Source organism: Orcinus orca, chromosome 3 (assembly GCF_937001465.1).
Source record: "Orcinus orca chromosome 3, mOrcOrc1.1, whole genome shotgun sequence".
NCBI lineage: Eukaryota > Metazoa > Chordata > Mammalia > Artiodactyla > Delphinidae > Orcinus > Orcinus orca.
This window is the reverse complement of record NC_064561.1, coordinates 8,537,154-8,672,675: the sequence shown is the minus strand read 5'-3', so window position 1 is coordinate 8,672,675 and position 135,522 is coordinate 8,537,154. Positions and strand designations below refer to the sequence as shown.

Genomic DNA, 135,522 nt, shown 5'->3' with positions numbered 1-135,522 from the left:
ATCCTCCAGGGTGAACCGCAATTTTTTGGAATGAATGACAAAGGTCCGGATGCCACTCTGCTCCCCCCCGGGACAGGGACCGGGCGATGAGAGGAGTTGGGGAATGGGCGGCAGCGAGGTGGGAGCCAGGGTCCGGGGTTGGGGGGTGGTAGGGGAAAGGGCTCTTCGGGTGGTAACAGGATGTAGCTGGTAGAGGGAGGGGAGGAGTTATGCCCGAAGCCTGGGGAGCGGTGCCCAACGCCCCCTTCCTGCTGATCATTTCCGTAAGGGGTGGGGGGAGTTCAAGTTCTGGGGTGTGAGGGCGGCTGGGGGAATTGACCCCCTTCCCTCGGACCCTCCCTCCTCCCTCTCCAGGCAGCCCTGGGCCATTGCAGTGCTATGGATTTGGACCCTTGGGCGACTTGAACTGCTCATGGGAGCCTCTTGGGGACCTGGGAGCCCCTTCCACGCTGTACCTCCAGAGCCAGAAGTAGTGAGTACAATGGAGTGATTTGGGGAAACAGAGGCTTTGGAAGAGTGACCACTCAGGTTCTAGACTTCTCAGGTTGAGAGGACCCATTAGTCCTGCCCACCCGCACCACTCTCAAGCCCTTCACTTCCAGGTTCCCTCATTTCCTTGCTGTGTTACCCTGGACCAGTCACTTTCCCTCTCTGAGCCTCTGTTTCTTCCTCTATCAAGTAGTGATAATAATGGAACCTGCCTCTCAAGGCTGGTTCTGAGAATTCAATGAGTTAGGCACTTGGGAAAGAAAATGCTTAATGATTAGAAGCTGTTTTTATTGCTGTGTGACCTTAGGCAAATAGCTTAACCTCTCTGAGCATATGAAAAGATCATTTGGTCTGGTGCCAGGGATGCAGCAGTGAAAGAGACACAGAAAGCCTTGTGGAGCCCACATTCTGAGGGGGTGACTGATGTTGCTTCACAATGAATCACACCTGGAAACACAAATTCATTTCAAATTTGGCTAAGTGAGAGGAGAGGGAAAGGAACATTTGAAGATGGGAACAGGGATGGGAGGCTGTTTTTTTTTTTTAACGATGGTAAAATACACATAAAATTTACCACTTTTTTTCTCAGCCTTTTTTAAGTGTACAGTTCAGTGGAATTAAGTACAGTCACGTTGTGCAACCATCACCACCACCCATGTCCAGAAGAGGGGCGGGGGCTAGGGTTTTAAATTGGTAGAGGATGAGGGAGTAAGAGAAGGTCTTCCCCTTTTTTTTTTAACGAGGTGAAATTCACATAACATGAAATTAACCATTTGCCAGTGAACGGTTCAGTGGCATTGAGTGCATTCACAATGTTGTGCAACCAGTGCCTCTATCTAGTTCCAAAACATGTCCATCACCCCAAAACGAAGTTCCATCCCCAACAGCAGTCACTTCCTATTCCCTGGCAACTACTAATCTACTTTCTGTCTCTGAATTTGCCTGTTCTGGACATTTCACATAAATGGGATCATATGTGGTCTTTTGTATCTGGCATGTGGTCTTTCTTTTGTATCTGGCATGTGGTCTTTTGTATCTGGCATGTGGTCTTTTGTATCTGGCATGTGGTCTTTCTTTTGTATCTGGCATGTGGTCTTTTGTATCTGGCTTCTTTCACTTAGCATGTTTTTAGGTTCATTTATGTCGTAGCGAATCAGAACTTCGTTCCTTTTTGTGGCTGAACAATATTCCACTGTATGGATATACTACGTTCATCCACTCATCTGTTGATGGACATTTGGGTTGTTTCCACCGTTGGGCAGTTGCAATTGGGCGATCGTGACTAGCACTGCTCTGAACATAATGTGTACACGTTTTTGAGTCCTGTTTTCAGTTCTTTGGGGTATATGCCTAGGAGTAAGATGGCTGGGGCATATGGCAGTTCTGTGTTTAACTTTTTGAGGAACCACCTAACTGTTTTCTGCAACAGCTACGCCGTTTTATGTTCCTACCAGCAACATAACATAACACATGTGTTTTTGTTGTTTTTTTCTGAAGGCCTTGATTTGAACCTTCGAAATCCAACCCTTCGGGATGTCCTCAACTCCTCTCTCTCTCTCTGTCACCCACAGCAGGCCTTGCCAGCTCTACCTTCTACATTATGCAGAATCTGGCACTCCTCACTTCCTCAGCACCCACCATAGTCCAGTTCCCATCATCGCTGGCCTGGACCGTGCGGTCACCTCCTCCCTGGACTCGGTTTCCACCCTTAGCCCCACAGTCTGTTCTCCACCACAGCATCCAGAGGACACCTGTGAACTTCTGTTTTATTTATTCTTTAATATTTCTTTATTTATTTGGCTGTTCTGGGTTTTAGTTGCAGCATGTGGGATCTTCGTTGCGGCATGCGGGATCTAGTTCCCTGACCAGGGATCGAACATGGGCCCCCTGAATTGGGAGCACGGAGTCTTTTTTTTAAATTTATTTATTTATTTTATTTTTGGCTGCGTTGGGTCTTCATTGCTGTGCGCGGGCTTTCTCTAGTTGTGGCGATTGGGGGCTACTCTTCTTTGCGGTGCGTGGGCTTCTCATCGCCGTGGCTTCTCTTGTTGCGGAGCACAGGCTCTAGGCGCGCAGTATTCAGTAGTTGTGGCACACAGGCTCAGTATTTGTGGCTCGCGGGCTTAGTTGCTCTGCGGGGCATGTGGGATCTTAACGGACCAGGCCTGGAACCCCTGTCCCCTGCATCGGCAGGCGGATTCTTAACCACTGGACCACCAGGGAAGTCCCGCACCTGTGAACTTCTGAATCAGGGCATGTCCCTCCCCAGCTCACAGCCCTCCAGGGCTCCCACCTCACTCAGGGTAAAAGCCGAAATCCTTCCTGCAGCCCATCAGGCCCTGTATAATTTGCCTGTCACCTCCCTGCCCTCACCTCCTCCCACTTTCTCGCTCACTCACTCTACTCCAGAGGACAAGCCTGCTCCTCACTGTTCTTCGTAAAACACCAGGCACAGTTTGGCCACAGGACCTTTGCACCAGCTGCTCCCTCTTCCTAAAATGCTCTTCCCGAGGTATTGCGTTGTTCCGCACCACATCCTTCAGGCCTTTATTCAAATGTCTCATCAGAGAGCTTTCCTGACCACCTTTCCTAAAATAGCACTGTCACTCTTCATCCTATCATCACACTGAATCCCTCTCACCCAGCTTTATTGTTCTCTGTATCGCTTATACCACCATCAGTTATATATTTACGAGTTTCTCATTTGCCTCCCCCACTGGAACACCAGCTCCGGATAGTGGATCCTTGCCTGCTTTGGTCAGAGTCCTATTCCCAGCTTCTACAACAGAAGTGTATATTTGCTGAGTGAACAGTTGCGTAGAAGTCAATGTGCGTATACGTAATAGGTGCTCAGTAAACAAAATAACCAATGCTCATGTAACATGTATTGTGCCCCTGACACTTGCTGTTCTAAATGCGGTCCATTTCTCATCTCATTGTTCCCCTCCCCATTCAGCCCTTTCAGCAAGCACTTTTTAAAAAAGACATTTATTTATTTATTTATTTGGCTGTGCCAGGTCTTAGTTGCGGCACACTCGTTGGGACACGCGGGATCTAGTTCCCTAACCAGGGATCCAACCGTGGTCATTGGGAGCACCGAGTCTGAACCACTGGACCACCAGGGAAGTCCCTCAGGAGGCAATTTTATCACCCTCGTTTTGTAGATGAGGAAACTGAGGCACAGAGAAGTTAAGTTGCTTGCTCAAGGTCACACAGCTCTGAAGCAGGAGAACTGGGATTTGAACCCAGGCAGAAAATATGTTATCATTACGGCTCTGGGCCCAGCCCACCGTATGCTGCCCCGATTCTCGCATCTCTCCTCACAGCCATTCCAACAAAACCTGGACTGTGGCAGTGCCCACTGGGCAGAGCCGGGTGACCATTCCACGGGAACAGCTCACCACGTCTGACGAACTCCTCGTCTGGGTGGCCAGGGCAGGCCAACCTCTCTGGCCCCCAGTCTTCGTGAACCTCGAAACCCGAAGTAACAGGCGGGAGTGGGGGTTTGCTATGTGTGGGGTGGGTGGTCTTGGAGGCCCTGGCTCAATGCACCTCCCCTTCCTCAGTGAAGCCGGATGCCCCCCAACTGCACCCTGATGTGGACTTCTCAGAGGATGACCCCCTAGAGGCCACTGTCCAATGGGCCCCTCCTATGTGGCCACCCCATAAGGTCTTGGTCTGCCAGTTCTACTACCGAAGATGCCAGGAGATGGCCTGGATGCTGGTGAGTGTCAGGGACCCTTTTCCCCCACCCTACTCTGGGCGGGGCCCGGGACATCATTCCCAAATCAGACACCTAGCTCAGAGCTCATTCCTCAGCTGGCCCTGGAGTCTGTCCACATTCCTCACAGAAGGCCTGTACATGCATCTTGTTCAGCTAAAAAATGTTCCCCCAAGATAATCTATAAATTCCATGCAGTCCCAATCCAAATTCCACTTGGAATTTTTTTTTTTTTTGGCCACGCCGCGAGGTTGTGCTTGCGGGATCTTAGTTCCTCGACCAGGGATTGAACCCGGGCCCTCGGTAGTGAAAGCAAGGAGTCCTAACCACTGGACCTCCAGGGAATTCCTTCCACTTGGAATTTTTGAGAAACTCAGTAAACTTCCTCTAACATTTTTGTGAATGAATAAAAATCCTCAAATAGCTTACCTTAACCTTAAAATAAGAGGTTAACAGCAGACACTTAGCATCTACTGTGTGCTGTCTATTGAATCCTTACAAGAACTCTTTGAGGTAGATGTGTTTTATGCCTACCCATTTTACAGATGATGAACAGAGCCTGGTTTTCAGTAAACGCTCAAAAGTAATAAAAGCAGCTCACATTTCTGAGCACCTGCCACGCGTCAGGGCCCAAGCTAAGCAATCTGCATGGATTATCTTGATGAGTACCAACCTCCCTATATAGTAGATGCTTTTAAGATCTCTATTTTATAGTTGGGGAAGCTGAACCTCAGAGAGGTTAAACAACTTTCCCAAGTTCACACAGCAAAAAAAATGGAAGACAACTCCAGTGCAATGGGACCCCAGGAGTTGGGGAGCCTGCCCATGCACTTTAAGAGCACAGCACCAAAGTTGCAAGTATTTTTCATCTCATATCTCATTGGCCAGAACTTAGTCACATGGTCTCACCTGATTGCAAGGGAGACTGGGAAATGTAGTCTTTATTCTTGACACACATGTTCCTGACAGATACTCAAGGGTTCTATTTCCAAAGGAAGAAGGGGAGAATGGATATTGGGGATAACCCACTGTCTCAGTTACAGCTTTTCATGCAAAACACTACGATATAGAGTAGAGTTGTTGTCACTATGAATATTCATGCAATTCAGAGCAATGCTCAGATGCAGACTTTGCAATCTAACTGCCTGGGTATGAATCTCAGCTCCAGAACTCACCAGCTATGTGACCCTGGGTATGTCACTTCCCCGCTCTTGGCCTCAGTTTTCCTCATCTGTAAAATGAGAATAATATTAATAATAGAATTTACCACCTACTGCTATACCTGGCACAGAGGATAATCAACTTGTCTCTTTTTTTCCAGGGATTGTCCCAATTTTAAAACCAAAAGCCCTGTGTCCTAGGAACCCACTTGATCCCAGGCAAAGCAGGACAGTAGTGGTCATCCTATTGACATATAAGGCCAGGTACTTTCAATTCAATCTTCAGCCTCATCACTCTCCCCTGTCTCTCCTCCAGCTGGAACCTGAAGTGAAATCCATACCCCTGACCCCTGTTGATATCCAGGACCTGGAGCTAGCCACTGGCTATGAGGTATCTGGCCGCTGTCACGTGGAGGAAGAAGAGGATCTATGGAGCGAGTGGAGCCCCATTCTGTCCTTCCAGACACCACCCTCTGGTGAGGATCTCTGGGCTTACCCCTACACCCTCAGCCCCTCTCCTGGAAGTCTGGCCAATCATGCCATTCTCATTTGTCATATTTTATAGTTGGGAAAGCTGAACCTCAGAGAGGTTAAGCAACTTTCCTAAGCTCACACAGCAAAAAAAAAAATTGAAGACAACTCCAGCGCAGTGGGACCCCAGGAGTTGGGGAGCCTGCCCTTGCACTTTAAGAGCACAACCCCAGAGTTGCACGTATCTTTCATCTCATATCTCATTGGCTAGAACTTAGTCACATGGTCTCTCCTTTTTTCATCCTTGCCAGCTCCAAAAGATGTGTGGATATCAGGGAACATCTGTGGGGCACCAGGCGGACAGGAACCCCTGCTTCTGTGGAAGGTGAGTTGTGAGGACCATGTCTCTGCACATGTCAGGAAACCCCAAATAACAGTGATGTAGAGGACTTCCCTGGTGGTCCAGTGGCTAAGGCTCCGTACTCCCAATGCAGGGGGCCCGGGTTTGATCCCTGGTCGGGGAACTAGATCCCACATGCTGCAGCTAAAGATCCCATATGCTGCAACTAAAAGATTCCTCATGCCACAACGAAGATCCTGCATGCCGCAACTGAGACCCAACACAGCCAAATAAATAAAATAAATAAATATTAAAAAACCAAAAAACAATGTTGTAGGGGGTTCCCTGTGGTTAGGACTCTGGGCTTTCTCTGCCAAGAGCCTGGGTTCAGTGCCTGGTTGTAAATGAAAGTCCTGCTGAGCAGTGGGGCAAAAAAAAAACAAACCAAGAAAACAAAAAAAAAACCAAGCCAAACCAAAAAACCCCCCCAAAACAATGATATAAACAGACAAAGGTTACTATGCTGCCCTCTTGAGGTTGCTTCAGAGCTTCAAGGAGGGGATGCTCAGAGAGGTCCTGGCATAGTGCTGGGTACAGAGAAAGACTCCACCAATGTTGGCTGAATCTAGGAGATCTGAGCTGAGACATGAAGATGGGTACAAGTGTTCCAGTCGGGGGGACACCAGGTGCAAAGATTTAGAAGCAAGACTAGGCTCAGCTCCACAAAATACAGCAGAATATGCTAAGGACTTTGATGCTAGTATTAAAGGGCATTGTGAGATGACAGACAAGAGTGAAACAGTCCTCACTGATGCAAATCTGCTGAGCACCTGCCGTGTTCCAGACATTGCAAGGCCCTGGCTCACAGTAAATATGGCAAGAGACAAAACAACAGGGCTCATACTTTCTTGGGCCACACAATCTAATATCACTAACTTTAACCATGCATAATACTTACAGAGCTCTTATTATGTGCCAGGTCCTCGCCTCCAACACTTATTTACATTCACTAACTTTACAGATGAGAAAATGAGACATAGAGAGGCTACCCCAAACCAAACAACAGCTACGTGGCAGAGCTGAGGTTCTCTGGCTTTCAAACCTTAATTCACAGTTTCAGTGCCTCTGTTGTTTTTTTTTTTGAATTCATTTTTTTTTCTTACTTTTTTGGCCATGCTGCATGACATGTGGGATCTTAGTTCCCCAACCGGGGATCAAACCTGTGCCCCCTGCATTGGAAGTGCAGAGTCTTAACCACTGGACTGCCAGGGACGTCCCTCGTGCCTCTATTTTATAACACATACTTTGTAATGCCCCTTTACTATACTGAAATGAAATACATAGCTAATATAACCCATATATACATATATTTTAAAATGTGTATAATACAGTGTATTGTATTATAGCATACCGTGTAGAGTGTATTGTAATATTCAGTAGAAAATAAAGGGGAAATAAGGCTACTACATAATGGCAAAATATTCAGTTCACCAGTATGATATGAATACTAAATCTGTATGTACCTCATAACGTGGCTTTAAAATACATAAAGTAAAAATCGATAGAACTACAAGGAGAACTCCATAGAGTCCACAACCGTCGTGGGAGATTTTAACATACCCCTCTAAGTAATTTCATAACAAGCAGATGGAAAAACAAGTCAAGATCCAGAGAATCTGAACATATGCATAACAAACAACCTAATGGGCTCACATAGGAAACATCAGAACATGCATTCTTTCCATATGCAAACAGGACATTTACCAAAATCATCCACATGCTAGGCTATTGAGCTGGTTTCCAAGGACTTCAAAGGGATGAGGTGATGCTGGGCACATTGAAAAATTCTCTGATCAGAACACAGATTGTGCTGGAAATAGATAATAAAAAGTGCTTAGAAAGTCCCCGTATGTTCAGGATATTTCAAAATTCAGTGAATGTTAAAACCAGGTCCCAAAAGGTTTTGTATTTATACATCAAAATGTGTTTGGTTCTAGGATCAGTTAAAATTATTAGACAGGGTTTTTCATCTACAGAAGTTTCCAGTTGGGATGACCTTCAAAAGGCACAAGGGACGTGGGACAATTTTTTTATTTCTAGGAGAGGGTAGTGTCCCTGGCTCTTGCCCATCAAATACCAATCATTGAGGCAACCAAATATTCTTACAAGTTTCCCCAAAGCGCTCTGGAGGGTACTATCCTCTTTGCTACGCGTAATTACTCCTCTATACAACAGTGGGAATTTTGCAGTCCCTAAGAACTGCACAAGACAGACTAAGGTAAGGTGAGGGAAGACAGGGTCATATAAGTGCATGGTCAGATCCTGCCTGTCTTTAGTTAAAATCTGTTTTTTTTATTTATTTATTATTTATTTATTTAATTTATATTTTTGGCTGCATTGGGTCTTCGTTGCTGCACGCGGGCTTTCTCTAGTTGCGGCGAGCAGGGACTACTCTTCGTTGCGGTGCGCGGACTTCTCATTGCAGTGGCTCCTCTTGTTGCAGAGCATGGGCTCTAGGCGCGTGGGCTTCAGTAGTTGTGGCACACAGGCTCAGTAGTTCTGGCTCGCAGGCTCTAGAGCGCAGGCTCAGTAGTTGTGGCGCACGGGCTTAGTTGCTCCGTGGCATGTGGGGTCTTCCCGGACCAGGGCTTGAACCCGTGTCCCCCGCATTGGCAGGCGGATTCTTAACCACTGTGCCACCAGGGAAGTCCTAGTTAAAATCTTGATAATTTGTTTGTCATGGTTTTTCTTTTTTGCATTAATTTTTTTTAATTAAAAAAAAATTTTTTTGACCGCGCCGAGCCTCATGTGGGATCTTAGTTCCCCGACCAGGGATCAAACCCACGCCCCCTGCATTGGAAGCGCAGAGACTTAACCACTGGACCGCCAGGGAAATCCCTGCATTAATTTTGATTGATTAAAATACTGTGTACAACAGGGTCCTACTGTATAGCACAGGGAACTATATTCAATACCCCGGATAAACCATAATGGAAAAGAATATGAAAAAGAATGTACACATATGTATAACTGAGTCACTTTGCTGTACAGCAGTAATTAACACAACATTGTAATTCAACTATACTTCAACTACAACTATACTGAAAAATAAAAAAAAATTTTTTTAAATATTGCATTAAAATATAATTCATCTTGGTTGGATTTTTGGTATCCTCTTGTTTTGCCGCCAAGGTGAGTGCCTCACTCACCTCACCCTAGTTCTGGCCCAGGAGCTGTATTCTAATTCCACCTCTGCCACTGAGCCACTCTTGAGACTCGGTTTCTTCATCTTAGAGTGAAACAAAAATATTTCACAGACTGGTTTGTCAGGTGACCTCACTGAGAAGCACAGTGATAAATGGGAGATATTAACCACTTCTTCCCCTCATCCCTCAGGCCTCGGGGCATTGCGTGCAGGTGAGCTACAGAGTCTGGTTCCAGATTAAAGATCAGGAGGTGATCCAGGAGGAGACCTCATGTTGCAACATCTCCATCCCCACTCAAGCGGAGTGGGCTGGGGTGTCCGCCATCAACGCCACAAGCTGGGAGCCTCCTACCAACCTCTCTTTGGCCTGCTTGGGTAAGAGGCCGTGAGCTTCCTCTGAGCAATGCCCTGGAGGTGCAAGAGGGGACTTCCCGAGTGGACAGCTGAGATTTCTCCTCCTTATCCTCTAGGTCCAGGCTTTGCCCCTCGCGGTGTGGTGGTCAGCATCATCCCTGTAAGCTCGGATCTGCTGGTGACTTGGCAACAGGGGTCCGGGGGGCTGCAGGAGCATGTGGTGGACTGGGCTCGAGATGGTGACCCCCTGGAGGATCTCAACTGGGTCTGGCTTCCTCCTGGAAACCTCAGTGCTGTGTTGCCAGGTGAGGCCCCAGGACACCTGGGTTCCCATTTCAGCTGTTGGAGAGTGGACTCATGGCTGGATTTGCAGAAGAGAGTGTTCAAGTATCATTAATTCATGCAAGAAATATTCATTGACTACCTACCGTGTGCCAGGCCATGTTCTAGACACTGGTACACAGTGATGGTCGCTGATGCGTATTGGCATTTACCATAAGCATTAAATCATTCAAACTTCCTTATAAAGTAGGTTTCTGCTATTATCATACAGATAAAGAAAAAGGCCCAGAGAGGTTAAGCAACTCACCTGAGGCCATACAGCAAGTATGTGGTAGAACCAGGATTTGAACCACATAGTCGGGCTCCTGAAGCTAAACCCTGAACCATCACCCTACTCTCCTCTCAGCAGCATCCCCATTCTCATCCCCACCAACATCTCCATCCTCATCTTGTAGGGCAGGCACCCAATGAAACAAAAAACAAGTACATCTGTAATGTAATTGGGGCAAAGTAAATCAGGGTAAGGGAGAGGAGGGAGGATAGCTATGTCAGAAAAAAAAGGTAGGAAAGGTCTCTCTGGGAAGGTGCTATTTGAACTAAGACCTGAAGGAGGCGAGACAGAGAGCCATGAGGATGTCTAAGGGAAAAGCAAGAGGGAACAAACAGTGCAAAGGCCCTGGGGCAGGATTGTGCCTGATGTGTTAGAGCAGCAGTGAGGAGGCCAGCGTGGCTGGAGTGGAATGAGCAAGGGGGAAAGTGGGAGGAGGTGAGGGTAGGGAGGTGATGGGGCAGAGTGTGCAAAGCCTTGTGGGTGTGGGGAGAACTTTGGCTTTTGTTCTGAGTCAGGTGGGAGCCACAGAGGGTTCTGTGCAGAGGAGGGATGTGTCCTGACTCAGGTGCTTACAGGCGCCCCCTGGCTGCTGTGGGAGGAACAGACTGGGAGGGCAAGGGTTGGAGGTAAGAGACCCAGGAGAAGGGACTGTGTATGTCCAGGTGGGACATGGTGGGAACTGGACCAGGTGGGGACCAAGGAAGGGAGAGAAGCAGGCAGATTCTTGTTGTGGAGTCTTAGAGCAGAATTTTGGGGACCCGTTTGGATATGTTGCACCTCATGTGCTCATCCAAGTGGAATTGTCCATGGGACTATCAGATACTCAAGTCTCAGGTCTAGCAATAAGTTCTAGGCGGAGATTTAACACTGGGGAGTCTGTCCTTGGTGTAAAGAACTTGGGAGAGCATGAGAAGGTGTTGAGCGAGAGATTTAACACAGAGTCCCAAGACCCATAAGTATATATGGACAAAAGAAGAGGAGCCCCAATTCTGGAAAATTCCCAGTTGGGGAAGCCCATATGGCAGCATTAGGTTTTGAGAAGGGATTTCAGGAGCCTTACTTACTGTGATGGGTGGTTTCAGGGCCCCACTCATAGTCCAGCATTTGACTATCTCCCAGCCTCTGGCACCTGCATTCCTGGCCTGAGGGCTTTTTCTGATCTGAAGCATTTTGCCTGCCTGGACAGCTGGAAGTGCCGGGGAATCAAAGCCCCTCAGATGCAGCCCTCTACCAATGACTGATGATGGTTGATGGATAAATACCCCAGCTCCCACCCTCCTCTGGTGGGACAGTGCTCAGGATCGTGCTCTCTGCTGCCACACAGAGTTCGCCAGCGGGACTGAGCCTTGGTTGGCCATGTTGGGAACTTGTTCTCTAACACATATTTACTGGGTGACTCTCCTTCCCTGCTTCACTTCCCCACTGCCCTATTGGTGTTTTCTGGGGTTGCCTCCCAGATCAGTTACATTTATTCAAATTCTTATATCAAGGTGTCCTTCTGGGGACACAAATGAAGATTCCTACAAAATAAGAAATGAGTCGGGGAGGGGAGCCAACTCTAACTGGTCTTTGCTCCTCCCCCACTCAGGGGATTTCGAAGGAGGGGTGCCCTACCAAATCACGGTGACAGCAGTCTCTCCTTGGGGCTTGGCCCCTGCCCCCTCCGTCTGGAAGTTCAGAGAGGAACTAGGTAAGTGGTGGGGCTGGAGGATGGAGGGTCCTGGAACCCTGGCAGAACTTGACCCGCTGACTTTCTCTCACCAGTACCCCTGGCAGGGCCAGTGCTTTGGCGACTCCAGGATAGCCCCCCAGGGACCCCTGCTGTAGCGTGGGGAGAGGTCCCAAGGCACCAACTTCGGGGCCATCTCACCCACTACACCCTGTGTGCACAGAGTGGGACCAGGCCTTCTGTCTGCATGAATGGTGAGCTCCACTGCCGCCTGCCCCTGTTCCCAGCCCCCACAAGACCCACCCATCAGCCTACCCCTCCCCTTACCCCCAGATGGGCCCCTTTGGCTCCCTCTCAGCCCCTGGGAGAACACACACTATCATGGGTTCCCTAGTGGATAATAACCCCGGTGGCTATCAACGTAATAGACTGTCATTTGGCTATTAAAAAAGGAGACTCCGATCTATATTTATTGACATTGAAAGATGCCTGTCATATCTTATTAAGTGAAAAAGATAAAAGGATTGTAAAACTTTGTGGGGTTCCGTTTTTGTAAAATAAACCCAGCACTGAGTGAAGCAGAGGCACAAATATGAAAAGAAATTCCCCCACAATGTCAATAGGGACTGTACGATTACATATGATTTTTTTTTTTTTTTTTTTTTTTTGCGGTACGCGGGCCTCTCACTGTTGTGGCCTCTCCCGTTGCGGAGCACAGACTCCGGACGCGCAGGCTCGGCGGCCATGGCTCACGGGCCCAGCCGCTCCGCGGCATGTGGGATCCTCCCGGACCAGGGCACGAACCCGTGTCCCCTGCATCGGCAGGCGGACTCTCAACCACTGCGCCACCAGGGAAGCCGACAAATTCCTTTTTAAAATACCTTTTTTACCCTTTCCACTCCAGTTTTATTGAGATGTAATTGACAGCATCACCGTGTAAGTTTAAGGTATACAGTGTAACGGTTTGGCTTACGAATATTGTGAAATGATTCCCATAAGTTTAGTTAACATCCATCATCTCATATAGATACAATAAAAAGAAAGAGCAGAACAATAATAAAAATTAAAAATATCCTTTTTTTCTAATTACCAAAGTTATCTGTTCTTTTTTTAAAAACTGACACATTGAAGTATACTCAAGTATATCGTCATTCTCATCATTTCACTGATACGGACAATGCAGCTTCCATATTTTGCCATGTGTACGTTAACATAGAGATAGGAGTTGTGCTTTTTGAAAATTTTAAACTTCTTTATTATAGAAAATTTCAAGCACAAACAGAAGTTGGAAAAAGGGCTTCCCTGGTGGCGCAGTGGTTGAGAGTCCGCCTGTCGATGCAGGGGACACGGGTTCGTGCCCCGGTCCGGGAGGATCCCACATGCCGCGGAGCGGCTGGGCCCGTGAGCCATGGCCGCTGAGCCTGCGCGTCCAGAGCCTGTGCTCCGCAACGGGAGAGGCCACAACAGTGTGAGGCCCGCATATCACAAAAAAAAAAAAAAAAAGTTGGAAAAATAGTATAACAAATCCTTGTGTACCCACCATCCAGTTTCAATGGTTTTCTGCATTGTATCAATCTTGTTTCAATTTATCCCCCCCCCTTTTTTTTCTAGAGCCTTTGGCATCATTTCACCCTTAAATAATTGGGTACTTCAGCATTTGTCTCTAACCGATAAAGCCTTTTTTTTTTAACATAGATACTTTGCCATGATTGCACCTTGCACAAGTACATAGATATCCTTAGGTTAAAAATCATATATATTTATGTGTACATGTACCTATAATTAAAAGAGGACTATGTTATAGGCCCCTGAAGCTTATGAACGTGATGGTTTGCAACTTTCTTTTTCTCACCCGATTTCACTTGGACACCTTTCTGTGGCAGTATATCTTGATCCGTATTCATGTCTCCTGTAATCCTATAACAAACCAAAAAGCTGCTTCCTCTCTTGGCTTAAAAACCAAAAAGGGCAATTCAGTTAAAAAGTAAACAAAAACAGTTCCGGGAGATGCAAATGTATTCCCCTCGTCTGGGGTGAATTTCCCTTCACTGGATTCTGTGCAGGTGAGGGATATGATACTCATGCATCCTTTTATTTACGCAAATATACAGTTGACCCTTGAACAACACATTCGAACTGCGCAGGTCCAGTTATACATGACTTTTTTCAATAGTAAATAGTACAGTACTATCTGCGTTTGGTTGAATCTGCAAATGTGGAACTGGGCATCCGGAGGAACCACAGATAAGGAGGGTGGACTATAAATTATACTGTACTTAGATTTTTTAAAGAGTGGAGGGTCGGCACCCCTAACCTCTGCATTGTTCAAAGGTCAACTATATGTTTTTTTTTTTTGGTTTTGTTGGGTCTTTGTTGCTGCACGCGGGCTTTCTCTAGTTGCGGCGAGCGGGAGCTACTCTTTGTTGCGGTGCACAGGCTTCTCGTTGTGGTGGCTTCTCTTGTTGCGGAGCGTGGGCTCTAGGCGTGCAGGCTCAGTAGTTGTGGCGCACGGGCTTAGTTGCTCCACGGCATGTGGGATCTTCCCGGACCAGGGCTTGAACCCGTGTCCCCTGCGTTGGCAGGCGGATTCTAAACCACTGTGCCACCAGGTTAAGTCCCCTGTATATCATTTTTGAGTGCTTTTTATGTGCAGGCGCTGATCCAGGTGCTGGGAATATGGCCCTTGTGGAGCTAACTTTCTAATGGGGGACATGAAGGTATAGACAAAGTAAATAAGGTCTAAGCAGTGTGTCAGATGGTGATAAGTGGTGGATAGAGAATAAAGCAAGGAAGATGAGTGGTGAAGCAGGCGCTATTTTACTCGCGGGGCGGGGGCAGTCAGGGAAGGCCTCACTGAGAAGGTGACCTTGCAGCAAAGAGCTGAAGGAGATGAGGAAGGAGCCATGTGGATATCTGGGGGAGAGTGTTGCAGACAGCATGGCACGTGCAAAGGTCCTGAGATGGGACTTGACTGCCTCCCCAACCGCTCTGGGTGTGTCCTTCAGTGAGTGGCAGCACCCGGACCATCACCCTGCCCGACCTTCACTGGGGTACCTGTGAGCTGTGGGTGACCGCGTCCACCATCGCAGGACAGGGCCCACCGGGTCCAAGCCTCCGCTTTCACCTACCAGGTATGGGCCTGGGGCAGGACTGCCATGGGAGGGGTCCCGGAGAGAGGGGCATTGGAGGGGGTTATGTAATCATTACTGAACTTCAGGGGGTGGACATGTAGACTTCGGGATGTTGATGCTGCTAAATACTGCTGTGGATTATCAAGCAATGTGTGTCTCTGACCCTTTCGCCCCATCCCTGACCTTGACCTTTTCACAAGCCCCACTCCCACCCCAAGATTTCCCCCACCCTTAGCCCCTACCCATTCATAGGCCCTGCCCTTTTATCCACCTCCCTGACCTATTCCCAGCTCCACCCATGAGCCTTACCTGACCCCTCCCCACCTCCCTGGTGTCCAGATGTTCTTCTGCCCCTCCCCCCTCCCTCCAGATAACACCCTGAAATGGAAAGTTCTGCCAGTTGTCCTTCTCGTATGGGGTTTGCTCCTGACGGGCTGTGGCATGAGCCTAGCTACCTCCGGAAGGTGAGGCTGTCAGACACATGGGTCTCTGCCCAGGTTGGGAGGGCAGCTGGACGTTAGCTGAGCTTGGGGAGAGATGTGGTAAGGGGATGATGCTTCGGGGCTCTGTGACGTTCCTGGACCCTACAATCTGGGCATGGATGTCTAGCCGCCTGGATTCCCTGCCCTGACTCTTACCTGCTTGCCAGGTGTGTCCACCTGCGGCACAAGGTACTACCCCACTGGGTCTGGGAGAAGGTTCCTGATCCTGCCAACAGTAGTTTCAGCCTGCCCCACATGAAGGTGAGCAGAAAGCTGGGCTCATCAGGGCCCTCTGGGGGATTGGGGAAACCTCGGACAGTGGGGGGTAGGTGAGAATTGGCGGGTATGAGGGGAGGAATCTCAGCCTCTTCTCTTCCCAGGAGGTGCCCCAGGCCCAGCCCCCTGGGGACTTGCCCATCCTGGAAGTGGAGGAGATAGAGCAGGTACCGATTATGGAGGCCCCCCAGGCCTCAGCCCCACTGGACTCTGGATATGAGAAACACTTCCTGCCCACACCCGAGGAGCTGGGCTTTCTGGGCCACACCCCAGGTTCCAGGTTATGGACTGAACCAACCCCAGGAGGGGAGAGGGGTGCTCATTTGACAGATGAAGACACTGAGGCTCAAGGAAGCTGAGTCACTTGCTTGAGGACACCCAGCCAAGGAAGAGCTGAGATTGAAGGACCCCTACAGAAAAGGGCCTGGCCCTACAGGGAATATACGGATGGATGAGGGAGCAAAGAAAAATGTATGAAATCCAGAGTGGCAGGTGCCTTCCCAAATCTGTCCTGCTGCTATAACAGAACTGTAGTTGGGTACACTCCCAGCCTCCCTTGCAGCTAGGTGCAGCCATGGACTGAGTTCTTATGAGTGGAACATAAGCAGAAGTGACATGTGCCTCCAGTGGGTCTGCGTGGGGGCTCTTCCACATTCCCTTCCCTTTCCCATGAGCTGGAGCATTGATGTGCCCTGTGATCCAGCTTTGGCCATACCCAAGGTGAAGGTGGAGCAAGAAATGGAAAGGAACCAGAGTTCCTGAGTGATTGCCTGGATCAGAAGTGCCCAGAGAAATAAATTCTTTCTGTTTTGATAGCTACTGTAGCTTGAGGTATTTTGTTACGGCAGCCATATCTACACTCTCACTGATTCATAGTCTTTGATTCTAGCAGAGTGAAGCCCTCCACTTCCCACCAGGAGACGGTGAGGTGGCTCTGTGCCAACAACACACACACTCACACTGTCCAAATGCTCAACATTTTATTTTCAAGTATAAAGGCTTTGTCACAGAAAGGGGCCAGGGTCACAGGCAGTGTGCAAGGGGTCCAGGAGCCCAGGTGGAGATGGACATGTGGACCAGCTGGCTCCCAGGTGCCATCACCAGTCCCGTGGTGCCCTGTCTGCGCCTGGGACCATCTGCTGATGCCAAGAGGCCGAGGTAGCTGTGAGAGGAGCTGGGAGTGGGGTAGAGGGCGTGGGCTCACATAACCGCACAACACTGGCACGTCTTCTGCTTAGGGCCACTCGCCTCTTCGCCCTCGGGAGGGGCAGATGGCTCCGGCTGCTGGGCAGGCGCGTAGGTGGGCACCGCCTGGGCACTGGGGTTGGCCCTGGGCTCCTCCACCTGAAGCAGTGGCTGGCACTCAGCAGGCTGCTCCTGAGCTGGGGTCTCTGCCAGGAGGGGGGTGGCATCCCCAGAGGGGTCCTGGCCCTCATCAGAGGTTTGGGGCTTCACTGCTTCTGCTTCTGGGGAGCCTTCCTGCTTCTCCTGGGGCTGCTGTCCTTCTTCCTCTGGCCTTGGCTCCTCCTTGGCCCCCAGGGGAGCCACTTCCTCACTCACTTCCTCTGCCTGACACTCCTTTCCTCCTCCTGACTCTCTCTGCTCTTCCGGACTCAGATCTCCCTCGGCCCCTTGAGTCTTCTCTGTCTGCAATGGCTCTTCACCTGCCATTCTCTCTGCCTTCTGTGATTCCTCATCTCCTTTTGTCTCTGCCTCCGACGGCTGCTCACCGCCCGTTCTCTGTACCTTCAGTGGTTCCTCATCTCCTTTTGTCTCTGCCTCCGACGGCTGCTCTCCGCCCGTTCTCTGTACCTTCAGTGATTCATCTCCTTTTTTCTCTGCCTCTGACAGCTGCTCACCGCCCGTTCTCTGTACTTTCAGTGACTCCTCGTCTCTTTTTTCCTTTCCCTCCAATGCTTCCTCACCTCCTATTCTCTCTACCATCAGTGATTCCTCACCTTCTTTCCTTTCTGTCACCAATGGTTCTTCAATTGCCTCTAACTTTTCCTCACCTCCTTTCTGCTGTACTCCCAACGGCTCCTCCCCTCTTTCCCTCTCTGCCCTCAGAGGTCCTTCAACTTCTTTTCTTTCTGCCGACACTGGTTCGTCACCTCCTCCCATCTCTGTCTCCACCTTTTCCTCAACTCCTCTCCTCTCCGGCTCCAAGGATTTCTCGCTTCCTTTCCTCTTCACTGCCAGTGACATCTCTGCTCCTTCTGGCTCTGCGCCTGCCATTCCCTCACTTCCTCTCTTCCCCGCTAATTCCTCTGCCCACCTCCTCTCCGCCTCCCACGTTTCCTCCCCGCCTCTGCCGCCTGCCCCCAGTGGACTCTCATCCTTTCCCTCCCTTCCCAGTGCCTTTGGCCCTTCCAACCCCTCCAGCCCCAGCTCTTCCCACTGCTCACTGAGGGTCACCCTCTCCACCCAAATGAAGGACCCCTCCTCTCCTCCAAAGCCCCCCTGCCCATCACCATCAGCGCTGCCCCTGGGGGCACCTTCCCCTTCTCCAGAAGCTGCTCCCCCCGGTCCCTCCTGCAGCCTCAGTGAGCTGGTCTGTGCAGCCTCCAGGCCTCTGCCCGCCTCCCCCATGGCCTCTGAGTCGCTGCCCTCTGTGCCTCCCACCCCTTCCCAGACTACCTCCACGATATCCCTGTCCTCCGTGACCCATGAAGGGAGCTCTAGGCGTCCGGCTTCCTGTCTGTCCCCGATGGCCTCCATGACCATCTCCTCCACCTTAGCCTCCAGCTCTGGGCCTGTGGGCCCCGTGGTACAGTCCTCCGTGGCCCTCAGCCCCTCCCAGACCACCTTCACCGTGCCTTCCCCTTTGGCCTCATTCACTCCCCCGTCAGACGCCGCCACTCCCTGACTCGGCGCCTGCTCCGGAGGGGGGCTGGATCCAGGGCAGGGGCCATTGGCTTCTGAGGAGGCCACTGCTGCCCCAGGGATCCTCCTTGGGGCTGGCGGAACCCCGACAGACTCGTCTCTGGACTTAGAGGGGTCCACTGGTCCGGCTGGTATGGAGGCGCTCTTGTTTAGATCAGTCTGGTCTGGGGGCGTGAGGGGAGAAGGGGAAAGGAGAGATGGGGCAACAGAGTGAGATTCAGGTCCTTCCTCTTGCGACCCCCAGACCTCAATACACCCACCTGCAGGACCTGCCTCCACGGTGGGCTGGGATAGAGGACGGTGACCCTGCAGGGATGGAAGAAACAAGGTCAGGCCGGCCCACATCTCCACTTCCAGCCTCCTGCATGCCAGTACCCCTCCCCTGCTCAAACACCATCGATGGCTCCCCGTTACCTTCAGGACCAAACCCTCTGTTGTACCTCAGCCTTCCTCACCTGTCTCATCTCCCTCTGCTCCATTGCGTTGCACACAGTAGGTGCCCAATCAATATTGTGGCCGTGCAGCCAATCCCTCTGTATTGGGGACCTACTCTGCCAGCTACTGAGGTTACTTAAGGGACACTTAAGCCTTTTGCTATTGGAACTTACATTCCAGTGGGAGGAAGCAGGTAATAAACATAAAACAAATCTGTAATTCAGGGAGTGAGAAGGGCTATGATAGGAAAAAAAGAAAAGAAAAGCAGGATAAGGGGCTGGGGAATGCCTGGGAGGTGATGGGGTGCCTCCTTTAGGTATAAGATGCAGAAGGGCCTCTTGGAGGAGGTGACATTGAACAAAGGCCTGAAAGGTGAGAAGAGCCAGCCTTGAGTCAAAAGGTAGGAAAGGGCATTCCAGGCGGAGGGCACAGCAAATGCAAAGGCCCTGGGGCTATAGTGATTTAGGCAAGTTCAAGGAATAGAACAGAGGGTCAGGGTGGCTAGAGTGGAGTGAAGGAAGGGATCAAGGGAAAGATGAGCCCAAGGGAGGGGAGCTGAGGACACCCCTGCAGGCCACCTATGCCAAACCCCACAGATCTCCTAACCTACCCTCCTCTTTCCAGCCTCTAGGCCTTTGTCCAGGCTGTTTCCTCTGCCTGTATTCCTGATTCCCTTCCAGATTCAGCATAGATGTCACTGCCTCCAGGAAGCCGTCCCTGAGCCCCCAACCTCACTCAGGTACTTCTTATGAGCTTCCCCTATATCCTGGGCTCCCCCCTCACAGACTCTTTGCACCCCATCTCCTCATCTGGACCGTGAGCTCTCTTGGGCCAAGAATCATGCCTTGCGCATCTCTAGCAGGGAATTCCCGGCTTAGACTAAAAACCCAACAAGTGCTTCCTATCCCAATTAAAGGTCTCCTCTCCTCTTTCGTCCTGAAACAGGCACCTGGGAGCCAAGGTAAAGCATCAGGGAGAGGTGGGGACTGTGGAAAACCCACACATCACCGTGGCCAGGTGCAAATATTACTGGATCTTTGGACTTCAAGGAAAACACGGAGAGTCAGATTTTAATGTGAAGTTGTCTTGGTTTTCAAAAACCTGTATGTTGTATGGCCTGCATTGTATCTTAATAGAGACATTACCAAAACAAACCCCAAAACTCCAAAAGCCACGTAGATGCCCCAAATCATGCGAGCATCTCACGATGACCCTTTCCCACCTTTGAGACTGAATTCCATGAACACTTCCCCACATTTGCTGACTGCTTTCCTCATTCAGGTCATATTGGCAACCATATATCAAAACGGTCCCTTGTGCCCGTTCCGGGTACTAAGCTATGATCTCACCAACCCTCTCTCACACCTCTTCCAGGTGTGTGCTGTTGTTATGCTCATTTTAGAGCTGGGGAAACTGAGGCTTGGGCAAGGAAAGCAGAGGACCCAGAATCTATACTGTGCTTGGAGAGGTCCTGCTTTGGGTTCTGCTTGCCACACCCCCTCCTCCCACCGCCTGCTCCCCTAGCTCCTCACCTGTCGGCGCCAGGTGGGCTTGCCTGTGGGCTTGTGCTGGGCACCTGTGGATGCACTTTGTAACAGCTGCAGCTGGGACTGGAGTCTGGGGAAGAGAAGGGGCTGCTGGGAGCCTGGACCTCGGGCTTATGGACCAACCCCACCCGAAGTGTCAATTGGAGTGGGCTGAGGGGCCTGGCCTAGTCAGGCTGGGGCAAAGCTGTCAGGCAGGGGCCCTACTCACGTGAACAAGCTGCCTTCCAGGTTCCGGATGCGGGCCTGAGCCTGGTCCTCAGGTGACTGGGGGTCCTGTGAGGCGGGGTCCTGGGGCTGCTCCGGCTCTTCAGCTGCCCCGTCCATTAGCCAGCGTTCCCGGAGAGACTTCCTCTGGGCATGGGAAGGGGCACATGGACTACCCCATCTCATGTAGCGCCCCCCTCTGGATGTCCCACCCTGGGCAGATTTCTTATTGCCCTACGACCACCCAGATGGGACAGACATTTCTCCCTCAGGCTGGGATACGTGCCCCAACGATGCCAGGTGGGGCAGACACCCCGTTACCAACCCATAGCTTTCCCACGCTGGAAAAAAAACACCCATCGATCTCCCCAACCTTTCCAGAATGGGACAAACACCCCCAAAGGTGAACTCAATGTCCCTATGAGCCCCTCCCTACCCCAAAGAGGAACAAACACCTCCATTGTCCCCACACTCTTCCCAAAGGTGGAACAAATGTCCCCATCACAACCACCCACTCTCCCAAGCTGGGGAGGACGCCCACCCCCAAAGCTGGAACCAATGCCCCCCCATGTTTAGACAGAGCCTCCTTTGGTTCCCAGAACTGACTCTCACAGACACTCCCACTTCATTGCCCGGGCTAAGCAGGCGCCCCTGCCCTCCCCCAACCTTGAGCCGCTCCACACGGAGTTTCTCCTCCTCCAGCTCCCGGCGCGCGGCGCTGATCTCCTCCTGCAGCCGCCGCTTCTCCTGCGCACAGAGGACCAGGAGCTGCCCGCGGGCCGGATGAGGCCGGGTGGGGCCGCCTTCCCCCCTTCCTCCCTCCCTCCTCCGCCGGGCTCCCGGGGGCTCCCGGGACTCCCGGGACTCCCGGGACTGCAAGCCGCGCCGGGGGCGGAACACAAGTCTGGGCCCCGGGCCGGGAGGGGGCTGCGGAGGCCCTGACTCAGCAGCGGGTGGGGGCGGGGCCGGCGGGGGCGGGGCCGGCCGCGCCCGGGATGCTGCAGAGGCCTCGCCCGCGCGGAACTGGGGTCTGTGGGTGGGAGGGCCTTGGAATGGGAATCCGGGGGTAGGGGGTGTCTGAGATGGAGTTAAGAGGGACAGGATTCAGAGAGATGGGGGTCCAGATATGAAGATCAAAGGGAGGCGGCTAGTGAGATGGGGGGGTCGGAAATGGAGGTGCAGTCATGGGGATCCAGCGAGACTAGGATGTAGAGAAGGGGTCCAGAGAAATGGGGGTTAGTGAGATGGGGGTTCAGAGAGATGTGGTCCACAGAGATGGAGATTTAAATATGGGAGTTTAGAGAGATGAGGTTCAGATATGGGGGTCTGAGAGATGGGGTTCAGACATGGGGTATCTTGGAGACTGGGGTTCAAGAATGGAGCATCGGTTGCTATAGATTTCAAGAGTGCGGAGTTCGCAGCTCTCCATTCTAGGGGTGTCAGTGATCAGAGGAACTGGGGAGCGGAGGGGCCTGAGGATTTAGGTGGGGCGCCCCGAGAAAGGCTGGAGCTGAGGGTGCTTCCCGCACCTTCAGAGCCCTAGGCCTGCTCCCTGTGATAGGAGGGAGGAGAGGAAAGGGCTTGGGGCAAGGCTAGGGTTGCCCAGGGCTCCAGGCTGACCGCACTGGTAGGGCTTCACTTACCGCGATGACCTCTAGCCGCTGCCGGTAGAGGGAGCTCTCTGCCATGGGCCTGCAGGGAGAGGGAGGCGGCTGCCAAAGGGGTCTCCCAGGGGCCCACACCTCAGCAGGCTCACCTCTCGAATACCCCTCTCTGAGCCAAGATCCCTGAGCTGCTTGGAAGCCAACCAAAACCCAGCACTTTCCTCTATTTCCCCTTTGCACCTGGGAGGGGTCGGGGCAGAGGGCAGGGGTTCTGTGAGGGAGAGAGAGCAGAGACCATGACAGACTGAGCTAAATCCCTTCCTAGGCTTGACAACACCTCTCTGAGCCTCAGTTTCCCCATCTGTAAAATGGACCAGGATAGCTTGACCTTCACCTTGCAGAGAGAGATGGACTTGCAAGGAAGTATCCATGCAGGAAAAAACTTAGGACATAGTGCTCCAAAAACAGTAGCATAGTTTATTATTAATAATAATTTTAGGGAATTCCCTGGCGGTCCGGTGGTTAGGATTCCGTGCTCTCACTGCCGAGGGCCCAGGTTCAATCCCTGGACGGGGAACTAAGATCCCACAAGCCGTGTAGCTCAGCCAAAAAGAAAAAAATAAAAAAATTTAAATAATTCCCACGACTAATAATGTTTTTGATTAATTATAATAACCATTCCCAGGAACTCTCGAATCCCACCAAACCCGAACAAGGTCCTTTCTGGACCTTGGCTCCTACACAGCATCCCTTAAGTGCTGGGGGGTGAGGGAGTCTGAGGAGAAAAGGGTCCATCCCACCATGGACACATGCCATTGCCATGGTAACTCCGGAGTTGCCTCCTCCACCTGCAAGCCACCATCCCTGGGGGCAAGGGTCACCAGGTCACACTGCCTAGTGCCGGACTCTGAACTGGGAGGAGGGGGAGGGGGACTCGCCGTTTAAGGTTTAACCTGAGATTACCCCCATTGTTGTCCTCCTCAGAGCACCCCAGGATCCCCAATTTCCAGCCTCCAGGGCCACCCCTAGTCCATTTGGGCTCCCCCTGGAAGCTGGAGGCTGACTGGTACTGCAGGGCACTTCAGGGACAGTCATCATTACATCAGCCGCTCATCAGAGACATGCATTGAGCACTGACTACGTGCAGGTGCTTCACAGGCCAATAACTAGAAGGATATATGTCTGCGTGTTGGCCCTGACGCTTAGCCCAGGGTGGGCACAGAGCAAGCCCTCCAACATTTATTAAGTTGAGCACTAACTAACCTCATTGCCCAAACTCTGGTGGGGCCTCCCAGATCTTCTCTGGCCTCACCATGAAGGTATAATAGTGAGTTCACATTTAGCACTTACTATCTATAGCACTCTAAGTGCTCTATGGGGCTTTCGCTAGGCTCCCACAGCCACCTCCCCCTCCCCCTCCCTGCCCTGATCTTGAGACACTGTAGTGAACTTTTTGCTGAGTTGACATTCCAACTGAGAAGAAAATCAGCCAACCATTAGCCAGTGCACACCAGGTGCCAGGCACTGTTAAATGCTTTACTCACGGTAACTTATTTAACCCTCTCTACCATCTTAGAAGGTAAGTATCAATAGCAGTACTGTCCCCATTTGACGGATGAGAATACTGAGGCTCCAAGAAGTGGCAAAAAGACTTGTCTAACGTCCCTGAGTCAGGATTGGAACTCAAGGCTCTCAGATCCCAAATACTGGGAACACTGTGGGGAAGAGGGAAGTCTAGGCATCCTCCTCTTGACGGCCAGGAGACAAGAGATCTGTCTGGGGTGTCCCCAATTCCAGTTGGGGCAGGATGCTGAAGTCATGCTTTCCAAGGTCTCCCAAAGGAAGCTCAGACCCCCTGTTAATAAGTTTGCCCCTGGGGGGAAGGCTAAAGTCCCCCCTCTGCTCTCCCACCCCCAAGATGTAATCTCCCTGCCTCTTCCTTGCTGGGGGGAGGATCAGATTCCCATTGCTAGGCAACCAGGTTTGTAGTTTGTGAATAATGCAACGGGGAACCCAAAAGAGTGAAGAACCAAATTGGGGTCCCTGGGGGGAGCCCCTTTTCCAGAACTCTTTACAAACCTCTGGAGCCCCTCCACCCTCTTACTTTAAAAAGCCCTCACACCTCGAATATTAAAATAATCTGCACATTTCGTTAGATGTTGCTTATCTCTAACTCTGCAAGAAGAACATTCACGGTGGTGGCATTTTGCCCCACCAAGAACAGTCGGTGGTCATTTCATTAAGCAGGTGATCATTTCCATTTTCCCATTCTCTTTCCCAGTTTGGGAGCTGTTAACTTTTTCCTGTTGGATCTCAAGCATTTCCTCCCACCCTGGACACTGAGGGATGATTCTAGAGGCAAAACATAGGAGTCAGAGACCTTGACATTCCCGGCCCCTCACCCAAGTAATAGCCCCACCCCCCAGGCTGGACTTTGGGCTTGGGCCTGCCAGCGGAAAGTCCCCAAAAAAGAAGGGGGTGAGGGTTCACACCTCCCACCCTACTTTCTGGGGAGGGGGGGGCATTGAAGAGCCTGGGGGGCTGGCTGCCGGCCGCCCTTCACTCTCCCTGGCCCCCTTAGGAGAGGCTAGCTGGAGGTCTCACCTCCCCTGCTCCGTGGAAAGGCCAGTGTCTTCCATGAGCCCCTCCCAGGCCCTGCCCACTGGCCCCCCTGACCCCAGACACTTACATGGGTGTGGCCGGAGACCACACCTGGCTTTGCAGGGCCATCTCTGCCCAGAAGCCCACGTTCTGGTCCCTGAGTCCAGGACCCACCACCCGCTTGCCGAAAGGTGCCCTGGAGGCTGTGACTTGGCTGTCGGGAGTGGGGGGGGGCTGCAGGCGGGCACTGGGAGAGCTGGTCCAGCTGGTTTGGGCCAGGAGACGGGAGACGCATGGGCCGGGGCGAGGGGGGCCGGGGGCTGGCGGGGCAGTTCTGGGGAGGTACTATCAGCTGTCCTGATCAATTATTTACCAGCCAGTGGCCTCGTTGCTGCACTCAGCTGCCTCCTGGCAAACACACTCTCACATGTGTGGTCTAGCGGGTGGACGGGCGTTTGGAGTCCCTGACCCCCTCAGACAATGGTACCTCCACTTGCCACCCTAGACATTTCTAGTCCAGTCGCCCACCAAGGGTCACCCACCTTTGAGTACTGTTGAACACCACACAAGGGATACTTTTACAGGCTAGCTGCCCTCCCTTCTTGGACCCTGGTTCTGGGGCGAGGAGGAAGGGCTGATCCAGCTAGAGGATTCTGGAGACCAGAGCCTGTGCCCCATGGGAACCAGAACGTCTGGGCTCTGGACAACTCTGGGCAACTTCCCCTAGGTTTCTAGGCTTCGGTTTCCCCTTTGGGAGAATAAGAGAATTAGATCAAACAGCCTCCAGGACCCTGGACACCCCTTAGATGTGATAACTATTGGGGCAGTGTGGTGATGGGAAAGGTCTAGAGAGCTTCCTACCTAAATCTTGAGGGTCCCTGTTCTACCCCACATCCCATTCTTAAAGGGCCAGCACCCCTTTTCTCAGCTGATTATATGTTTCATCCAACCACTCTCTTGGGGAAATCATTTTTACTCTCCAGGCTGGTATCCTGCAGCCCCCAGTGCTTCCCTTATCACAGCCCTGGTCACACTGTGCAATTCTGACATAAACCTCAATGAGAAGAGCCCTTGTCCTGGGCTCTTTGCTTTACTTATTTATTTATTTATTTATTTATTTATTTATTTATTTATTTATTTTATTTTTTTTTGGCGGTATGCGGGCCTCTCACTGTTGTGGCCTCTCCCGTTGCGGAGCACAGGCTCCGGACGTGCAGCCTCAGCAGCCATGGCTCACGGGCCCAGCCGCTCCGCAGCATGTGGGATCCTCCCGGACCAGGGCTCAAACCCGTGTCCCCTGCACTGGCAGGCAGACTCTCAACCACTGTGCCACAAGGGAAGCCCTACTTATTTATTTTTAAAAATTTTAAATTCATTTATTTTTATTTTTTGTGGCCACACGGCACTGCATGTCTTAGTTCCCCGACCAGGGATCAAACCCCCTGCATGGAAGCGCGGAGTCGTAACCACTTGGCCGCCAGGGAAGTCCCCTGGGCCCCTTGCTTTAGAGAGCCTGCTCCCCATGGGGTAAAGGGAATGTACCCAGCTGAATCGTCCCCCCCTGCTCTAGATCCTACGCAGGGTGTCCAAGAAGTGGCCAAGGGCAGCTGTGGGCAGAGGGGTGAGGAAAGAGCATGGGCGTGTGGGATGGGCTCCCTAGGTGCGTGCACAAGGCTCCTCGCTGTGTAGGACAGTTTGGGGTGGGAAGCAAAAGGGGCCAGACTGAGGGCTGGGGTTTTCCTGTGTCCCACATTCAAGTACACAACTCCTAGGGATTCAAAATATTTTCAATTGAACGTGGTCATCTAGGTCATTCTACAAGTATATTTGTCATGATAGGAAGAAGGAATACTATCTATCTATCTATCTATCTATCTATCTATCTATCTATCTATCTATCTATATGCAGCGCCACACGGCTTGCAGGATCTATTTCTCGACCAGGAGTTGAACCCAAGCCTCGGCAGTGAAAGGGCCGAGTCCTAACTACTGGACCATCAGGAAATTCCCCTGAGAGAACATATTTTTTTTTTTTTTTTTTTTTTTGCGATACGCGGACCTCTCACTGTTGCGGCCTCTCCCGTTGCGGAGCAACAGGCTCCGGACGCGCAGGCTCAGCGGCCATGGCTCACGGGCGCAGCCGCTCCGCGGCATGTGGGATCAGGGCACGAACCCGTGTCCCCTGCATCGGCAGGCGGACTCTCAACCACTGCGCCACCAGGGAAGCCCCGAGAGAACATATTTTTAAAAATTAGTTTTTAATTGCGGTAAAATACACACGACAAAATTTACAATTGGTGGCATTCAGTACCTTCGCAGTGTTGTGCAACTTTTGCTACTGTCTTGTTCCAGAACCTTTTCATCACCCTGGAAGGAAATCCGGTACCCATTAAGCAGTCACTCCCCATTCCCCCCTACCCCCAGCTCCTGGCAACCACCGATCTGCATCTGTCTCTATAGATTTACCTATTTTGGACATTTTCTATCAATGGGATCATATACTGTGTGGCCTTGTGTGTCTGACTTCTTCCACTGAGCATAAGGTTTTCAAGGTTCATCCACAATGTAACCTGTGTCAGAACTTCATTCCTTTTTATAGCTAAATAATATTCCATTGTATGGGTGGATCACATTTTGTTTAGCCATTCATCTGTTGATGGACATTTAGGTTGTTTCCACCTTTTGGAGGAGAGACTATCTTTTACTTCATGGCTTGTAGTTTGATTTAATAACTGTTAACTCTTTGGATGTATAATATATAGGCTTCCCTTTGTACCCTTGTCGTGTGTTCCACCTTGAGGCAAGATTGTTCTGTTTATAATTGTGTCTGTCTCCCAAGCTCAACTGCAACTTCCAAGTCTGGTTTATCTCTTTGTCCCAGCATTGGGAACATTCTTAAACAAGTGTTAGGTGTCAGGCACTGTTTTAGGCGTGGGGCAGTTGGGTGAGCATGACAAACAGAAAATGCTGTAATGCAGCTCACTTTGCAGCCTGGGGTTGGGGGAGACAGATAATATACAAATAAAGGAAGAAATAAAGGTAATTGATGATAACTGCAGTATTGGGTGAGTTACAGAAAATAACAGGGATAGGGTTAAAGAAGAGCTGTGTTTGATGTAGGCTGGGTGATCAGAGACCGCTTCTCTGAAGAACCAAGACCTGAATAGCAGAAGCCAACCATGTGATGAGTCATTCCAAGCAGAGGGAAAGGCAAGTGCAAAGGCCCTGGGGGTGGGAATGCAGCTGGGGGGTTTGAGCAAAGCACGAAGGCTGGGATGGAGGCGTGATCAAGGGGGATGTCAGGAGATGAGATCTGAGAAGTGGGAAGGGCCTTCTGAGCCAGGGTAGGGAATTCGGATTTTTCTTCTAAGTCTGGTGGGGAGTCACTGGAGGACAGTGAACGTCTGGGACAAGCGTGGCGAGAAGTGGACGAATTCAGAATATATTTTGGAGGCAGAGCAAACAGCAATCCAATATATGAATGGATTGGGGCAGGGGCTGAGGGAAAAAGAGAAATTGAGGCTGACTTCTACATTTTGGGCATGAAAAACAGAATGAGTGAGTTGCTATACATAGTAGAGAGGAATAGAGTTGGGGGAAACCAAGAGTTCAGTTTCTGAAGTGTTCATTTTGGCATATCTATTAGACTAGGGACTGTTGGATATGAGTCCAAAACCCAGGGAAGAAGTCAGAGCTAGAGACATAAATTTGGGAGACATCAGCATAGGGATGGTATTTAAAGCATGAGATTGGAGTTTGTCAAGGTCTGAGTGTTGGCAGGAAAGAGACTGTATACTTAAACCAAGTAATTGATGAGAACTCAGTAGAAGGAAATAATCAAGGCATAGTGCATACCCTGGATTCGCCACAGCCAGGAGCTGTTACCACCCCATGGACCTGGAGGGAGAGAGCTATGTGGAGCTGCTGCCTGCTGTGGAGGGACACAACCAACAAAGCTTGGAGGAAGGGGGCATGGGATAAACATCCTGACCTCACTCACCTCTCTCCCATCAGCCAAACCCAATGGAAGCCAGAGGGGAAGGAAGCCCATTGATGCAGGTGAACCAGAAGTCTGAGAAGGGGTGCCTGGGAGGTAGGAGGGAAATCAGGAGAGGATGGTGTCCTCCAAGACCAAGGAGCTAATGGAGAGGGAATCAGGGAGGAGCCAGTGATCAGGTCTGGCAAATGGAGGTCACGGAGGTCCTTGGACAGAGAAGGTTCAGTGGCGTGGTGGAACCAAGAGCCCAGTAAGCATGGCTAGAAGAGGGACAGGAGGTGATAAAGAGTCCACTGTAGAGACAATGCATTCCAGAAGTACAGTTTTCATCCTCATCACCTCCCGAGGGAGTAAGCACTATTATCCCCATTTTACAGACAAGGAAACTGAGCCTTGGAGAAGGCTGACACTTAGGTTCTGAGTGGGCGGGAATCAGGTGGGCCTGATTCCAATTGGGTCAATAGAGTCAGAGGAAGGAAGGAGGTCAGATGGTCAGAGGGAGGAGGGTAGCAGCTTGAGATTGGGATCAAGGAGAGAGTAGAGTGGGAGGGTGGACAGAAAGGGGCGTCACCAGGGTAGGCAGAGAGTTGGGGGATTATTGGGGATCCTGAGGCTGTGTAGCCCTCCCCACTTTCTTTAGGTAACTATATCTTTCTTACTGGTCACCCCAAAATGGTGGGGGGTGGAGGCAGGTTTTGGAGAGAGCCCAGGGGAAGAGAGTGGAAAATGTCCCTGGGGGTAGGTCGCCGGCTCCCGGCATCGATCCTGGCCTTGAACGTCACAATCTGGCCCCAGCTGCAGGGAGCTACTTCCTCCCGCAAGCCTGGATACCTCTCTGAGCCTTCCCAGTCGCCTGGGTCCAAGGTGACCGCCTTTCAAACCTCAGCCGCTCTGCTGAGCCCTGGGCGTTCTGTGTGTGCGTCCCTCCCTCGTCCCTCAATCTGGGAGTGCACTTGGCGGTGGACGCCTCGCGTACTTTTCCTGGAGAGGGTGAGGGGAAGGGCCCTCTGGGCTTGGCGCGGGCGCTGGCTCACCGCTCGGAACCTTGCTGAACCCAGGCACTGGGAGGGAGACTGGGGCGGGCGGTGAGGCGGTTCCTGGCGCCCCCTCCAGCCCGAGCTGTGCGCTGCAGGGGTGGAAGGTGGAAGGACAGCCCAGAAGCCGTGGGCGTTGCTGCTGCGCGGGACAGGCAAGGCCCCGGAAAGATGGCTTCGGGGGACACCCCACCAGAGGACAGCGTTCAGAGGCCCAGCCAGGCGTGCAGCTAGGGCCAAGCCTCCGGGCAATGCCGGGGACGTGAGGCCGAAAACGTTCTAGGGTGGCACCCCCTGAGTGAACACTGCACCCAGACTGGCGTCCCAGGTAGCGGGCTAGGTCTAGGGAAGTCCTCTTTTAAACGGGCCAATGCCCTGAGCTGACTTGAGGCGTGCTAGTGGAAGCAATCCAGCGCCCAGCTGAGGCGCCCCCGTCTCGAGGGCGGGGCCAGGGCGGAGCCCGGAGTCCTGCCTGCAGGTGCAGGGGGCGTTGCCCGGCCCTGCCCCCGGGGACAGTTCTTGGAGGCCAGGGGCGGGTCAGAGAAGCGGCCGGTGCAGGCTACGCCTTGGAACCCGCGGACGGCGACTGCAGCCACAGGTGCCGCGCAGGGCGGTGTGTCCCAGCTCTGGGCATCAAAACTCCAGCGCTGGGAGCTACGGCTTCCCAGCTGCTCCCAACCCTGGACACCGAGGCCCCCGGGCCGAAGAGCGAAGCCCTGGGGTCGTCCGAAGAGCGGGGCCCTGAGCCCCCCGGGTTAGACAGAGAAATTCCCGGGCCTGCCGCAGAGCAGGATACCGAGGTCCCCAGGCCAGGAGGCGAGGTCCCCGTGCCCTCCCCAGACCAGGGCGCGGAGACCCCCGAGCAAGAGAGCGAAGTCCTCGGGCCATCAGCGGGGCAGGAGGCAGAGCGCCCTGGACCGACCGCAGCTGAGGGCTTTGAGAGTCCTGGGCGAGGCAGCGACGACGCTGAACCGTGTGAAGCGCGAGGCGCGGGGCTTCTGGAGCAGTGTCCCTCTCAAGGTCCGGAAACCTCCTCTGAGTCAAACTCGGAATCCCCCCAGCTGCGTTTCCTACTGCGCTCCGAGACCCCACAACAGCCCCCAGAGCAGCCGCTCATGGAGACGCCCATCGAGCGCGAAATCCGCCGCAGCTGCGAACGCGAGGAGAGCCTGCGCCGGAGCCGGGGCCTGAGCCCAGGTCGCGCGGGCCGCGAACTCGTCGAACTGCGTGTGCGGCCGGTGCTCAGCCTGCCGGGCCCCGGCTCCGCGCTCCCGCGCGCCTTGGAGCGCGCTCGGGCGGGCGCGCAGATGCAGCGAGACATCGAGCGGGAGGCCCATCGGCAGGCGGCGCTAGCGCGCCCCGAGATCCCAAAGCAGCGCGCCCGGCAGCCGCCTCAGCCGCTGGGCGAGCTCAAGCGCTTCTTCGAGGCTGCCGGCGGGTGCGGCTCCTCGCTGGCGGCGGAGGGCAGCGCGGACCCGCAGCGGCTGCCTGAGCCCGGAGGCCGGCCACGTTCAGTCGTGCAGAGCCGGTGCCCGGTGCTGGCCCGCGCCCCGCCGCCCATCGCACCATCGCTGCTGGAGCAGGAGGTGCGCGAGGTGAATGAGCGCGAGCGGGAACTGCAGCGCCAGCGCCTCAGCGTCTACGGCACCGCCGAGTTCAAGGAGCCCGCGCCCAGCCTAACTGGTAAGCCACTGGCGCCCCTACGCTGGGAATTCCCAGGGCTCCAGCCGCTCTCACCGACTGCCCAGCTCCAGTGGCCCTCTGATCCTCAGGGTCCCCCTTCCTGGCTCCCAGACTCCTCGGGCCCCTCTCAACTCACCTCTTCTGGGCTGCCCATCCCTAAGCTCCACACCCCCGGACCCCGTCGGACTCCCAGATCCAGCCCCCCTAGGCTCGTGGTGGGGGAAGGGAGGAGGATCCCACATGTCTTTGTCGGGTTCCAGGGAACCTTCCCTGGGTTCTGGCACACCTGGATCCTCCCTCTGAATTTTCGGGTTCCTACCTCCCCACCCTGGGTTTGTTTGCCTCTCTCCCCCCTCGGGTTCCTCCCTCCTCCCTCATGATGGAGGCCTCCATGGGGAGGAGGGGGGTGAACGCCTGTGTGTGTTTAAGGGGCGCGGCCGCTCTCCTTCGTCCTGGCCGCCTCCAGCTGGTGAGAGGAGGGGCAATCTCGGCTGAGCGCCCCTTCCCCCGCAGCGAGCAGGGGCGACGGAAAGCTGGCGGTGATCTGGCCTCCCCGCAGAAAGGCCTCGGAGAACGGTCTGGAGCAGGTGGGAACCCCTTTCCCCTCCTGCCTCAGGCGTTTGTCGCTGCCCCCCACCCCAACCCTCTGCGTGCGAGAACGCTGGGCTGGGGAAAGGACCCCCTGGGAAGTCACTCTGCGCTAGGACCCAAAGTCCCGGACGTGGCCCAGGGGTGTCGAGAAGGCGGTGGTCCTGGGGCCCAAACTGCCCCACCCGGGGCCTGGGTGTCCCCACTCGCGGTGCGCGGGCCCCCGAGGCATGCCTTCGGTCTGGCCCCTCTCTCCAGGAGGAGACGAAGCCTTGAGGTTCGAGCCGGCTGGGGTCCCAGGACGAAGGTAACATGCCCGTCAGAGGACCCAGGCAGGGGCGCCCAGGAGTGCCCTCCGGATCGGCGGAAGACCTAGAGAGGGGCTACAGGTCTGAGCCAGGAAAGACGCAATCGATCAGCCCCTCCTCGAACCTGACTTTGTGAAATTGACCAGAATCTTCTATAAAACTGTTAGTCCCAATGGGGAAACACCACTATCACAACCCCGCCAGTAAAACTGCCCCGCCCTCCTCCACCTAACTGCAAACGGAGCTAGCCTCTCCTTCCGGCCTTGACTGTTAGATAGGGGTCACCTCCTCGGCTGTCCCCACTCCCCAATAAAGCCCCTTCTTTCTGGGCAGTGCAGGCTGCTTTTTTCTGGGTCCTCTTCGTCTGCGGTGGGGTGGGGCGGGAGCGCGGCGAGAGGAGCAAGGCTTGAGAAAGTCGCCGGAGGCGCCGGCCGGAACGCAGAATGTCCGCTATCTCCCTGTTCCAGGGCCGCATATCTCCCCCTGCCCGGCCGGGGCCCTAGTGCCCCCTGGCGACGCGGGCGCGAACTGCGGCGTTGGGACAAACGAACTCATGCCCACCCTTTCCAGATTTCGTCAACATTTATTGGTGCCAAACCACATGCCCCGCGCTGGGTGCTGGCTAGACAGAGGTGATAAGAGGTTGTTCCCGCCCTTGGGGACATAAACAATGGCTACAAAAAAAAGGGAGTGGTATTGGTTCAAGCTCCTTAGTAGGGCATGCAAGGCCATTTATAATCTGCCTAGCAATTGCAAACCTCACATGCCTACAGACCTTAGGCAGATATTAAGAGAGAGACAGGGTGTGCTGTAAAACAAATGCCTCATTTCAACAGGCAGGTAGGTGTTCTTCCATATCACCAGTGCTATGAGTGAGTGAGCTTAGTGGTGTCAAGCTTCTGCTTTCCAAAAGCAACTGGAGGGAATTCCCTGGTGGTCCAGTGGTTAAGATCCTGTGCTTTCACTGCCCAAGGCCTGCGTTCAATCCCTGGTCTGGGAACCAAGATCCCACAGGCCCCATGGTGCAGCCAAAAAAATAAAAAACAAACAAAAAAACCCCAAAGCAACTGGAAGTCCAGGCTTTAAAAGAGAAATCTACCAAAATTTAATTGTGACTATTTAGAAAACTTTAATTGGTGGGGGGCAGGAGGGGACAGCAAGCAACACCTGTTTGCAGTAGGGCTTATGGCTGTCAATTGGCAAGCCCTCCTTAATTTCCCTCTGTCCCAAGACAAGGGGTCCAAGGCTCCCCTGGATGGGATTCAAGATAAGCTGTAAGACTGCATCTGTGCAGTATATTCTGCAGTGTTAGTGTATCAGCTTCTTAGAGGTGCGCTGAGACCCAGAAAAGACTTTTAGAATCATTGTTTAAACTCCTGGATTTGTCCAATTCTGTATGCCCTGGGTCTAGCTCACACAGCACGGCACCCCAACAGTAGCTCAGCCCAAGGACCCACCCCTGACCCCATCATCAGCACACTGACCACATGGTTGACCATGACTCTGGGAGGTACAGAGAGAAAAGTAGGAAAGAGCCAGCACTGCCAAAGTGGAAAATGGAAACGCCAAGAACCTGTTCTTAATCCCCAGCAGGGGAGCTAAGAATTAAGTATGTAGAGTTGACAGAACTGCTTAAGTGTAGGCCTGGGTTCTCTAACTTTCTTGCATATTAAAATTACCTGAGGCACCCTTATGCCAAATAAATCAGAATCTGATAGAGGCCTTGGCATCAGTAAAGCTCCCCAGGTGCTTCTAACATGGAGCCAAGTTTGAGAGCCATGAGGTCGATGTAGGCTAGCATTTCTCAAAGTGTGGTATCTGGACGAGCAACGTCAGCATCACTTGGGAACTTGTAAGAAACACACATTCTTGGGCTCCATCCCAGACTTAATGACCTAACCCTCCACATGATTCTAAAGTTAGAGAATCATGGGTGTAGACAGGACCCAAGAAATTAAGCCTGTTTCCTTCCTCTCTCAGTGTTGTCACCACCCACCAGAAATCTAGTTTTAAGTGGCTTGTGGATTTGTCTGAAGGGAGATAGATTAAATCTGCATGTCGCTAGTCCAAATTGAGATGTGCTGTTAAGTGTAAAATACACAAAAGATTTTTAAAACCTAGTACAAAAAAAGAGGGCTATCTCATTAATAATTTCTTACATTGATTATATGTTGGAATAATATCTTGGATATATGAAGTTAAATAAAAATATCACTAAACTTATGACCTCTTTATTTTTCTAATGTGGCTACTAGAAAATTTGAAATTACATATGTGACTCGCATTTGTGGCTCATTTAAAATTTCTATTGGACTGGGCTAGTCTAAACAGTGGAGGGGGGCCTCAAATCCGTGTCAGGGAACTTTAGAACCCCTTTGGACCCGTTCAGACCTGGGTTGTGGACTAAAAAATCCTTGATGCAGTCAGAAACTGTCACCAGAAGCCTCCAATCCCACCCCGAATGAACAAGGGTTTTGGTCCAGTCCTGATTTACTTCACCTCTCACGTTCTTTTTTGTCACTTGTAAACTGGGATAATCATAATACTTATGATAATACTATGTACCAGGGACTATTAGGTAAGCGAGTGTTTTGCTCCATGAAGCAGGGCTCCAAGTCTCTCCTCCCACTCTGAAAATGCTAGGGGGAAGCAAAAGGTGTCCCTTAGTTTAAAGCGGGGGGTTGCTCGCAGCTGAGTGACAGCAAGGACACCCCTGCCCTCGCAAGTGACCAGTTGCTATCAGAAGAACCCAGCTCAGGTCCAGGCTCCGCCACTTGGTCGCCGTAGCTCTCGGCAGGCGAGTTCACCTCTCAACCCGTGTCTTCTCTCCGGTCCAAGGTTGGGGTGAGGTTTAGCGACCCTAAGTTGGATTGCCTCCAGGCTCTCCCACCCAGCCCGCGCCCCGGACACCCCAGGGGGTACGGCGACCTGCACAAGACAAGACCGAAAAGCTGGAAGAAAAGATCTAACCTCGGCTCTTAGGAAACTGATGGCTGGCCTTTTCCCGGGGCACGTTGGGAAATATAGTCTTTTTCGGTACAGGGCAATAATTTCCGGGTCAAAACATAAGAGTGGGCGTGGCCCTGCGTCCCTTCCCACAGTGGGCGTTGAATTTCCCGGCTACCCAAAACTTGAGGTTTTCTGGGTTCCGGTTGTTGACAGGAGCAGCTACTTCCCTTTTTGCTTCATGCGCGCCTCTGCGCACGCTCTGAGCTTCCGTCCTCCCGTCGTGGACTATGGTTTTGTTTCCAGAGACTACATTTCCCAGAAGGCCGCGCGAGTGGGCGGGGCCCCCTCGCCCCAAGGGGAGGGGAGCGGCTATCCGAGCGGACGCTGAGCCTGTGACCTCTTTCTTTCTTTTATTTAACATAAAACCGGTGTGTCCACCCGCAGGGCCCCGCGGCCGGGCCGGACCCAGTGCGGACGGGCTAGCTCGGCCTGGCCCCTTGGAAGGCGAGGCGGAGCTGCACTAGGAGAACGAGTGAGCCCCTCCACTACTCCCTCTCCTGGAGTTTGGAACTGTCAAGCTCCAGCTCCCACCCTCTCTCCAGGTTCAAGACTCCTGCGCGGCCCACGCCGCGGGCCCGGCGGCGCTCGGGGGCCGGGCCGTGCCTGCCTGGCCCGTGAGGATCTGCACCAGCAGGTCGGTGGCCAGCATGTGCGACGGCTCCTCGAAGCCGATGGTCAGCAGCTGCTCGTAGTCCCCGGAAGGCTGCGGGGACAAAATCCTGGGGGCCGGGGAGAGACAGGCCTGGATGTGAGCGCCCCCTGCTACTCGGGAGCCCCTCCCCTTGAGTGAGAGGCTGTGGCTGAGAGAGGCTTTGTTTCAGCTAGGGGTGGGAAAAACCCTGGGGGAAAGTGATTTTCTTGTTGATGAGAAACATAGAGGGTAACGGCTCTGGGAGGCTGAACAACTCTGGCCCTGACCTGGCCAATTACTCAGCTAGCTGTGTGTCCTTGGGCAGGTAATTTATCCTCTCTGAGCACCTATTTCCTTCTTTGTAAAGTGGGGCTAGTAGTATAGACCTCAGTGGGTTGTTACATGAGTCTGCATAAAGCGCTTTTCAGGGCACAATAAAATGCTATCATTATTACCAATGGAAACAGTGTTGGGGGAGGTAGATGGTGTTTGTTTGGGTTCTGCCCCTCCCTCCAGACCCCACGCCCACCTTGCCATAGCCCTAGCTCCTACCATGAAGAAAGGTCATCCTCAGCTGGTCCTAGGGGCACCCATCGGCCGATGGACCACAGCTTCTGAATCTGGGGGCATGAGTTGGTTGGACTCTTGCCTCTGTCTTCCCATGTATCTCTATAGCACAGGAAGTAGCTGGGAGGGGAAGGGGCAGCAATTAAATGTGAGCAGTTTCCTAACTTCTGTTGGAGGGTTTTAATTTTGGAGGTAAGGTAGAAACTCATCAGAAGTTGCCTTCAAGTTCTCAGGTAGGGATATGATTCAATACTGAGGCTTTTTCTCACTGTCAGCCTACTTTTAAGATGAGGGCTTTTATTTTGATGGGGGCATATATATATTTTTAAAGGTGGGGATGACCTTTCAAAGGTCCTTGATTTCCTGCTTGGCTTTCCATGCTTTGATGGTGGTGGTTCAGTGGCCCAAACTGGCATTCTCCATAGAGAGGGGAGGACTTTGATTCTGATAAGGGGACTCACTAATCCACACGGGAATCTTGCCCCTGGCTGCTGGACTCTGGGGTGGTTTCCAGGTTCCAGCGCATCTTCTTATAGAGGTATCGGGGCAAGCGGCTGGCGGTGTAGGCGGCAGGGGCACAGTATCTAAAGATGGACACCTCGTGGGAAGGACTGATGGAGAACCTCCCGCAGAAGAAACAGGAGATGCTGGCAGGAGATGGGAGAGTGGGGAATGAGGGTATGCCCTGGACTCCTCCACCCCTGACCCCAATCCCAGTCTCCTAACCTTTTACCTTAGGGGGTCAGTCTCCTCCAGGTTCACAAACCCAAATGATGCATACATAAGGACCAGCTGTTCCAGGCGCAGAGTCAGCTGTTGGGAGATCTCCAACAGCTGCATGGAAGAGGGGGCATAATGTGATTAGCTGGCCTGCCATGAGCGTCCTCCCCATCCCCCAGGCCTGAGGGATGAAGAAAGGGGCATAGGGTCTGGGAAACCTGCTCCACACACCCCCTTTCGGATCAGCTCCTGCAGGGCTCCAAAGATGGGGGGCACACTCCGTGCAGCTGCCTCCAGGTACAGGAAGTAGGGCTCACACATCTGCAAGAAGGTGGGCATGGCCTTCGCCAGCTGTTCCTTCTGCACTCGGTCCCTGCTGAAGGGAGAAGGGGGCCTTTGCCTGAGGTCCCTGGCTCCCCCACCAATTTCTCCCATTCCACTCACTGCCCACCTGTATCCCTGACCTGGACCCCCACTACAAACCAAATCCCCCAGTGTCAGGCCTTTCTCAGAGCATCTTCCAGGACCACCAGCCTCAAAAACATTTGAAACACTTGTTAAATGCAGACACCCGAGTCCCAAGACTGACTTTGACTTACTATTCCCTGGGTGAAGCCCAGAAATCTAGGGTTTAAACAACCTCCCAGGGGATTCCCATGGACATTGATATATGAGAATCACAGTCCCCTTTCCCTTGGTCTGGGAATCGTATTATCCTTTGAGGCCTCAAACTGGTAGCCAGTAGGCCAAATCTTGCTCAGATAGGTTTTGTTTAGCCTGCCCAGGGTTCAAAACCTAAGCCAACGGTTACAAAGTGGGAGAAGAGTTCTAGCGATTTGGCAACCCCAAGGGCCCACATAATAGCTCGCACTCCCTAACCCCCAATTTCTACACAGTCCTCATAACTCTTCGAAATTGGATTGCTGATCAGCTAGCTTCATTTACCTCCTCTGGCTCCTAATGCTTTTGAGTTTGCAAATCTAGTGTCTGTCACCTATTTTGTTATTCCCTTCTCCGTCTCCTTATCCATGGGTAGAACCTAGGACCCCGTCCAACATCACCTGTAGAACAAGTAGCTCTGGAAATCATCTGCCTTCTTGAGCAGGTAACGGAGCTGTTCGCTGATGGGGCTGAACATGGTGTCCAAGGGTAGGCGAGGAGGGGCGGGCCCGGGGCCTGGGGCCAGAGGCTCAGGGAAAGGCGTAGAGGTGGAGGCCTCGGGCAGCTGCCCCTGAATACCCTCGGGCTCCGCCTGGGGTGAGTCCCCAGGTCGGCCAGTGGGAGGCGACCATGAGGGGTCTTCGCAGGGCTGTACCCCAGGTTCCAAGTCGTCCGGGAGCGGCGTTTCCCCAGGGCCCGCGGGGAGCGGCCCCAAGAACCACTGCCCGGTTGCCATCGTGCGGCGGGAGGCGGGGACCAGTGCTCTTTAAGCCTCCGCTGCTCACATTGGCCGCAGGTTCGACCCCGCCCAGGGTACCTCGGACTTGGCTGGGAGCGCGTCCCCCTCCATCTCACCCGGGCCTCGACCTCTCTGCCGGCGCTGCGTGGAGGGAGTTCAGTTCATTTGAATTTCAACACGCAGGAGGGGCGAGCCGTTCCGGCTCGCGCTGCGCGGCCCGGCCGCGGCGCCTCGCGCACACGCGCGCTCCCGGAACCTGGCCGTGGGGTACGCGCCGGGGGAGGCGACCTGGGCCGCTGCTGGCGCGGCAGTGTCCTGGGGGTGCGACCTGGGGCCAGCGCATTTGACTCTCTGAGGCGGTTTCCTAGGGAGGAGGGGTCTCTACCGAGCGTCCAAACCCCGGGGTTGCAGGTATAGAAAACGAGGACGGCCCCGCCCCACTCGCTGAGTCTCTGACTCCCAGGACACGGAATCTGTATATTTTTTTAAAAAACTAATGGAGTTGAGAAACTGCATTAGAACTTAGCAGCACTTGTGATGTAGTGGTTGTTACTAACAATAATAAAAATTTTCACTTGGAAAAATTTTCCCATCCCATGACCTCATCTGATGGCCCAGTCCTTTCCGCCCCTTTTATGGAGAGGGCCAGGAGGCCTGGAGACCCTACCATGGGCCCAAAACAGACCCCTGCCCGCAACAGTTGTAGGCTGGATTCTTTGTAACATGCAAAGGTTGTCAGATAATAGAGCTATGAAGCCAAACATATTAATTATACTTAAAGACTCTGGGTATAGAACTCAGACAGGTGTCAGGCTGCACCCTGCGTGACCCCGAGCAAACATCTTTGCCGTGATGAGCCAGTTGCCACATCTGTAAAGTGGATTTTTCACGAGCCCTGCCTCATGGGGCTGTGGTGAGACCCAGAGAATGCCCGTAAAGCCTAGAGTTAACTGCTAGTCACTTAACAAATATTTGAGCACCTACTGTGTGCCCAAGCGCTGTTCTGGGAATGGGGAGATGGCAGAAGCAGCAAATATTCCTGTCCTCCTGGAGCAGTTAGCTGGCTGTGGGGCAGCCCCATTCACTACCTGTCTCCCTCCTCAAACAGTTCGGTCCTAACCCAAGACTCCCAGGAGGCTGGTGTGGATCTCCACGTCCCCGACTACATTCATAAAATGGACGCTGTGCCATGTTTTTGTTCTCTCTTTTTTTAAAATTTTATTTAAAAAACCTTCGGTGCAATATTAAAAAGCAATACAGCCAGCTGGAGCGACAATGAACAGAAAGAAATGGGAGGGGTAAGGAAGCTCCAGGGACCCCCTCCCAGCTGCTCCCAGGGGCTGGAGGCCAGGGACAGACTGGGGAGGGGCCTGGGTGGTGGGGGAGGGGGGAACGGCCACCCACCAAAATGAACAGACAGAATAAAACATTTATATAGGAAACATCTGGCTGAACTGAAGAGGATCTAGGGAAGATGGGAAGCCCCCATTTTACTTTTCCAAAAATGTCCTAGACTGGGTGAGGGGGAGGGTTGGACTCCTGGGGTGAAATAAGTAGGCCCTGTCCCACCCGACACTCCTCTATCAGGGAGTCCAGGCTGTGCTGGGCGCCAGAGGTGTGTGTGTTGGGGAGACACAGGGAAAAGAGGAGTAGGCATGCCCCCTCACTGGAATCTGTGATGAGGGCTGAGGGTGTCCCCGACCAGCTCCCGGACTCTGGGGGTCTTGTGTAAGGTGGGGACTGGGCTGGGGCAGGGGCGAGGCTTGGCGCTCAGCCTAGGAAGCCATCGGGGTCGTCATCCTCAAAGTGGCCTTGCTGCAGCACCTTGATGTGGTGCTCGTAGATTTTCAGGGCTGGGCCGAGGCGGATGGACAGGCCGGTCAGCACATCTGTGCGCTGCATGAGCAGCAAAGACTTGCCATCGATTTCCTGGGTGGGAGAGAGAGAGAGAGAGAGAGAGAGAGAGAGAGAGAGAGAGAGAGCGCGAGCGAGCGAGCAGGGTCAGAGCACACACCCCCACTAAGGCCCTGGAACGCTGGGGCTAAGTTGAGGGTCAGGAACTCACCTGCTCTTGGAAAGCTGTTGCCTGCTCGGGGAAGCCGGCCTCGGTGAAGTACTCTACCACATCTGTCACTGTCCACTCCACAGGATCAGCCGGCTTCTCCTTGCGCCCAGAACTGTGTTGGAACAAAGGGAACCAGTGAGCAGTGATGCTCCTCTGGTTCTGTGATACACACCTGGGCGGCACCCCTGTGTCTCAAACACCCCAACTTACGGACAGCCAAAGGGGGTCCCATCAGCCCCAGGTAGGGCTGGTTTTCCTGGGGGCAAAGGCACGGGGGATGGGGAGTCTGGCCCAGTGGCAGCAGAGGCTGGGAAATAAAAAGCATATGCCTGTGGTTTTGTCTTGGGGCTCGGTTCCTTCCCACCAGGCACCCTCCCCCACCCGGCGGGGTCCTTACCTGATCCCCCTTCCTTATTCATGGCGGCCATGGAGAACACCTGTCGGGTACCACTGCCTGGTGCTGGCCCCCGCCCTTCATCCTGGCCCTGGTGGGGTCCACAGGGTGTCCACTCCTTGATCCTCTCCTTGGCACTCTGAGGGCCCCGCTCGCCATTAAGCTGCTGGTGCTGGGCACCTGCAGGACGGTCACCCTCGGGCACCTCGGAGCCCTCAGACACTTCGTCTTCATCATCTTCATCTTCATCATCTTCATCCTCCTCTTCCTTCTCAAGCACTCGCTCTTCTCCACCTCTCTGGTGCAAGGGAGACAGGCACGCAAGGTTAGTAGCTGTTCTGGCCCTGGGCCCAATCCCTGGGATCCAGGACCAAGTGGTGTGCCTCACTACCACCTTTAATATCAACACGGACTAACTTTTACACATTCACTCCATGCCAGGCTCTGTGTTAATAAAGCCCTCAGTAGCCAAATCTCATTAAACTCGCTCAACAACCCCAAGGAGTCGCTACTGTTATTAAGTCGCGTTTTACAGCAGAGGAAACTGAGGCTGGGGAAGATCAAGTGACTTGCCAAGGTCACCACCCGCCGAGCCCGCCGGGAAGAAGCGCAAAGCCCCGGCCGCCTGCGGCCCGGTTACTACCGGGATTCGCGCCCCGCTACCAACTTCGCCCGCACCTGCCCACCGCGCGGCGCCCCCCTCCGCGGCGCGCTCACCTTGCTCCGCGACGCGCGGGCGCTGGCAGCCGATGGTGCCCGCCCGGGCCTGTCCCCGCGGGGCAGCGCGAGCGCTCCGAGGCGGGTGCGCTCCAGGCGGCCCCGCGCCGCCGCCTCCTCCTCTAGCAGCCCCTGCACGCGGCCGCGGGTTAGGCGGCCGCCGGCGCCGCCGCTGCCCCCGAGGTAGCGCACGACTTCCCGCAGGCTCACGGGCCGCGCCGGGCCGCCGGCCCGCGCCGCGCCCCCCTCCGGCGGCTGCTGTGGCTGCGGCGGCGGCTGCTGCTGCTGCTGTGGCGGCGCCGGCGGCTGTGGCGGCGGCGGCAGCGGCGGCTCCCGGGCGGCGACGGCGGGCGGGGGGGCGCGGCGCGGGCCGGCCGGGGGCGCCACTGCCGGAGGAGCAGCGGGAGCGGGCGGCGGCGCGGCCAGGGGCGCGGCCCGCTGCGCGCGGGGGCCCGGCTGCGCGGGGCCGGGCGAGGGGGGCGCTGTGGCGGCGGCAGCGGCGGCCGCGCGGGGCGCCCGGGCCGGGGCGGCGGCGGCGACGGGCGCGGGCGGTGGCGGCGGGGCGGGCGTGGGCGGCGGCGCGGCGGCGGCGGCGGCGGCGGCGGCGGCGGCGGCGGGGCCCCCGCGGGGGGCGCGCGGCGGGGCCGGCGGGGTGGCTCCGCGCCGGGGCGGCTGGACGCGCGCCGCGTTGCGGTACGAGATGCTCCCCTTGTAGCTGACCCGGAGCACGGCGCGCTGCTGGATCAGTTTCTCGAGCTCGGCGCGCGTGCGCTCCGGCTCCGGGCCGTGCCGCCGCCGCACCATCCGGCAGATGCGCTCCAGGTCCGGCCGCGCCTTGCGCGAGCGCAGCGAGTCGATGGTGTCCAGGATCCACTCTTGGTAGTGCGGGGAAGCGGCGGACGACGAGGCAGCGGCCGCCGTGGTGGCGGCCGCCGCCGTCTCCGGCGGGGGTAGGGCCGGGGGCCCCGCCATGCCTCCCGCCCGGCCCGGCTGCACCGTGCGCGCTGCCTCCCTCCCAGCGCGGCGCCCCCCTCCCCGGCTCCCCTCCCTCCGCCGCTGCCCGCCTCCTCCGCCTCCCCCCCCCGGGGGGCGCAGCGCCTCGGCGGAGCGGCGGCGGCGCTGCTGTTTCTTTGCAAAAAAAAAAAAAAAAAGAACGAGAGAGAGGGAGCGAGAGAGAGAGAAAAAACAGTGAGAGAGAAAGAAAAGAGAGAAAAATATATGCACACACTCACTCACTCGCACGCACGCACACACAGACCCGCTTCTGCTGGGCGCGCGCGGGGCCGGGGATGCGAGGAGGGAGGAGGGGAGCGCGGCGCGGCCGGCCCCTCCCCGCCGCCGCCGCCGCCGCCGCCGCCGCACGCGCGCCCTGCGCCCGGGACACTCCGGCCCCCCTTACTTCCCTCCCTCCCTCCTCCCCGCCGCCCGCCTTCCTCCCTCCCACCCCCACGCGCCCGCTTTTAAGGTGGAGCCCGGGCCCCCCGCCCGCCCCCTTTACCCTGCGCTTTCGCTCACTCAGGCTCGCTCCGGCCCCCCCTTACAACTCCCGCGCGCTTTTTAAGGAGGCGCCGCGGAGTTGGCGCCGGGGCGGGGGCGGGGGAAAGCGGCGGGCGGGGGAGGGGGAGGGGAGCGCCTGGGGGAGGGGAGAGGGGGCGGGCGGGGCGGGCGGGCGGTGCTCGGCCGCCCTCCAGCCATTGGGCGCGGGACCCAGACGTCCCCGGCGCCCAGCCCCCCTCTCCACGCCTCCCCGGCGCGCTCCGCTCCCGGGACCGCACTTACCGGGAACTCGCCGCCCGTGGGTCGGGCCACCGCGCTCTGCCGGGGCTGCGGGGATCCTCGGACCACCGACGCCTCCGCGCCCCTTGGGCGCGCTTGGCTCCGCGGGGAGGATGCGGGAAGGGGGGCGCGCACCGTCACCCCCACCCCATACCCCCCTACCAGGGCCGCCCCCGCCGCCGCTCGGCCTCCCGGCGCGCCGGCCCCAGCTTCTCCCTAGAGCGCCCGCCCTTTCGGCCTCTGGCTGGACGCAGAGGGGGCGCGCCTCAGAATGTGGGGACCCCTAATCTGGGGTCAGAGGGCAGTTTGGCGCCCCCTTCTCCTGCGGGGCGGGGAGAGTGGCAGAATTCCAGCTAAACCCGGTTTTACAAGGACTGCAGACCAGGTGCTGATCAGCCTGGACGCTGTGGTCCGAAATTCCCTTTCCAACCCCCTGGGGGTGTGTGGGTGGGTGACCGAAGTCAGGAACACCAGCGACACTTTTTTTTTAAACAAAACTTTATTGATAATAGTTTTCAAATATGTTTACAACAGCACACTGTTCAAGAGGAAGTTGCGTCCTTCGCAGCACACAGGTTGAATCGCCCCCGCGCCCACCCGGGGCCCCACCCCAGGCCTGAGAGCTCCTCCTGGGATGGGGAGAAATTATGAGAGGGACAAATATGGGGATGAGTGGGGTGACTCCCGACTTTTCTATTGAGAGAAAAAAACCACAATGGGGGGGCGGGGAGAACGGGTGATTGACAGCGGACAGCTAAGCAGAGGAGGAGCGCCCAGGATGGGAGGGGTGGGGGCGGAGGCTCCTGGGTGAATAAAACAAGCAGCCCCTCCCCAGCAACCTTGGTCTTGAACTCTGGGCCGTCTGCGGGGTGGGGGGGGGCTTGGCCTCCTTTTGCGGGGGTGGCCTTCCCAACTGAAAGGAGGCTGGACATTAAAATCTAGTTGAGAATAAAATTAAGAAGTTTGGGGAGAGTGTTACTGGGAGGAAAGACCCTGGGCTCGGGGCTCCCCCTCTATCTTTTCAGGGGACAACTCCTCTTTGGCAGGGAGAGGGGCAGCTGCTTTGTCTAGGTCCCGAAGCCCACGGGTGAAGACAGGTCTATTGGGGCAGAAGGGAGTGGGGACTTCCTAAAGGGGCTGAGACCCTTCCAGGCTTGGCAGGGGACCCCGAGGGGGCAGGAGGTCGGGGGAGATTAGCAGCTTGGGGGAGAGGTTGGAACCCCAGCTCCTTCCTTTACAGTCTGCTTCCCAGCCTTGTTAAAATGGATTTGGGGAGGAGGGGCATGGGAAGGGGTGGGAGAGGAAGGAGCGTGGGAGGCATTGGTGGAACTTAAATAAGATTGTAAATTGTTTTTTTAAAATATTGTATTAAGTAGCCCGCTGAACATGTCACTAAAATCTTTCCTTCCCTGGCAAGATTGCTCTGAAGGGAAGGTTACCCTTTCATTCATTTGCCCTTAGAAAGTGGTGCCTGTGGTTTTTTTTTTTTTTTGGGTGGGGGGCAGGTGGCTGGAGTTAAGTTTGGGCCCCTCTTTCCACACCCTGTCCCTGACACACCAGCAAGACCTGGTCTGACCTGAAGAAGGGAAGAACTGAGAAACTCGTTTAAAACAGGCAGAAATGGGCTAGGGTGGGGGTCTGTGGGGGAGGAGGGAGGCAAAAGCAGTAGGGGGGACGGGGGGGGCCAGGAGGGAGAAGGGGGTGAGGGGGAGCAGCTGGTGTTTCCCTCCAAATATCTGGGCTTCCTGCTCCCCCTACCCTGGAGGGTGGGGCGGGGGCGGGTGAAACTAGATGCAAGGGACTCTGGGGCCCTCTGGCTGTTCAATCCAACCCTCCCACCCACCAAAAAAAAAAAAAAAAAAAAGAAACAAAGAAAGAAAACCCATGGGGGCACAGGCACACCCCTAAAACTCAGAAAACTCCTTGCCACACTTCTCACTGATGGAGACTCGGATCTCTTCCTCCTCATAGTCGTCAAAGTTACTCGTGTCCCCAGGGCCTTTAAACTTTGGTATGAAGGGAGCTTCCACCTGGAGAGGGGTCAAGAGCCATTCAGACCTCAGCAGTCAACATAATCATCGTTACAACAATAAATGCGAATGGGCTAACATTCATGAGATCACTTACTCTGACCCAGGCCTGATCTTAGCATTAGGGTATGGACTCATCTTATCAACCCAAGAATCTTATTATAGCCAATTCACCCACGGGGAAACTAAATTCCAGAGAGGGAAGTCTGTTCAAGGTCACAGAGTGGCCAAATGACCCCACAATTCTGTTTCTATACCCCCAATGCTCTAAGTTGCCTTATCTAAACTGACCCAGAGCCCGCAGCCTATTTTCAAATTCCCCTTCCCTTTTCATCTCTCCATTGGCAATACTCCCTGGCTCTTGCCCACCCCCCTCCAAAAGCCTCAGAGCACAAGGGGAAGGGGGGGCCTACCTTCCTTTGGTAGATGGCGATCCAGTCGGTCGTGGCAAACCACTTGTGGTTCTTGATGTCATTGACCCCGTTCTTGAGGTTCCCAAAGCGTTTGGTGAGGTCCACCTGCAGAAGGTTCCGCAGCAGATCCTTCAGGTCGGAGCTGAAGTGGGACGGGAACCGCACCTGGAGAGGGGGTAACACAGACAGATTGGGAAACTGATCTGGAGCTTGGGGAGCCCAGAACACTGCCTTCACCATCCAATTGTCTTATTGGGTGGAGGACCCCAAACCAGAGTGTGCATCGGAATCCCGTTAGAACAGCTTGCTGGGCCCACTGGAGTTTCTGATTCGGGATATCTGATTCAGGTGGGGCCTGAAAGTCTGTATTTCCAGCCACTTCCTGAGCCATGCTGATGCTGCTGGAGAGGTAAGAGCTAGGAGGTTCCCATTTTATTCTTCTGTCTGCACCATGCGGCTTGTGGGATCCTAGTTCCCCAACCAGGGATTGAACCCAGGCCCTCGGCAGTGGAAGTCCACGGAGTCCTAACCACTGGATTGCCGGGGAAATCCAGAGGTTCCCATTTCTATTTCCTGAGAGGAGGAAACTGAGGCTCGGAAGGATTAAACAGCTTGCCCAAGATCACTCAGAGGAGCAGGGCAAGTTGGTTCCGTCTGGGGTCTGCTGGACTCCAGAACTTGCATTCTTAGCCACTGCTTCCTAAGGCAGCTCTGCTAGGGTCTGGGGACTTCAGAAATATTCATGCTTCTGAGAGAAATAATTGTTTGTCTATTTCTCTCTCTGCATAGCTAAGGCTCTTCCATTCTCTGAGGCTCAGTTCAACTCTTCCAGAAACTTTCCCCAAATGCTTTGAGTCCACAGCTTTGTATGCAAGCAGTCACTGGATTTAGAGCTGCAAGAACCGACTTCCAGCACTGCTCTGCCTCTTCCATGCTGTGTGACCTTGGCCACGGCCCTTAACCTCTCTGGGCCTGTGCCTGCCTCTCTGGCACGGGGCAGATATCCCAGGGCTGCATGAGGGAGATAATCCCGCTGAGGGTGCGTGGGAACTGTGAAATGCTACAAAGAAGGGAGTCACGCTCATTTCTCTCCCGCCTCGAAAACTTCTATGGCTTTTTCTTCTTTTTTTTTCCCCACTCTGGGCCATTTTCTTGGCAATTTCTGTTCTGCCTGGTGGTAGACACCTCATCTTTCCCTTTTTTAGTGACCCCACTTTGCAGGTGGTGATTCTCTCAACCTCTCTGAGAGGCAAGTGGCTAGTTCCCCAGTTCTGAGATGGATAAGACTCAGAGAAGCGAAGACATTGGCCTGAGGTTTCAAAGCCGATGGGTGGCAGAGCTGGGACTTAGAGCCAGTTCAGCCCACCTAGGCTGAGCTGGGAGCCACTCACACCATTTCCTGGGCCAGATGGAGGGATGGTTGGTCCTCCTGGTGAGGTGGGTGAGCTGCAGTGAGAGGTGGGGTCCCCAACCTCTTTTGAGACGATGCTGCCGTGTGATCTTGAACCAGACATGTCCAATCTCTGCACCTCGGCTTCCTCACTCCCTCAGAGTGGTGGGGTACGACCGAGGGGGTGCATGGGGCAGCGGGTACTTAATGCACTCCGGGGCTCTAACGGTTCCGCCACCCCTTACCCACACCCTGCAAGTTAGAAAGTCTGCATTTGGGAAAGGAGGCAGGGCCTTATGTCCAAAGTGACTCCCCGGAGGGGTCTGGGGTAGCGCCTGGGAACTGAACATGCTTGCTTTTTTGCTGTGAAACTTGTGAAAATTCATGCTAACGGGGCCGACTAGAGACGAGACCAGCCTCCTGGCAGGCACGGCAGGAGTTTGGGTGAGACCTGGGGTTTTGAAAACCCTTAGGATTTGGGCACTGTGTCCAGAATGAGACAGCGAGGCTGTGTGAAGCGGTGGCCTCAGCTAGCGTAGTGCGTGTGCCTGGCTTCGCCACCTGGCCTGACTTGGCCAACTTCTTGATTGTTCTTTTCCTGTTTTTCTTTGGCCGCCCCACACAGCACTCGGGATCTTAGTTCCCCAGCTGGGGGTCGAACCTGTGCCCCCTGCAGTGGAAGCAAGCTCAGAGTCCGAACCACTGGACCGCCAGGGAATTCCCTAGGCTGTTCTGACAATGACGATCAGGGCTCCACAGTGAGCAGGACAGGCAGGGAAGGGTCAGGCTTAGGCCTGAGCCCCCATATCCGGGCCTCACCTTCCCAGAGACAATCTTCTCATAGATCTGGATGGGCTGGTCAGCGAAGAAGGGCGGGTAGCCAGCGGCCATCTCATAGATGAGAACCCCCAGGGCCCACCAGTCCACAGCTTTGTTGTAGCCCTGGAGCGAGAGGAGGGGAGCAGGTGAGGGGAGAAGGGTGAGGAGGGGGCCGCCGGCAGTGGAGCAGGCCTCAGAGCGGTGGGAGGGGTAGGGAAGCGCCTACTTTACTCAGGATGATCTCGGGGGCCAGGTACTCGGGGGTGCCGCACAAGGTCCAGGTGCGGCCTTTCACACGCTTGGCGAAACCGAAGTCTGTCACCTGTGGGCACAAGAATGGGCGGTTGGCCGGGAGGGTGGGAGGGTTCAGGCTGTGGCCACCTGGGGCTGCCCCTCGCCCAGCCCAGTGGGCACCTGAATGTAGCCCTGCTGGTCGATAAGGAGGTTCTCCGGCTTCAGGTCCCGGTAGATGAGATCGAGCGAGTGCAGGTACTCAAAGGTCAGGACGATCTGGGCTGCGTAGAAGCGGGCATGGGGCTCACTGATGGGGACAAGCAGGGAGAGGATGGGTGAGAGTGGGTGGCCACACCAGCAGGACCTGCCCACCCCCTAATGGTCCAGCAGGTGGGCCTATCGAGCTGCCTCCAGCCCAGCGATTAAAATGCATCAGCAGAGAAGCCTTATTCATATACAGCCCCAAACTGGAAAGAGCCCAAATGTCCATCCACAGAGGAATGGAATCACAGATTGTGATAGATTCCTATAATGGGATCCTACCCAACACCACCACCAGGACAAACGATGAATATACCCAACAATGTGGCTGGATCACAAAACGATTATGTGAAGCAAGAGAAGAAAGGGACAGAAGAATATGAACTGTGTGATTCCATTTATATCAAGTCCAGACCCAGACCAAACACATTTGTGGTGTTTGAAGCCAGAAAGGACGTTTGCCTTTGTTGGGGTGGTGATTTGCCAAGAAAGGCATTTGAGGGAATTTTCTGGGGTGGTGGTTACACATGTGAATGCAGCTGTCAAAACTCATGGAACAGGGTATTGAAAACCTGTGCACTTTATTGTATGTAAAGTGCACATCTATATAAATAAGATAGCACAAATTTTAAAACGACACGAAATTGCCCACTTACATGGTGACGCCTAAGTCACCGTGTTTGTTTTGTTTCGTGGTGGCTGAGACATCGTAGATTCCTCAGCTCGGGGGAACAAGAACCCACAGGGACCTGAAGAGGCCACTTCCACGGACGACACCCATGCACACCCCAGGCCCAGGGTGGCAGAGGGCGTCGGGCTCACCTGAACCTCCCGATCCGCCGCAGGTGTGAGAACATCTCCCCACCAGGCACGTACTCCATGATCATGTATAAATTTGAGTTGTCCTGCGGGAAGCAGCAGCTGATCAGGGCCCCACTCCCCAAGCCCCAGGCCCCACCTGAAGGCAGGTGTCAGACACAAAGCGACAACAACAATTTTGGTTCCCATGTGAAGCGCGTTCCAAGCGCCAGGCACTGTGCTCACTGATTACCTGTCTCATTTCATTCTGCCCGTGAGAAAGAAGGGGCAGCCATGATCCTGCTTACGGGGGCCAAAAGTGAGGGCTGGCTAGAGGTACATCAGGGACCTGGCTGGCATGCCTGCGCTGCAGAGAGAACTCTGTGGTGGCTCCTGTCTGTGACTGTCTTGAGCAAGGCTCTTGGGGCCACAGTTTTGTCATCTGTCAAATGGGACCAGGATGGGCTACAGATTTTGTGAGTCCCCCCCTCAAAATAAAAGTGAGGCCCCTTGTTAAAAAAATGATTATGAATTTCAAGATGGTGGCAGCAGAGCCTTAAACAAAGCCTGGGGTCCTTGTGACTGCTGGGGTCACAGGCCCCGAGGGGCCTTTCCCAACTCTCACAGTCATGGCTTAGGACGGCACTCAAATCAGCTCACGCAGGGTGCTCATGATGAGGTTGGAACTGTCATGGCAGCCCCACCACGTGGGGCCTGCCATGATCCCCATTTTACAGATGAAGAAACTAAGGCTCATGGGGGTGAAGTTTCTTGCCAGGGTCACACCGCCAGGAAGTGCAAGGCTGGGATTTGAACCCAGGCTGAGCGGCAGTTTGTGGCTGTGTGTCAGGTTCCTGCTGTAAATGGATCAATGATTTTGAGGGATGTTATCCAGGTTGGGGGACTTGCCCAAGGTTATCAAGCTATAAGTTGGCAGGCCCAGCTGAACTTGGGGTCTATGAGAGCCCCAGGCTGACTTGCCCTCCACCCCCGGGGGCCTTCTTCACCGCTCCCCGATCAGTGGGTCTGCCTTTTCGGGCAACCACTGGTTGTGGTTGGCTGAGCCCCAGCTCTGGGAACCCAGAGGCTGCGCCACCCGGCAGTGGCCCTGGTCTGCGGCCGCTGGGACCCCACCTTGAACGAGAACTCGAGTTTGACAAGGAACGGAAAGTTGACCGCTTGCAGGATGCGCTTTTCGTTCAGGGTGTGCTCGATCTGCTTCAGCTTTACCACCTGCAGGGGTGGGAGAGGAGCGAGGAGCGGGTGTGAGAGAGCTCTTTTCTTCCCTGCCACCCAAAAGTAGATGTGCCAGGGCCGGGCTGGGTCCTCCATCCAGAATCGTTTGAGTGCCTGGGGCCTGTCAAGCCCTGGGCTGGGTGCCTGTCCCCACATGGCATGCAGTTCAGGGCAGGAACACATGAGTCACCAGGCCACAGGGGTCAGAGCTGTGGTGGGGGAAGCTTGGGGCCTGTGGATGCCCAGATAAGGCATCCGGTGAAGCCTGGGGAGTCAGAGAAGGCTTCCTGGAGGAAGGGGCAGCTGAGTTGAAACCAAACAGACAGGTGGGAGTAGCACCCAAGGGGTGGGGGATTTAGAAATACCTTCCCTGCATCTAGAGGACACCCCGCCCCCCACAACCACTTGAACCCAGGGCTAATTCCTCCTCAGCCCTCAGCTGTCCCCAGCAGCCGTCTCACACTCTCTGACAGGAGCCCTGAGGGGTATGCAATGGGAGCATGCAAGTTTGGAAGCCCAGATGCAGAGAGGGAGGGTGCCGTGCCCAAGTTCACATGCAGCTAGTCAACATCAGTCCAGCCTGTCACACGCAGGCAGCCTGGCCCCTTGGTCAGCTCTAAGCCCCACTGCACTGGGGCTTTTTCTGCTTTGCTCACAGCTACATCCTTTGGGTCTATACCTGCACTGTCCAGTAGATTCCTCACTAGCCACATATGGTTGCTGAGTACTTGAAATGTGGTTCGTTGGCTGGGGAACCAAGTTTAAAATTCGAAGAATCTAACATGAAAATTTAAGGCTTCCCTGGTGGCGTAGTGGTTAAGAATCCACCTGCCAACGCAGGGGACACGGGTTTGAGCCCTGGTCTGGGAAGATCCCACATGCCGCGGAGCAACTAAGCCCGTGCGCCACAACTACTGAGCCCGCACACCACAACTACTGAAGCCCTTGAGCCTAGAGCCCGTGCTCCGCAACAAAGAGAAGCCACCGCACTGAGAAGCCCGCGCACCGCAACGAAGAGTAGCCCCTGCTCTCTGCAACTAGAGAAAGCCTGCACTCAGCAACGAAGACCCAAGGCAGACAAAAAGAAAAAAAGAAAAAAATATATATATATAGTGAAAATTTAGGGACTTCCCTGGCAGCACAGTGGTTAAGAATCCACTTGCCAATGCAGGGGACACGGGTTTGAGCCCTGGTCTGGGAAGATCCCACATGCTGTGGAGCAACTAAGCCCGTGTGCCACAACTACTGAGTCTGCACTCTAGAGCCTGTGAGCCACAACTACTGAGCCCATGTGCCACAACTACTGAAGCCCTCGTGCCTAGAGCCTGTGCACCGCAAAGAAGAGTACCCCCCACTCACTGCAACTAGAGAAAGTCCATGCACAGCAACGGAGACCCAACTCAGCCAAAAATAAAGAAAGAAATAAAGAAATTAAAAAAAAAGAAAATTTAAAAACTGATACTTGGCACAGTTACCAGACAACTTTCAAGCCTGTTTGGAACAACCTGGGCTATGTGAATCTGCTTTTTCAATTTCTCTACTTTTTCTTGTCTTTCCAGTGAAAATTAACATCTGAATGGAGTTGTGTTATATGTGTAAAATGCACGCTGGATTTCTAAGACTTAGTACGGAAAAAAAGAATGTAAAATGTCTCATTAAGGATATTTCTACACTGGATACATACATTTAAATGATAATATTGTAGATATACTGGCTTAGTTACAACATATTGTTAAAATGAATTCTGCCTTTTTTAAACTTTTAAATCTAGGATTCTAGGGAATTCCCTGGTGGTTCAGTGGTTAGGACTCCATGCTCTCACTGCCGAGGGCCCAGGGCTCGATCCGTGGCTCGGGAACTAAGATCCTGCAAGCCACGCAGTGCTACCAAATAAATAAAAATAAATAAAATGAGGATTCTAGAAAATTTAAAACCGTATGTGGCTTGTGTGATATGTCTCCTGGATGGTGCTGCTCTAGAGCATCGCCTGGCAAAAAGTAGGGTTTCAAAAATATTTACAGGGGCTTCCCTGGTGGCGCAGTGGTTGGGAGTCCGCCTGCTGATGCGGGGGATACGGGTTCGTGCCCCGGTCCGGGAGAATCCCACATGCCGCGGAGCGGCTGGCCCCGTGGGCCATGGCCGCTGGGCCTGCGCGTCCGGGGCCTGTGATCCGCAACGGGAGAGGCCCCAGCGGTGAGAGGCCCGTGTACCGCAAAAAAAAAAAAAAAAAAAAAAAAAAAAAAATTTACAAAGGGCAGGGGGTGGTGTGATGAATTGGGAGATTGGGATTGACACATATACACTAATATGTATAAAATGGATAACTAATGAGAACCTGCTGTATAATAAAATAAAATAAAATTCAGAAACAAAATATTTACAGAAAGAAGGTCTGTGTAAACATCGCTTCCCCCAGGAAGACTTCTGGCTTCCTCGATACAGGCTAGGTGTCTGAGCCCGTGTGGGCTTTACGTCTTAGGGTACTTTTCCTCCTGGGAAAGCTTCCTGAAGGCAGCATGGTACCCTTCCCGCCCTTGGGTCTGGTACATTACGGAGGCTCAGGAAATAGCTGGTGAGTGGATAGGTGGGAGGACCACTCCAGGTGGTGGGAAGAGCCCAGGCAAAGCCCTGGTGGCTGGGACCAGGGCCTTGTGGCAGGGCTGGGCTCACCTTCTGTTTGTCGAGGATCTTCATGGCGAAGTGGTTCCCGGTCTCCTTGTGCTTCACCAGCATCACCCGCCCGAAGGAGCCCGTGCCGAGGGTCTTGATTCGTTCAAACTGATCCAGATGGGCTGTATTCTGTGGGCACAAGGGTCTGGAGGGTCAGGGACCACCCCCCGACACCCCGTCTAGCCTGCTAGGCCAAAGTTCGGGGTGTTCCCTCTGCAACCAGCAGAGGGGGCCCTGGGGACCAGGTGGAGCTAGGGGGGTGAGGACAGGGGGTGGAAAAACAAGATGGCGGAGGGTACATTCCTCAAGGCTGGTGGCAGGGGCCAGATCCGGCCCTGGCCTGGGGCCCAGGAGCTGCTGGCAGCTGCCTGGGGGGCAGGGGCTGCCAGTTGGATGGGATTGGTGGGGTGGGGGAACCTGGCAGTGAGTGATCAGGTGCCCCCATGGGCATCTAGGGAGAGAATGAGGGCAGGTCTGGAGCCCTCCACAGGGCCGTAAAATCCTAGCCATGGCACAGGGATGCAGTTGAGGGGCAGGGGGCCGTCAGCTATCCCTCCCAGGGCTCTGTACCCAGGGGGCTTACCTGAGCAGGATTTTCCCATTTTTTAAGAAAATCTTCTTTGGCTTTGGCTAAGAATTCTTTCACTGAAAGGAAAAGAGGAGAGAGTGAGATGGAGACCCCATCTCGTTGGCGCGGGCCTGGGCTACTCCTGGGGAGAGGCCGGTTTGTGGAAAGTGGGGTGCAGTCGTCTCAATCCAGAGCCTGACCTTCTCCCAGTGCCTTCGGGTGTCCTGGCTGAGTCTGACGGTAGCCTGGTGGGGGGGCCCTGATCTGGGCTGGGGTCTGGGGTCTCCTTTACTACAGAGAGGTGGGGTCCAGCCTCAATTCTGTCCCAAATGGGGGACAGGGCAATTCGGGGGTCACTCTCAGGGGGACAGAGAGCGGCGCCCAGGCCAGCCCACCCCCACTCGCCCCAGTTCTGACTGACATTCCAGGGCCAGGGGACGACGCCAGCCGAGGTATTTATAGCCTCGGGATTTGGCTGTTCCTCTGGCCCCTTCTCTGGGGAGGCCGGCCCAGGGTGGAGGCCTCTGGGGCTCGGGTAGCAGGCGCCCTTGGGGGGTTCAGCTGTTGCCTTGGCCCCCGGCTGGCTCCATTCCCACCTTTGCCAATGGAGGGGCCCTCGTTCCAGAGCTCGCTCAAGGGAAGCCTCGCCTGATGCCTGCCCCCTACAGGCCCTTCAGCACCCCAAGGCGAACATCACCGTCTGGCTAACATTGAAGACTTCCTGGCGGAACCTGGGCTTGCTGCTTCGCGTCCACTATCTCATTTGGTTCACTTGTCAACTTTCATTTTAACCATTCTGTTTACCACCCTAGGAAATTGCGGCCTGAAAACAGGCATTCCCGCCCATGTGGAGAGGCAGCCCGGCAAAACAGTTAAGGGCCAGGATTCTGGGATAAGATCAAGTTCAGATCCCAGCCTGGTCCCTGATGAGCTATGTGACCTTAGGCAACTGATCGCACCTCTGGGCCTTGGTTTTCCTCATCTGTAAAATGGGGATAATAATAGTAATGACCTGGTGGGGTGGTTGTGAAGACCGAATGAGTTAATCTTGGCAAAGGGGGTTTGGATGGTGGCCGGCACAGGGGTTAGTGCCATATAAATGTCAGCTATTAATTTTGCTTTTAAGTAGTTTTTAAAATGGAGATGTAAAATACAGGAGGAGCACTGAGTGCTCAAATCTTAAATGCTCAACCTGATGGATTCTTACGGTATGGACGTGTCCTTGTAACCGTCCCCTGGGGTCAGGCGCGCTGTTGTTCAGGGACCCTCCCTGAGTGCCAGCTCTGTGCTGAGTGCTTTCCATGCTTAATTCCTACACTGATGGCTCAGAGCTGCTATTACTCTCATTGTACCCATGAGAAGACTGGTCTCAGATCACTTCCCGGACCCCACTGCCCACGAGGTTAACTGCTTTGCTTCTGACTGGTTGCAGGGCACCAGGATGGCCCATGGACAGAGCTGTCCTCAACCCTGATGTTCCTGGGACGGATGCCACCCTGAGGGGTCCTGCACACTGGTACTTTGGCCTTGCCTGTCAGATATCTGCCTATCTCACCCATATGCAGTGCCAGGAACCCCCACAGCCTTTTGAGTAGCCACCCCCCCGCCCCCCATCACCCGCAAGGCTCTCCCTCAGCATCTGCAGAGAAGAGCCTTCCATGGAGCTGCAAGCGTGGCAGATGGAGGAGAGACTGTGGGCTAGGAAAGCCCTACAAAGAATGACCAGGCGGAGAGGGGGTGGTCAAGGAATGGCCGAGAGTCCTAGGCTGGTGCCTGGCTGAGCCACCAACTGTCTGAGGCCTCCCTGAACCTGGGGGCTGCACCACATCCAATGCTTTCTCTGGCAGAATCTTTCTTGACACACAACACATTCCTTGGAAACCTCCAAACGTACACACTGAATTCTGGATGAAGGTGGGGGTGAAGGCACCCTCTTGGGATTCTACCGTCACTCACCCAGAAAGGCAGAGAGGAGCGAGTTTAAGAGGAACCCAGGAGAAAGCCTGGTCCTGCTTCCTCTTTTGCTCTCAGCAAAATCCCTGAGAACTGCCATGTCCTGTTTTTCCCGCCTTGGTGGGTCTGTCTGTCTGCTGGTACCCCACTAGGAGGCTCCACGCGGTGCCTTGATTCTGACACAGCCCTGTTCTGGCCTTTCGAAATGCTGAAGGGCCCAGGCTGTGTGCTCTCTGGTGCTATCAGCTTGCCAGATTTGGGGATGGGGCACAGGGTGTGGCAGTACCAGAAAGAGTGGGCAGATAAAGAGGGATAATGATGGGGGGAACCCCAGCCAGGAGCCCCCATACTCACCTCTGCTTCCTGCCTCTTCCAGCAGAGGGCAAAATGGGGGGTAGAGTGGGATGGGGTGATCTGGGGCCCATCTACCCCTGGCCAGCGAGGCTCAGGGTGCTGGCTCTGCTTAGGTGCCCAGAGGCTGCAGCGCAGGTAGCCCAGGAAACGGACAATCACATGGCCCCAGAGAAGCAGCTGCAACCACAGCTGGAAGGTGGTCTCTGAGTCCCCATCCCAGCCTCTACCTGACCCCAGATCCATCCCAGGCCTCCCTAAGCTCTCCTGGAACCTTCCCTTTGCAGGGAAACCAGGAATACGCAGAGCCTCGGAGCTGGCTTCCTCGGGAAGGCCTCGGGGGACAGGGGAGGAGGAGCTGGTTGCCAGGGAAGCATTTAAAGGTACCTGCTCCCGCTGGCCAAGGTTTGTAAAGGCCCCTCCTTGGCAGGAGGTGGTGGGAAGATTGTCCTGAGGGTGTCCCTCCTCAGGCTGGCCTGCCTGCCCTGGGGGTGGGGTGCTAAAGCTAACTTCCCGTTCCAGGGACTACACTGCTCCCGGGCTGCCAGGCCCTGCCTTTCTCAGTGGGTGCTGGACTACCCTGAGGATGACACCCAATGTGCCCAGGGCAGTGCCCACTGGGCAGAGGGGAAGGAGTTAAGGCTCAGGCCCAGGCAGCAGCTGGGGCCTCCCTGGGGGCCAAAGAGGCCCCAGAGCTCCGTTAATTAGCCGAAAGAGCAGCTGGAGAGAAAGGCGGGAGTGGGGGGGGGGGCAGTGAGAGCTACCCTATCTCCTCCCCCAAGTGCTCTTTGAACCTGGAGCCCCCAAATTCTGCTACTTTGAGAAAGAAATGGGTACATCTGACTTTGTCTTGCTTCTATGCAGGGGCGGAGGGGGGAATGGCATCCTGGGATGTCCTTGGCCTCTATCAAACCTTGCCCTGTGCTTGGCTCTGCTCTCAGCCATGCAAGTCCAAACCGGAAACGAAACGCTAAACCCCGGGGTGGGGGAGGGGGAGGCAGCCTTGACCATCTTCCTCCTTCTTTCCAGATCCCAAAAGAAGTGGAGGGTCAGTGGCAGCTTCTCCCGAGAGTGCCTGGCACCCATGGCCCCTGCTGACAACAGGAAGTGGCAGAGAAGGGAAACCCAGCTGGCTGCTGTCTTTAGAGCTTGTCAGCCGGCCCATGTCTCCACAGGAGGGGTGCCAGCCTCCACCGTGGTCCGGATTCAATTGGAGCGCAGAGAGAGAGCATCCCTCAAAAAGCCAGGGCCCCATCAGGAGGCAGGAGCCCAGCCTCAGACCCCCCCAGACAACAATCTCAGGACCTGCTACTCCCCGAAACCTGGTTGTCCTGGAAATTCTGGGGCCGGAAAACCAAGCCCTGGACTGGACCATCCCCCAGCCTGAGCTGGACCCCAACACTGGACTGGACCGACCCGCAGTCTGATGGACCCTCATTCTATACTGGGCCACTGTCCATTATGACGTGGACTCCATCACTGAGCTGGACCAACCCCCAATCTGAGCTGAACCTCAACACTGAGCTGGACTACCCCATTGCCCGGCTCTGAGCTGGACCCCCGCTCTGGGTGACCATCCCCTCCGTGTCTGAACTGAACCACCCATCTCGCCTGCTCTTCCCCAGGCCCCCCAGCTCAGGGTTGTTAGTAAGGGAGGGTTTCTAGGGCCAGCCAGGGGTCCACAGACTTTTCCTCTTCACCTGTTCCCTAAACTCTACTGCAGTCCTTCCCTGACTTGAGTGTCAGAGAGTGCCTGGTAAGTTGCTATAGCAACAGGGCTCAGCCTCACCATTGCTGGGGTTGGAAGCCATCACTCAAGTCTTCCTCTCAGGTCACCAGGACTATGGTGGCTGGGAAGGCTCATGAGACCTGCTGCACCAGCTTGGCTGCCCATCCCCAAAGCCCTGCCTATAGGGGGAGCCAGGGAGTTGCGGGGTGGTGTCAGGAAAAGAAAGTCAACCTGGGGCCAGTGGGGGTGCAGGGAAGGGGCAGAGAGGACCCTCAAGCTTCTGTAAGCCTGGTTGGGCTAAAGGAAAAGCTGCCTTGGCAGGACCCTCTTGGGCACCCATACAACTGCCAACGCACAGACAGTGTTTGGCCCTCTGGGACTTCTGTAGTACGTTAGAGGGCCACAATTCTTCCCATTTAGGGACCTCTTGGGGGGCAGTTCTCACTCTCGGAGACTGGATCTGCTTGTCCCTGGGACCTGGGGGGGGGGGGATGGTATCTGGAGGGCTCCTTCTCACCAGACCTGTCCCTTCTCCCATGGACCAGCTCTCAGGGGTGCCTTTGGTCAGGGCAGCCAAGGCCTGAGCCCCACTTGGCCGCCTGTCCCAGGGCCTCTTGAGACCACTGCCCACTCTCAATTCCTCCAGCTTGCTCGGGGCCCAGGGCTTGGTTTGTTTTTCTCTGCCCTCTTAGCATCTTACCCAGGCCCCTGCCAATGGCTCTGGCAACTTTGGGTACAGATTTCCCTCACCCCACCCCAGGGCTCATTCTGGATCCCTATCCTCTTGGGAGGAAGCCAATGCTGTCCTGCCCCGGCATGGAGCCGGTAGTATAGGGGGCTGCGGGATGCTGAACTGGTGCCTACTAAGGCTCGGTCATCTTCCTTACTCCAGTAGGGCTGACATCTGGCAGATGAAATTCAGGTGCCCCCTGCAGGCTGGCCTGGCTACTACTACCCCACCCCCAGCCGACCCTGGTTACGAGAAGGCAAATTTTGTCTTAACTCCATCCTCTCAGAATTGGAGATTTGAAGCGAAGAGGGGCTCCCTTCCTCATCCTATTTCCTTCTCTGAGAGCCCCTGCAAGCCTCTGGAAGGAAGTACAGCTTAGGGCCTTTCCCAAAGTGTGACATAGGTCCCCCTGGCGGGGCATGAAATGATTTTGGGGATGTTTCACTTTTCTAGTTACATTGTATTTTAATGCATATCAGAGAGAATATCACTGGCACAGCAATCCTGTGATTTCATTTATAATATTGCTTAGGACAGATCAAAATTTACATCTGAACAAAAGCGAGTCAAAATTTTTATTTAAGTTAACAAAATAGAAGTGAATATAGTAAAAATCAGGGAGGCGGCTTGAGAATGTTTGAGTTGGGAAACCCTGGGGTCCAGGAGGTTGTCTGGTAGGTGGATCTGGATGTGAATCCTGCCTCTGTGGCATCATCTATGTCAAACTCAGAGAGCTTGTTTGGAAAATTCAGATAACAGCCCGCTATGAAAAATCACTCGAGCAGATAGATCTGTGGAGACCATTTAGCCTGGCACATCCTAGATGCCCAATCAACAGTGGCTCTATTTCACCTTGATAGTCCATTCCTGGGTGTCCGGCCTGTGCTCTGAATTAGTGGTTCCTTCCGAAGCCTCTGATCTTTTCCTTAGGGCTCCTTTTCCTTGTGTGGCTTTCCACCCCCACTCCCCACTGCATGTGTTTGATACGCCTTGAAAGTTTTCCAGGACTATGTCATCTCCCCAACTTTCAACTGAGCCACTGCAATGTACAGCTGCCTGCCTCCACCTTCCACCTCTCAGCCGGCCTCACCTGCTGGGGGCCCGGCCCCTCCCCCTCTGCCTTGTCCCCTCCAAGCTCATGCCCAGACCTTTTTTGGTCACTACCCACCTGCTCCTCTGTCATCAAGCGCTCAGCTACAGGCACTTGCCTTCCCGTCCCCCACCCATCGGTGACATGTCAGGCCTCTCCATGGTTGCTCAGTGACTCTGAGTTCTGCCATTTGAGTCTGGGTGGGAATAAAGTTCCCTGGCTTTCATGCCTGGGTCTTTCTGGGAGGGAGCATTCAGGGAACTCAGACACTGGGGTTTGAGACCAGTAACTGGGAAGAGCGTATTTTGATGTGGCCATTCCTTTTCAACTCTATTTCTGGGTAACTGGAAGGGGATCCTAGCTGAGGTCCAGCTTTAGGCCTGGAGTGATGACAATTTAAGAGCTGGAGGACTTGAGGAAGGGGCTGGAGACCATTTCTGAAGGCATTTCCAGATAAAGAATCTCTTTCCCCGGCTGGCTGGAAAAGGCCAATATATTTGGGAGCTGAGTGGGAAATAGTCCCCTCTCTGGCTAACGCTGGGAATGATCAGAATCTGTTTGTCTCTTGGCAAAGCAAGTCATTAGACGTCAACCACTTCTCTTCCCAACTGCCATCGCTTGATACCTCCTTCTCACCATCCCAGCTCAAGCTGAATGAGCCTTGCTAAACCCAGACCCTCTTCATCCTCTACTTTTCATCCCAAGCCAGGAGCGGGTGAAGAAGCCTGGGGGACTGGGTGAATGACAGAGCCTCAGTTGTGAAACAACCATTTATTGAAGGGCCCTCCAAGGAGCCTAGAGCTCACGGAACAGCAGGAGATGGGAAGGGGCTCTCTGCTGACACCCCACCCCCCGCCCCAACCCCGGAAAGAGGATGCAATGAATTCCAGCAAGATCGGCTCACTTGGCTTTTGAAGCACAGAAGTAGTTCTCTAGGTTCATAAACAGTCTGCTACCCCAGCCAGGGACAGACGCTTGCTTGGAGGAGGAGGCACAGCAGAGAAGCAGAGTGACAGAGTGAGAGAGGGGCAGAGGGACCCAGAAAGATCCTGTCCCCCATGCCAAGTGACACAGAAGAGAAAAACAATGCTGGAGGTGGCTCTGGGAAGTGCTCAAAGGGGACACAGTGGGTTTGGAGGGGGGCTGTGATAAGGTGAAGAGGGGAAGGGCAGGAGAAAGATGGCGGGGGCTGGAGGGGGGGAGGGGTGTGGTCACCAAGTGGCCAAGGTCCCTGCGGGGTGGAGGCATACCCCATAGCACTCCCAGACTGGCAGAGGCCTGGGTCGGGGTTTGGCAGTGGGTCACATCTGTGTAAGAGGTGAGTGAGGAAGTGGAGGGATTAGAATCTGGGGAGAGGGACCAGGAGAGGAGACAGTGGGGTGGTGACAGGGCCCCATGTGGGGCCCCAGCGGTCATACGTACCATGGTTGGCAGTGACAGCTGGGGGGGAGCACAGTCTTTGCAGTGGGGGGCGGTCTTTGGCAAGGGGGCTCCTATGGGGCCATCTGCGGGCCTTGGGCCCCAACCTTGGACAGGCAGGGGAAGGGGCGCTGAGGGGTAAGCAGAGAGAAATGGGGGGGCGCGTAGGGGGAGGGGCCAGGCAGTGATGGATAGGGAGGGGGCTGGCAGCGCGGGGCCGGGATCGGGGTCACGGCCCGGGCACTCACCGCTCTCTTGCTCGCTGCCCTTCTTGGCCGCGGCGGCGTTGCCCATCGCGGCGGCGGCGGCCGGGGCCGGTCCCGGAGCTGCGGCGCGGCGGGTGCTGGAGGCGGCCCGCGGCCCCGGAGCGCGCTGGGCGGCGGCGGCGGCGGCCCCTCGGGTTGGCTGCGCTGGCTGCGGCGCCGCGACCCCCGCCCAGCCCCTGCTTCCCGCGTCTCTCCGCGCCCGCCCGCCCGGGAACCTCAGCCCAAGTCCGCTGCTGCTGTCCGTGACGCCCCCGCAGCCCGCAGCTCATTGGCCTAGGCCGCCCTGACTGACGGTGCTGCGCCGCCGCCCATTGGTTCTCCGTGACCCTCCCGTGCTGCCATAGGCTCTCGGCCCCATGACTCGCCCCTAGGACGCCTGGCCACTCGCGCGCTTGCGAGGCCCCAGCTGGGCGGGCCTACGCGTCTGATTGGCCGAGGCTCGCGACAGGGCCTGGGGTCCGCCCAGCGAGGCCGCCAATTGGCGGAGGCGCGCTGTCCGGCAAGCCCCCGGCAGAACGTTCAGTGTCAATCCGGGGGTGAGAGGGCGGGGCGGAGGTGCCGTCTGCTGCCCGGGCCCGCCCGGCGGGGCGGCGGAGGCTGGCGGGCGGCGGCGGAGCCGCGCTCCGAGGCCCAGAAGGCGGTCCAGGCGGGCGCTCGCCCGGGTCCGTGCGCGCCGCAGTCTCCCGCCCCCGCTCAGTGCTGCAGCGGCTGCCGGCCAGCCAAGGTTGGCGCCGCGGCCCCCCCACCCCAACCCCGGCGCAGCCGCTGTCCACCTGCCAGCGGGGGAGGGGCGCGGCAAGCGCCGCGGGTCATAGGTCTCCGGCCGCCAGCCGTCGTCATTCATAAGGCCTGGCGCAGGACAGCAGCAGCAGGCCCAGGGTCCATGCCGGGGTCCTCCTGGGTCTCCCTCAGCTACAGCCCGAGCTTCAGGAGGATGCTGAGCTCCGGGAGGGGGGCGCTCAGGAGCCATCCCTTTGCTGGGTGCCCACGCTGGGCTCATGCCAGTAGTAAGAGCTGGCACTTGTTAAATACATTACTTCGTACCACACTCCTGTCACGTAGGTACTAGTCTCATCACTCCCATTTTACAGATGAGGAATCTGGGGCACAGACAGACTGAGGATTCCCTCTGTCTGGGCAATGCAAAAGGAACCTCTTCTCCTGGAGCAGAGGAGTGCAAGATAACCCCTTTTTTCAGGGTGCCCTTTAAATACAGCCTGAGGACGGTCTGTTTCCCATTGCCACATGTCTGACATTCAGGGCCAGATCATCCTACGCTGGGGTGGAGGTGGGGGGCTGTCTTGTGCACTATAGGGTGTTCAGCAGTATCTCCAGTCCCTCTACCAACGGCACGCCAGTAGAACTTCCCTCTCTTCCGGCAGTTGTGACAACTAAAACCATCTCTAGACATTGTTGAATGTGCCCTGCGGGGCAAAACTGCCCCCAGCTGAGAACCACCGAAGTAGAGGAAGGCCCAAACAGGAAGTGACACGATGGGCAGGAGACTGGATGAGCCAGCTCTCCTTGGCTTGGGGAGGCTAGCTCGTCTCAGGTCTACAAGCCAACTCACTGCTCTGCCTCTGGACTTGTATACAACCTGCACCCCACCCAGCAGCTGTCTGGACCTATGTTCCTAAGTCCACCACAGTCTCAGGGAGGGAAGAGTCTATGTTTTTCTGTGAATTGTGGGGAAATGGCTCATCAGCCAAACCACTCCACCTGGGGCTGTGGAGTTACAAAGTAAGGCTAAGTAAAATTTACTAAAAGTGTTGCTGTGTGTATCCTTGGAGCACAATGTTAACTAATTTCTGTGGGTCAAGGTCAAAGTCTGAAAAATCACTGGTTATGCTCTATCTACAGAACAGCTGGGTTGCTTAAGTTTTGACAAAGAAAAACCCCTCCCTGGACCTCAGTCTGGAATACAACTATAACAAGCAAGACTAGAGTAAGAAGCTGAGCAAGCGGACAAGGAGCAGTCAACCTACTGGCTGGGGAAGGAGGCTGCCCGGTCATGAGGAGAGATGGACAAAACTGCCTCAGTCTACCCAAGACAAAAGCAGAAACAGTCTAGATGAAGTGCTTTTTATTTGTAGACCAACCAAACATATTTAATATAAAAACCTTTCAACAGACAAACTACCATCACAACAGCATCCATGTAGCAGCGAGGGGATGTGGGCAAGGGTGGGGAGCGTGGTGGAGGGGGGAAGGTTTTCAGGGTCCCTCCTGCTTCTCTTGTCTGCACTGTGGCCTCTGAGAGCATGAGGTCTTAGCAGAGGGCAGATCAAGGCAGCCAGAAGCAGAGGGGCCCTGATACCGATATTGAGACAGAGCACAAAAGGCCCCTCCAACATACCATCTTCCCACAAGGGCAGCCTCCAGGGAGAGCCAGATCCAGCTGGGAGGCAGCAGGAAGGTGGCTGCGACTGAGGGGAGCATCAACCATCTTTTCTCAGCATCCTGCTGATCACCCTTCTGGGAACAGAGTTTTCCAGAGGGCTACTGGATTGAAAAGACCTAAAAATCATCCTAGGAGAAGGACAGAAATTGTGTCCGAGTCCACCTTCTACCAAGGCTCCTGGCCTGTGACTCCAGAAAGCTGGGTGGGTCTGCTCAGATGTTTGGGAAGGAAAATGAATGACAGAGCCTTTGGCCCAACAGGGCTGAAGCCTTGCCAGGCATAGACCAAGAAATCCTCAAGGCAGGCCAGGGAGGTCTGTGGGAAGAGCTTTGGGTCAACAGTACTATTGGAGTGCAGTGACACAGTGGCCCGCAGGTGGAGTTTATAATGTGTGTGGAAGCGAGAAAGGACACGAGAGAGAAAGAATTAAGAACTGAAGTACCTGCTTCTTTCAGGCCTGGGCAGTAGAGGTGAGATGATCCTCTGGGCCGGGGCTGGGAGAGAGAGACCTGAACCCCTTCCTTCCTTGGTGCCAAGTTTGACTGGCCTGGATATAGTTGATGGCCCCAAAGTCCTCCACGTGGCCTCCCTGAGACTCTCTGGTAGGCCCGGCTGCCCCCTCCAGATGTGCCAGGAGACTGGCCCGCAGTCCCAACTGGGCCCAGGTAGGGCCTACAGTCCCACAGTTAGATGCAGTCCATGGAGTTCTCAGGGAGGAGCCCAGGGATACAGCCAGGGAGACCTAAGCCCTTGATGGGAGTGCAGCTGAGGGGGAAGCCACAGCCCAGGGCTGGGTCGTGGTTCTCTATGGCCTCCAGCCTGTCTGTGTTGTTGTCCCAGTTGATGTGGAAGCGGGTCACCCGGGGGTTTGAGGTCAAGATGTTCCGCTGGAGCTGGGGCAGGAAAAGGAACGTAAACCCTCGTTAGCATGCCCTCGCGTTACTCCCACACAGCAGGGCGCTCTGAGATCCCGCCCCACGCCCAGGAAGACCAGACCTTGTTTATTCCATCCCCACCAACAATATGTGGAGAACTCCAGGGAATGCCTGTGCACCATGATTTAGGGCCGGGGCCTATCTAATCTTGATTCTGTGAGGCAAAATTCTGAGAAACAAAGACCTTTCTCTTTCCTGTTCTAGCCCGGCGCTCCAAGAGCTGAGCACTACTTGAAAACCTTAAGAAGTGACCTTGGCTCCCAATTCCAACGACTCAACTACCCCCAGGTGCCAAGGAGCCAGCCTGTCTGAAGCAGGAAGCGTGGAGAAAGGACCCACCTGAGAGAAGTCTGGCTTTTGGGGTGGGTTCTCCCGCAGCTCAGGGTTAGGGTACTCATTGTTGACGTAGTAGCCCACTCGGATGAACTCCTGTCCGTGGTAGGTGCAGGTGATGAGGACCACAGTCACACCCACGGCGTCCGTCTCAGGGATGAGGGATGGGTTGGGGGCATCGGCCTAGGGGAAACACAGGCCGGGCCTTAGAGCGCTGATTGCCAGTCACACCTTGACCGGTAATACGATTCTCAAGCAACGTATATTTACTGAGCCAAAAGTATGGGTCTCTGCCCTCAGGGGTTTTCAATCCAGCGGTGAAGACAGAATCAACCACACGAATGCCTGTAAAGTGCCGAGTGTGACAGGTACCATCAAGGAGAAGTATACGGTGCTCAGGAGTGTAGTAAGCAAGGGGGAGAGCGGTATAAAATGAGGCTGAAGAGGTGAGCAGGTGGGTACCAGTCAGTTAAGGGCTTGGGAAAGATCGAGAATGTTTAGCAGGAGACAAGTGTGGCATCACTCCTGCCGTCTGAAAAGATGACCCTGGAGGCCAGTGGAGCTGTGATAGGAAGAGGGCTAAGTGGGAGCAGGGAGACTAGGCAGGAGGCTACAGAGGTCATCCTGGAGAGAGGACAGTGGCTTAGATCAGGCCGTAGAGAAGAAGAGAGAGTGGACAGATGTGGGGTGTGTTTTTAAGGACGGGATCGGCTATATGACTGGTGCAAAATGAGACCAACACAAATGAAAACACAAGGGACTTCCCTGGTGGTTAAGAATCCGCCTGCCAGTGCCGGGGACACGGGTTTGAGCCCTGGTCCGGGAAGACCCCACGTGCTGTGGAGCAACTAAGCCCATGCACCACAACTACTGAGCCCATGCTCCGCAACAAGAGAAGCCACCGCAATGAGAAGCCCGTGCGCTGCAACGAAGAGTAGCCCCCGCTCGCCACAACTAGAGAAAGCCTGCACGCAGTAACGAAGACCCAACATAGGCAAAAAAAAAAAGCAACAAACAAACAAATGCAAACACGAGGCCTCGTGTTCAAAAATTAGTAAGTTTCAGCCAGTGACAGCAGAACATCATACCAAGAGTGGGGCCCAGTGTGACTGCATGGGTCGCATGCCTAGGAAGCCGGTCCTGGCTGTGGGGTAGGTTAGGTGGATTGGATATGGGTGGGTGAGGGCTTAGGTGATGGGATGAGGCTGCTTAGATTGGGGCGAGAATAGCCAAGATCAGGTAAGTGAATGGATTTGAGCAGAGGCTCTCAAACTTTAGTGTGCCTAAGAATCACATGAAACCTGCACTTCTGACAGCCCCTGTGATGCTGGATTAGAGAGCTACTGAGCAGCTACAGTGGATCCTCATTATTCAGGCATTCCGTACTTGCCAATTCTACTACTTGCTACAATGTATTTGTAACCCCCAAATCAATATTCAGGGGCTTTCACGGTCATTTAAGGACATGCACAGAGCAGGGGTGGGTAGAACCAGGCAGTCTCAGACTGTAAACACGTGTCTTTTCTGCGGTCTCAGGGCCACAGTTTCTGCATTTTTGTTGGTGATTTTGCTGTTTAAAAGGGCCCCAAAGCATAGTGCTGAGTGCTGCCCTGTTTCTAAAAGCAAGAAGGGATGTGCTTCATAGAGAAAACGTGTTAGACAAGCTTTGTTCAGGCATGAGTTATAGTGATGTGGGCCATGCGGTCAATGTGAATATCAACAATACAAAATAAGTCGTCTTTAAACAGAAAAACATGAAACAAGATTATGTATTGACTGGTTGATAAAAATGTGACTCGCAGGAAAATAACGCTGTATTTCCTCTAGGGGCAATGATTTAGTATTCACTAATTCACTAATTCAGTGTCTGCAGTAACTTTACAGAACATAACTCCCGTGAGTAATAAGAATCAACTGTAAATCAGTGGCTCATGGTAACAGTTATGACACAGCGGTGGAGGAGAGGGAGGTGTCCGAAATACCTTTGAGAGAGGTCAGACAGTGCTTGAGAGCAGAGCTAGGATTTGAACCTGAACTTTGACCAATGAACCATTCTGTGTGCTTTTGGGTAGAAGAGGATATTTCTAGGTGTCAAGGCCGAAGGCCTCATCTTTCTTACCTGAAAGACGAACATGTGTCTCCCTGCTGGGACAGGGCCGACCAGCACTGAGTCTAAGATTTGATCAAACTCCTCACTCTCGGCTGAGCCAACGTAAATGATCTTCCATTCCAGGTCTGCAAGGATACAGGGTGTTAAGAACTGAAACGGCTTGACAGCAAGAAGGCTGGGAAAGGGCCTTCTCATGTTAGTTTTGGATAGGTCCTTAATATATTGATAGGTTTTTATTCTCAAGGACACCTGACACCCACTGGGCACTAAGTGCCAGGCACTGTGGTCCCGATCACTGGGGCAGGCGCGAAGCTCTATTTCCGGTGGGGAAATTTCTCCTGTGGGCCTAGCTTTGCCAGGCGACCTTGACTCGGCACCTCCGGGGAAACTTGGGCCTCTCAGAGCCTGAGGGTGAACCGTATGGCAGAGGTTGAATTAAGAGCCACGTGACAGAGGCGTGGAGGCGTGCTGAGGAGGGAACAGCAGGGAGTTGGGCCATTTGAGGGCCCTGCCCACTGGGTGCCAGGATAGGAAGCAGCATCCTCTTTCACACACAGGGACCAGCGCCACTGAACTGAGTAGATCCCTCGACAACTGGGGCAGGGCAGCAGACTGCAATCCAGTAGGACAGCCAGCCGGCAGGAGGGGAAGATAAGGTCGCTGGGGGAGCCAGCCAGTCCCCAGGTCCTCCAGATCCAGCACCAAGTCATGCCTGCTCTCAGACATTAGGGCAACAGCGACTCAGTCAACAAATATGGCATCATACGGCCACCCTCTGAACCCCAATTTTCTTGCATCCCATCCAGTCGGGGACTCACATTCCTGGGTATGTTCCGGCAAGATAAAAGGGAAAGTGCTCAATGAGACCCTGCCCGTCCATCGCAGGAAATTCCCAGTGACTGCGGCCTCTTGCAGGAGGTCCAAGTGTATCAGGGGCAAGGTCATGCTACTACATGGAAATTTGGCAGGAGACCTGAAACTTATTTTAGGTTCTTTGAAATTACACAACCTATGGCTCCAGCAGCCGGGGAAAGTTTCACAAGCTGTGATTTTCGCAGGAAGCAAACTGTCTTAGAAGCTGCCCTGTTCCTTGGTCTAGTGTCCCACAAGAGCACCCAACTTTGGAAGCACGGCAATGCCCGGCCATGACTAGGGAGGTTTGTCACCAGGGCTCCGTGCCCTTTCTCGATACACTGGCCTCCTGTCCTTCTGCAACTGACACCCAGGCCTTCTACTCAGGGACCCTAACAGATCTGTAGGAGGTGGTGGCCATTGGGCTCACTGGGGTTCAGTCAAACTCCAGTCTCTTAGTATTTGCAGGGAGGAGTTAAGTTTACTAATTTATTTTTATTACAAGTAGTGGCACAACCAGAAATAACGTTTTTGGATGAAAAGAAAACAAGCTAGCTCTGTTCTCACCTTCCTAACATGGCTTTATCATTTGATATCTTTCCTTCTGGCCTTTTTTCCCATCACCAGGGGAGTCACACATGTGTGCATTAACTAATGTGCTGCAGGGGGAGACAAAAAAGAGATTTTAATAGAGCAGGCCGGGGTGTATGCCGTGGGCTCTCAGCGTTCAATACTGTCGGCAAGGGAGTTCCCTGGTGTCCTAGTGGTTAGGATTCTGGGCTTTCACTGCTGTGGCCCGGGTTCAAACCCTGGTTGGGGAACTGAGATGCCACAAGCTGTGTGGTGCAGCCAAAAAAAAAAAAAAAAATACCGTCAGCAAAACCTAAACTAAAATTTTGTTTACCGAGAAAGCACGTTGGCTGACCAGAAGAGAGAAATGCAGGTGGACAAGCAAATGGATCACGATGGCTCCCTCCACACAGGCCAGAAAGAAACCAGAGAATTAACCAAGGACTGCAGAGAAATACTCAAGGGTTAGAGGAGCTGATAAGATCACCTATGGAAGACAGAAGATGACTGAAGTGAGGATCTACAAATCGGAATTGCCTGAAACCTGCTCAAGTGTCTTAAGCAGAAGCATACTGAGGTGACTTCATTTTTGAATGAGATACGGGGCATCAATCACCAACACAACACAAACTGACTTCTCCTGAATATGGGACACGGTCACACACATGTAGTATTGTGTGCCTAACCTTCTGAGTAATTTCACGGGTAAAATGACTACATTACTTTTGTTTTTTCTTCTTGGCCATGCCACATGGCTTGTGGGATTAGTTCCCTGACCAGAGATTGAACCCGGGCCCCCTGCAGTGGAAGTGCAGAGTCCTAACCAGTGGACTACCGGGGAATTCCTTACGTTACATTTTGTCTTTATGCCTTAACTTTATAATCTAACCACTGCACAGGATGGTGCTCTACTATGTATGAAAACAAAACCCAAACCAATGATATGATGAAAGACATGTTAAAAAAAAATATATCATAGTTGAACTAGCTGGGGAATCTGTTTCCTGCCTTAAAAACAACAACAGGACTTCCCTGGTGGCGCAGTGGTTAAGAATCCGTCTGCCTATGCAGGGGACGCAGGTTCAAGACCTGGTCCGGGAAGACCCCACATGCCGTGGAGCAACTAAGCCTGTGCGCCACGACTACTGAGCCTGCGCTCTAGAGCCTGCGAGCCACAACTACTGAAGCCCACGCGCCTAGAGCCTGTGCTCCGCAACAAGAGAAGCCACCTCAGTGAGAAGCCCATGCACCACAACAAAGAGTAGCCCCTGTTCGCAGCAACTAGCGAAAGCCCGGGCACAGCAATGAAGACTCAAGGCAGCCGAAAATAAATAAATAAATTTATAAAAACAACAACTTATCTAGCAGGACTTTTTCTGTTTATCACTTTTCCTTTGTTCGTAATCATACAGATGAACCTTGGCCTGACCTCAGGGTGTTAGATGTGGGTCAGAACACCTGGCTCCAAGACTTATTCAAGAAGTACCTGTTGAATTTCTCAACTAAACAAGGGAAAAACACACCCAATGTACTGAATGTAGACCCATGCCTTGGAAGCATCTGGAAAGATGCTGAGGAGAAAAGAGAGCAAAAAGGGTTCAGAACCCTTGAGAAATGGGTCAGACTGGGGATTGGGCGTTCAGCTCTTCAGTTGCCAGTGTCTGAAGTCACCAGGTAACAAGACTGAGATTCCTCCAGAATCTGAGACTTCTAGAGCCAGGCCCATTCCATCTGTCTGGGAGGCAGGAAACAAATTCTGTCTGCTCTGTGGGAAGAGGCAGAAAGGGAGTTGGCAGGTTAGAGTGAAGGACAGCTCAACAGGTACAACCAAAGAGTCTAGATTTCTAGGCCAGAGTTGGCTTTCCAACTGGAATTTCTCTGAGCAAAAGCTTTATTGTCCAGGCATAAATAATAACAGCACCCCCCTTTCCCTCCTCTGAGTCCTGTTTATGCTCCACTTCTAAAATAGGATGCCTTCTTTCCCAGGTTATAGCAAAGATAAAGAACCCTGGACACAGAACTCAGAGACAAAACCTAGGGTTAATAATTCTACAAACCGGCTGTGTGACCTTGGAGAAGTCATTCCATTTCTTTCTATTAAAAAATAATAACCAGCAGATTGATTTTAGCCTTTCCTGCTCTGATTCTATAAACAGATTAGTAAAGTAACAGAGCAGGAGCTTTGTAGGAATGAAAGTACTAGATAATGACCATGCAACCATTTTTAAATGCAAGAAGCACAAACAGGCTGATTGAAACCCGATCTCCTGCCATCTGGGAACTGTGAATCCCTTAACCTATTAGCTCCTTACATCTCCTCCTGGCTTTAAAATTAAATCTTATTCCACAGGGTCATTCTACACCTTATTTATTTATTTACACCCTGCCTTGTTCCAGAAAGGATTTAACTGGGCTTATTCTACAGTTAGTCACAAGCAGACCCCTTAATTTAAAAAGGAGAGAAACTGGGGAGAGACTGGTCCAATGGCCCAGCCCAAGCACACACACATTGTATCAACCCCAGGCTACTCCACAGGGCTGACATGCAGGCAAACCACCCACCTACCACTGAGAGGTGCTGCTTAGCACACCCTGGCCTCAAAGATCTCCACCTCCTCAGCCGCTGCCTCTTCTCTTAACCACCAAGTGGAGAAGAGATCTAATGGAGTACTTCCCCCTGAAAGTCGTGCCAAGACTCGCTGAAGGACCTCAGATTTTTCGATTTTTATAGACCTTGACTTGAAAGGCCTTTTACTCTTTGTGGCTCCCGTCTTCTCATCTGTGAGATGAGAGCCATGTCCACCTTTGTTACACAGATGAGTAAGTACATCTGTGAAAGCACCTTGGAAAAGATGCACAAAATGTTGTGACCTCCCAGATGATTGTTTGAAGCCAGATACCTTCACGGCTCAGCCTGGAACACCCACCCCGCAAGACTAGGTCAGACCATCAAAAATGTTGGGGGCATTGCTGCAGGAGGTCAGCAGGAGTCTGGCAGGCAAACAGTAGGAACCAGCTAATGCTTGCCTGGCCATGCCACCCCTCAGATTTGAGTATGCTCACTGAAGCCCACAGTCAGAGAGGCAGAAAGAACAGGAGCTGGGGAGATCAGGTTATCCTCAAAGACTGGAGCCAGAAGCCAGGCCATGCCTCCCCGGGTGGAGTAGAGGGTTGGGGCCAGACTAAGGAGGGAAGCCAGGTTCTAGGGTATGTGGTTTGGGGTAGAAAACAAGCAGAAGTAGCTGGGGTTGGGGTTAAGTATCAGCAGGTAGGGGAGGAGATTATGGGGAGACAAATGGGGAGATGGGGACGAGTGAGGTCTTGCCACAGGGCGAAAGGATCTTCACAGGGAAAATGGGGGAGGGGGCTGAGGTTTCCATATGGGAAATTGGGAGGGGGCTGGGGTTTCCGTTGCGGAAATTCGAGGGGCCTGGAGGTTAGGATCGCCACAGGAAAAGAGTGAGGTGGGAGTGTCTCACCACAGGGGAGAGGGGATTGGTGGGGAGGACTGGGTGGCTGCAGTGGCAGTCTACCCGTACAGAAACAGAAGGTGGGGCGTTTCTTGCTATAGGGAAGACGCGGTGGCTCAGTGTCTCTGCAGGTTAAAGAACGGAGGCTGAGAAGGTCTCTACATAGAACACAGGTGCCCAGGAGGAGCGCCACAGTAGAAAGAGGGGAATGATGAGGTCTCCACGGGGGAGAACGGGAGTAACCGTGGGGGTGGGGGTAGGGTAGTCTCCAAGGGCAGGTTGGCACTGGGAGGGGGTTTGGTTCACCGGAGATCTCGGTTGGGGGAGGGGGGGTGTGTTTCACAGGGTTGGCCTCGGGGTTGTCTCCAAGGGGAGGTCGGGGTTGGCCCAGGGGAGAGGGGGTCTCCACACGGGCCCAGCCTCACCGTCTGCTAGGGCCTCATTGCACTCGAAGCTGATCTCGAACCGGAAGGGGCTGTGGAAAGGGCACGGATTCTCCAGCACCGCCACGTTCAACACCGACACCTTAGCCATCGCCTCGTCGGGTCGCAGCCGGGGCCAGAGCTGGGGCCGAGCCCGCGTCTGGGTCCTATCGGGTCAGCGGAGCAGCGTTGCCCGAAGCCGCTCCCGCTCCCTCCCACCGCGATCTAAAGTGCGTATCTCCTCCGCGCGCCTCCTTCAAATAGCAGGTCCCACCCTCCGGCTAATCACAGTCCACGCTCCACGACTGCGCGAGCTCCCTCCCCCTCAGCCAATCCTGGAGCGTCGGTCTGCGCGCCGAGACTCCCGGGACCAATCCGTGGAGCTCCCTCTCCGGGATGAGGGAGGGAGGCGGGACCGTCTCTTAGCTTCTTTGGGTGTCCGCGGAGAACCAATCCCCAGAGTCTCCGACTCGGAAGTCTAGGGAGGGGTGGGCGGGGTCACGGCGCAGGGCCCCTCTTGGCCAATCCTGAGGGTCCCCGCACCAGTGAGGTCAGCGCTTAGCCCCGCCCTTCCGGGAGACGCATCCAGCTGGGGACAGCGCAGCCAGCCTCCGAGCGGTGGCGCGCGGCGCTCGCTTAAGAGGGAAAGAAGGGCGGTGCTCGACCTGCGGTGATTGGCAGGCAGGAGTGGGGCGGGAATAAAGCAGATTCTGTGAGAGGTTATTGGCTGAGATGGCTGCGGGAAGCGGGAGGGGAGAAGAATCGGCCGGGGATTCGTGGGAGTGGAGCGGAAGTCGGCTGCTGGCGCGGTTGAGCCGCGTGTGAAGAGGAAGGAGGAGCGTTTGTACCTTTGGCGTCTGTCAGCTGGTGAGCGTTGCCGGAAGTTTCTCGAAGGGGGCTCCTGGCCCCTCGGGCCCAGCGGCCTGGGAGAACGTTGTGAACGTTTAACTCACCCTTGAGGGGAGACGGTGGGGCCGATACGCGGCGCGCTGAGTCCTGGGGCCGGGAGTCGGGCCTGGTTCGAATCCAGTTCTTACACCCTCGGGAGCCTCTGGGGAGGTTTCATGTGGACAGCGCTGTAAGTGGGAGTTCGAGTCCGGCCTTTGCCAGTCGCTATCCGAGGCCACGTTTCCCTGCCCATTGAACGGGGTCGTGAAAATTGACTTTCCTAACTTATGATTACATAATACGTCTAGAAACTTCTCTCCACACTCCCAGGCGTAGGCCGGACCACCGTGGCCCCCAGCCTGGAAGACTCTAGGGACCTCCGCACTCACTGTGCTTCCACCAGCGGCAACATACCTAATTTTACACTTTTCTCTAGTAACCACGTTAAAAAAAAGTTTTAAAAAGTTAAATTAATTTTAATATACTAAAATTAATATAGCCACAATATCATTTCAACATGTGATCGGTATAAAAAAATACAACAGAGGTATCTTACTTTTTGTTACTTAGTACTAAGGCTTTGAAATCCTGTGTGTTTTACACTTTATACCACATCTGTGATCCGGACCCTGCATTTTCACCGGAAATAGTTTAGGTTTCATAAAATTTACAGTTGAAATGTAGATTCACATACCCAAGCTGTACCCAGCATGCTTAAAAGTTTCCCATGAGCTCAGTCTTCTGTCGGTGTTAAATTGAAATGTTGATTGATGAAAGTTAAGCGACGGGAATGTTCTGTTTCACAGCGGCACTAAGCCACATGCAGGAGCTCGTGATCCCCTGTGGCTTCTGTATTGGACAGTGCAGATCTGAAACAAATTGGATCAGTCACCCCCGCCCCACTTAAAATGTGAGTGGTTTTCTGTTGTTCTCAGTATGAGAATATTGTCTTCAAGACTCTACATGCTTTGTTTACTAACACCCAGCCCCCAACTTCAGTCCAGCCAAACTGACCCTCTTTTAGTTTCGTAAAAATCTGACATGGCAGCCCCACCTCTTCTTCCAGCTCTTGCCATGACTGGTGCCTTCTTGTTATTCAGGTCTTTGCTCAGATGTCCTCTCCTGGGAGAAACCTTTCCAAGGGTCCCCTGGACAGTGTTCAGACTCAGAGTGTAAGCCTGAACAGTACTGTTTCAAGCCACTAGCATTTTTTTTTTTTTTTTTTACTTACTAGATTGCAGGTTTATTATAGAAGGATCTAACTCAGGAAGAACCAGATGAAAGAGATGTAGAGGGCAAGGTATGGGGAAGGGGGGGTTGTGTGTGGAACTTCCACGCTCTCTGAACTTCCATGCTCTTTGAGCGCGCTCTCTCTCCCCATTGTCCACGTGTTCACCAACCCAGAAGCTCTCTGAACCCTGTCCTTTTGGGTTGTTACGGAGGCTCCATTAGGCATGATTGATTAAATCACTGACCACTGGTGATTGAGCTCAATCTCCAGCCCTTCACCCGTCCCAGAGGTGGGGGTGGGTTGAGCAAGCCACTAGCATTTCTTATCCAGCCTCCTCTGTGGCCTCATGATGCTAGGCATTATTATTATTTTTTGTATCTCTATCTCACATTAAGTAAAAAAAAAAAATTTTTTTTTATTATAAATTTGTTTATTTATTTTTGGCTGCATTGGGTCTTCGTTGCTGCATGTGGGCTTTCTCTAGTTGCGGTGAGTGGGAGCTACTCTTCGTTGAGGTGCACGGGCTTCTCATTGCGGTGGTTTCTCTTGTTGCGGAGCACAGGCTCTAGCTACGCAGGCTTCAGTAGTTGTGGCACACAGGCTCAGTAGTTGCGGCTCGCGGGCTCTAGAGTGCAGGCTCAGTAGTTGTGGCACACGGGCTTAGTTGCTTTGCAGCACGTGGGATTTTCTGGGACCAGGGCTCGAGCCCGTGTCCCCTGCATTGGCAGGTGGATTCTCAACCACTGCACCACCAGGGAAGCCCAGATTTTTTTCCCCCATTGAAACGATTTGGCTGCAAGAAAATTCACATTACAATCAGTTATGATTTCTTGGCAGTCACTGGGCATCCTTGGGAATTTTTGTGACTTGAGAAAATCTAATTTTCAAATTATTTCCAAATGTAATTCGATTGTTTATGAATACAAAATTTGATGAATGAAGTTGTTATGATATGTTTTCTAGACATTTAATTAAACATTTATTCATTACAACTTCGTAGTTTTCTTTTTGCATCGTGGAACTTTTTTTCCTTTATTCCCAGCCCCAACCTTTTCATAGCCTCTGAAAAGCTCATCAGCCGTAAGCATTACGTCTGTGGTGCTAATGAAGAAAATGGCCCTGTCTATAATGCCTTCTCCCTACAGCTGGCTGAATAATCTTCAGTTGTAAACCAGATCATGTCATTACCCTGCTTAAAACCTTCAAAGGCTTATCATACTTAGAATGAAACTTACGATCTTTACTTTGGCTTAGGAGGCCCTGCACACTGGCTTAAGCTGACCTCTCAAGCCTCAGCTACCAGTCTCCCTCTTGTGACCACTCTCAAGCCCTGCTGGCTTCATTTCCCGTCTTTCAATACACCAAACTTATTCCTGCTGCAGGGTTTTGCACTTGCTGTTCCTTCTGCCTGGAATGTGCTTCCTTCAGATAATTGGGTGGCTGTCTCATTCTCATCATTTATGGTTCACCTCAAATGTCTCTCCCAAAGAAGCCTTCTTGGACCACCCTAGTTAAAGTAGACCTCCATTAATTACAAAAACCTGCTTTATTTTTTATCTTAGGAGCACTTACCAGAATCTGTAGATTTGTTGATTTTAATTGTGCTTCTTTTTTTTGGCCGCACGGCTTACGGGATCTCAGTTCCGCTATCAGGGATTGGACCTGGGCCAGTGGAAGCGCCGAATGCTAACCACTAGACCACCAGGGAACTCCCTAATTGTGCTTTTTATCTCTCATCATCCCTCAGTAGACTGAAAGCTGGTTGAGGACAGAGATCTCACCTGTCTCACACTGAAGTCTCAGTGTATTGCCAGAGCTTAGCATAGGAAGTCTTAAATAAATTTTTTTTTAAAGTGTAAATCCATATAAAGACTTAGCATAGTACCTGGAATGTGAAGAGTACTCCATAAACACCATAAACATGGACTGTTAGTAGCGCATAGTAATTAGGAGATAAGTCATCATTTTTCTTATGTAGTATTTCAGGTGCGCTCACACTCAAAAACAAGCATAAGAAATGCCATGACAAATATGTTTTTACCCATTACCCAGCTTAAGAAGTAAAACATTAGCGATGCAATTGAAAGGTCTTATATACCCCTGCCTGAAACCTGTTCCTCTCCCCTTTTTTTCAGATGTAACTGCAATCCTGGTTTTGGTGTTTATTTTTCAGTGCATGTTTGTATATCTTTAATACGTGCCTTTAAACTATGTATAGTATCGTATGTCATGTTCTACAACTTTATACAAAAGAGTCAACTATAGCAGGCCTGAGACTGCTCTCCTTAGAAAGGCCTGTTTGCAAGGTTGGCCCTTGGTTGGTGTCTAGGAACTTGGATTTCAGGAGGGTTCACACCATTCCCTAAATAATACAAGGGGCTCATGGTGCCTAAACTGTACAAACAATGTGATTTGGTCGAACACCTGCTTTCCTTCTGGAGTCTGGAAGTTTGGTACTTGACCAGCTGCCCCACCCGCCCCCCACCCTAATACCCTGGGCACTGTATCTCTAAGGAGCTTTCCTGGTGGACAACATTTCACACGTGTTGTCACAGCTCTGCTATAGGAACTAAGCATGTCCTTTGTAACTCCACTGGGAGAGGACTCTTGGAAGCTTGTGCCTGGTTTCCTCCAGACTTCGCCCCATGCACCTTTTCCCTTGGCTGATTTTGCTTTTATCCTTTCACTGTAAGAAATCATACCCTGGGGAATTCCCTGGTGGTCCAGTGGTTAGGTCTCTGAGCTTCCACTTCAGGGGGCACAGGTTCAATCCCTGGTTGGGGAACTAAGATCCCACATGCTGCATGGTGTGGCCAAAAAAAAAAAAAAAAACAAAAGCAAAAAACTAAAACAACAACAACAAAAAAGAAATCATACCCTGAGTAGGCTATATGCTAAATCCTGTGACTCCTCCTAGTGAGTCAGGGATGATCTTGGGGACCCCCAACACAGTATCATACCACATATATCCTGACAGGGCTGGAACTAGGATGAGGAAAGCAAGGGCACAACATTTAAGGAGACACACCCTCCAAGTCACACAAGTGCCATCCTGTACCTGCATGACTCTGAGGGTAAGTGCCTCCTAAAACTTTCATTCTAGACACCTAACTTGCTTCACTCTGGTCCCAGCCCTACCTTCATTTTTTTTTAAAATTAATTAATTAATTAATTGTGGCTGCCTTGGGTCTTCGTTGCTGCGCGCAGGCTTTTTCTCTAGTTGCAGCAGGTGGGGGCTACTCTTCGTTGCAGTGTACGGGCTTCTCATTGCGGTGGCTTACTCTTGTTGCGGAGCATGGGCTCTAGGCATGCAGGCCTTAGTAGTTGCCGCACATGGGCTCTAGAGCACAGGCTCAGTAGTTGTGGTGCACAGGCTTAGTTGCTCTGCGGCATGTGGGATCTTCCCGGACTAGGGATCGAACTCATGTCCCCTGCATTGGCAGGCGGATTCTTAACCACTGCGCCACCAGGGAAGTCCCCCAGCCCTACCTTCTGAAGCTGCTTTTTTGGGGTCAAACATAATGCTTTTTTTAAAAAATAAATTTATTTATTTTTGTCTGTGTTGGGTCTTCGTTGCTGTGCGCAGGCTTTCTCTAGTTGCGGCGAGCGGGGGCTACTATTCGTTGCGGTGCGTGGGCTTCTCACTGCGGTGGCTGCTTTTGTGGAGCACGGGCTCTAGGGTGCGCGGGCTTCAGTAGTTGTGGTACGCGGGCTTCAGTAGTCACTTCAGTAGTGACTTGCGGGCTCTAGAGCGCAGGCTCGGTAGTTGTGGCGCACGGGCTTAGTTGCTCTGCAGCATGTGGGATCTTCCCGAACTAGGGCTCGAACCTGTGGCCCCTGCATTGGCAGGCGGATTCTTAACCACTGTGCCATCAGGGAAGCCCCGAACATAATGCTTTTCAGAGGTATATATATGAGGTATATATATGACACGTGTATAGCTCTAGTCGTTTATTTTCACTGGTGTATGGCTGTGCTGTCTGATGTAGTAACCATTAGCCACATGTGGCTATTTATATTTCAGTTAATCAAAATTAAATGAAAAATTCAATTCCCCAGTCACTTAGCCACATTTCATGTGTTTAATAGACACCTGTGGCCTAGTGGCTACCACATTAGACAGCTTAGATAAAGAATACTTATGTGATCACAGAAAGTTTTGTTGGACAGTGTTTACTTATCCATCTACCTCTTGCTTGGTATTTAGCTTGTTTCTGGTTTTCTACTCTTACAAACAGTGCTGTAATGTTTATTGTTGTGCATGGCTCTTTGTGTACACATGCAGGAGTTTCTCTAGGCTACATACCTAGGAGTTGAATTGCTGGGTTTTGGGAATATTCACCTTTACTAGATATTGCCAGTTTGTTCTTCAAAGTGATTGTTCCAGTTCTCACTCCCACCAGCATTGTTGCTATTGCTCAGTGTCCTTATCCATACTTGCTATTGTCAGACTCTTACATGTCTGTCTTTATGATGGGTGTGAATTATTGGTTTCAGTTTGCATTACCATGATTAATAGTGAGATTGAGCTTTTTTCATGTTTATTTACCATTTGCCTTTCGTGAATTGCCTGTTCATATCTTTGCCCATTTTCCTGCTGGATTGTCTTCATCTTACTGAGTGCAGGAGTTCTTACATCTGAGGCATGCCTTTTCATTTGTATGGTGTCTTCTGATGTTCAGAATTTATTATTATTATCATCATCATCATTATTTTAATGTCATCAGAATTATGAATCTACTTATAGTTTGTGTTTTTTTTGTGTCTTGCTTAAGAAATCTTACGCTGCGATCAGTAAGATATCCTATTGTATTTTCTTCTGGAAGGTCTACTTTTCATATTTAGCTTAAAAAACAAACAATCTGGAATTTATTTTTGTTTATGATGTGAGGTAGTTTTAATTTTTTTCATTTGGATAACCACGTGTCCCAGCTCCATTTATTGAGTAGTCCAGTGGTTCTCAAAATGTGATCCCCTGGGGATCCCCAAGAACCTTTTAGGGAATCCATGAGATAAACTATTTTCATAACAATTCTAAGGCATTATTTGCCTTTCTCATTTGTGCTGTGTTGTTTGTGCACTGTTGGTACAAAAACAATGGGTAAAACTTCTGGCCCCTTAGCAGGAAACAGTGCAGTGTCACCATATTGTGGTAGTGGTTGTCATTGTATTCCTCACCACCACACACACACACACACACATGCTCAATGTTAAAACAGTTTCACTTAAGAATGTCCTTGAAGAAGCAGTGAAAGTAGTAATTGTGTTAAAGCTTAGCCCTACAGCAGGTCTTTCTAATATTCTGGGTGGTGAAATGCGACGCTTGCATAGAGCACTTCTATCGCATGCTGGAGAATGATGGTAGTTGAGGTAATGTACAGTTGTTTGAGTGGAGGTGGAACTGCTGACTTTTTTCATGAACACAGTTTTTACTTGAATAATTGCTAATTATTAATTATTCAGACTAGGATATATGCTATGTATTTTCTCAAACAAATGCAGTGAGTGGTCACTTGGAGGAAAATTAACAGTGTGTTGCCAATGATAATATTTGAGCTTTTAAGCAAAACTTAGACATTTAGGAAACTTTTATTCACCACCATCAGCCTGACAACTTTTCAATATTTAAAGGTTTTCCTGATGAGATCAGTGGTGATATTATTAACAGATATATTTAAAAAATACTGTAGAGTGAAATGTAATAACTCAGCATATCAATATTTTCCTAAAGACCAATGCATGATGTTACAAAATCAGTCATAAAAGATCAATTAAAATTTGTAAGATAGACCAATGGGTTTCAGTGTAACAGAGTATGAAAAGTTTATTGATACAGTTTCATATTCAACATTGTAACTAACTTTAATACACCACCACTTGTTGAGTTTTGGTATAGTAGCAAAGTAAAATATCCCCAATTAGCTGAAAAGGCTATGACACTCCTCCCTTTTCCAACTATGTATCTTTGTGAGGCTGGCTTTTCTTCACATACTTCAGCCAAAACAGGATATTGCAACAGATTGATTGCAGAAGCCTGATGTGAGAATACAGCTGCCTTTCATTACACCAGACAGTAGGAGTTTTACAAAAATGTAAAACAATGCCATTCTTTGCACTACTTTGTTTTTAAAATATGCATATAGTTACTTTTTAATAAAATAGGTTATTTATTTTAACATTTAATAGATTTATTAACCAATTTAATTTAGTTAAATATTTAAAAATTTTGCTCAGTTTTAATTTCCAATTCAGTAAATATAAATAATCTCTATCCCCATAAACAACAGCTCATTAGGGTCCCCATTAATTTTTATTTTGCGGTACATGGGCCTCTCACTGTTGTGGCCTCTCCCGTTGTGGACGGAGCACAGGCTCCGGACGCGCAAGGCTCAGCGGCCATGGCTCACGGGCCCAGCCGCTCCGCGGCACGTGGGATCTTCCCGGACTGGGGCACTAACCCATGTCCCCTGCATCGGCAGGCGGACTCTCAACCACTGCGCCACCAGGGAAGCCCCACATTCATTTTTTAAAAAAAGATTTAATTTTTTTTTTTAGAGCAGTTTTAGGTTCATGACAGATTTCTCATATACCTCTCCCCCTCCCACATGCATAGTATCCCCCATCATTAACATCCACCACCAAAGTGGTGAATTTGTGTACAATTGATGAACCTATATTGACACATCATTATCACCTAAAATCCGCAGCTTACGTTAAGGTTCACTCTTGGTGCACATTCTATGGGTTTGGATAAATGTATGACATGTATTCATCATTACAGTATGATACAGAGTATTTTCACGGCCCTAAAAATCCTCTGTGCTCCTCCCAGTCATCCCCCTCCTTATCCTCATGAATTTTTAAAAGGGTAAAGGGATCCCAAGACCAAAAAAATATAAGATCCTCTGGATTAATCCATCCTTTTCCTAGTGATTTGTAATCTCTGCCTAGAGCAAGTTTCCATCTAGTCACAGGTCTCTTCCATTGGACTTTTTGTCTCTTCCTGTGCCAGATACCACATTGACTTAAATATTACCACACTATAACCCGTCTTGGTAAGGCTAGTTCCCCACCTTGTTCTTTCTTCTTCCATTTGTGCTGGTTATTCTTGGTCTTTGTTCTTCCATAGAAAGTGGGGCACACAAATACTTTTTCCTATTACAAAAGTAATACATATTAATGCAAACAATTTTTAAAATACAGAGTTGCGAGAAAGTTAAAATTACCCTGTTAATATTCTGGTGTATAGCTTTATATTCTGCATATATTTTATTATTATTTTTTAAAGTCAATTAAAAATTATTTTTTCTTTTTTTAAAACGTTTATTTTTTGGCTGCATTGGGTCTTCGTTGCTGCACGCTGGCTTTCTCTAGTTGCAGAGAGGTGGTGCGCGAGCTTTTCACTGCGGCGGGTTCTCTTGTTGCCGAGCAGGGGCTCTAGGCACGCGGGCTTCAGTAGTTGTGGCGTGTGGGCTCAGTAGTTGTGGCACTCGGGCTCTAGAGCGCAGGCTCAGTAGTTGTGGCGCACAGGTTTAGTCGCTCCGCGGCACGTGGGATCTTCCTGCACCAGGGCTCGAACCTGTGTCCCTGCATTGGCAGGCGGATTCTTAACCACTGTGCCACCAGGGAAGTCCCTGCATATATTTATATTTATATTTATACACACATACACACATACACTTGTATATATACACAGTTTCATATTTGTATACACACACTTTTTGTATATACATGCCATCAAAACAAAAGTAAGGTCATACTTTACCCTGTTTTTTATATCTAGGTTTTTACCCTTAGTATTATTATGAATATATTTCCACGTCCTTTAGTGTTCTTCTGCATTATCATTTTGAATGGCTGCATGGTATTCTGTTTATGGATGTGCATTATTTATGTAACAGTTTTCTTTGCTAAAATTTTAGATTCTCTCTTGTGTTTCACTCTTAGAAGCCTTACTACAGGGAACTTTTCTTGTCGCTGTCTTCATGCACATGCATGGTTCCTTAGGATCAATTCCCAGGAGAGGACTGGTTGGCTTAAAGTGAGGGCTTCAGTTGTGAGAAGCTGGGATCACTTGGACAGAGGCAAAGGTTGATGGAAGACAGTGGGGCAGGACAGACAGAAAAGAGTAGTGGTTGCAAGGGTTTTGGTCAAGGTGAGTCCCAGTGAAGTAAGAAGGGATATAAATGGGGGAGGGTCCTGTCATCACAGCTCATTGCCATGACTGAGATGTTTGAAAGGGTAAGAGAGAAGCAGAATAAGCCTGAGGATATTGTAGGGATAAAGGAGTAGCCTCAGCCTGGCACCCCTAGGCCTTCCCAAGAGTTCACGGGAGAGAGGAGGTTTTCTCAACGGCAGAGGCTCCAATGCTTTGAAGCCTTTGGGGATCTGAAGCGAATCCTCTGTTGCTCTGCATTAAGACCTTCCCTCTGGCTTAACTCACGTGAGTCCACTCTGGACAATCCTAACATACTAGCTACATAGGGACCATCAGGGTGTGGCATGATTAGTGGGCATCTCTGATGTGGGGAGCCAGATAGTCAGCTTCCCTTAGTGAATGCCGAGTGGGGTTGGTGGGCAGCGATGGGGCCTGGGCAACTGCAGCTGGGTGCAGACAGCCCTCAATGCAGCCCCTGGGACAGGAAGACCAAGATGGAAGCCTGGTCCATCTTTCTCTTACTAGCTGAGTGAACACGGGTATGTTCCTGAACCTTTCTGGGCTTCAGCTTCTGCAGTTGTATATTGGAGCTAACTAAAACCTGCCTCACTGGGTGGTTGAAAGGATTAAATTGGACAGCATATGTAAAGCATCTACAGGGTGTGGGCACTTTGAACTGCATAGTAATCTTATTTTTTTGAGTAAGTCATTTACTCACCCTAACTTCAGTTTCCTCATCTGATATATGGGGATAATATATATCTTGTGATAATTAAATAAGATGAAATGTAGGAAAGAGCTTTGAAATGAATATCAACATAAATGTTACTGTTCCTGGGCACATGCTAATGGTTGCCCCAAGTGTGTACAGGTGCCGCTAACAACCACTGAGGGTCACAGGTTGTCAGGCACAGCAGGTTTCACTGTGTGGGTAGAGGAGTCGGATGTGTACAGTGCCGGGAAAGTAAAGGACAAAAAGGTGGAAGAACTGGCTGTGTTCTCATCTTATGCTAGGATAAAATTTCAAAGTCAGAGCATGAGGTCAAAATCATAAATAATTAAGTTTACGCTTAAAGCTCCTGAATTTGCTCACAGAGCATCTCTCTGTAAGTCTAGTAGAACCAGTTCCTCTTCAGCATAGGATAGGGTTGGGCACCAGCTAAACTGCTGAACTTAGATTTCAGGGCCATGCTGAAGTAACAACAGCATCGCACAGTGAGGGGTGCATGGGAACTGAGAGCAGCTGAGGGAATGGTCTCAACTCTCATCTCAGGCCTACTCTGGGTCCTGTGCTCCATTCAGCTGTGTGTCCTTTCACAGATATTTATTGAGCACCTAGTGTGTGCCAGACACTGTGCTAAACAGTAGGGAACAGCAGTGAAAAAACAGACCATTGTACATTATTTTCTGGTGGGGGAGGCAGACAATAAACAAGCAAAAAAGGCAGTTTGTGAGACGGGAGCACTATGGGAGACAAAGCAAGACAGGGGTTAGGACGTTCTGGAGTGGCCAATTGCAATTTAAATGGAGTAGCCTGGGAAGGCCTGCTGGGAAGCTCTTGTTTTCATAAGCCCTAAAGGGAGAATAGGTGAACCCTAGGAACAACCAGTGTAAAGGCCCTGAGGCAGGCAGGAGTTGCCTGCATGTTTGTGGACAGTGAGCACCCCAGTGTGGCTGGAGTGGAGGGAAGGAGGAGAGCCATAGGGATGAGATCTGATGCTGTAGGGCCTTGTGGGCCATTGTGCTGACCTTAGCGTTTCGTCTGGGTGAGAGAGGAGGCCTTGGAGAGTTTTGAGCAGAGGAGGGACAAAAAATATGCTTACTGAGATCATTCTGTTTTGTGTGTCCCCTGAAGAGGGACAAGGGAGCTAGTTAGGGGACTGTTACAGTGGTCCTGGTGAAAGACGGTGGTGGCTTGAACCAAAGTAGTGAGAACTAGTTAATTCTGGGTATTTCAAAGTTAGAGGCACTACTGCATCTACTGTCAGATTAGATATGGGGTATGAAACAATGAGTGAGTTCAAGGGAGGCTCCAGGGGTCTTATCTTGAGTCTCAGGATGGACTTGCCGTTAATCAAGGTGGGGAAGCCTGTGGGAGGAACTGGAACAGTGGTGTGTGTATACATGTACGTGGAACTGGGTTTAACTTTGAGATCCTACCAGACACCCAGGGGGAGATGTGGAGTGGGTAGTTGGATGTAAATGAATCTGGATCTCAAGATGGAAGTTCAGGCTGGAGCTCTACGTTTGGAAGTCATCAGCATGATAGATAGTACAGCTGACACTTGAAAAATGCAGGGGTTAGGGGTGCTGACCCCTGTGCAATCAAAAATCTATGTATAACTTTTTTTTTTTGGCTACACTGTGGCATGCGGGGAATCTTAGTTCCCAGACCCTGTGCCCCCTGCAGTGAAAGCATGGATTCTTAACCACTTGGACCACCAGCGAAGTACCTCCATGTATAATTTTTTTTTGGCGGTACGCGGGCCTCTCACTGTTGTGGCCTCTCGCGTTGCAGAAGACAGGCTCCAGACGCGCAGGCTCAGCGGCCATGGCTGAGCCGCTCCACGGCATGTGGGATCCTCCCGGACTGGAGCACGAACCCATGTCCCCTGCATCGGCAGGCGGACTCTCAACCACTGCGCCACCAGGGAAGCCCCATGTATAACTTTTGACTCCCCCAAAACTTAACTACTAATAGCCTACTGTTGACTGGAAGCCTTAACCATAACATAAACAGTCAATTAACACATATTTTGTATATGTATTATATGCTGTCTTCTTACATGAAAGTAAGCAATAGAAAAGAAACTTATTAAGAAAATCGTAAGGAAAATACATTTACAATACGGTACTGTATTTATCAATACCGAAAGCGTACATCATTTATTTACAAGATGAATCGTCTGTCAGTACCTACATCAATATTGTCTTATAAAAAACACTGTAGATATTACACATATTACTAAGACTAGACATCAAAAATGAAAAGAAAATGTGAAAAAAATTCATTTTTATTTACAGGTATAATGATTCATGCACTGAAAATGAAGAAGCAGCAATATGATTGCTTTATGGTAGCCTAGTGCAGTCGATGGGGCTGTGTACGGTTTGTCAGTGTGTGCATAAGTTTTGATACATTTTAACTTTTTATAATAGATATGTGTGTATTTTATGGTAGTAAATGATAAAATAGACTAGTATCTACATATATTCTGTGCATTCATGACATGCCTCAGTTTTTTTGAAGGTTTCGAGGTTACATGGTTCATTTGCGAGTTTTTTCCAATTGTCGCAAATCTCCAAGAATTTTTCCAATATACTTATTGAAAAGAATCCTCATCTAAGTGGACCTGTGTGGTTCAAACCTGTGTTGCTCAAGGGTCAGCTGTATTTAAAAACCATTTAATGAGATGAGATCTCCCAGGGGGTGAGTGTAGGTAAAGGTCCAAGGCTGAGCCCTTGGGCACGCCAACATTAAGAGGTCAGGAGATGAGAAGGAACCAGTGTGGAGACTGGGAAGGAGTAGCTGGGGAGTGGGGAGGAGGAATGGCTGAGTGCGGCATCCTAGACGCCAGTGTTGAGGGCAGAGGGGCATGGAGAGAAGTGCTTGCACTACTTGGTCATTCCTCTCTCTCTGAGCACTGTGAGAATGTGAAATACACATGATGCAATTCCACTGTGCTGTCTTGACCGAAAATGCACCATTCCAGTAACGTGTGGGAGTCTAGAAATAGCAGCTGGAATCAGACAGGCACAGCATACAGTTCCTATGCTATGCTCTAATATAGCCTGTGGACCGAAATCCAGGCTGAGAAGGGCTTGAGGCGCAACATGGCACAGTGGCCTGGCCCACAGAGACTTGGATGTGCATCCAGGTGCTATAAGCCTCAGTTTGTCCATCTGTAAAATGGAGCTCGAATAACCTCCGCCCAGAGCATTTATGAGGATTCAGAGAGAAACTGCACCTGCATTGCCTAGCAGGCCCTTGAACCTACCAAGTTCTATAAACATGAATGATTCTGTGACTCACCAGTCCTCTGCTGTGGGTTCTAAATGCGGCAGTGCAGGTTCCTCACTCGGTCACAGCCTCACGGGGATGCTCTGTGCAGATCCACTCACCTGTTTCTTGCCTCCCCCCGCAAATGAGTCACGCTACTCTTGTCATTCCAAGAAATCTTAATTTCTTTATTGTTTGATTTTTTTTTGACTCAACAATTTTTTTAAACTTTTTTTTCTGAAACGTTCTTGTTGTTATGAGCCTTTTGTTTTGTTCTCGTTAAATGCACTCGACCCAAAATTGGTTTGGCATATCGAAAAGGAGACCAAGGAGGGACTGGGGGCATGGGAGAAGAGGGAGGAGGCCCAAATGGACAGAGAGAAATTGAGGGTAAGAGAAGGGGAACACAGAGACAGTGAGAAAGACACAGGGAAAGAGGTGGAGACACAGAAAAAGGCAAGGAAAACCAAAACCAAAGCCAAAAAACCCCCACCAAACCCAGAGAAAAATAAGATTTGAAAGCAAATGAATTCAGGAGCCCAAGAAAGGGAGTAGGAGAGGAAACCAAGACCCTTCCTTCTTTATACCGTCCCAGCTGGAGTGGGGGCATCAAGGCACCAGGTCTGGTTGGGGTGGGGGGACACCTGGGCTCTCGGGGTAGCTTTGTGCTGGACTGCAGTGGTTTCCAGCCCTACCAGGGGGCCCTGCCACACAACTCTGAGGCCTGGGAATCCACCTTGGTGATTCTGGCTGGAATGGGAACCAAGGGACCCGCTGTACCCTCTCTCTCCCTTTGACTGTCAGAGTCTGGAGAGATAAAAGGAGGACTGGGCAGGGGAGAGGACGCAGGAGTTCCCCTGGGAACTCCCCCAGCCCACCCTCTCTTCCAGACCTCTTTGCTGGTCAGAGGCATTCTCTGACTCTAGCTGGGCTGATGCCTGGGCTGGGCCCACTCTTCCATCTACCCTTGTCTCCCACCATCTCTTCACAGGTCTCTAGCCACCCCTCCCCAAAGAGGAGTTCCTGGCCTAGTGAAGCCAAGGAAAGCCACGGAGCTGTCTCCTGCCCTCCTCACAGAGCCATCTGCGCAAGACCGTTCCTATCCTTACTTCACCTGCCCATCCAGACTCACCCATGGTCTGGTGAAACGGGTTAAAACTCCCTACCAGAAAACAGATGGAACCCACCTTTACCTTCTCCCCACGCCTGTCCCCCCATGTGGGACAAACCACCATCTTTGGGTCTGGCCCCTTCTCCCCTATAACTGATGGGGACAAGCCAGCCCTAGCTCCTCAGGAGAAGGGAGGGGCTTTTTAGCAGCAAAAAGGGTCCCTCCAGCCACCTATCTGTCCCTTTCCCTCAGTTCCTCCCCGGAGTTCCTCCCCATTAACCCAAAGTTCATGGCAGCAGCAGGCTGAGACCCGAAGATGTTTGAAAACTCATGGCACTTGTGAGAAAAGAGGGAGGGACAAAAGAGATGAGGGGTCAGAGCAGAGGTGGAGGGCCACCCCTGGGGAAATGGCAAATGACAGGGCTGGGCTAGTATGGCAGTGGGACTATGCTACCCCCAAAGAGTTGGGGGGGGGGATGTTGCTGGGAAGGCCAGGGTGACAGACTGGAGAGGGGACTGGGAGAGGTATTCGGGAGACATCCCAAGCCTGGAGCTTCCAGCATCTGCAGGTTTGGGGTTGAACCCTCTGAACATGGGTGTCCTGACCCCAGCCAGGCCCTGGTACCTGGCTTTGTCTCCCCTGCGGGGGCGTGTTGGGTAAGGAAGGCAGTCTCTCACCTCTCACCTCCCCACCCCGTGAAGGAGAACCACCTCACCTCCCCCAGCCCTCCCTCCTCAGTCATCTGTAAACCCTGCTGCCCTCATTTTCCTTCCCCTCTCAACCTCTCTAGGCGGGAAATCGGCCCCTTCCTCCCAGGCCGAGTCCCAGAAGCAATGTACAAGAAGCAGGAACTCCAAGGGACAGCGCAGCCACCTTGGCAAAAGCATCTTTGGGTGTGAGGGTGCCTCCCCCGGGCCAGTGGGGAGGGGAAGGGGAGACAGGCCCCAAGTCCTGGGGCAGGCAGTGAGGTACACGCCCCAGGAGGGCTGACTGATGCCAGGGAGAGGCAGATGAGGGAAGGAGGCAACAGAGACGGGTGCCGGGTGCCGGAAAGGAAACGGGTTCTTTGTTTCGATGTTGCTTCTAGATTTTGTTTTCTGTCTCTGGATTGTAAAAAGCTGCTCTGGCGGCCCGCCCACCCGGCTGGGGATGCACACGTACACAGAGAAGTCCTGGCTGCCAGGGCCCGGCGGCGCAGCTCTGCTCCGGAGAAATCCCGGGCTGGCCGGGCCGCAGGCTCCTGGTGGCTTCAAGTGATGAGATTTTCTTTCTTTCTTTTTTTGTCTTTTTTTTTTTTTTTTTCCTTTTCCATTTCATTGAAATATTTACAGCAATGGGGACGGAGGAAGAGGAGAGAGGGAAGGGGTAAGAGGGCCCCTAGGGAAAGATCCAAGCCCAGGACCCACTCCCCAGGGAGATCCAGACCCAAAATCTGCTCCCCATAGCCAAGCCCACAGGACTGGGAACTGCTCGAGTATGGCCACCCCTGTGGGCTGGGGGCCCTGCGGGGAGTTGTGCTTCATCAGGAGTCGCCCCAAGGGAGGGGGTCATTGGGTGCACTCAAGGAGGGCTGAGGGGGCAGGCTTGCTGGGAAGGCTGGGACGAAGAGCAGAGAGAAGGAGCTTCGGAGAAAGTTCCACCTTTAAACCACCAGCCACAACCGCCCATTCCTCTTGCCCTGGGGCTTTCTCCCCGCTAGGGCTCTCTCCCTGGTCAGAGGCCCCAGTCTCCGTGGAGCAGGGAACTGTAGTGCAGAGGAACCTGTCCATCTGTCCTGTCCCCACTGCTCCATCCCGGTGCAACTGGCAGCACTCTGGCTGCAAAGAGAGGAGCAGCTGACGGGTTCCATCCAGCAGGGCCTTTGACCCAGGGAAACCAGAGCCCTCACTTCCCTCCAGGGAGTAGGATGAGTAGGGGGTGGGAGGGGGAAGTCAAGAGTGAGCTGCACCCTTCCAATTTCTCCTTCCTCACTCCCCTGGGGACCTCCTGGTTCCTCACTGCACTTGCCCCAAATTGAGCTGGTGCACACGGCTGGTGGGAAACCCTGTCTGTGAACCCTGCACCTCGGGCCCCCAGAGCAGAGCCCCCAAGGGGCCTGGAGGGCCCATGGCAAAGGGGCACCTGGAGAGAGTGGCCCAGCAGCCAGTCTCCATCAGCCTCCCTCTGCCACCAGAGCCCTACCCAGGGTTCAGTCCCCGGCCTGGGACACCAGCCCCTGGTCCGTGAGGTCCCTCAGAGACTGGTAACCAGTTGCATCTGCCCATCCCCATCGGGCCCTGGCCCCTCGAGGCCTGGGGCCGCCAGGTAGCCCTCGTGGCTGGGCCGCCGCACCTGGTAGTAGCCCTGCAGGGGGTTCCGGGCCACCAGGGCCGGCGGGCGCGAGGTGTAGTAGATTTCGGGGGGGCCAGGGGGTGCAGGTGGGGGTGGGGGCAGAGCCTCACTGGGCCCCTCGGGGCTGCTGTCCGGGTAGGAGGGCGAGTCCCGCAGGTTGGCCCCGCTGGCGTAGAGGGAGTCCCGGCCCGGAGGGGAGGAGAGGGGCCGGCTGGTGGCCCCGTCCTCCACTGTGCAGCTCTCCGACTCGTCCAGATCGCTCTGGTACAGCACCGACTGGGCCCGGGGCAGCAGCAGTGGCTCCTCCAGGGCCTTGTAGAGAAGTTCGATCTCTGCCCGGTCAGCACCCCCGGGCCCGCCTGCCTCTTCCTCGCCGCTGCCCCCTGGCACTGGCGGCACGGGGGGCTCAGGCGGTGGAGGGCCCCTGGCTCCGCTGCTGCCACCCCGAAGGTTGTTGTGCACCAGCTCCGAGATGATCATCTTCTCGAAGGCGGCAGCGTCGGCCAGGTTCCGGCCTCGAGGTGGCTCGGGGGCCCCATCCCCTGGAGGGAAGTCCCCGCTTCGCAAGGAGTAACTGTTGTTGAAGTTGCCATTGAGGGGCAGCGTGTCCATGCCGCAGGCTTCTCGGCCTCCCAAGGGGTGCTCTGCAGGCAGAAGGGAGCTGCTCAGAAGGAGAGCCGGGCAGTGAGAGGGGCGCAGGCCACAGGGACGGGGGTGCCTGCTTTCACCTGGCTTTCCCTGGGTTCACCCCTGCCCCAGGGGACTGGGGTCTTGTATTCCCTCTCTTCCTCACTGGCAGTTGAGGACACCAGCTCAGCAGAAGACTAGTGGAGGTACGTGTGGGGACCAGTTCCCCCAGGGTCCCCTCGCAGCTGGGGGCTTAGAGTCTCAGCAGTATGAGGAGATCTGGGTGACCAGATCCCTTTCCAACGCTCTGTCCCCCCCATCACCTTCATTCCCCACCTAACGCGACACCCTCTTGCCAGCTGCCAAGCCAGAGACTGTCTGTGTGTGTGTGTGGGGGGGGGGGGGCACTCGAGTTCTTCTCTCTAAGTTAGGCCATTTGAGGAGGCCACTGTCACGTTCCCCTCCCGGCCTTGGAAATATTACTAGGAAACAGTCACACTTACTGGGTTCCCGGTAGCTCCCTGCAGGTGCCGGCCAGGAGGGAAAAGAGAGAAGGAGAGAGCGGGCTCAGGATGCCAAGTCTCGGCTCCAGTTCAGGAGGCACAAGGATGCCACCTGACCTGGGCTGTCACCCTCTCCTGGCACCACAGTGCTCTCTCACCTGGGGAGTTGAAGACGGCGGGTGAGGAAGGATTGAAGCCCACCGACTCGGCAATGAGAGTGTTGTAGGGGCTGGTGCCCCCACGGGGCTGCAGCACAGGGTTGGTCAGCAGATGGTTCCCCATGGTACCTGCCCAGGAGGTCAGAGGTCACAAGGCGGCCAGGAGACCTGGGCTCGGGAATCTTGAGGGACTGAAGCCGGGGGTGAGGGATCCAGTCTCACCTCGGTTCAGGGTGGGTGTGCTGTTGATGTCACCCGCCATGAAAGAGGATTCCGTCTGTTTCCTCACGGTGTCGTTCCACATCCTCCGGATTCGGCTCTGGGGACACAGCTCAGACGTGAGGGGGCCCTTGGGCCGCCCACCCTCCACGATCTTTCTGAGACCACCTGCCTGATGAGCACCACCAGGGACCTGGGCAGAGAACTGCCCTGCCTCTTGGGCTCTCGGTTCCAACACTCGGCCCCAGGGAGCCCTGCCTGGCGCCCCAGCCCCCGGCCTGGATACCTGGGTCCCCGTGTAGTAGCGGGTGTTGCTCCGTATAGCTGAGGTCTTGAGTGAGCCGTGAGCGCCCCCGGGCGGGGAGCGAATGCAGCAGTAGGAGTGACGCAGGCACTTGCTGTACTCCTTGTGCACCTGGGGGGGCGAGGAGGACAGGCAGTAGGCGCCCCCGCCTTGGGGGTCCAGTGACCAAGCTGCTGGTGGGGATCAGAAGCCCCACTGTCTCCTGTCTCCCAACAGCCAGCCAAGAAGGCTCTCTTCTCACTCAGGCCCATCCTCCTTTCTCCACCTCCACCAATAATTTCTCATCCATTCATTCACTCAACAGATCTTTAATGAGCATCCTCTATACGCCAGGCGTGCTTTAGGCCCCGAGGACAGACACAAATCAGACCCAAAGCCCTACTTCTCAGAGCTGGTATTTTCTAGCAGACAGAGACTGAACACGGGTGAAACATCAGTGCGTTATGTAGGGCATCTGATGGTGTGAGGTGCTGCCGAGAACCATGGCCGGGAGGTAGGCAGTGCTGTTGGTGGGGGTCGGGGGCACGATTTCAAAAAGATCAGGGGAGGCCTCACTAAGGAGACATTTCGGCAAAGACCTAAAAGAAATAAGGTAGTGGGCCCTGTGGATATGTGGGGAGGGGCAGGGGACAAGCCCTGGGGAGGGTCCATGTCTAGGTGTCTGAGGGAGCAGAAGACAGAGAATGGCTGGAGGGAAGGGAAGAGAAGGGGAAGCCCAGGTTGGACCGTATGGGCCTGGGGGCCTCTGTAAGGATGTCCCTGTGTGTCTGATGAGGACCATGGGACAGTTTTGAGCAGAACAGTCAACCTTGCACCCAAGACTTGTGATCACTGCCTCCTTCATCCCTTCCTTAGCCTTACCCCCCTCACTGTCCCCTAAGACCAACAACAGTCTGACCAGGCCTCCCCACTGCCTTCAGGATATGAATCTACAAACGCCTTGGCTCAGTTTCCCTGGCTTTAGTCTTGAGTCTACTGCCCGTACACTCTTCTCCACATTCTTCTGCTTCTGTTATCTCCTTAATTTATTTTTTTTTAAGATTCAGACTGTAACACACTTTATTTTAAAAAGAAACTTCCTATCACCACAAAATTCACATTTTATCCCACAACTATTAAAGTCGGAAATGTTCTGTCTGGGTGGCACCCAGAGTCATCTCCCTCCACATGCTTGACTTGTGCCCTACACCCTGGGGAGGGTCCATCAACCATGTCCCTGCCCTGTGCTCTCCCAACTCCCCAAATCTGCCTTGCTTTCTCGTTCCTCTAGGCCCCTGTATCTTGCTCTTTTCCACAACCCTCTGCACCCCTGCCTAAATCCTCCCTGTGAGCCTGTGCTTCCCTCCAGGCAGACACAGGTCCCGCTACAGAAGGCAGGCACCTGGTCCCTTCCCTGGACCTCACCTTCTTCTGTAAGGCGCAGTGAAAGACGAAGATGAAGACCCCCTGGAAGGCGTTGAAGGTGGTGAAGAGATAGGCCATGACCACCGACTCCTTATTGATGAAGAGGAGGCCGAAAGCCCAGGTGAGGCCCAGTAGGAAGAGCAGCGCAATGGCCCCCAGGGCCCAGGATCTGGGGAGAGGTGGAGAGGGAACAGGGACATCAAAGTCCCTGCCAGCAGAGATGCCTCCCCCAGAGCCCTGCTGCGTGTCCCTCTTTGAGCAGGCCTGGATGCTGCCCTGGGATGAGCAGGCCTGCCCAGTGACACTTTCACCCAAGCTGACCCTGAGGGGCAGGCAGAGGTCAGGGGTCAGGGCTCTGTGAATGGCCAGTCATTCTCCTGCATCCTTCATCCTTTTGGCCATATTTCCAGACCTTTAAACTATCTTTTGCTGCCTATCTGTCTTTAAGTTGCCCTGAAATGGACTTTTTTTTTTTTTTTTTTTATGCCGAGTCGCATGGCTGGTGGGATCTTTAGTTCCCCGACCAGGGACCGAACCTGTGCCCTTGGCAGTGAAAGTGCAGAGTCCTAACCACTGGACCGCCAGGGAATTCCCTGGACTCACTTTTTGAACTCAGTCTCACCCTTAGCAATTATGTGCCTAAAACCACAGCTGGATGTGCTAATACCATGTTTTCTAATACTCGTTAAATAGATACATAACAAACACAGTAAAACACCATCTTTGTCCTTAAAATCACAGTATGTGACACCAGAGGCGAGAACACCACCTTTCAGGAAACGCCGGGAGAGGCCTGGAAAGTCCCGGGGCACGGGTGGGGCGAGGGGGTGCTCACTTAATGTTGTCGAGGCGACTGGAATCGGGCTTGAGCACGGAGGAGCTCCGGATCATCTTGTGCAGAGTCACCATGAGGAACACCAGGTTCACCTGGGGGCGGGACAAGGGGAGGGGCTGGGCCAGGGTCCCTCTGCCTCCTAGCGCCAGCTCCTGGCCAAGTCTCAGGCACGACCCCCCTTCTTCAGGGTCCCCTCTGCTGCTGTACCTGCCCCCAGGTGCCTGCCTACTGGTGTAACTGTTAATGTGGCTTCGGGGCCGGGGGGCAGGGCCCATGGCCTGACACAGAGCCGAGGCTCAAATCACAGCTCCTGGAAGGACGGACCTCAGTGCTGGAGCTCTACAGGCCCACTCTGCTCTCGTTTTCTTAGTTGGCTGCTCAGTTCTGATGCTTTTCAAGGGCTTGGGGAGAAGGAGGGCCTTGGGGTCAGAGCTAGGCTGGATGAAGGACAGAGACTCAGTACTGGGGGTACCGCCTTCCAACTTACCACGATAACAAAGGAGACAGGCCCAATGAAGCTCCAAATGAAATAATTGTCCACTCGGAGCCAGCAGCTGTGAAGGAAGCAGGGCCGGGGTATTGAGAGGTGGGGGGGGCGGGGGCGGGCTCTTCCCTCCCTCTGACTCCAGGAGCCCAGGGACTCTGCTGGCTGCGGCCTCGGGGATCAGGAGAGGGGAGGCCAGTGCCCTGAGGGTCCTGGCCCGAGGGATGCTGCTGAGCAGGGAGCCAGCAAGGGGGAGAGACTCGGGGGGCGAAGGGAGCACTCACGCCTTCTCGGTGCCGTAGCTGCGGTAGTCGATGGCGGCTGCGATGCCCACCACCAGGGCTGGGAAGCAGTACCCGCCCAGGTAGTAGTATTTGGTGCGGGAGTACTCGCTCTCAAACACCTCCACCAGCAGCAGATAGAGGTGCACGCCCTCCAGGCAGAGCCAGGAGAAGGCAGCCAGGAAGAAGTAGTGCAGCAAGCCAGCGAAGATGGGGCAGGCAATCTAGAGAGTGGGGAGCACCACGGGTGAGGGGCTGCCCCGGCCGGCCGGTGTTGTCTCTCCCCCCATCCTCTCCTGCCCTGGAGTCCTGCTCACCTCATACTGAGTCTTGTCTATCCCAACCAGGAAGAGCAGCTCGGCCAGGAAGAGGTTGATGCACAGGTTCTTGTGGATGGTGTTTCGGTCAGTCTGCAGTCCCCGCAGGAAGCAGAAAGTGGAGATGCAGATGGCCAGGCAGACCAGCGAGATGACGATGCCCACCCAGGTGATGACTGACAGCAGTAGCTCGTTGATGCGGCCCTGGTACTGCGGGAAGGAGCAGGGCGTGTACTTAGCGCCTCTGGTCTTGCACGTGGCCAGGGCTCAGCTTAGGTGCCAGCTACGGGCAAGGCCGTGGGCCACGAGCACCACTGGTGCAGCCCACCCGGCCTTCTGCCCCCCTGGCCAACTTGCCGGCCCCCACCCCTCTGCAGGCGGCACGCTCACTTCCTCATGCTCTGGAAGGCTCGTGGAGAGATGACAAAGGTGACACCAACGTGCTTCTCCAGAGTGCCTTGGGAGAAGGTGGGACCGTGACCAAAGAGAACCAGACGTGTGGCCTCATGCCCCGGGCAAGACTCAGGCCCCCCATGCCCACGAAGCTGGCCTTCCCCGGCACCGCCCATGCAGCACTTTCTATGATGCCATGCAAAGCCGGGCCAGAAAGTGGGCCCGCCCGGAGGAGCGGAGCACTGGCCAGCTTACGATCTCGCGGTGAGCCATGAGCACGGCAAAGTTGGTGAGGTGGCTGCAGGCACACGTGGTGTGGGTCTTGTTGGACTCCACCAGGCGGCAGCCCTGCGTCGACCAGTAGCCCAGCATGGAACGCTCCGAGTAGTTCCAGAAGGAGCAGTTGGCATTGAAGTGGTTCTTGGCCTGTTGTGTGGTGGTGACCGGGGGGTCAGATCCGGGGAGTCCCACTCCAGCCCGCACACCCGGCTATGGGGATAGTGACAAGCAGGAGACGAGTGCCTGGGGCTCTGGGCTCCAGGTGACAGTCTGAGACCTCTGGGGACAGAATGGCCCAAGCTGCTGAGGTGGGGGCTGGGGCCCCAGGGTGGGGTTGTAACTTGCTCTCGGGGTGGGTGAACACACAGTAGGGGGGGATGCACAGCCAGGGACAATGGAGGATGCTGGCACCCTCACGGAGAGAGGGGGCGCCTCCGCTCACCTCCAGGTGGGCCACAGTGAAGATGACAGGGTCCATGAGGAAAACTCGGCTGGACTCCTTGTTGATGGACGCTGCGATGACCTGGGAGTTCACCACCAGGGAGGCGCCCCCCAGGCCCCCCGCGCCCGCTTCACCTGCCAGCTTCACCGTGGCATTCTCGGTGGACAGGAAGAGGCCCAGGTTGTTGTAGAGGATGAAGACAACTTTGACCACTCCTGGGGAGAACAGGCACGGCAGGGTGTGTTGTCAGCCCCTGGCTGGTGTGCAGCTCCACCACGCTGGCCGCCAGGACCTCTGAAGCCAGGCAGGCTGCAGCCCAGGCAAGTGGGGCTCTGGGAGCCCTTCTGTGGGACCCCTGCTCAGTTATAGGCAGTTCTCAACGGCAGGGCAGTGGGCCGGGACACACAGGCTGGGTCCCCGGCCCACCTCTCACTGTGTAACGTTGAGCAAATCCCTGACCTCTCTGGACCTTCATCTCAAATGGCGCAAGCCTCCCTGAACTGCCACTGCACAGGAGTGAGCCCTACTAACTGCAAAGTGTGCTCGGCTCTGTGGGGCTTCGGGGGGGGGGTCTCCACGAATCCCCTGAAATGTTAACACTAGCTTGAATGAAGGACACCTCTGTGTGGCCACGGGTCCCAACCTCCTTCCGGATTCTTCAGTCCAATAAAAGCTGAGAACCGCCGTCCTCTGCGAGAGGAGCAGGGGTGCCCGCACGGGGCTCAGGCACTGACCGTTGCGGCTGTTCTGCTTGATGGTGTTGGCGGACAGCTGGATGGAGTTCTCGCTCGGGTACTCCTGGGGGAACACCAGCTCTTGCACTTGACCCTCTGTGTTCAGGACTGTGACCTCGAGGACTGTGGGGACAGGGGACGGCAGGGCACACAAGGTTGGGGGTCTGTGCACAGTCCAGAGGCCCGGGCTGTGGCAAGAGGCCCGAGGTCGAGGGCCAGGGTATCCCCCACGGTCTCCGGGCCGAGGGGGCCCCCACCGTTCAAGATTTGCGCCCAAACTTGCCCTAGCGCGATTGCAGCACTCACCCACGTTCTGCTTGGCGGCCAGGAAGCGGGCAGGCTCCCTGACATTGTCGGCCAGCAGGAAGGCACCCTCCTCTAGGACGTCCAGGAGCATGGTGGCCGTGTGCACCTGCTCGGTGGCATTCATGTCCTTCCAGGACTCAAGAGCCTCTGGCCGCAGCAGGTTGTCCACCGTCTCCACCACGGCCTGCAACGGTGCGGGGGCAGCTCCGTGATTCCCCCTACATCCTCCAGTTCCCTGGGCTGGGCTCTGTGCCCTTTTCTCCGAAACTCCATCCCCAGCGCCACCTGGGGCCTGCCCAGGAGCGACAAGGGCTGCCCCACCCCCTCGGCCAGCAGGAGCCCTTGAGCCTCACCTTGATATAGTCCTTACAGGTTCTCTCTCGCTTGTGCATCTGGGGAAAGAGATGGAGGTGCTCTCAGGGCTGGTCTCCCAGCCCCACTCCTCTAACCCCGACACTCATGTCTGGGCCCCAGGGAGCTTGCTCTTCTGCCTCTGCTACTGACCTGGGGCTAAGCGAGAACCATTCCTAAGGGAGCCCACACCCCCAGGACCATCCAGGGCAGTTCAGGAGGGAGCCCCAGTAGACCTGGGGTCTGTCCTTCCTTCTCCCGTCACCATGGGTGGCAGCCCAGCTCCACGGTAACAGGCCAGCTATCTCCTAAGTTCCCAGGGCAGTGCCCCCTGCCCTGCTGGCCCTGCTGCCAGGCTCTACCTTGTTGTAGTTCTTGCCAGCTGACTCGCGCTCGATGGGCCGCAGGGCCTGCAGCTGGGCATCCAGGATGTCCAGCAGCTGCTCCATCAACTTCACAGAGGAGGACACATCACCCGCATAGATGGAGCCCCGGGTGTGGCGGGCCAGCTCGCTGGCAATGTTGGCTGCGTTCTCCCCGCTCTTGATCTGTGTGAGGCGGGAGTGGGATGCCCCGGCTCTGTCAGGGACCGTTTTGCTTCCCTCTTCACGCGCCCAGCCTGCTCAGCCCCTCTCATCCCTCTCTCTGCTGCCCCTTCTCCCTGTCTGCCTTCTCCCTCCCCATCTATCTCTGCTCCCTCTGCAGGCCAGGGAGTGGACCCCTGCTTGTCTCCCCAGTTGTTCCATTGCCCCCACTGTGCCCTGTGCCCGGGCACCCAGGGCCTGCTGTGTGAGCACGTGCGCCTGACTGGGAGGGGCAGCTTCTGCTGGTACCTTCTGGGCCACCTGGTTGACCCAGGGGGAGGTGCAGTTGCTGAGGTCAGGGCCCCGGGGGTTCCAGAGCCCCAGGGCTGGTAGACACTGGAAGGAGGCAATTCCTGTAGGGACAGACACACAGGAACAGAGAAGGGAGCCACAGGGAAGGAGAGAAGGATGGGCCAAAGCAGGGAGAAAGGAGATGACAGAGAGAGGGGGACGAGTGGGTGAGGAGAGAGGTGAGGGGAACACGGAAGACCAGACATGAAGCAGGCCGGACAGTCAAGAGAGGTGTCACTCTGAGGTGACATAAGCCACTCCTTCTTCCCCTAAACCCTCCCTCTGGGCTCCTCTTCCGTCTTTGCCTACCACAGTTGGAACCTTCTAGCAAAGCTCGCCTTGGAAGCCCCCCCCCCCACGAAGCCTCTTCTGACCCTCCCCTTGGGATCCCTAGAGCATGCGGTCTGGCTCCACCCTCTCTGGGCACTTCAGCTGCTGTGTCCTGTCACCAGCTGCTCCCGGGCCTCTTCCATTTCAGTCTGAAGCCAGGACTCAAGTTACCTCCCGTGGGCTCCCCGCAGGGTCCACCCAGCGCTTTGCACGTGGCGGGTGCTTAGTATCGCAGGAGGGGACGGGGGACGAGGCATGGGGCACTAACTGAGCTGCTGCTGTGTCCTGGGAGCTCTGCTGGGCTCTGGGGACACAGCTGCAGACATCAGGCGTGACCCCTGCATGAAACCCACACTCTGCCAGGGGAGATGGACAGGTAAGTGCATCTACGTTGAGCTGAGTTAAGGGCATGTCCCCCGTCCCTTCCCTGGCCAGACCCAGCAGTGGCCACTGCCCAAGCCAGCTGCAGCGGAGGTAACCTCGGCTCTGCACTCACCTCGAGTCCCCTTGGGGCAGGGCCTCTCCACCAGCATGCCCTGCTGGGTGGCCGGCCACTGGACCCGCCGCACCTCTCGAGGTTCGCAGAAGAGTTCCGGGGACACGTGCAGATTGGGGGCGGGGGGCCGCCGGGTGCTGGGGGCGGGGGCAGTGGCTGGAGGTAGGTCAGGTCCCAGCTGGTTGACGGCACCCACGGGGTGCGTGGTGAGGGGTGCCCGGCGGAGTGGGGTGGTGGCCGCAGGCGAGGCTGTGCTGGTCAGGGGTGTGGGCCGGGCCGTGGTGGTCGTGCTGAGGGGTGGCGAAGTGGCTGGGCCTGGAAGGGAGAGGGGATATGAGATGGGGTTACCCCCACGCTTCAGGCCTACTGAAAGATATCCTGGTCCCCACTAGGTCTGGGAGAGCTCCCCTGGCCCCTGTCTGCCCACAGAGGTCCCTCGTATCCCTGGGACCATCTGAAGCATTGGAAGGTGGCAAAAATTCACTCATTTGTACTTTGAAGTCTGAGAGAGCAACCACAGAAGACGGGCCAGGAAGGAGGTGTCTGGAGGCTGTTGTACACAGCCACCTCCCATCCTCATTCTACTCTTACTCTGGGCTCTCTGACCTGGCCACGTCCCTTCCCTCTGGGGGCCTCAGCTCCTCCTTTTGGATTAGATGGGACTCCCTGGAGCCGTGGGGCTGCTCAGAGCTGGTTTGGGGCAGCTGAGGGGGCGGAATGAGACTGTGGAGGGGCCCCGAATCCCGGCCAACATCGGCGGCTCGGCTTTGCTGTTTTACTGATACTGGGCTTCCACCCAAGATTTTGGTTGAAGAGGTTCCAGGGCTCGAAATGCACAGGCCTCTAGGAGACATAGCACAGCTTGGTTAGGAGCCCAGAGTCCTTGGTCCAGATCCTCAAAGGAGCAAGCTAATCCCATACTCACCCAGTGCTTGGGTTTCCTCATCTGTAAAACGGGGCAATGATAAGCCCCGTCTCCTAGGCTGCGAGGGTCAGAGGAGTTAATTGCGTGCTTAGAACAGCCTCTGTCACCTTGCCATGTCACACTGTCATTGCCTCCAGGGCTCCCCCGAACCCACCTCCAGGCCCCCTAAGATGTCCCAGAGTGCACCCCCCGACCCTGGGACCTAGGAGGCGTTTGGGAGCGAACTTGAGCTGTCCTCACCAGCACTGGGGTCGGGTGGCCCGAACTCCAGGCTATAGCGCACCACGAAATAGTTGTTCCAGACATACAGCTGGTTGTCACGAGGGTTATAGTCAACGGAAGAGACGAACTGGTAGGGGTTGGGGAAGGCCAGGCTGACGGGCTCCTCGCGGTTGGCGTTGGTGTTGAAGGCGTAGTCCACGCGGTTGCCGGCCGCCTCGCTGTCATCATCCACGTACACGGAACGCAGCACGTAGAGGACGCCGCACACCATGAAGGCGTTGGACGCCGAGCGCTTGTCGTAGCCGGTCTCCCACGTGCCCTCGAAGCGCAGCGTGTAGGGGTTGAGCTGGCTCACCACCAGCCGCCCGTTGTTGCCCTCGGTGGCGTAGATGACCCACAGCCCGTTCTCGTCCACGGCCAGGTCGATGTCGGTCTTGCCCCCCCAGCGGTAGGGCGAGGTATCGTGGTAATTGGCCGTGTTGATGACCGTCTCCCCGCTCTTGATGCGCGTGCGCAGGTCGTACTTGACGATGTTGCGCGTGCGCTCCTTGTTGTAGAAGACGGCGCCGTCATAGACCACGAAGCCAGTGCCATCCACACGGTTGGGCAGGCGGTAGGTGGTGGTGTGGCGCGCCGCCACGTAGTCCTCCCACGAGGCGTACTCGGTCAGCGTGTCCGTGCGGTAGGGGATCCAGGGCATGACGTAGATGCGGTCACCCGCCTGCAGTGGGTCCTTGCACCATGCGCCAGACTGGTGCTCCGACTCGTGGGTCGAGGTGGGGTCCAGCACCTTCTGCAGAGTCCCTGGGCACACGAAGACTGGGCCAGGTGGGTGGGCGGGGAGGACACGGGGAGAGGAGCAGGGGCAAAGGAGGGGGAGAGAGAGAGGCAAGTTGGTCACGCGGCCAGGGGGGTGCCAGGCTGTCCCCTCCTGCTGCTGCAGTCACGGTTGCTTGGTAGGGCTGGTGATGGGAAGGGGGTTTCCGGGCTGGGACCCCTGCCCCGCCCAGCTGCCCCTCTCCCTGGAGATGTCAACCCTGGAGGCCATTAAGAGCAGGGTTAGTGGTGGGAGGTAGTGCCCCTCTTTCCTTCCCTGGCTGCTAGAGACCCCACAGGCTGGGGATAAGGGGTTTGGCAAGAGGCATCCCAGAGACGATCTCGTGTGCCTTAAGCAGGAGTGGAAAGATTTCCTCACTGCAGCCACTGGTGGCTTTGAGGTTCCAGGGACTCAGGGCCCTGCCCCTTCGCCATCATCTGCGCCCCTATGGAAGAGCTAGGGGTCAAGGGTCCCATCCTTCACCAACCACACCAGGACACAGATTTTTTTTTTAACTCCATTTTCTTCCTCCTGCAAAAACTGCAAGGTAGAGTGATGTTTCCGTACCCACTGTGGGTGGGTGTCAGGAGCGCACTTCTATTCCAGGGTGGGAGAGGCACCCGAGGTTCCTGATGCAGCCTGTGGCAGCCCCCACCCCCAGTACCCATGAAATCAGTAGCTGAGGAAGGGTATTCGGAAAAGTCCAGCCCCTCCTGAGGGTGCCCAGCCCTGCCCCCAGCCGGCAGGGTCTCTCATGGGGGTTTTTCAGCAGCAGACACTGACACTGGTGCACAGGGGTGAGGGGGAGAACTTGGGGAGGGAGAGGACTCCCGGGAGAGTTGGGTGGGGGGGAGGAGAGCTGTGTGGAGGGAAGAGAGACAAGGTGGTGGTGGTGGGGCTCGGCGAGGTCCTGGCTCCAAGGGAGGCACACTGGAGAGCACCTGGGAAGAAAGGGTTAGTGCTGGCGAGGAGAGAGGGGGGTGAGCAGAGAATTCACTCCAAGGCCCAGGCCCGACTGAGGGTCCCTTGGGGGGGCAGTCCCAGGTCCAGCTCAGAAGGGGCAAGGGAGGGAACCAGGTGCTAGGATAAAGACCCAGCCCGCCCCCAGCAGGCCCCGCCCCCCCACCTCCCCTGCCCTGACCCCGATTTACCTGCAACCATCCCCGGCTCGGGAGGAGGGACCAAGGCAGCGCTGATGTCAGAAAGGTGGGGGGCCCCGCCCCACCCCCCCATTCCCTGAAAAGGAGGAAAACCTCAACTGCATCTCGTTGGCCACCAATAGCCTGCCCACCCTTGCCCCGTCACATCCCAGCGCCGCCTGCTCCTAGCCTCCCCTTACTGACCCGGTGGGGTGTCTGGACTTTCACAGTGTGGCCAGGCTCCCCTCCTCCTCCTGTAGAGGTGATGTCCCTCCATCCAGGATGGCTGGGGGCCTCCCTCTCACCTCCCTGCTAGCAGAACCCACGGACAGGCCAGGGTGAGAGTTTGTAGTGAATTCTCTGCTCCTGCTTGGTCTGTCACCGAAGCAGCTGGCCCCGAGGGGACAGGGAGGGCTGGGACTTGGTGCCGGCGTGGGGGGTGGGGGCTTGGACACTTCTCATTCCCCCACTTCCAGCCTCATTCTTCAGGAGGCTCAGGTGGGCGGGTGCGGAGATCCAGTCCTCCCTTCACAGCAGCAGGGGGACATTTTGACCCAAGGGTCTCCAGGCACAAGGCAGCCAGGAGCATGCCCTGTTTTAGGAGGGGGAGGGGAGCTTGGGGCTCCACCATCTCCCTGTCCCCAGTGCCCTGAGGGGTTGGCCTGCACCTTCTGTTCAGCACACTGGCCTCTGCCCTTTTCCCCTGTCCCTGGGTCTCCCCTCTCCCCAAGCTAGGTCCCCCGCCAGCTTTGTGACGACTGAGCAGATGTGCTTGTGTGTGTGGGGGGGTGGGCAGTGGGAGGTCTCAGAGCCTAGCCTGGTCGGCAGGGCATGGCGGAGGAAAACGTGGTTAGAGGTTACCCTGGGGAAGGGGGAGAAGATGAGGAAGGGTCTGCCTGGGGCCTTTGCCAGCAAGGACCCCCTCCCCAGCACCAAGCTCCCAATACCTCCTCTGCCCTCCAGCCTCCTCCCACCCGCCCTTTGAAGAGAAAAGATCCCAGGCTGCCGTATCCAAACCACCACCGGGCCTGCAAGAAGAGTGTCTGGTGCTGGGTGGGAGAGAGACTCCAGGAGAAAGAGAGGGAGAGAGTGGAGGGGTGCAGTGAGGGGCAGCGCGGTGGGCTGGTTGCCCAGGCCTCTGTGAGATGGGGGAAGGGACAAGGGGGAGGGGAGCAGCTCGGAGGGACTCCGCCCCACCTCCCTCAAAGGGGATGCTCCACCGACCACCGTAATTTCAAGGCAGAAGTGATCCTGAAAGGTCATCCCTTCCATCCACGGCCCCTGCTGCCTGCCTCGGAGCTGCAGATTTCCCAAAACTTTCAGGGGAGGAAGCGACCATCCCCAAGAGCCCAGGCCTGCAGCTGCAGCCCTGCCCGACTCCACTGACGGACAGCTCTGCCCCCTACGGAGTTCTACCCAGCCCCCGCTGGAGGTTTCACCCGCAAGAAATTATGGTGCTCGTGGAAGTCCCCGACCTGGCCTATACCTCCCCCGCCCCCCTCTCCCTGGTCCTCTAACCACAACAGCCCAGAAGAAACCCTGACTGCAGCTTCGCAAGTATTTCAGAACCAGAGAAAATGCTCCCCCGCCCCTCACTCCCCCAACCTTGAGGCCCGCCCCCACCCCCTCGTCCCGATTTGGCAGGCTGCCCTCCCCGGGCTGGGGACAGCTTATACCCCTCCCCAGGGCTGGGCCCCCCGCTGGTGGAGGACAGGGGTTGGGACTGGGGGAAACTGGTACTCCATGCTCCAAAACAGCTCTGGGCCTTGGAAACGCCAAACCAGAAGGAACTGAAGCCGCCAGGAGCCAGAGAGAGAGAGAGAGAGAGAGAGAGAGAGAGAGAAAGAGAGAGGAGGAAACTGCTCCCCAAAAGGAAAACAAAGGTGTCCCCTCCACCCTGCCTCCCCGAACCCCGACACATGTTACAAAAGCGGGGGGCAGGAGGAAGAGAGGAGAGAGACGGCTCACCCGGTGCCCTTCACCCCTGGTCAGGAGCCAGGGAAGGGGGTCCCTCCCTCCCCACCCACCCTGGATGCTTACACACTTCTCCTGAAGGAGGCAAAAGAAGTATGAGAGAAGGCCAGGTCCCCCCCGGCCCCGCAAGGGCCAGGGACTAGGAAGGTGGGCCGGGGGGTGGGGAGGCTTGGGGGGAGAGAGAGAGAGAGAGAGAGGGAGGGAGAGAGAGAGAGAGAGAGAGGGGCAGAGAGAGAGACGGAAGATCCTGCCCGGGCTCAGAGAGGAGCTTCCTCAGGTGTCTGGAGGGTGGAGTCACCCGGCTGCACCAGGGCTTGCCCCACCAGGGGGACACTGGGGTGGGGAATAGCGACTGGACCAAGTTTGGGGTGGGGGGAGAAGAAGGGGCCGGAGGGGAGGGTGGGTCACATAAGTATGGTGCAGGTAAAACAAAGTCTGAGTTAGGGGTTAGCATTGGTAACAGTGCGTTTACCTTTCTGCTCCACTTCTACTTTAAGCATCGGAAGAGAGAGAGAAAACAAATTGAAAAAAAAAATGTGCAAGAAAAAAAGAGAAAAAAAAAAGATTAAATTGCTTTCGTTTCTTTTCTGGCAACACGCCCCCTTTTCCTTTCTTTCCTCACTCCTGGTTCCCCAACCCCGAAGGTAGCATCAGCCCCCGCCCCCAAGTCCTTTCCTTCAGGGAGGGTGTCAGGGAGACAGTCACAGGGAGGGGAGACACATGGGAGGACAGAGACCAAGAGAGACGAGGGGTGGGGGGGGAGGGGGGTGTACAGGCAGGCATGGGGGCAGAGCCCTCAGATGGGAAGGGGCACCCTCAGTGCAGTGGGGACTGGGGAGGGGAGCCCCAGCTGGGAGGCGGCTCCGCTTAGGGGGGCACCAGGCAGGGATGGTGGGGAGGGTGAAGGAATCACTTAGATCCCCTTCAGCCTGGCCTGCTGCCCTCCTGCTAGAACCAGGGGCCCAGGGGAGGGGGTTCAGTGCCTCCTGGGGCCTGGTAGCCTCACGAGAGAGAACACATTGGACTCCTTCCCCTTCTGTGCTGGCCTTGCAAGACTCCAGCTGAGTTTCCCCAAACTCTCAGAACCCCAAACAAGCCAACACACAGAGAGGGTGGCAGCATCAGACACAGAATGACGGAGAGGCAGACAGGCAGAGCCCCCTGGGCCTCAAAGAGCCCGGTGGGGGAGACAGAGGCAGAGAGGGAAGAGGCTGGGGTGGGGGGGACATCACAGATGGGGCAGGACAGCAGGTGGGGCACAGACACGCTCCCACACTCCCCCGGGGCAAGCCCGAGCCTCAGTTTCTCTGCCCAGCTCCCCCCTGGGGTCCCAGGAGCCGGGAGCTCCCCAGCCCGCTGTTGGGATGGGCGGGCGGCACCTGGGGGAGGAAGGGGGCATGGTTAGACTGTGCTCTGCTGCAAGGCAAATCCACTGTTAGTCGGGCCTGTCCGGTATGTGTGTGTGGCAGGGAGCCCTGCATACCCACCGCTCCCTTCCCACGGTAGCCCCTGCACCCACCCCTGACCAGCACTGGGGTCACCCCAGCCTCTGAAGCCCAGGGCAACATGGCTGCCCAGGGCACGCCCCCTCCAGGCTCTGTGTCCCTGACCCCTTAGGAACCTCTGACCAGGGCCTCGCTCTCCTGCCACCTCTCTGGTGGAGCAGTGTTCGGCTCCCTTCCCAGCGCCTCATCCAGGGCCTGGTACGCAGGAGGTGCTCAGAGAAACTCTGGGGGATAAGTGAGTGCCCGGCTTCCCTGTTCTGCGGCGTGGCTTCCATCACCCTCGTAACACCAGCCCTCTTCTTCTGGGACCGGGAGTTAGCTCAGCCCCCCCAAGACACATCCTTCATGTCTGTGACTACGAATGCATGTATGCGTGTATGCGTGCCCCTGCCTCTCCCAGGGCTCAGGCTAGCTCTCTCCCATCAGACTGGGGGCTGCCCATCCCCTGAGCCCTCCTGCTCTCTGAGGGTCACGCCCTCCCACCCACACTTGGAGTTTGGCTCCAGGAGGTCTCTAAGCCCCTCTCCTCCCCACACCCTCTAACTTTTTTCCTGCTCCTTTCCCTGCACGGTATCCACTTTGGATGACACTTGGATCAGGGGATTTCTTTTTTTCCTGCCCTTTATCTTACCTGCTTCAGGAGAAATTGGGTTTGTCATCTGTTGTTAGTTTTATTTTTGATTACCGATAGCAATTATAATAATTGGTAAAACTCATGATGAGGGAGTCACAAGAAAAGCAACAACTACCAAGTGCCCGGCGCTTACTCTGTGCCAGGAACCGTGCTAAGCACCTCTCGGGCAGCCTTTCGAGAACCCTGTCTATAGAGGGGGAAAGGGGACCTGTGAAGTGGAGCAGCACAGCTGAGGCTACCTGGCTATCAAAAGCAGGCACCGTTTCCCTCACACCTACGGCTGACGGTGCACAAGGAGCTTTGACCCACGTTCTCTGTACTCCGGGCAACACCTCAGGGAAGGTGTTTGATTCCCTTCCCACCATTAAAGAGGAAGGTGTAGGTTCAGCTGGATCGAAAGGGCACCCAAAGCATGACTGAGCACATCCTGAACCAGGCTTGGGCCTGGGCGCTGGGGGGGTGAAGATGAGGCCTCTGCCCTGCAGGAGTTTACATCCAGCACTCTGCCACCAGGAGCAGCCTCTGCGGCCAGCCCTGGGTTAGCCGCTTCGCACACGTGATCTCCTGGACTTTCGCCTCCTTCTGCAGCGGCCCAGAGAAATTACGTCATTGGCTCAAGTTTCAGAGCCAGAAAACCCAAGGGCCGGGGCTGAGCCTCGAGCCCAGCCCGATTTCCCCACTGTGCTACGCTCCCCAACTCCTGCCCCCCTTCCCTGCTGCCCCAGCCATGGGGCTGGGCGGTGTCCCCAGTGCTGTGGGGAGGCTTCAAGGATCAGATGGGCGTCCCTCTCAGGCAGTGGCTGGAGGCCTTGGTCGCTGAAAGGAAAGGGTGAGGAGTAAAAGAAGAAGGTTATGGAAGCACATAAGCCGTCCCGTCTCCCCCAGCACGTCTGCAGTCACCTGCGAGGAGAAATCAAAGGTTGGGGAGAGGGGGGAAGGCTGGGGTGGGAGGGGAGAGGAGGGAGAGTCACAGGGCCTCCTGCGCCCCCACCCCTACCCCCTCACACTCAGACACCCTGGTGGCCCTGCCTCCTCCCGCCTCTGCCCGGAGGCCCTACCTCCAGGTTGCCTACATGAAGCTGGGGGTGCAGGGGAGGGGATGGATGATGGGGGAAAGGGAGGGAAGAGTAAGGGCTGGAAAGAAGGGCCACGTTAAGGGTGGGGTGCTGAGGAGGAGAGACCCTGTCATTGTTTGCTCCCCTTGGCCAGGTGCAAGAATGGCAGGCCCCTGGCTCCCCAGATCACCTTTCTCAGGCTTCCTGGTGCCACCCTCAGTCCAACATGGTGGCACTTCCTTTGCAGACAGGAAGTACAACTGTGGTAACGGGCAAACAAACCAAGAGTTAGGAATCTGTGGAAGATGCCCCTAGCCCTTCACACCTGATCTGCCACCAGGCCTCAGAGGGTGGTCTGCCTCTGTATGAGTCCAGCTTCCAGGACTGGGAAGGGGCAGGACTGGGGGCACGTGAGGGGTGAGGGGGACAAGAGAAAGGAAAGGGAACTCAGAGAAAGGGGGGTGAGTGAGAGGGAAGAGCAGGTGTGTAAGAGGGCGTCACGAAGGGAAGGGGTGAGAGAAGAGCAGGGAGGCAGAGGAATTAGAGGGCAGCGAGGTCAAGGTCCAGGGAGAGGAGAGGAGAGATATAAGTGTGCCAAGTGGAGTACGTGGGTGTGGCCTTGGAGTGTATAAATAAGCCCAAGGGCATGTGAAGAAGCAGGGTGAGCAGGCCAGAGTAACAAGAGGTGGAGAAGGTGCCCAGTGGATGGGGACAGAGTCTGTGAGGGTGGGGGTGTGGGTGGGGCAGACACCAGTGTGGACAAGGGTGTCTGGGTGAAGAGAATGTGTGAGGGAGGGAGCAGGCCCAGCTGTCCCCCGTGTGCCTGGCCCCGACTGGGCCCTGTGTGTGTGTGTGTGTGTGTGTGTGTGTGTGTGCGCGCTCAAGGTGTCTCCTCCTCACTCGCTTCTGGAAGGGGGAAGGGCCCGCATCCGCATGAGGAACAAGATGACTCACTGTAGGGGACACAGTCGTACTGCACCTCCAGGTACTTGTAGGTCCCGGGACAGGGATCGGGAAAGGCGTCGGAGCCGGCGACCACCACGCACTGGGTGCGGTTGTTACACCTGTGGAGGAGAGACGGGGAACTGGCAAAAGACAGGCCTGGAACTGGGGGTGGGGGTGGGGCAGGGTCAGGAGAGGAATGGACAACCCCAGATTGGGAAGGAACTGTGGAGACCACGCCAGGGACCTTGTGTGGGCATTGTTTTCTGTTTCCTGCCTGCTCTCTCCTACCAGATAGGATTCTTCTATTTCTAAGCCCTGGCATGGCATGAAGCTTAGGGCTGGGCCAGAGGGGTGGCCCCATAAACTGCTTCCCCAGCCACACTTCATCACTTTCATCCTGAGTGTCACCAGTGCCATTATGTCCTTTTTTTTTCTTTTTCTTCCTATATTGACCATAAAGCCCCCACTTTGTTCACAGAAGAGTAAGATGTGAAGCCATACACGCAAGGTGGTGTCTTTGCAAAGATGCTATGAATGAAATGCTCACAGTGTTTGCCTGTGTCCACCTCAGACCATGTCTTGACATGTCCTACCCTTTGGACAGCGCTGCTGTGAGGCTCTGCAGTCAGGACAGGGACAGAGTCTTCACCTCATGCTGAAGCCATCCTTGGTTCCCCATGGGGAACACCCCCGAGTCCCTGTCAACTTCTCAGGAGGCTGGCTACCATGTAACAGGAGGCCTAGTTAATGACAACAAAAGATGTTTCTTGCTGTCTGTTCCCACGGTCAAGGTCTCCGTTTCCCTGGAGCAGGCCAAGTCTCGGCTGGGCAGAATGGTGACTTGACTGTGGGTGTGTTCAAGTGGTTTGGGGGAGCTTCCTGACAGGTACAGGGCAGAGGGGGCTCCTGTGTCTTCCCTTCAATCCTGCCCTTAACCAATGAGTGCTTAACTGCTTATACCCACCCACCTCAACCCCCTTCTTTAAAAATACAACACTGACCTCATAAGGTTAAACAGAGACTTAGTTACCTATGACCCAGAGAACTAGTTATATTCCCCAAAGTGCTTTCACCTGCTGTAACACTGCAGGTGTATTCCTGTACGAATTCTTGTATACGAATGTTCATAGCAGCATCACTTACACAATCACCAAAAGGTGGAGACAACCCATCGACAAATGAGGGGATAAACAAAACACGGTACATCCATACGATAGAATATTATTCAGCCGTAAAAAGGAAGGAAGCTCTAATACACACTACAGCGTGGACGAGCCCTGAACACATCACGCTCAGTGAAAGCAGCCAGCCACACAAGCCCCGTGTTTTACGGTTCTATTTATATGAAATGTCCAAAACAGGCAAATTCAGAGACGGAAAGTAGATTAGGGTTGCCAGGAACTCGGGGGAGGGCGGGGAACGGGGAGTGACTGCTAAGGGCGACGGAGTTTCCTTTTGAGGTGATGAAAATGTTCTGGAACTAGACGGAGGCAGAGGTTGCACAATATTGTGAATGTCATTAACGCCACTGAATTGTTCACTTTAAAATGGTGAATTTTATCTTACGTGGATTTCACCTCCGTTAAAGATGAAACCAAAAAGAAAAACACAAAAACGCTGGCTTTCCAGCGGGAGACTGCATGTCCCAGCCTCCCGTGCAGCTGGGAGGAAGTGCCCAGGAAGTGCCCGTAACTGAGTTCTGGCCCAGGAGGTGGGAGTGGGGGTGGGGTGGGTTGCAGCGCTGAGACAGAGAGAAGCGGGTGCTGAGGGCCTTTCCAGTTCTGATCTTGTTCAGGTCACTGTGTTTATCCTGGGGGGGTCTCCGTCAGAGTAGTGGAGCTGGACCCTAACTAATATGAAGAGCCTCCAGGTGTGGCCTCATCAGAATCCCTCAGCCCCCTTGACCACCCTGCTCAGTGTCACCCCTCTAGGACTGAGACCCCACGAGCGTCGGAACTGGGTCAGTCGCTGTGCTAGGTACTTGGGCACATGGCGGAGAACATCACCGGACCCTGAGGCCGTTGCTGAGTGAGGTGGGCAGGGAGAATTTGGAGGCAGGAGGTAGGAGGAGAGAGAGGCTGGACTGGGACTGTCCATGCAGGGGTGTCAGGAGACGGGAAGCGGGGAAGAGGGACAAGATTGCTGGAGGGGAATGGATGTTTGATTATTTCCTTTTTTTGCCGCTCTGTGCAGCTTGTGGGATCTTAGTTTCCCGACCAGGGATTGAACCCAGACCCTCGGCAGTGAGACAGCATAGTCCTAACCCCTGGATCGCCAGAGAATTCCCGATGTTCGCGAGAGAAACAGTGGGAGGGAGGGGATGAAGCGGTTCTGGCCCCGCCCACCCACCTGATCACGCCTGTCTCCTGCCCAAAACTCTCAGGAGGCTTTCAGTGACCCCACCCAGTGACATCCTCTAGCATCCCCAAGGAGCTGTAGAGCTGGCCCCAGGCCTCCTTCCCTTTTCCAGTTTTATGCTCAGGATCCTGGAGTGAACCCTGCATTCTCTCAGGCGTTTGGCAAAAATTCAGTGAGCGCCTGTGGTGTATCTGGCTGTGGATACAGCGGTGACAGACAAAACTCCCTTTCCCCGTGGGGCTGACAGCCTAGTGAGGGAAGACATAAAAAAGACACGATAAAGAGGCGAAACAGCCAATGGGACTGTGGATGGAAGTCAGGACTAGGAGAGAGAGAACGCAGGGAAGGGGCTGGGAAGTGGCAGGGGCGGGGCCGGGTTGCTGTGATTTTAGAGGGTGGTCAGGCAGGCCTCGCTGAGAGGTTAGTTAGGTAAAAACAAAAAATCCCTGGGACTCCCCCGGTGGCGTAGTGGTTGAGAGTCCGCCTGCCGGTGCTGGGGACGCGGGTTCGGGCCCCAGTCCGGGAAGATCCCACATGCCGCGGAGCGGCTGGGCCCGTGAGCCATGGCCACTGAGCCTGCGCGTGCGGAGCCTGTGCTCCGCAACGGGAGAGGCCACGACAGAGGCCCGCGTACCGCAAAAAATAAAAAATAAAAAAAATAAAAAATCCCTGAGTAAGGAGAGGGAGGGGCCATGCGGGTGTTGGGGAACAGCATTCCTGGCAGGGGGAACAGCCAGTGCAAAGGCCCTGAGGGAGCCCTTAGTGGAAGATGCCTGATGGGTGTAAGGAGTGGGCCAGGTAACTGAAGCCCAGCGAGTGAGGAGGTGCGTGGAGGAGGTGAGGGCCGGGAGAGGACAGGGCAGAACGTGTAGGGCCTTGGGGGCCTCAGGGGAGAACTTAGGCTTTTGCTCTGAGTGAGGTTGGAGCCAAGGAGAGCTGTGACCTGAGGAGGGACAGGACCTGACTCAGGTGCTCACAAGCACTCTCTGGCTGCTATGGGGGGGAACAGACTATAGCAGGCAAGGAGAGGGGGCAGAAGATACTGTAGCAGTCCCAGGAGGCTTGGTGGTGGAAGTGGCGGTCACATCAGGGTATAATTTGAAGGAAGAGCTGACCAGCTCTAGGTGGTGCGGGTGTGAGTGTGAAAGAGCCTTCTGCAGCTTTGCACACATGCACCCCACACTCACACACTTACAGACATAAACAGCCTTCACACTCCCTCCCTCACATTCTCACACACGTTCTCTCTGACATTCACAAGCACATACACTTCTGCCATCTGTGTTCAACTATCACCTCCTCAGGGAAGCCTGACCGGACCTCTGGGCTGTCTGTTAGCTCCCGTGACATCTCACTCTGTCCCGCCATGGCTTTTACTCCGCAAGCCCCCACCAATCTCAGGAAGAGCTTCTGGAGGCAACGGGCTTGTGGCAGAGGGTACAGGTTGGGGAGGTGACAGGCTGGCAGGGCATGGGCTGGGTCTTATTTGCTGTTTGCATGGGACCCGGCCCCTAGTAATTGCTCAGGAAACATGGGTCGAATGCATAAAAGGAAGACTAAAGGTGAACGGGATGTGCTGGCCAGGGGCGCATGGAGGACAGGCACCTTATTGACCCCAGGGACTGCTGCCACCCCATCTCCCAGGAGCCCCGCAGGGTGGGGCCCCTCACCTCTGGGACATGATCTTGAAGGCGTCTGGCAGATAGCACTGCACGTTCTCCATCTGGAAAGGGTCAGCGTCGCAGATCTTGTCATCTGTGCGCCCGTAGTTGGCGTTCTCCACCATGATGACGTCGCTGCCTGGGCACCGCAGCTCTATGGGGTAGCCTTCGCATGCCAGCTCACGGCGCATCAGCCCGAACGGGAGCCCGGCCCGGCTCAGGCCTGCAGGGAGGAGGGGGAGAGAGTCACACCCGGGCCCAGGAAGGGAGGGAAGACCCCCGCTGAAGAGGCGCCACCTCCAGCTTCACTGTATTGGGCTGCGGACCGTATGAACGTCAGTTTACTCATCTGTAAAATGGGCTTCTCAGTGTGCCCACCTGTGCAGTAAGGCCATGAACCTGGCCCAAGGAGAGTCTGGCCTTTGCCTCGGCTCCGGGGCGGTGCCCTCTACGCCCCTGAAGTGTCCTGCTTGAGAAGAGTGTCTTTGTTTGCCTGGGGGCCTTGAGCCACGCCAGGCAGCCTGTGCTAACTGTTACGGGTTGAACTGGGTCTTCCCCCTCCCCAAATTCAAATGCTGAAATCAAGCCCTAACCCTCAGGACCTGAGAATGTGGTCGAATTTGGAGATGGCTTCTTCACAGAGGTAATCAGATTAAAATGAGGTCGTTAAGGTGGGCCATTAATAGGGCCCTATGGGGTCCTAATCCAATAGGAACGGTGTCCTTATAAAAAGAGGAAATTTGGACCTAGAGGCACACACAGAGTGAAGACGATGTGGAGACACGGGGAGAAGATGGCCATCTACAAACCAAGGAGAGGGGCCATGCGGGTGCTGGGGAACAGCATTCCAGGCAGGGGGAACAGCCAGTGCAAAGGCCCTGAGGGAGCCCTTAGTGGAAGATGCTTGATGGGCGTAAGGAGTGGGCCAGGTAACCGAAGCCCAGCGAGTGAGGGAACCGATCCTTCCCTTGTGACCTTCAGAAGGAACCAACCCTGCTGACGCCTTGATCTTGGATGTCTAGCCTCTAGAACTGGGAGGGACTACATCTCTATTGCTTAAGTCTCCCGGTCTGTGGTATTTTGTCACAGCAGCCCCAGCAAACTAGTACACTCACGATGTGGTTTCAGGTAGGCACTTTGGGTCACGCGGTATCAGCTGACCTCTGGAGGGGCTGGAGGCTGGGGTCAGCCATGTCTATGTGACTGAGCCCCGGTAAAGACTCTGGACACCAAGGCTCAGGGGAGCTTCCTGGGTTGTCTGGACAACATGCGTGCTGTCACTTATCGTTGTCAGGAGAGTTCCTGCTGCTTTTTTTTTCTTTTCTTTTTTTTTTTTTTTTTTTTTTTGCGGTACGCGGACCTCTCACTGTTGTGGCCTCTCCCGTTGCGGAGCACAGGCTCCGGACGCGCAGGCTCAGCGGCCATGGCTCACGGGCCCAGCCGCTCCGCGGCATGTGGGATCTTCCCGGACCGGGGCACGAACCCGCGTCCCCTGCATCGGCAGGCGGACTCCCAACCACTGCGCCACCAGGGAAGCCCTCCCTTGTCTGATTTTAATCTGTATCTGTTCATTGTAATAAACTATAACCACGAGTATAAGGGTGTTTCTGAATTCTGTGAATCGTTCAGGCAAATCATCAAAGCTGGGGGTGGTCTGGGGGACGCCCAAACTCGCAGTTAGTGTCAGAGGTAAGGGTGGCCTGGTGCACTTCCCTAACTTCACATCACCCCATGCAAGGTCCAGAGATGGTGCGGGAGGGAAGGCGCTCGTGTTCTGGAAGAAACCACAGAGTCTGGCTTTGCCACTTCCCAGCTGACAGACCAGGTGTGTCCTTTGGACCAGGGCTTCTCCTGGTGTGTCCCAGGAATCAGCAGCGTACCCATCATGTTCAGAATGTAGATTCTGGGCCCCCCGACCCAGGCCTGCTGAATCAGAATCTTGGGGATGAAACCAGGAGCCTTTGGATGGATACACCCACCAGTGGTTCTGATGCACACTACAGCCTGGACAGCCACTGCTGGAGCCTCACCAGGCCTCAGTTTCTGGATCTGTAAAATGGGCCACCACAGCCCAGGGCTGTACTGGGAGGATTCCGTGCTAGAAAATGTTCTTGAAGGAGGTGCTGTGCATGGTGCTGTGCTCCGGGAGGACGTCACAGGGAGGGGCCTCCTTGCTTTCACCTAGGAAACCTCCCAGGGTTGCCATGACAATGAAAGAACTTGCCATGGGCATGCCCTGCTCTCAGAGGGGTTGCATTGTCACACGTCAGTCTCCATCCCATGCCATTCGGAGACTGAGAGCTGGGACTCTGGAGCCAGATGGCCAGGGTTTGTTTGTTTGTTTATTTATTTGTATAAATTTATTTATTTATTTTTGGCTGCGTTGGGTCTTCGTGGCTGTGCGCGGGATTCCTCTAGTTGCGGTGAGTGGGGGCTACTCTTCGTTGGGGTGCGCAGGCTTCTCATTGTGGTGGCTTCTCTTGTTGTGGAGCACGGGCCCTAGGCACGCGGGCTTCAGTAGTTGTGGCACATGGGCTCAGTAGTTGTGGCACGCGGGCTCTAGAGCGCAGGCTCAGTAGTTGTGGTGCACGGGCTTTGTTGCTCTGCGGCATGTGGGATCTTCCCGGACCAGGGCTCGAACCTGTGTCCCCTGCCTTGGCAGGCGGATTCTTAACCACTGCGTCACCAGGGAAGTCCCTGGCTGGGGTTTAAATCCCAGCTTGGTCACTTCCTGGCTGGTGGCCTCGTCCAGTCACTGACCACCTCTGTCCCCCCTTTCTTTCCCTAAGGAGCTGATAACGCCTATCTCATAGATCCATGCAGAGGGTTGCAGTGCACACGGTACATAGTGAGATGGCAAGCCACTGATTACTATTATCATTCAGATGATCAAGGCAGCTAGTCTCTGTTGGACAGAGTGGGCTCAGTACCGTCCATGCCTGCTGGGGCAGCCACCTTCTTGGACACTGGTCCCAACCAAGCCTTGCAGGGTGTCAGAGAGAAGGGGGGATGCACAGAGTGGCCCTGGGCTCCAATGTGGGGACTGTCACTTGTAGATGAAGAGAAGGCACCAGTGCATGATGGCAGCAGGGCCAAATGGGCCCCTTTTTCCAGATCTAGTGCCTCCAATGCCACCTGGGGGCCCAATGGGGTTGGCAGCTAGGCCCTCGGGGTATTTTGGGATGAGTTGAGTCCCACTTGCGGGAAAGTTTTACGTGCGTTCCTCTAGCATCATCTGCTTCCGCAGCTAATTTTAGCCCTTCCTGGGCCCGGGAAGGAGGCCGGGGGTGGAGGGCTGGCTTGGATGGGTCTGGGGGTGGAAGCAGCCCCTCGCAGGCCAGCTGGCGCTGTGGGGCAGGACCTGGATAGGTAGAGAACATGGGTGCTGGGGGAGGGGAGGGTGCCAGCTGGCTGGAGCAGTGCCAAGGCCCTGTGACACGGCTGAACAATGCCCCCTTCACCTCTGTGGCTCCCCGGAGGGTGGGGCTGTATGAGGCAGCCATGGGGAGCAGGGTCCACCATGAGTGCCCTCCAGACAGGGCTGGGAGGGGCAGGCAGGGGGCACAGCCAGGGCGAGGGCGAGGCTAGCGGGCCTCCTCTCTTCCCGCCCTGCCCTTGCCCCCGCCTGGGCCCACCATGGGGATTGTAATTGAGTAATCGGTGAGGGTGGGCGGGCAGGCTCGGGGCACTAATTGTGGTGTGTGCAGGATCCCGGGAACGGCATAGGGCCGAGCCGGGTAATTAGTTGTTTTTAAATAAACGTCAGCGGGCATGCTTTAATTAAACCTTCTTCCCAGCGAGAGCCTCGGAGATGTAATCACACTGAGAGAGACACACACAAGACAGAAGAGCATCAGCTCACCAGGAAGGCCTGTCCCGGTCCCGGGAGGCCACATCCCGAATCCCAGGCTCTAGGACCCCTGGTGGGATGGACCCTGGTGCTCTGGGTTGGGGGGTGAGGGGCTGATCCGGGGACCCCTTGGTGGTGCTAGGGGGCATGATCCCCAAGTCTTCCTCTGGCCTGGTTCTGGGTGGTCTGAAGCGGGTACTGTAACGAGTGGTCGGGAGGTATTTCACTGTTTTATCTGCCCTCCTGGCAGGGATTTGCAGGCACGGCCCCTCCCCAGCCCCAGCAGCACCTACCTTGGGTGGCCGAGGTGACCAGGACGGCAGTGACGCAGAGACTCCAGAGCACGGCGGCCAGGCGGGCCATGGTGGCGGCTGGGGCGCGTCCGGGGCTCTCAGTGGCCTGTGCGGGCGGCCTCGCCCCGCATCACCAGGTGGGTACCACGGCCTGGCCCACCAGTCTGGGGAGGACAGGAAGAGTGAGGTGGGGGCCGCGGCCGACCCCCAGCGGGCCTAGTAGGAGGGGTGTTTGGGCCGGTCCCCTCTCCTCCTGCTGGTGGCTGAGGGCTTCCATCCTGCAGCCCCAGGAGGGGCTGGGCGATGGAACCCGCCCGAGCCAGCCGTATCTGACAGAAGCTGCACCCTTGGGCCAGAGGCTGACCCCTTCCAAGGCCTCTGGCTTATACTGCACCCTCCACTCCCACCCCAACGGATGGACCCACCCATCTGGGCATCTTGGACCTCCTGGAAGCACCTCCTGGTGTCTGACAGCCCCCCTCGGGTGGCTGGGGCAACGCTTCAGGCTGTCACAGCTACGAAGGGCCCACCTGTACCCAGGCAGGCCTCAGACCCTCCATCACGGAGGAGGAGAGCCCTCTGGAAGCCTCTTCCCCGACCCGAAATCAAGACCCTGCCTGTTCGTCTCCCCCACCCCAGCTTTCTCACCCACCACAGCGTCCAGGGTGGGGGACCCAGGCGTCTTGGCCGTAGCTTGCGGCCTCTGGGTCTCGGGCAGGAATCCAGGTCCCCACCCCTGGTCCCCTGCTTCCCGTTTCTCTGGCTCTGGTAGCTAATTAGAATCCAGCTGGCTGGTGCCACAGATCAGGGACCAGGGATGACTGAGTCCCCTCTTTCCTCTCAGGGGGAACCTTCAGGGTAAGCTAGAGACAAGCAGGCAGGGTGAGGGGTGGGTGCAGCCCCTGGGGGGCCAGGGAGGGTGAAGGGGGGGGTGAAAGTTGTGTGGCGACCCCCGCAATTCTCTCCAACCCCACCCCGTCTGCCCATCCTCAGGCACAGCGGCTCTGAGGGCACAGAGCCGGGTTCTGACCCACTTCTTCTCCCTCATGGCCTCTCCTCTTCTCACTGCCTCCATCTCCCCTGGATCCTCTCGAGACTGGACACCCAGATCTTTACTTTTTTTTTTTTTTTTCGGTACGCGGGCCTCTCACTGCCGTGGCCTCTCCCGCTGCAGAGCACAGGCTCCGGACGCGCAGGCTCAGCGGCCATGGCTCACGGGCCCAGCCGCTCCACGGCACGTGGGATCCTCCCGGACCGGGGCACGAACCCGTGTCCCCTGCATTGGCAGGCAGACTCTCAACCACTGCGCCACCAGGGAAGCCCCAGATCTTTACTTTTAATCCTTTGCTTTATCTACACCCCGGTTCTCCGATATGGCCCCAGCCCAGGGGCACCAGCCTGGCCAGGAACTTGCTAGAAATGCACATTCTCTGAGGAGGGTCAGCACCCCATGCTTTCTTGTTTGTTCGCTTTTTGACCGCACCGGCGCAGCACGTGGGATCTTAGTTCCCCAAACAGGGATCGAACCCGTGCCCCCTGAAGTGGAAGTACAGAGTCTTAACCGCTGGACCGACAAGGAATTCCCCAGCACCTGTGTTTTAACCGGTCCTCCAGTGTGGTCTGTCCTCTCCCACCGTCACCCCAGCCTGTCCTACGGGCTCAACACCACCGACCAGCCAATACTTTCCAAATCCCTTATTTCCAGTTTGGAATCTCTCAAAAGAACCCCGACTACTGTTTCCCCCCCGCCACAAAATGAAAGCCTATCCGCCAGTCCAGGTAATTCCCTGTCCCCACCTCTGCTCCAGCCACTCCTGCTATTCCTCAACCACACCAGCTCCTGCCCCAGGGCCTTTGCACTTGTCACTTCCTCTGCATGTATCTTCTGTCCACCCTTTATTCACATGGCCTCTTCCTCTGCTCCCTCACCCCCTTTGGGCCTTCGTTCAAACGTAAATATTTCTCCCTTTTATGGAAGGGCCCCTGCACTGGGCAGTGACATCGTTGAATTGCTTTGTCTTGCTCCTGCTTCTAGAACAGGCCTGACACACAGCAATGAATGTTTGTTGAATGAATCTCAGAACCCAAACCTAGGAATCCTCCTCAATTCCTGACTCCTCTCCTCCCCTCCCCTTCATAAACTCCATCAGCAAGTCCCACGGGCTCTGCCTCCAAAGTATCTCACCGACCTGCCCACTTCTGGCCCTCAGTGCCACCACCAGGACCAAGCCACCATCCTGCTGCATCTGGACGCTTGCCCTGGCCGCCTCCTCCCAGTCTCCCTGCCTCCACGCATGCCCTCCACTCAGTGCTAAGGGAACATTTAATGATGTAAATCCGAGTATTAACCTCCCACTCTGCCCTCCCCTGGGGTCTCTGTTCCTCATCAGGGCCTAGAGGCCGCTGGTGACCCAGCAACACCATGCTCTCTAGCCTACCCACTGCCCGTTCCTAGAAGCTCCAGCTTCCTTCCAGCCCGAGCCCTTGCCTGGGCTGCTCCTCTGCTTGGAATGCTCTCCCAGCATCCCCACACGCCTGCTGGAGCTTCTCACCATTCAGGGCTCAACCTCAAGGTCACCCCAGAAGAGTGACCTACCCTGACCACCCTAACCACTCCCGCCACCCTCACTTGCCATCCTTCAGCTCCATCCTTGTTTGTTTGTTTCTTGGCTACGCCGCGCAGCATGCAGGGTCTTAGTTCCCCAACCAGGGATCGAATCCTTACCCCCTGCAATGGAAGCACGGAGTCCTAACCCCTGGACCTCCAGGGAATTCCTTAGCCCCATTTTAAATTCACGGCACCTGAAATTACATTCTTGTATAAATTACCTTCCCCACTAGACCATGGGCAACTTGAGGCCAGGGACTCGGCACAGGTTCTCAAGAAAGATTAAGGCAGCTCGCTCATGGGGCAGGACATCCCTCCCTCCAGGCCTGTCTCGTCTCATGTGAAACGGGAAGGTAGTTTCACAGGGCAGCCCTGCAGCCCTGTTCCCCGACCCTGACCCGCAGCAGCTCTCTGCACCCTCCCCAGCGCCCAGCCTTCAGGAAACTCCCCCCTCTACTTCCTCAGCCCACAACTGTCTCTTATCCCGCAACCCTGTCCAGATATGGCCTTTGATGGGTTTTGGTTCATTTCATAGCACTTTACAATTTTACATGGTTTGGGGGGCGGGCATTCTTCACCACTTCATTTCTCCTGCACCCCATCTTCCAGCCATGGTCAGACGCGGGGGGTGGGGGACTGACCCTAGGCTGATGGCTGCTCCCCTCCCTGACTCTCCCCTAGAGAGTTAACTGGTTAGTATCTCCTCCCTGGCTTTCCCTTAGGGAGTTAAACTGGTTAGCGTCTGGTTAATGCTCGAGAGGCTGCTGGATGCCAGGCTCTGGGGGCAGCGGGCCACTGGGGGTCTGGACCCTGCCATTTCATGCCCCGTGACCCTGAGCGGGTCCTCCCCACTCATGCCCCCAGTTCCCTCGCAACCTCGGATCTGCAGGGTTCTGGTAAGGACAACAGTCTACACACACGGTAGACCGGCAAGGGACCCATCAGAGGGTGCTGTCACAGCACAGCGAGAGTCAGGGCACGGGGAGGATCCATCTGAAGGAGGCGGCTCCTCTCCTCCTCCCGGGCTGCACCCCGGGACCCCAGGACCCCAGGCCTCTTGCCCGTCCACACCCCGCCTCAGGGATGCAACCAGCCTCATGGCTTTAGACACCATCTGTACCGGGACGACTGCCACATCTGCGTCCCAGCCCCGCCTCTCTCCTCATGTCTACACCTCCATCTGGGTCTCCAAGGCATCTGGAGCCTGACCACACTGGACACAGTCCCCCATTTCAGTGCCTGGTCCCCCCCCCTCCTCCCAGGTCCTTAGGCCAAAACCCCAGGAGTCAAAATCTTGGGTTCCTCTTTCCCTCGCCCCCACAGCCAGTTCAGGAGTAAGTCCTGGGTCTGCATCTCCAGAACACCCCAGCATCCACCTGTCCATCCACGGCAGCCCCCCTCCAGACCTGGGCATCACCATCTCTACCAAACGGCCCTGACCTCTTCCCAGCAGCCCTCCAGCCCTTCTCACTCCTGCAGCCCAGGCTCCCCCCACCTCCCCTCACCTGCCACTGGCAGCCAGAGGGATCTTTAAAAAAATTATGGTATTTTTTATATATATATATATGTGTGTGTGTGTGTGGGTGTGTGTGTGTAACATAAAACTCATCATTTAACGGTTTTTCAGTATAGAATTCAGTGGCATTAACTGCATTCTCAATACTGTGCCACAACCACTGCCATCTATTTCCAAAACGTTTGTATCACCCCAAACGGAAACTTGGTACCCCGTTAATCAAGAACTCCCTCTCCCCTCTCCCCTCAGGCCCTGGCGACCACTCATCTACTTTCTGTCTCTACGCATTTGCCTGTTCTGGGCATCTCATATGCATGGAGTCATATCGTGTTGGCCAAAAAGTTCGGTTGGGTTTTTCCATAAGAAGTTATGGAAAAATGCGAATGGACTTTTTGGCTCATCCCCACACAATCTGTGGCCTTTTGTGTGTGGCTTCTTTCACTCAGCAAAATGCCTTTGAGGTTCACCTGTGTTGTAGCCTGTGTCAGTCATTCCTCTTTCTGGCTGAGTAATATTCCACTGTACAGCCGGACCACATTTCATTTACCCATTCATCATTAAAAAAAAAAAAAATTAAAAAAAAATTTCTTGGGGGCTGTGTTGGGTCTTTGTTGCGGCGCACAGGCTTTCTCTAGTTCTGGTGCACGTGCTTCTCACTGCGGTGGCTTCTCTTGTTGCAGAGCACGGGCTCTCGGTGCCACGGGCTTCAGTAGTTGTGGCGCACGGGCTTAGCTGCTCCGCGGCAATGTGGGATCTTCCCGGACCAGGGATCGGACCTGTGTCCTCTGCATTGGCAGGTGGATTCTCAACCACTGCGCCACCAGGGAAGTCCTAAAAATTTTTCATTGGAGTATAGTTGATTTACAATGTGTTAATTTCAGGTGTACCGCAAAGTGAATCATTTATACCTGTATCCACTCTTTTTTAGAGTCTTTTCCCATATAGGCCATTACAGAGCATTGGGTAAAGTTCCCTGTGCTACACAGGGTCCTTAGTAGTTATCTATTTTATATGTAGTAGTGTGTAGATGTCAAAGTTTTCGGTTTTTGTTTTGGCCGCGCTGGGCAGCTTGCGGGATCTTAGTTTCCTGACCAGGGATTGAACCCATGCCCTCGGCAGTGAAAGGAAGCAGTCCTAACCACTGGCCCGCCAGGCAATTCCCTATCCATTCATTAGGTTGTTTCCACAGAGGGACTTTTTTTTTTTTTTTTTTGCGGTACGCGGGCCTCTCACTGTTGTGGCCTCTCCCGTTGCGGAGCACAGGCTCCGGACGCGCAGGCTCAGTGGCCATGGCTCACGGGCCCAGCCGCTCCGCGGCATGTGGGATCTTCCCGGACTGGAACACGAACCCGTGTCCCCTGTATCGGCAGGCGGACTCTCAACCACTGCACCGCCAGGGAAGCCCCAGAGGGACTTTTTAAAGACGTCGGGAATTCCCTGGTGGTCCAGTGGTTAGGACTTGGTGCTTTCACTGCCGAGGGCCCAGGTTCGAGGAACTAAGATCCCACGAGCTGCTCGGCACGGCCCAAAAAAAAAAAAAAATCTCGACACATTGCTCCCCGGCTTAAATCCCTGCCGAGGTTCCCACTCCACAGCCCAGGAGGTCACGCACACCTGGCTCTTGCCCCTTTCCCGCTGCTCCAGCCATGCTGCTTCCCACCATGCAGTCTTGGCCTGTGTCCCTTCGATCTCAGCTCATGTCCCCTCCTCAGAGATGTGAGTGGGCCTCAGCCACCCCACACCGTAGCACCTTGCGTTCAGTGCCCGTTTGTCCCGTCCCCACCATCCCATAACCTCCCATGTCTCCATCTTCCTCTCGGTAAAATGGGGCTACCTCACAGGGTAGCTGCACGACAAGATGAATTCATACCCGTGAAACACACAGGGCCATGCCTGCTGCATAGCGAGTACAGAGTGTCCTGGGCCGAACTGTCACCACCATCCCCACCAATCACGTCACTGCTGTGTGATCTGACTTGTCCGCTCGTGGATTTCCTTTGTAGCCCCCGGAGAATGGAAGCTCCCAAGGCCATCCCTTGGTACCTAGACGTGCAGTAGGTCCTCAAACAAATATTGACCAGATGAACACAAGGATGGTGGTGGGGGCAGCTGGACGGGGCGTCTGCCCTGTGACCTGGGGCCCAAGCCTGGCCCACACAGCCTGGGTACCATTGCCTCAGGGGCACAGAAAGTGTTCCCCATGGGCTGCCTGCTGCTCCCTGAAGCCCCTTCCCTGGAGCAGCTCCTCCAGAAAGCCCCAGGCACCCCCAGAACTGTCCGCACCTCGGGGCTGCAGCAGGGGGAACTGGGCACTACAGCTTCTGTTCCCTCTCGTCATGGCCTGGGCATGCCCACTCGGCCCTGGGGAGTTTTACCTGCTGCCTGGTGCTCACCTAAGCGAGGAGGTGAGGTCAGACGTGGAGAGGTGGGAGCCACCTGGGAGGCCCAGGCCTGACTACCCCTGAGGCCTTGGGATGAATGGAATTGTGTCCCCCCCCCCAAAAAGATACACTGGCATCCTATCCCCCAGCACCTCAGAATGGGATCTTCTTTGGAGATAAAGAGGTAGTCAAGTTAAAATGAATGAGGTCATTAGGGGGGACCCTAATTCAATCAGACTGGTGTCCTTATAAAAAGGGGATATTTGAGCACACACACACACCCCCAACCACCAAGGAGAACGCCACGTGAAGACGGAAGCAGAGATCGGGGTGATGCGTCTACAAGCCAGGGATTGCTGGCAAACCACCGGAAGCCAGGGAAGAGGAAGGAACCAACCCTGCTGACACTTTGATCTTGGACTCTGGGCCTCTAGAACTGGGAGATAATACATTTCTGTTGTCAGAGCCCAGTCTGGGCTATGTTGTCACAGCAGCCCTAGCAAACTCGCACAGGGTGTCAGGGCACGTGGCGGGGGAGTTGAGGCAGAGATGGGGGCAGGGCCCTGAACCACACAACTTCAGGGGAGCCTTTCAACTACAGGGTGTGGGGATCCAGCTGGGATCTCCAGTTTGCCAGAACCACCCACCATGCCAGGGGCAGCGGCTGACACCTCTGTGCCCCGTTCTGAGCACTGCATGCCTGTATCTCCTTTAATCCTCAGAAGAACTTAGTAAGGGGGTGGGGAGTGTATACCCACATTTTACACAAGAGGAAAGTGAGATCCCAGGGGCACCTGACTGGCAAGGGGTCTTTGAACCCCAGGCTGAGCATGGGGAGCTGGGGAGACCTGGGGGCCCTCGAGAGCTCCCTCCTCTGGGCCCCCACTGCATCTGTGTAAGCATCCTCAGAAGCGGACACGCCCACAGGGGTCAGGTGAGCCCCCACCTGTGTCTGTCCCCACCTCGAGCCTCAGAGGGCTTGAGTGGCCCCAATTTAACCCATGGGAAACAGGGCCCACCACCCTCTGAGCCCCAGGTGTGTCGGACCCCCAGGTCACGTGGGCCGCCCACGGGTCCCACACCTGCCTCCGGGTTTGCCTGAGCCCCACATCAGTTTCGAGTCAAGGGGCGGGTGCAGTGGGGTCCCAGGGCCGGGTGACACGGCCCAGGCTCTGTCCTCAGGTGCCCTGGCATGGGGCAGGGGAGGGTGGGTGATAGGAGAAGAACCAGCTGCTGGAGGAGGGGAGGCACTGCTAGCTTGCCCTCGAGTGAGGTTGCCATGGCAACCCTCAGTGCTTGAGTGGGTGGGAGTCTGAATGTTCCGGGCCCCTCAACACAAGCTTCCTGCCTCTTGCTCCGTCCCAAGCAGCCTTGAGTCTTCCCCAAACCCAGCAGCCCGAGAGCCCAGCTCCACAGGCCCGCCTCCTCCAGGAAACCCTCGGGCATGGCAGAGTGGGTAACCAGCAGGCCCTGGGATAGGTCCAAGGACTTGGCTCCTGGGTGTCAATCTGCTGTGTGATCTCGGGCCAGGCTCTTGGCCTCTCTGAGCCCATTTCCCCATCCCTACTCTGGGACTAACAGACTTCCCTCACAGAGATGGAGCAAGTGCCCAGAGAGTATCCGTCACATAACCTCCTTCAGGAAGGGGGCTGTGGGCTCAGGGAGGGCAGGGTCCCCACCAAACCCTCAGCTCCACCCCCTCATCTACCCATATCTCAGCAGAGGGCAGCCCAGTCCTCCCAGGCGCTCAAGAACCATACAGATATCCTGGGCCCCTCTTCTCCTCTCATCCCTACAGCAGCTCCTGCGTCTCCTTCTTCAGAATCTGCTCACTTTCTCCTGACTCCTTGGTCCCTCCCTGGTCCAGCCCTGTCGCCTCCTCCCCTGTCTCCCAGCTCTCCACCCTTGCTGCCCAGTCTGTTCCACATACAGCCACCAGAGGGCGGCCGTGAGCACCCCGAGTCTGGGCACATCCCTCCTCTGCTCAGAACCTTCCAAGGCTCCCACCTCACTCAGAGCAAAAGCCAAAGCCCTTCCTCGGCCCACAAAGCCCTGCACACTCTGCCCTGTCCCCTCCCTACCCTCACCTCTTTACACTTTCCCCCTCGCTCACTAACACCAGGCACAGTCCCCTCTCAGGGCCTTTGCACTGGCCGGTCCCTCCTCCCCAGATAGCTGCAGAGCTTCTCCCTTGCCTCCTTCAGGTCTTTAGGCAAACGCTGCTGGCTCTGGGAGGCCCTGCTGGCCCCAGCACTCTTGCATCCTGCTCTGGCTTTATTTCTACGTGGCCCTCATCGCTAGCATGCCAGCCACGCGTTTTACTTACTTGCTTATTATCTCTCTCCCACTAGATGCCGGTGCCACAGGGTGGGGTTTGTCCGTCTTGTAAATTTTAAAAGGTCACTCTAGCTGCCAAGTGGCGCTGGACTGCAGGGGGTGGGACCATTCAAAACCTCCCCTTCTCCCTGGATGCCTCCTCCCGGGTCTCCCCCGTCTACCTGCTACTCCCACCACTTCCAATCTCTACCCTGCAGCCAGCGTGATCTTTGCAAAATGAAAACCCAATCACATCCCTCCCTGCCTACAGTCCTCCATGGCTCCCTATTGCCTCAGAGGCCTCAACATGGCATTTCAGGCCCTGGTCTCCTGCTACCTTCTCATCACCTTCTCTGCTCTGGCCTATCCTCACCCTCCACATCTCTCTCACATACCCAGAGGACTCCTGCCCTCTGTCCCTTCTTCCTCCAAAAGGCTCTGCCTGCCAGGACTGTGTTGGTCCCTCCTGTACCCACACTAGCGGCACACTGGGGCTCCACATTTCACTCCCCTAATTGGACTTGGGCTCTGCAGCTGAAAGTCTATCCCACCAGGGAAGGTTCCATCGTGGGTTGGCCTGGCTCTCTGCTGCATGCCCAGCCCCGGGCAAGGAGAGGGTTCTTGTTAATTTGTTTAATGAACAAAGACGAAACAGACCCATAGAAGAGGTTGTCCATTCAGTGGATAGTTACCTAGCTCCCACCTGGTCACAAGTGCTTTGGAGGAAAATAGGCTTGTAGGGGAGAGAGAGAGTGGAGGGGGTATGCGTGGGTGCAAATGTAGATGGGGTGGTCAGGGAACACCTGGCCAAGAAGGTAACATTTTAGCAAAGGTCTCAAGGAGGGGAGCCATCTAGGTACTGGAGAAAGCATATCCAGGCAGTGGGAACAGCATATGCAAAGGCCCTGAGGTAGGAATGTGCTGAAGTGTGGCTTTGGCCCAGTGAGTGAGGGGAGAGAGGGAAGAGGTGAGGGTGGGTTTACAGGGCAGAGCGAGCAGGGCCTGTGGGAGTGAGGTGGGAGCTGTGGAGGTTCTGAGTGGGGACAAGATGTGCCCTGACTCGGGTACTCACAGACTCCTGCTGGCAAGGGGAGATCAGACGGTGTATGTGAGGAGGGGCGTTGCTGAGAGCAGAGGGTGCTTCCCACCCCCTCCCTCTTTGTTTCTCCAGGTCCACACTGCTGTCAGAACCAGAAACCTGCAGTTTCCCCCTCCCCCTCCCCTTCCAATCTACTAAATCATGTCAACTCTGTCTCGAAAGCCCCACACGGGTCCATCTCTAATGTCTCGAGGCCTCCTTCACCTTGACAGCTGTGGTGGCCTCCTACCCACACTGGCCTCTCCACTACCCACCCCTGCCCCACCCACCCACCCTCTGCAGTTCTCTCCTACAAAGCAAGCCAGAGGGAGCGCATGCTAAACATTCCAACCATGTCTCATGGGCCTTGACCCCTTCACAGGCCTCCCCAGCCCCGTGGACAGGTAGAAACGCAAACCCACAAACAGTCCTTCGGCCCCCAAGACCGGCATTCTCTCTCCCCACCTGGCCAGGAAATGTCTTTCCTTCCACCACCACCCCCCGCCCCGGAGCCACCCCTTTTCTTTCTGACCTCAGGGCAGGTTCCTCCCTCTCACAAACTCTCCCTCTCCTCCACTTTATCCCTCTTTCCCCTACAGATCTTAGCTGGGAAGCCCCCTCCACCAGGAAGCTCTCCCTGACTTGCAGGCCAACCGGGCACTTCTCTGACGCTCCTCGCCACAGTGGGTTGGTACCATGGTGGCCTGTGGTCCATTTCCACCCCAAGGTGTTCCCTGACTGGCCACAAGTCTCGCACTCACTCCAGGCATGCAGAGCAGTGCTGGCTCCCATGGGAGCCAGGGCCTGAGGCAGAGCGCATGGAAGAAGGCTCTGGGGCCCTCTGCTACCACCAGACTAGCAGCGAAAGGGCAGAGACCAGAGGGATGGGGAGACGGTGCTCCGCAGGGCAAGAGCGAAGAGGCCCTGGGTCTCAGGGCCCTAGGTTCAAATCCCAGCTGTGCCCACTTTAGGCTGTGTGACGAGCCCCCCACCTCCCTCCTCTGCATTGTCTCTTCCCCAGGGAAACGGGTTGAAAGTCTCACAACAGTGGTTATGGAGCTTAGAAGTGATACCCAGCAATCCTACGCGTCTCTTTTAGAGCACGTACTGTGTACCAGGCGCTGATCTAGGTGCTGGAGAGACAACCATGCACGAGCCAGACACGAAGAACAAACACTAAAGAGATCAATCCCGTGACGTACTAGTGTTGTGTGTATGTGTGTGTGGGGGTGTCATGCAATCTTAAATACGGTGATGGGGAAAGGCTGGGCATGTCAGCAAAGCTCTGGGAAGCTGAGGGAGGAGCCACAGAGGTGCCCAGGGAGGAGAGGACTCGTGCAAAGGCCCTGGGGCTGGCCGGGGCCTGCCATGTTTGAGAACCAGTGAGGGAGCGAGCGCAGGGGAGTGGGAGGAGGTGAAAGGGACAGACAGCACCAGACTTGCCCCCAGTGGGGCTGTCCCTCTGCTGATGAGGGTACATCCAAGGATGCCCTGACCTCCACCACCAGGGGCAATGGGGCGGGAGGGTGGTGGTGCTCCAGGGTGGGGGTTGGGTACCTATGGCCTGGACACTGCCCACAGCCAACGGGCTAAAAATGGTTTTGCCACTTTCAAAGGGTTAAGAAGAAGAGGGAGAAGAAGACTGGTAAGCCCGCCAAAGTCTCCAGTACTTGCTGTCTGGGTCTTCACAGGGGGACTTTGCCGACCCCGATCTAGAGCAGTGCTACTCACCTGGGAGGGCGCACAATTTTGCTCCTCCTCCCAGGCTGTTTGGCAATGTCTGGAGACGTTTTTAGGTGTCACAACTGGCGGGGGTGGGGGGCGGGGGGGATGCTCCTGGTATCTAGAGGGTTGAGGCTAGGGATGCTAAAATGTCCTAGGAGGCACAGGTCACTCTCCCTGCCAAGAATGACACAGCCCCAGCGTCAGGAACGCCACAGCTGGGAGACCCTGCCTGGGATCCCTCACCTGTCTGCACCACCTCCTGATCCTGGACAGGAGTAACCACCTGGCTGCCTGGCCCACCGGTATTTTTAGCCTCTGAGGGAGAGGCCCTGGCTATTTTTAGCTTTGGGGGGGTGGGCAAGGCTATTTTTAGCCTGGGTATCTATTTATTGCAATTTTTATCTTCCCCAAATTTTGGAGTTGGGGGGAGGGTGGCAGGGGGGCTTCTACTTGGCTAATTCCCCAGCGCCGGGACAGACCACTGAAACAAGGGTGGGGCGTGAGAGAGAGCCTGGGTTAGTGTTCCCACAAAGGAGGGGTTGCTCAGTCCTTGACCATGGCACTCCTACCCCTGGCAAGGGCAGGGGGCCCCCACATTACCCTCCAGGCTCTAAACCCTATATGCATGCAGCCCTGCAGGGGAGCCGCCTGCCCACACTGATACCCTCACACACAAAAGCACCCATGAGGCCACTTCAGGGAGAGGCCTCACAGGTGTCTTCATGGGACAGGTGCAGAGCTGGCCTGGTCTGGCCCCTGGTGGGTAGCCCTGGATCCCCCAAAGGGACCGGGGTCGATGGGGAGCCCTCCCTGTGCAAAGCCTGGGGGGAGTCCCCTGGGGGTCTCCAGTCCTTTGAGAGGCCCCCTCCCACTTACTCAGCTAAGAGTTCTTGAGCACCTACTGTGGGCCAGGCATAAGTCTAGGCACCTGACATCCGAAAGCAAACCAAGTAACAAATTCCCTGAGCACTTGGATCCTGGTCGGGGAGACAGACGATAAACAGGCACAATGTATCAGGAAATCACAGAGTGTGCGAAAAGCCATCCGCGCGACGGAAAGTCAGGAGGCGGGTGGGAGGCTGCAATTTTAAACAGGTTGCATGGGTAAAGGTTACTGAGGAGGTGACATCTGAAGCGGGTGAGGGAACAAAGTCTTTGCAGATGTCTGGCTGAGGGGTCCAAGTGAAGGAGAGGCCAGTGCAAAGGTCCTGGGGTAGGACTGCGTTTAGGAGCGGTGAGGAGAGAGCGGGTGAGGGGGAAGAGGTGATAGGGAAGCTCATGCAGGTTTGGACCACGGGACACCCCACGGGATTGGGATGTGCTGTGGTGCCAAGACGCAGGGGCTGCTGTTTTCCGAGTCAAGGGCTGCCTCTCCCCAGCTGGGACTCTGGCCCTTCTGGATGGGGAGACACAAGCCTTCTCCCCCACTGCTACAACAGGAGCCCCTTGACTGAAATTGCTTTTGTCACTGGACTGTGTGCTCCCTGAGGACAGGACTGGGGCACTGTCCCCACGGCGTCCCCAGCACAGCGCCTAGTGAAAAGACACTTGGCAAATACTCACAGATTTCATGAAAAGGTGCACTCAGCCTCGCTCCAAGGAGCCCTACATACATACACCTGGGAGCATGCCTGCAGGTGCCCACAAGATGCAGAGAGCTGCTCACACATGGAAACACACACACACACACGCACGCACACGCACACACACACTGCCAGCCCCTCTGCAAAACTCACAAACACGAGTACAGAGGAGACCCTTACGAACATAGGACCAGCCTGTCGGACACGTGGCCGGCTGCACACAGGCTCGTCCAGGTCACCATCCACATCACACAGAACGGGTACACACAGGTGCGGACAGATGTGTAACAGAGGACTGGATTCCAGGGGCAGTGGGAGCCACTTCCAGACCTCTGTTCAGCGGCCCCCTCCCACCTGGGACCCCACTTTCTGTTTCATCAGGGTGGCCGAGGCGAGAGCTGGGAGGCGTGCCGGTGCGGTCAGGTCCAGCTCCGGACCCAGGGAACCCCCATCTCAGGAGCATCCCCCCCACCCCACCCCCCGCCTCCCTGGAGGGTCTGGAGGAGGGGAAATGTCTGGCGTCTGGAAATTGAATCCTCGAGGAGCCCACACAGAAACCAGAGCCTCCTGTGTGTCCTTGGCCACACGTCTGGCTGGAGAGGCAGGAGGGGGCAGAGACTGAAAACTTCAGCTCCCCGTGGCCAGAGGGTGGGGACATCGGGGATCCCTCTCCTCCTGTTCTCCATCACGGGCACCCATTCTGGGGCCAAGCTGCACAGCCTCCTGGGATCGGCACCCCCACCCCCAGATGCCCAGGCTGGGGCTGAAGCGCCACACTCTCTCCTGCCAGCCTGGGCGCCCAGGGAGGACGCAGATGCCAGGCGCAGGCAGCAGGCAGCCCCGCACATGCAGGTGGACCCCAGGCCGGGACCAGATCGCTTGATGCGAACAGACTCCAGAGCGGCCAGGGCGCCCGCTGGCCCCTCCCCCACTGGCCGGCAGGGTCCTCCTTGGGCCCCCCCAGGAGAAGAGGCTCCCCAGGGCAGGCTGGGAATAGAAACCAGGCTTCGAGTCTCCCGCGTTCCACCTCCTCCCTGCAGGCCCCACAGCCCAGATGCGCTGGTCCCCAGCTACCTGCCCTCCCCCAACCCCGGGCATCGTCTCCACGTCCAAGGGCAGACATAGCACGGGTGATCCTGCCTTAGGCCAGCTCCCCACGAGTGGATGTTGGGATGGGCACCCCCTGGAGTGAGGGAGGGCCTGGTAGGGCACTGGAGAGCAGGAGTAACAAGCATGGGGTGAGCTAAGGCCCCGTGGGACGTCAATGAGGAAGAAGAAGGTGGCAATGCCAGCAGGGGGGCCGGGCACTCACATGTGAGCACACACGTATGTGCTCGGTGCGTGGGGGCCACTGTTGCCAGCCAGGGATCGAATTGGTTCCCTTTTCTGCTTTCCAGATGATTTTTCATCTCTGTAATTAATGGGCAAGTCAGTTCTGAACAGCATGGCAGGCAAATTACTAGTTAGGAAGATCACGGATAACTTTCTCGATATGATAATGAAAGTTGTATTCCTTCTCTTAGTCTCCCTGTTTTCATCCTACTTTTAAGTAATACGTTTGGCATTAGTGGGAGGGGAGTGGGGAGGAAGGAGAAGTCACCTGCCCCAAGAGCTGGGGCCTGACCCAGGCCGACCCGGAGTCCTGAGCCCCTGGCCATGGAGCAGATGGAGAGGATGAGAGACGGGGACCCTCCGTGGGGCACCCTGACACCCCGATGACCGATTCAGGGCATCAGGCCTAGGAGACCACGTGGAGGGCAGGGAGCCCCCAGGCTGCTAGCCAGGGTGAAGGAGTTGGGACTGGGGTCGGGTTACAGGCTTATGCCGGTCCTTGGGTGCTGGAGAGGGGAGCAGAGATCAACGGCCTCTCCCCAAGGAGGATTGAGATCCACAGGCCCAGAGCAGATAGCCACTCTCAAGCGTAGTACCCCACACCTATCCTCACACTCCATCCCCGTCTCCTCGATGACTCCTGAAGCAGCTAAGAGAACAGGGCAAGCAGAGAGAGGGAGAGAAAGAGAAAGAGGCGGAGAGACAACCAGCCATCTTGGTAGCCATTTTGAACCCCTCCCCCTGCTTCCCCTGCACACCACATGTTTGGAGGTGGGCAGCGGAACCCAGGCCCTGGGTCCTGCAGAAACCAGGAGGAAAGGGGGCCCCGTTCTCAAGGCTGGGACGGAGGTACACCCACTCAGCTGCCATGACTGTGGGAGGGAGAGGTGGGGGAGGGAGGAGTGGACTGCGGGGGAAGGTACAGTGAGGTGCTGGGTAGGGATGGGGCTGGGTGCTGACCGAGACTGGGAGACTAGGGACAGGGATGTGCGTGCGGGGTGTGTGCAGGCAGGGGGCTGGCTGTCTTCAGATGGGTGCCAGAGGTGCACTGGGGAAATGCCTGTGGGGCCACTTTTTGGCCAGGGCTGGAGCACACACAGCGCTGCCCACCCTCTTCTGCACGGACTCCGGTCACAGGACCCTCAGATGGAAAGATGACAGTTGAAACCCCCAGGCTTTACCCAGTGAACACCTGGGAGAGAGGGAGGGCTTGCTCTCAAAGCCCGAATCCGGGTGGATTAAACCCAACAGCTTCCCACGCTTAACCGGGTACCGCGGAGGGAAGATGCTCTCGGTGGCTACAGCCGGCCAGACACCCAGACAGACCCCTCCCCATCCCCCGCGCCTCTGCCTCCCAGAGAAAAACAACCCCCAGCCCGGCATCCTGCGGTGCCAGCCCCCAACGCGGCTCCTCTGGGGGCCGGGGCCCGCGCGCGGCGCGCACACGCACCCTCTCCGCTCACACCCAAACACCTACACAAACAGGGCGCCAAGCACCCGCGCGCACACGCACCGGGGACACGCAGGCACCGCCGCGCCGCTTCCCCACAAAGGCTGGCGCGCGCGCGGGCACACGCAGCCACGCGCGGGCACACTCGCGGTCCCCTCCCCCCACCGGGCACCCCGCGGCCGCGCATCCGCACCCCCGACACTCCATGGGGGCTGCCCCTCCCGGTCCCCTGGCCGGTGCGGGTGAGGTGCAGGCCGCCCTCGATTCTCCTCGCGCTCCTGTGCGGTGACCCGCGGCTCCAGCATCCCCTCCCCCTTCCCGGCTAGCACAGGCCCCGGCTCCCACCCTCCCTACCTCGGCCCACACACCTGGCCCAGGTACGGCGTCCCCCTCGCCCTGGGCCCGCAGACACTCACCTGTCCAGCGCCGCTCCGGGGTCGGCTTTGCGCGTCTCTCCTGCGGCTCCGCGAACCCAGGCCCCCCGCCCGGCACATCTCCCGGAACCGGGGCGGGGGTTAAACGGGCGAGGGTTGGCGGGGCCCAGCACCACCGCCACCAAACAAAAATTAAAATTAAAAAAAAAAAAAGCGGATTACACAGTTCCAAAGGCGGCCCCCTCGCGGCAGCGGAGACTCGGGGCTGGGGGCGACCGGGTCCGCGCCCCTCCCAAGGAGGGAGGCGGCGGAGCGGGGGCGGTGTCAAAGCTCCGGGGGCTGGGGCGAGGCGGAGCCCCCCGAAGAGGCGCTAGCAGCTGCCCGCATCTCCCCCGCAGCTCCGCGGCCCCGACGGAGGCTGCACGTGTGCGCCCAGGCGACTTCCCAGCCCCCTCCGACGGTGGCAGCCGAGGGGTTAACGGGGCAGCTGGGGCGCCCCTGCAGCACCCCGCCGCCCGGCGGCGCCGCTCCGGGGCCCGCGGGGCCCCATCCGCCGGGGCCTTCTCGGCAGACGGCGGGGCGGGGGCGCCGCAGCGACTACAGCTCCCGCGCCGACGGCTCGGGCTCCCCGCAGTGGCCGCAGGGGGCTCGGATAGGGGGCGGGCGCCGCGGAGCTTGAGGGGGGGCGCGGCTGTAGGCAGGCAAGGCGGTGTCGCGCCCCCGAGGTGGCTGAAGGGGGGGCGCCCAGCCGGGCCCGTGGGCACCGCAGGACGCGCGGACAGAGCCGGCGCCGGGCACCAGCAATGACAAGCCGCCTGCTCACCCCTCTCTCCGGCGCACCAGCTCCAGGAGGGGGGCGCGGGCGCGCATAAAACGCGGCGCGGAGCCGCCGCCCAGGACCGGCCGCAGCAACCTGCCCGAGCGCACCGGCGGCCGGCCCGAAAACCCGGGATGGATTTTACTCCCCTTCACCCCCTCTAGCCCCTCTGGAAAAACGGGGAGAGGGAAGGAGACGAGCTGGATCCCGGCGTTGGAACGGGAAGTGGGGGAGGGGAGACAAGCTCAAGGAAGACCCGGAGCGGATTTTGCCCGTAGCGAAGTAACGGAAAGGCGCCGAGCCCGGTGAGGGGAGAAATGGGAGAGATCTGGAAGGGGTATGCAAAACCCGGGTTGGATTAGATAGAGATGGGAGGAACGAAGGGAGCTGCGACAGGGCCAAATGCACCCGGGGCACGCAAATTTCGGGCCGGATTCTTCCTCGGGAGACGGAGTAATGCGTCATGCCTAATGCAGTGGGAACAAGCAAGACCTGGCCTAGAGTTCCCAGACCTGGGCTCGCAGGGGGCTCCAGGAGGGGGCTGCTTAGCGGCTGAGGCGCGTGGGCCGTCTTCCTGGCAGCTACGGGCAAGAAGGAGGGGCAAAAGGAGGGATGGACTCCAACACGAAAGGATCCGGAGCGCTGGCTGCACCGAAGCGGGCAGGTAAAAGCGGTTTCACAATCCAGGGGTGATGCGCAGGGAATGCAATGAGGAGGCCGCTACCCTGGGAGACCAGACCTACAATGAAAGGCGAGGGAGGGCCGCAAAGCCAGGACTGGAAT

At 55.0% G+C, this 135,522-nt stretch overlaps 8 protein-coding genes and 1 long non-coding RNA gene across 19 annotated transcripts in view; 3 read left to right on the top strand and 6 right to left on the bottom strand.

The window, feature by feature from the left end:
* Positions 1–16,728, top strand: part of IL27RA (interleukin 27 receptor subunit alpha) — a 17,064-nt gene extending 336 nt beyond the window's left edge. The window contains exons 2-14 of one of the 2 annotated variants that reach the window (XM_004277428.3): positions 355–472; positions 3,816–3,973; positions 4,056–4,213; positions 5,687–5,846; positions 6,153–6,226; positions 9,578–9,761; positions 9,857–10,045; positions 11,942–12,043; positions 12,118–12,276; positions 15,028–15,153; positions 15,524–15,617; positions 15,803–15,896; positions 16,016–16,728. In XM_004277428.3, the coding sequence (XP_004277476.1) occupies positions 355–472; positions 3,816–3,973; positions 4,056–4,213; positions 5,687–5,846; positions 6,153–6,226; positions 9,578–9,761; positions 9,857–10,045; positions 11,942–12,043; positions 12,118–12,276; positions 15,028–15,153; positions 15,524–15,617; positions 15,803–15,896; positions 16,016–16,270 (1,871 nt within the window). In that variant the 3' untranslated portion in view covers positions 16,271–16,728. Of the gene's footprint in view, positions 1–354; positions 473–2,060; positions 3,974–4,055; positions 4,214–5,686; positions 5,847–6,152; positions 6,227–9,577; positions 9,762–9,856; positions 10,046–11,941; positions 12,044–12,117; positions 12,277–15,027; positions 15,154–15,523; positions 15,618–15,802; positions 15,897–16,015 lie in introns of those variants that run through there. The other variant, XM_049707719.1, reaches the window with a different exon arrangement.
* A 146-nt stretch (positions 16,729–16,874) lies between these two features.
* Positions 16,875–21,931, bottom strand: PALM3 (paralemmin 3). Of its 4 annotated transcripts, none has more exons than XM_049707782.1 (6): positions 21,647–21,773; positions 20,985–21,127; positions 20,762–20,846; positions 19,055–19,100; positions 17,724–18,958; positions 16,875–17,657 (listed from the first exon to the last, which is right to left on the bottom strand). In XM_049707782.1, exons 2-6 carry the CDS (start codon positions 21,098–21,100, stop codon positions 17,112–17,114), a joined length of 2,028 nt encoding a protein of 675 aa, XP_049563739.1. In that variant the 5' UTR covers positions 21,101–21,127; positions 21,647–21,773; the 3' UTR covers positions 16,875–17,111. The 4 variants fall into 4 exon arrangements, with proteins under 4 accessions (XP_049563739.1, XP_049563738.1, XP_049563740.1 ...); XM_049707781.1 differs by having other exon boundaries at positions 16,875–17,723; positions 17,787–18,958; XM_049707783.1 differs by having other exon boundaries at positions 17,787–18,958.
* An 8,700-nt stretch (positions 21,932–30,631) lies between these two features.
* MISP3 (MISP family member 3) lies at positions 30,632–33,127 on the top strand. Of its 4 annotated transcripts, XM_004277426.3 has the most exons (3): positions 30,654–31,899; positions 32,413–32,486; positions 32,746–33,127. In XM_004277426.3, the coding sequence occupies exons 1-3, from the start codon at positions 31,332–31,334 to the stop codon at positions 32,761–32,763; spliced, it is 660 nt and encodes a 219-aa protein (XP_004277474.1). In that variant the 5' UTR covers positions 30,654–31,331; the 3' UTR covers positions 32,764–33,127. The 4 variants fall into 4 exon arrangements, with proteins under 4 accessions (XP_049563687.1, XP_049563686.1, XP_033257122.1 ...); XM_049707730.1 differs by lacking the exon at positions 32,746–33,127 and having other exon boundaries at positions 30,632–31,899; positions 32,366–32,486; XM_049707729.1 differs by lacking the exon at positions 32,746–33,127 and having other exon boundaries at positions 30,632–31,899; positions 32,329–32,464.
* A 3,012-nt stretch (positions 33,128–36,139) lies between these two features.
* Positions 36,140–39,209, bottom strand: C3H19orf67 (chromosome 3 C19orf67 homolog). The gene is made up of 6 exons (XM_012535830.3): positions 38,784–39,209; positions 37,954–38,098; positions 37,736–37,836; positions 37,464–37,649; positions 36,988–37,122; positions 36,140–36,523 (listed from the first exon to the last, which is right to left on the bottom strand). The coding sequence occupies exons 1-6, from the start codon at positions 39,116–39,118 to the stop codon at positions 36,349–36,351; spliced, it is 1,077 nt and encodes a 358-aa protein (XP_012391284.1). The 5' UTR covers positions 39,119–39,209; the 3' UTR covers positions 36,140–36,348.
* A 1,104-nt stretch (positions 39,210–40,313) lies between these two features.
* SAMD1 (sterile alpha motif domain containing 1) lies at positions 40,314–43,698 on the bottom strand. The gene is made up of 5 exons (XM_049707540.1): positions 42,298–43,698; positions 41,584–41,878; positions 41,397–41,493; positions 41,187–41,298; positions 40,314–41,050 (listed from the first exon to the last, which is right to left on the bottom strand). Exons 1-5 carry the CDS (start codon positions 43,267–43,269, stop codon positions 40,892–40,894), a joined length of 1,635 nt encoding a protein of 544 aa, XP_049563497.1. The 5' UTR covers positions 43,270–43,698; the 3' UTR covers positions 40,314–40,891.
* Positions 43,699–44,553: 855 nt separating this feature from the next.
* On the bottom strand, positions 44,554–62,281 carry PRKACA (protein kinase cAMP-activated catalytic subunit alpha). Its single transcript, XM_004277423.4, has 10 exons — positions 62,013–62,281; positions 54,508–54,569; positions 53,925–54,053; positions 51,153–51,251; positions 50,043–50,125; positions 49,140–49,266; positions 48,952–49,047; positions 48,726–48,848; positions 46,517–46,681; positions 44,554–46,103 (listed from the first exon to the last, which is right to left on the bottom strand). The coding sequence occupies exons 1-10, from the start codon at positions 62,056–62,058 to the stop codon at positions 45,978–45,980; spliced, it is 1,056 nt and encodes a 351-aa protein (XP_004277471.1). The 5' UTR covers positions 62,059–62,281; the 3' UTR covers positions 44,554–45,977.
* Positions 62,282–64,098: 1,817 nt separating this feature from the next.
* ASF1B (anti-silencing function 1B histone chaperone) lies at positions 64,099–73,577 on the bottom strand. Its single transcript, XM_004277422.4, has 4 exons — positions 73,127–73,577; positions 67,819–67,934; positions 65,706–65,882; positions 64,099–65,324 (listed from the first exon to the last, which is right to left on the bottom strand). The coding sequence occupies exons 1-4, from the start codon at positions 73,233–73,235 to the stop codon at positions 65,118–65,120; spliced, it is 609 nt and encodes a 202-aa protein (XP_004277470.1). The 5' UTR covers positions 73,236–73,577; the 3' UTR covers positions 64,099–65,117.
* Positions 73,578–73,752: 175 nt separating this feature from the next.
* Positions 73,753–78,079, top strand: LOC125963819 (uncharacterized). Its single transcript, XR_007476234.1, has 2 exons — positions 73,753–74,921; positions 77,378–78,079. It is a non-coding gene; the product is annotated as an uncharacterized LOC125963819 (long non-coding RNA).
* An 11,695-nt stretch (positions 78,080–89,774) lies between these two features.
* On the bottom strand, positions 89,775–134,776 carry ADGRL1 (adhesion G protein-coupled receptor L1). 4 transcript variants are annotated; one of them, XM_033401226.2, is made up of 24 exons: positions 133,965–134,774; positions 117,560–117,723; positions 113,426–113,639; positions 109,407–109,516; positions 105,731–105,745; positions 101,347–102,147; positions 100,182–100,496; positions 99,314–99,417; positions 98,843–99,028; positions 98,483–98,521; positions 98,130–98,313; positions 97,824–97,946; positions 97,090–97,304; positions 96,624–96,794; positions 95,976–96,185; positions 95,662–95,882; positions 95,381–95,447; positions 94,894–94,985; positions 94,059–94,227; positions 92,637–92,765; positions 92,354–92,450; positions 92,132–92,260; positions 91,974–91,991; positions 89,775–91,487 (listed from the first exon to the last, which is right to left on the bottom strand). In XM_033401226.2, exons 2-24 carry the CDS (start codon positions 117,627–117,629, stop codon positions 90,745–90,747), a joined length of 4,422 nt encoding a protein of 1,473 aa, XP_033257117.1. In that variant the 5' UTR covers positions 117,630–117,723; positions 133,965–134,774; the 3' UTR covers positions 89,775–90,744. The 4 variants fall into 4 exon arrangements, with proteins under 4 accessions (XP_033257117.1, XP_033257118.1, XP_012391325.1 ...); XM_033401227.2 differs by lacking the exon at positions 91,974–91,991 and having other exon boundaries at positions 133,965–134,776; XM_012535871.3 differs by lacking the exon at positions 105,731–105,745 and having other exon boundaries at positions 133,965–134,773.
* Positions 134,777–135,522: the final 746 nt, after the last annotated feature.

What these genes read in the sequence shown, in the direction of transcription:
- PALM3 (XM_033401230.2), bottom strand. Translation starts at nt 21,100, where the DNA reads ATGGACGGGGCAGCTGAAGAGCCGGAGCAGCCCCAGGACCCCGCCTCA. An exon ending in CTGGAAGGCAGCTTGTTCAC is followed by an intron (nt 20,847 to 20,984) that starts GTGAGTAGGGCC and finishes TCTCTTCCCCAG; the next exon opens with ACTCCAGTCCCAGCTGCAGC. An exon ending in AGCCCACCTGGCGCCGACAG is followed by an intron (nt 19,101 to 20,761) that starts GTGAGGAGCTAG and finishes CCATCCCTGCAG; the next exon opens with GGTCACCGTCCTCTATCCCA.
- MISP3 (XM_033401231.2), top strand. Translation starts at nt 31,332, where the DNA reads ATGGAGACGCCCATCGAGCGCGAAATCCGCCGCAGCTGCGAACGCGAG. An exon ending in GCCCGCGCCCAGCCTAACTG is followed by an intron (nt 31,900 to 32,412) that starts GTAAGCCACTGG and finishes CTTCCCCCGCAG; the next exon opens with CGAGCAGGGGCGACGGAAAG.
- C3H19orf67 (XM_012535830.3), bottom strand. Translation starts at nt 39,118, where the DNA reads ATGGCAACCGGGCAGTGGTTCTTGGGGCCGCTCCCCGCGGGCCCTGGG. An exon ending in AGGAGCTGATCCGAAAGGGG is followed by an intron (nt 37,837 to 37,953) that starts GTGTGTGGAGCA and finishes TCTTCCATGCAG; the next exon opens with CTGTTGGAGATCTCCCAACA. An exon ending in GAGGATGACCTTTCTTCATG is followed by an intron (nt 36,524 to 36,987) that starts GTAGGAGCTAGG and finishes CCCGGCCCCCAG; the next exon opens with GATTTTGTCCCCGCAGCCTT.
- SAMD1 (XM_049707540.1), bottom strand. Translation starts at nt 43,269, where the DNA reads ATGGCGGGGCCCCCGGCCCTACCCCCGCCGGAGACGGCGGCGGCCGCC. An exon ending in CCCGCGCGTCGCGGAGCAAG is followed by an intron (nt 41,879 to 42,297) that starts GTGAGCGCGCCG and finishes CCCTTGCACCAG; the next exon opens with AGAGGTGGAGAAGAGCGAGT. An exon ending in GGGACCCCCTTTGGCTGTCC is followed by an intron (nt 41,299 to 41,396) that starts GTAAGTTGGGGT and finishes GTTCCAACACAG; the next exon opens with TTCTGGGCGCAAGGAGAAGC.
- PRKACA (XM_004277423.4), bottom strand. Translation starts at nt 62,058, where the DNA reads ATGGGCAACGCCGCCGCGGCCAAGAAGGGCAGCGAGCAAGAGAGCG. An exon ending in AATGGGAAAATCCTGCTCAG is followed by an intron (nt 54,054 to 54,507) that starts GTAAGCCCCCTG and finishes TTGTGCCCACAG; the next exon opens with AATACAGCCCATCTGGATCA. An exon ending in AGATCCTCGACAAACAGAAG is followed by an intron (nt 51,252 to 53,924) that starts GTGAGCCCAGCC and finishes CCACCCCTGCAG; the next exon opens with GTGGTAAAGCTGAAGCAGAT.
- ASF1B (XM_004277422.4), bottom strand. Translation starts at nt 73,235, where the DNA reads ATGGCTAAGGTGTCGGTGTTGAACGTGGCGGTGCTGGAGAATCCGTGC. An exon ending in CAATGAGGCCCTAGCAGACG is followed by an intron (nt 67,935 to 73,126) that starts GTGAGGCTGGGC and finishes GTATCCTTGCAG; the next exon opens with ACCTGGAATGGAAGATCATT. An exon ending in AAAAGCCAGACTTCTCTCAG is followed by an intron (nt 65,325 to 65,705) that starts GTGGGTCCTTTC and finishes TTCCTGCCCCAG; the next exon opens with CTCCAGCGGAACATCTTGAC.
- ADGRL1 (XM_033401226.2), bottom strand. Translation starts at nt 117,629, where the DNA reads ATGGCCCGCCTGGCCGCCGTGCTCTGGAGTCTCTGCGTCACTGCCGTC. An exon ending in TAGACAAGACTCAGTATGAG is followed by an intron (nt 95,883 to 95,975) that starts GTGAGCAGGACT and finishes CCCACTCTCTAG; the next exon opens with ATTGCCTGCCCCATCTTCGC. An exon ending in ACTGCGCCTTACAGAAGAAG is followed by an intron (nt 92,766 to 94,058) that starts GTGAGGTCCAGG and finishes TCGCCCCCCCAG; the next exon opens with GTGCACAAGGAGTACAGCAA.